A 102,331-nucleotide genomic window follows, 5' to 3' on the forward strand; every position below is an offset into this window, starting at 1 on the left:
AGTGGAGAATGAGAGAACAATGACAACTGAATGGCAGACAGACTGAAGCCATTTAATGGCATCTTTCATGCTTTTCTTGCAGAATGTAAAGGCGAGTGAAAGCTGTTAGCTCAGAGATTTGCAGTGTATTTAAAAACAAACTATCCCTTAAACAAAGCAAAAATTACTTTCTGATATAAAAGTGCTTTATCCTATTATTTGAGAGCGATCCTTTCTGATTTCTCAAAGAAATATTCTTTAAGAGCTTTTCTTCGCCTTTGGAAAACTCTTCTTAAAATGCAACCTCAAATTGTAATCCTTTTACAACTTTCAGGCTTTTTTAAATAATGACTAACTCCTGTAATTTTCTGTAAAGAGTACAATAACTAACATACCCATTTCAAAACATGCTATGAAAGAAAACAGCATAAATCTTAAATTGAAACTTAGGAAGTGGCATCTCAGAAATTATGAAAGTACTTAGTGATAGTGGAACAGAGACAATAGAATGGCTAAAGAGCCATCACTCACCTTAATGGTTCTGATGTGGTCTGCTAACATTAGTTATTTCTGGGAAGTGCATTTAATTAGACATTCCATGAGACATTTCATTTCAAAAAGCTGTAAAGCATGGCATCATGAGCATGTTACAGCATTCTGCAGAGTCTGTAGTGACTTGGGATGAATTCTTTTACTAAGGAGCTCTGTGGCGATCCTGCATTTTATCACCAACAAAAGTGCAGGAACTCTCTAGAGCTAGTGCGATACAAACATGGACCATTTCGGCAGTGCGGCTCTTCCATTAGGTAGTACTGCACTGAACAAAAACGCAGCACGAGGCTCCCCACCAGAGCTGGCCCTCCATGCGTGCCAGCAGTTGGTGCAGCAGAACAGAACTGTTGCAAACTTGGCTATTCATGGGCTGGCACACTGCGACTGCGGCTGCAGGGCACGCTTTTCTCCTCACTACTTGAAAGGAAGGTTGCAGGCCCAGTAGTTAGTTTATGGAGGAAACAAGAGATACTCTGGGAAAACAAGGCATGTGAGTTACTGTCTCTTGGAGAGCTCCTGGAAGTGTCACCCAGCCAAGCGAGGGGCTGGTGGCATGGCAGGGAGGGTGGCAGGGAGCTGCCGTTCCTGGGAGGCAGTGGAGCATCTCGTTTGGGGCCTTCCCTCCTCCTCGCGGTGCCTCTGTGTGAGGCCGCCAGCGCGGCCATTGCTCAGGCCCAACCACCAGCCTGACGCTTGGCTGTCTTCTCTGCCTCGGAACATCCCATGTAACATCCCCTGACACGGTGAATAAGGCTCTCCATGGTGGGGCCGGTTCTGAAACGCTGCGCAATCTCTGTGCAGGAAAAACATTGCCTGCCCAAGCTACCCACCAACTGAAATCAAGTCCTTACTTTGTTACAATAGTTGAATAAAAACCAATGTGGCTGCCTTCACGTTAGCGAGGTTAAGACGCGGCGGCGAGTCCTACTGACTCACACAAGACGAACGATCTGTGCTTTCCCAGTGCCGGTCAGGGCTCGGCCGTAACAGCACCTGAGCGCCTGCCACATCGGCCGCGGCGTTCATTACCAGTTCACTACCAGTTCATGACCAGTTTAAAATCACCGGCGCGTGCGAGATGGCTGCGGCAGCGGGGATGCCCCGGGCGAGCCGGGGCGGCGGGGCGGAGCGGAGCGTCCCCGGGCCGGGCCGGCGGCAGGGACGCGGGCAGCGCGGGCAGCTCGGGCTCGGGGCGGGGCGGGCCGGGGCGGCGCGGCGCGGCGCGGCGCGGCACGGCACGGCACGGCACCGCACGGCGGGGAGCCCCGCGGCGCGGCCCCGCACAGCCCTGTGCACCGGCGGCGGGACAACTCCGTGACCCGCCGGCCAGGCGCCAGGGCGGGCGGGGCCGCGGCGGGAGGGGGCGGGGGTCCCGCGCCCCGGCCCCTCCGCACCTGCGGGCGCCGCTGCCGCCCTCCCGCTGCCACCGGGGGCGCTGCGCTGGGGGCGGCCCGGCCCGCCCCGCCGCCGCTCCCGCTCCCGCCTCCCGGCGCTGCGGCCGCCCGGCTCCCGCTGCTCCGCTCCGCCCGGCCCGGCTCGGCTCGGCCCGGCCCGGCCCGGCCCGGCTCGGCCCCGCCGCGCCGCGCTGTGGCAGCCGCCGCGGGCAGGCGGACGGCAGACGGCGGCGCCGGGCTCTGCCATGCGGGCGGTCGGCGGCGGGGCGCGGGGCGGGTGAGGGCGGCGGCGGCGGCGGCGGCGGCTGGTCCCGCCCGGGGGAGCCGCCGGAGCGGCGGGGAGCGGCGCGCAGGGCATGCCATCCGCCTCGCCCCGATGTTTCACTGGGGCAAGTGGAAGAAGAGGATGGGAGCGAGCGCCTCCTCCTCCAAGAGACCCGTCTTCGACGAGCGGGAGGACGGTGAGTGCGGGCCGGGATACCCTGCCCCGGGGGTGCCCAACCCTGCCCCGGGTGGGCTAGCCCCGGGGGTGCCCAACCCTGCCCCGGGTGGCCCAGCCACGGGGTGCCCATCCTCACATCTGTAGAGCCCCGCTCTGCTCGGTGCAGCGCGTCCCGTGCCGGGGCTGCGCGGTGCGGGCCCGGAGGGTGGGGGGGTGTCGGCCCCCCGCCCCGGGGGCGCGTGTGCCGGTCCGGTGTGGCCTCCCTGCGGGGCGCAGGGTCAGCCCACAGAAACGGGGCGGTGGTTGGTATGGTAACAGATAATTGAGAAGCGGGCAGTGAGGCGCCAGTGTAGCAGTGAAGTTTCAATCTGCAGGGTAATCTCTGGCTTTAACAAACCAAGATCAAGTGCAGCCGTCCATCAAACTTAGCGACTTGTCATTGCGGAAAGGCTGCTTTGGGGTTTGTTTCCCAAAACACAAGTTTGTTGTATAAATGCACCATACATGCATACCACAGATGCATTAGACATCTCGGATGCAGGGCGAAATTTCAGAGGACCAAAGGAAGGAAACTTTGACTGATGGTGGGGGACAACTCTGGAGAGGCGTCAGGCCGGCAGACAGGGTGCTGGGTGGCTGGGAGCAATCCTGACATACAAAACACTGCATTGGCTCTAGGACACCAACCAAGCGCTGGCAAAATTCCCCAGGTGCTTGGGGTGCTGGAATTTTGCACTCGATAAACTTGGAGTTAGATATGTATGTTAATTCGAGTCTTCAGGTTTACGTGCGTGCTGGGTCTGCTGGCATCCCCTCGGTGAGGGTGGTCAGACCCGAGACTGTGCCGCTTCTGACAGCGAAAGGCGTGTTACATCACGTAAACTTTTACAGGAGAAGTAGCTAGTTGATATCACCAAGTGTTATTAGCAATTTGGAGTATAACATTAAATTGTTAACTCTTGCATCTCTTATTACGGAACTGTAGAGAAAACATCTGTTTGAATGCCAGCTCGCTGCCCGAGGCGTGTGCTGTGGTGTGACTGAAATGCACATTGACATTGCTGTTGGAAGGAACTGCAAAACCCATCCAACCCCCGCCCCGGCCCTCCATGCTGACAGTGTGTGTGAGCTGGGGTCGATGTGCCTGCCGGGTGTGTGCAGCTCTGGTGGGATTTACCAGAATTTTGTGCTCAGAGTGGAAAACTCATTTCCTCTTGGATATGTTGGGTCAGCAGGAACAGCTTTGCTACATAATTCAGAAAGCATTTCATTCTGACCTGAGCCTGTATACAGCCAATATAGGGAAACTGAGCTTTGCAGGTGAATGATCATTGCCAAAACCCTGATAACATCTCATATGGTATTTTCAAGCAGCACTTTTGCAATAGTGGAGACTTATTAGGACATTACTTTCTTAATATTGCCTACTTTTTCATCATGGCTTATTAGTGTGTGCTCAGAGCAATTACAATGTTGTTCTGGTGAACTCATATTTACTGGCACGGCATGGTTGCTATGGCGATCTCTTTAAGACATTCCAATAACTTTCTTACATAAAGAAGCCAGTTAATACTTTGGTTTTGTGTGTGACAATGTGGAAGACTTACTAGTGATGACAATTTAAAGTGAAATAAATTTAAAAAGAAAAAAAAAGTGAAAAGATGGGTTAGTATATGAAATTTTAGCCATAGGTCGTTCCCTGTGATGGATATACAAGAATGAGCCTGACTGTCTAAATCCAATGGTTAATCCCTTTTAATTATGACTGAGTGTATGTAAATAGAAGGTTACCATTTATCCTAGTGAGTAGTAACACAAGGCTCAGTATTTACCCTGAGATAAATCAAATTCCAAATGTGTAAATGATTTTTGAGTCAAGAAAACCCTTACAGTCCTCTTGCCAGACTTCATTGGCGCTGGTTTCAAGACTTTACTGAATCACTGCCTCAGGTCAAAGTGGCATGGCAAAGCCAGAGCATGGTGGGTTTCCTAGGGGTGGGCAGTAAATGTCCTTGCTCTTGGTGTAAAACACCCTGCCCTGGAGGATTATCTGCAGTTAACCTCACAGTTAGAAATCGTCTTTTTTCTCCAGTCTGCGTTTGTTGAACCCCAGCATCCTGCTGCTGGATCTCACCTCGATTAACCGGAGGAGTTTCTGTTGCCACACCCCTCTCTCGGCACAGCAGCAGGCTGGGACCACGGCCACCCAGCATCTGTGTCGGTGTGATGTGTGGATTGAGCTCTCTGAGTCCATGACTCTGAGGGTAAACTTCATATTCCTGAGTCTGTCCTGTGGATCTTCTCTCAACCCTCTCTTTCTTTCAGCATCTTTTTTTTGTTAATGCTGGGACTGAACTCATTGCTTCGGCAGGGATGGAGCCCGGAGCGGGTCAGTACTGGTGCAGCCTGTGCGCAGCACTGGCTTGCTGTCCATCCAGGGGCAGGCGGCGTGGAGCTGTGCTTTGGAGAGTCGTGCCTGAGGAACACCTATCCTGCGCCCTCCTTGCTTCCCTTCATGGGGCCTCCATTTTCCCCCTGGTTCAGGTACCTTCTCGAGTGTGAAGCCGGGTGCAGGCCAGTTGTCACTGGTCCTTTGTGTCTGAGCTGCAGTGGGGGGACCTGCCTTCCTCTGACACCCTTTTGGTGCTGTGCTTGGCTGCAGTGTGTGCACCGAGCTGTTTCGTGTTTCCTCATACAACCTTTGAAATATTTCTGATCATTTTGGAGCTGGGATTCAACTAATAGGAAAAGCTGACTCTGAAAGGATAGGGTCTGCGTGTTTTGTGTGTGCTTCCAGACAGCCCTGGTACGTGAGAGAGTGGTTCCCCTTGGCTTGTGAGCATTGGCTCCAGCTGGTTCCGTTTACACAGAAACCTTGGCGTGTTCAGCAGCTGCTGCATAGGCATTGGCTGGGTGTGAACTCGAGGTGATGCCTTTTGGTGAGGTACTTTGTACCCTGTTTCTGAACAGAGAAGGTTAATGAATGGGCGGGAAAGAAAAAAAAAAAAGTAAGGGAAGAAAGATGTAAAAAGGATGGGAAGAAGAAGATAAAGTAATAGAGTAGAAGGGCTTGCAAGGTTGAGCGCTCAGAGTTACAGTGTGCTGGAGTAAGGTGGCCTCAGTAAGCCAAGGTGAATTGTAGTGGTCTTGTAGGTTTAGCATTATCACAGCATGCTGTCTTCCATCAGGAAAAACAGGCCTTTGTCTGTAGGGGCCTTTTAGGGTTTCTTATTTATACCTGTAAGCACCTTTTAAAAGCTTCTTACTTGGTCAGTGAATTTGCCAGCACAGACGAAAGCCCTGTCCGGGTGCCGGCTGCCTGGCTGCCGGTTGTGGACTATCGGCTCTCCGCAGCAGGGCACACAGTGCTGGAAGGTCTCAGCATGGCAGTTGCAGGGTTTGTTTTTCATGTGGGCAGAAAGGTTTTTGTGTTGTTTTTCTAGGAAATGGCCAAACAAGTTTTATTGACACCCCAATCCTTTTTTCTTTTTTGAAATTGATTTTATACTTTTTTTTTAATATACTTTAGTTTTTATACTAAGTGGTGAAAACCTGTCATTATGAAGCCAACAGGAATGTTTCAACCCAAATATTTTAAAAAAACCTTTTAGCAGCATTGCTGGCACTTGGGAAACAAGGCTGAGTAATAGGAAATACAAGGCACGCTTACACTTGGTGCTATTAGTGGTGCCCACAGTTGTGTTATGTGAGAGAGGGGGGAAAACACAGCATGATGCATCTGTATGTGCAGTTATATCTACAGAGGAATTTCAAGAGTGCGTTTTGGTTGTGGCTTCTCCTGAATCGGAGTGGCTTACTAAAAAAGTGTATGTAAATATACATGAGAATATGTAAAGCCATCTGCTGCTTTCTGCTGAGCTGTTCCTTCCTTCGCTTACACCGAGGTGAGTGGTCTGAGGGCTTTCTGCCTGTTTCCTGGCACTGAATTGGATTTCCAGCTGATTTACAAGGTTCTAATGCTGCAGCCCAGTTACTTTCACCGTGATTAGTATTGTCTCTCGATCACTTCTTTACCAGTCCCTTATTTGACTCTCTGCCAGTGTGCAGATGGCTTTTTCTAAGGGGGTCAAGTGCAGGCTGCTGGGTTTATCCTACTTGCATCAAAATCAACTTTTTAAACCAGGTTCCCGGTTTCGCAGCCCAGGGTTTGGCCAGCGAGGCAGCCTGGTGCAGAGGTGTGTGGGGTTGGGGCAGGGGCAGTGCCATGGCTGGGTTGGTTTCCCCTCTCAGGGAATGGTCTCTGAAGTGCTGTGGCGCGGCTGGTGCTGGGAGGAGGCTGGAGTTTGGGAGCAAACGGACCCAGCGGTGAGGGCGGCCGGCCGCGGCCTGGCAGGGTGAGGGGTGCCGGGGAGGAGGGAAGCCCCTCTGGGGGGCTGCGGGGGGGTGCATGCCCCCTCCTCACTGGGGCCAGGCTGCTGCTCCAGGCTGGCCCTGTGACTGTGGGCACCACCCCGTGTGCGGCCCTGCCTGTGGTGGTCGATCTCCCTGTGTTGGCAGATGTGGGTCTAAAACTTAAAAAAGAGCTGCTCTGCAAATGCCCGCTGCAAGTTTCCAGGCTGAGAAATGCTGTTCTGTAAAAATGTGTGTCTGTGGTGAAACAGGAAAACTGTTACACGTCTCGATGCTGCTTTCCTAGCTGTGCAGTTTGCTGAAGAGCTCCAGCTGTAGGGATGTGCTGGGCCCTGGGGGCTCCTGAAGCCCGAATAGCACTGGAGGGACGGTCCCACTCTGCCTCCCCACCAGCCTCATCCTCGCGGGACCACGGGAGGCTGGCGGCCTCGGCAGCTGCGCGGCACAGCGCCCGTCCCCATGGAAACGGGCAAGAAGCTGCAGAACCTGGGGGATCGTGCTTAAAATAACCCCCATTTTAATTTCAAACCATGTGTTGGCAGGCTGTAGGGTTACACACACCAGAGTGTGCATCCCTCCTGCCTCACCCTGCTGATCTGGTGAGCGAAAACTGGAGCACTTCGTCTGCGGAGCTGTTTGATGTACAGAGAATGAGCCCTGTGTGTTGGTGCCAAACCTGCCTCTTGCTCTGACCCATCACCCTGCAGCCACCTCCTGCTGCGCCTGCGCTGGTTGGGTGCTCTGGGTGCTGGGTGCCACCAGCTGCGGCTTCGGGAAGGATGCTCAGACCCATGTGCCATCGTCAGCTTGCATCCCTTTGAAGTCAAGAGTTCAGTTGTCGCAGATTGGCAAGCTGTTTACATTCCTCCTTTTACTTCCTATTTTCCCATCCAATGGGAGTGAGATGTCCAGCATTCCCCACAGTGCCAAGCTTTAATTTTTCCTATCAGGATTCTTCCCTGTAATTGTTTGTTCCAGGGGTCGGGACCTTTGGGGAAACAAGGGCATGCTGCCAGGCTGTTGGAGGTGTTGGAGTGACAGAGATGTGGAGAGGATGGGGAGCAAAGCCTGACCCCATCACGTGTCTCTTATCTCTGCGGCAGCCCAAACGCCTCCTGCCAGGTCTGCCCCAGGTCTGGGGGCATCCCACTGCGCTGCCAGGAAATGGGCCCTGGGAGACAGGACAGTCCCAGCCAGGGACCAGGAAAAGTTTTTCTCCCTCTCCGAAGGTGATGTGTCATAAACCAGGTGCTGCTCTTCTGCGGGGTGGCCAGCGTGGCCCGACTGGGTCCCCTGGTCCCTTGGGGCTGGGGCTGCCCTGCCCAGTAAGCCAGTTACAGGATCCCAAATACTGTTTATTTAGGATCAGATACAGATGTTTTAACCTTCTGTGCTGTGCAAATTACTTTCTGAAGTAATCACTGATCAGATTGCAAGGCAAACTTTTTTCATAGCCTGACTCTTGGGTGGCTGTGGGTTGAGAGCACAGATGCCTTTCCCTGTTATTTAAAAACAAGAGAAAAAAGCCTTTATGTATTATCGAAGTGGTAGCTTAATAAGTTAACGGGGGGAGGAGGGAGTGGGAATTACAAGGAGGTGTCAGAAAAGCTGTGTTTAGTATTGTCAGCGGTGCTTTGTTTTTGCTTTAATTCTTGCTTCCCCCGGATCCGTGGCTTTTTGTGTGCTTTGCCCAGAGACAAGCGCTTGGCACACGCTCGCTGCCCCCCGCCTCCCCAGCACAGCCGATGCTCCTTCTTCAGTCTCAGGATTGAAAACTTCTCCGCACGTGAAGCTTTTCAATGTGGCATGTAATGCAGAAGTAAGGTAAATCCAGAGAACTCAGCAACTGCAAGTCATGAAAGCATATGGTGATATGTGCAACGTTTGGGTTACTGGCTTGCTTTCTCCTTCAGAAATAATTAATAACGTTGCTGTCACTCTCTACACTGAAGGCCGTGGTCTGTTCTCAGTAGCGCTGAAAGAAATCTGAAGAAAAACCGTTCTGGATTCCACTGATGACAAGGGAAAAAATGTCTCCCTTTGAACAGTGAAAGCTGCAGTTATGGAGAACCATTGCTGTTGCTCACCTAAGACCGTGCTTTATCTTTCACTCGCACTGGCTTAAGAACAGGTATTTAAATCTTCTGATTTACAGCTATTTACAAAACTGATCTGCATTTTGTAGAGAGGATGGAGTATGCATGACCACTGGACATTTCATATTCCCAGCATTTTGTTATCTATCTTGTTTTTTCAAATCCTTGCAGTGTTTTCACGTTTCCTTTGCTGTTTCCTATGTTACAGGTTCACGGTTAGCAGGGGTGCAGATGGGGTCCGCGCTGTGCGGGGCTGGGTATGCTCATGCTGCTCTGCCCTCTCCTTGCTTGGCCCCTTCCCACTCATCATCTGTCCTGTAGGTAATGCCCGGCATGCGTGTGGAGGCGATGCCTGCTGCCAGCCCAGCAATAGGGTCTGCGTGGTGCAAGTTTTCCTGCTTTTGCATTTTGTGGAGGTCCAGCACACATAGTAGACCTGGCCAAGTGTCCTGGTTAGACCACGACACTGACAAATGTTGTTTCTCCGAATCTGAGTCCAGCATCCAGGTGGCCATTCCGCTTTGGGGAGTGGGGCTGCAGGGTCCTCTGCAGGGACAGGCTGCGCAGGCACTGGTGATGCCCTCAGGTGGGGGGGTCCCAAGGGGTGGGCGTTTGAGCACCGCTGGGGTCACTGCACCCTTCAGGAGGTCCCTGTGAGGGACTGATCCGTGCTGAGCCTGCCAGGTTTCTGCCAGGTCTCTGCCTGCAGAGGCACCAGCTCCCAGCCGACCCTCCCAGGTCCGGCAGCGTGGGACGGTGCTGCCGTGAGGCAGGAGGGAGGTGAGGGCTGCAGCAGCTCTGCACAGAGCCGGCTCCCTCTGAGCGCTCGTTTGCTCTGGGGAGATGTGGGCTCTCGATGCCAGGTTGGTCAAACCCTCCTCCTCCTCCCCGCTGCTCCCCAGCCCCCGTGCATTTGAGTCTGGCTCATCGGGCACGTAGCCAGAGGGGGATGCTCTGTCCCACAGGACCCACACGCAATGGCCTGCCCCTTGGTGCCGAGCAGCGCTGGATGGGGATTTCACATCCACCCTTCTGTAGGAATAGCCCAAACACCTTCTGGAGGTGAGGGAGGAAAGGTCCTGCAAGGCCTTGGGGACTCATGTGTCTATGGGAGGTTTAAAGAGAGGAGATGGGGGTGAAACAAACCCTGAGGGTAGCTGAGGCTGTTTGCATGAAGCCAAAGTAAGAAAATATTAAGAAACCCCACAGCAATTCATGGGATGCTTGAGCGATAGGGAGGGAAAAGGGCAATCAAGAACAAAGTTACTGGAAGTACAGTTCAAGTAAAATGTTTGACCAAATTAATACTTGGTCTGTTCTGTAAAGGCTACAGTCTTCACAATCGACTTGAAATGGGCTTTCTGTGAATTCAGAAAAGCACGCAGGAGCACGCTGCTAGGGGTCTAAACACCTCACTGACCACGTTCCTGGTGCTGGCGTGGTGACCTTCCCAGCTCTGCTGGCATTCCCAGTGATGCCTGCAGCTGTGCTTTCCAAGGGTACAGGTCCAAGGAAATGGAGCTGATGGTGCCAGCTCGCTTGTAGACGCCAGCGCCAGCAGCTGCCGGCCAGGAGAGCTTGCACCGTCAGTGCCTGGCTGTGAAGGCACTCACAAGGCCATCTCGTGCTGTGGCTGGCAACATGTCAGCGTGTGTCACTTGACAAGTTAAACCTCCCCAGAAATGAAAACAGTTTATCTTTTTGCAGTTTGGTACTTCTATTATGTGGAACTTGGGTTCTGAAGTGGTAAGCTGGTTGAAGTGCCGACAGCTGGTTGGGCTGGGGGGGTCACCGTGCAGCGCATCGGCCAGAGGAGGCATGTGTGGTGTGGTGTGTGCTCACCAGTTCACACAGCTTGGGCGATAACGTGGGTTTCCTTTTAAATATCAGTTTATTTTGTGTGGGAATGCCTGAAATTGAGTGATGCTCGCTTTCTCCCCAGTCAGGACGGGCTTTCTGCTCACTGTGGCCACGACCAAGTCCCCGTGAGTGTGGCCCATCTGGGCGTGCTCTGGCAGGGGACATCACTGAGCCTCTTGTTCGCAGTCAGCCTGAGAAATGCAGAAGCAGGTATGACTTTTCCTGTTCTTTTCCATGGACCTGCTCTCCAGCCACAGCTTCAAACACGGTGTCATTCAATGGTCTGTGAAGTGTTTCACAGCTGTGGGTTTTGTTAATGTGTGGTTTCTACCACCTTGTCCTCAGATCCCGTAATGAGGCACCTACATCAGTCATGGATAATAACTTCCTGTTGTGTGACGTTGCAGAGAAGTAACGTGGAGTGTGGTGGCAGTGACAGAGGGATGCCGGAGGGTGTGTAAATCCAAGATGCTGAGTGTGCTCGTGTGTAGATAGGTGTGCACTGGGGAGAGCGACCATGGCTGGTTTGGCATTTCTTCCCTGAAGTAAAGAGAGCTGCGATAGCTCATGAGTGGCTTAGCTTCTCCTAACAGTAAAAGATAAATGTCGGTGTCCTCTTTCCCTCTCTTGCTTTTCTTTAGGAATTAAATTACTTCAGGTGACAGTTATGGAACATTAAAAGCATTTAGGTGTGTGTGAACAGACGGCTCTGAATACTGCTAAGCAATGACGACAGTGTGTGAATGTTGATGTGCTAATTTACATCTAGTCTGTTGTTCAGGGTCTTTTCCAGTGCTGGGACTAGCAAAGGAGTGCAGGTGCTGAATGGTGTTCTGAATTTGGCGGCTTGGTGGTTTGACTGCGCACCAAACCCCAATGGTGGTTAGCCGTGCTGTGTAATTAAATTACACAGCAATGTAATGTATTTACAGCTCAGCTGACTGTTCTGAAAGCTGATAATTTTCATTTATTATTCCAAAAAATACACTTACTTGGTTCAGTGGCACCAGCAGAGAGCTGGTGGGCTTCTGTGGTGGATGGTGCTCAGAGCAGCTTTTGGGTTAACCTGCAAAAGGCTTTTCCAACACAGAAAGTCACCTTATTGTCCAAGGCTTTTGTATTACAGCCTAACTGTCTAAAGGTATAAGTGATCTTTTATATTTATATGGGTAATATGCTGGTTGCAGCAGGTTGGAGCACTGGAGAAAGTGGATGGAGTAGCTCTGAAGCAGAGTGGTGTGGGTGAGAGCGCAACTGTGACAGCGTGGCACTGTAGGTACAGGTGCATTGCTCTGGGACTCCCATCTCTGTGCCGTCTGTACCAGGGAAAACACAGCTGCCTTTGCTCAGAAAAAAATATTTCCTTCTTTCTTTATTCCTTTCAGGTTAACTCCCCGACCAAAAAAATGCTCCCCACCCTCCAACAACCAACCAAAGAAAGAACCCAAACAAAAAGTTGACATCACTGCTTAAAACACTGGTGTATGATTTACATCCTGTGCGTTTAGAGGGGTTATACCTGGTGGGAACAAAAGGCCATCATATATATAATTTCTGATACTGGTGGAGGGAAAAAGGAAGAGAACAGGGAAACTCAGTGGTAACTGGGAAGAAACTTACATTGGAAAGGAACTATTGCAGTATTTAGGAACTTAGCAGCCAAGACTTGCTGCTTTATTATTAAATGCCTAGCATTGGCATTTAATGTTATTGGTGTATAGGCAGGATATTCAGTATAAGGGCATGTGGATAAGTACTTACTTATGCCCCCTTTTATGGTCACTTGAAGAATTTCTGTGTGTGTTTTTAATTCTAGTGCCTGAGTATACTGACAAAGGTCAGAAAGAAGGGGCTTGGAAGGGCTGGGGCTGAAGCTCAGGTTCCTCCTCTGAGCAAGCAGTTCTCCGCGAGGATTAGGTGAAACACATGTGGAGGTGCGGGCTGCAATGAATGCTAATTACAATTATTAAAAAAATGGAATCAATTATACAGTTGGAAAGTCCCCTGCATTAAGTGTCAGTTAATCATGCAAGACCATCAGGGGCAGTCAAAATCCTTCCAAATCTGTTTTCCACGGACCGCATGAGTAGCAGCACAGTACGTGTACACAGCTCAGGAGTTGTGATGTTGTGTGAAACACGTTTTCTTTATCTCACAAATAGCTTTTTATTGCTACTACTATTTCTGTGCTATTTCAGATCTAGAAAAAACACTTCTAAAGCACTGGATGGCAAGTGTGCTGCCAAGGTGTGACGTTCCCTATCAGTGCACGCTGCAGACACCCACAGGCCACTGCTGTGAGAAACAAAACCTGCCTGAGCGCACTCAGGTCTGTGTGTCCTGTGGTGCGGCTGTGCGTCCATGGTGGTGCGGCTGGGCTGTGCCGGCTGTGGTACGGCTGTGCGTCTACAGTGGTATGGCTGGGCTGTGCCAGCTGTGGTGCAGCTGTGCATCCATGGTGGTACGGCTGGGCTGTGCCAACTGCGTCTTTGCTGTCAGAAGGATATTACATCTCTTGCAAATTTTAAACTGTGGTATGTAGCATGCTAAACTACCTTGTAAAACAAATGTCATATAATCCACTGGAAAGCCATACACTGCACATTCACTTGATATTTTACTGGTTCCCCAGTCTTAATGGAAACGGGCAGGCAAGACCAGAAAGTAGGAAACACAGGAAACGGTAGACATTAGATGGGTTGTTTGCACTGTTGGAAAATGTGCTTTATGCTTCACAGAAAATAAGGCTAAAGCTTGGTCGCAAATGATTTGCACTTTAAAGGCTCCGTGCCACATGTGGTAATCAGATGAATAATTCATACACATTCAAGTAGTCCCAATAATTTCATATTCAAGCCTGATTCTAGATTTGCTCAAAACTGAACTGCCATCGATTCCTCCAGCACAGAAAGCAGCTTGGCAGGACCTTCAGGGATGAGATGGTAACCTCACCAGCTAGTGCTGGTCCTGTGCCTCCATAAGGGCTGGAGCTTCGCCATCATCCCTGTGTGGGCAGACTGGCCAGTCATTCTGATGGTGTCCAGAGCTCAGTGACTCTAGCACCTCCTGGGTCTGACCTTGACATGTTTTCATTTACTTTCATACATCGTTGCACCTTTAACCAGTAATAAACACTACCAGGAAAGTCAGCGTGGGTTTGAGCTGTTGCTATGAGCTCAGCACAATGCTTTGAGTTCCCCAAATGGCAAATGATGCCTGTTCAAGAAATGAACCCATGTTGTGGGAAGAGATGCAGATAAAGCAGCATGTGGTGGGAACAACAGGGAGCTGGTGAGCAGGCAGCAACTTGGGCTTTCTCTCCCCGGTATGTGAGTTGCTTGGCTTACCCCTCCCAACACAGGTGCTGCCTGTCAGCTTCGTACTGGGATTTTTGGAGTAGCTCAGGAGTCCCCGAGGTTTAGGCTTAGCTGCACAGAAGATACAGGCAGGTGTCTGGGCAGAGCTGATGGGCAAAGAGATGCTCATGTTGGGGTGCTGATGGTGGTACCATGCTGCTTTGCTCAGACATCCCAGCTGGCCACAGCTCTCCATCTTCCAGCTGCAGCTAACACAGGAGTTAGACCCACTGGCAATCTGGAAGCTGCCTTACGTTGTCAGCTACTGCTAGGACACCAACATGTGGACCTGTTGGAGCGAGCCCAGAGGAGGCCACGAAGATGGTCAGGGGGCTGGAGCCCCTCTGCTATGGCGCTGGGCTGGGAGAGCTGGGGCTGCTCAGCCTGGGGAGGAGAAGGCTCCGGGGAGACCTTAGAGCAGCTCCCAGCACCTACAGGGGCCGGCAAGAAGCTGGAGAGGGGCTTTGTACGTGGGCACGTGGTGACAGGCCAAGGGGGAATGGCCTTAAGCTGGGAGAGGGGAGATGCAGATGAGCTGTGAGGCAGAAATTGTTCCCCGTGAGGGCGGCGAGGCGCTGGCCCAGGCTGCCCAGAGCAGCTGTGGGTGCCCCATCCCTGGCAGTGCTCAAGGCCAGGCTGGATGGGGCTGGGAGCAGCCTGGGCTGGGGGGAGGGGGCCCTGCCCGGGGCACGGGGTGGGACTGGGTGGGCTTCAAGGTCCCTTCCAGTCCATGATTCTGTGTCAGGGTTTTGTGATAGTCCCTTGATAACACCTTAAAACCCAGTGACAGCATAAAAGCTGTGTGGTACAGCACGTGCGGAACAGGGTGCTGGGGGCACTTACAGTCGCTGCTGGTTTTGTTCAGTTGGTTTTTATTGCATGTTAAATGCCACAGCAGGGAAATGGCAAGCAGGCGTCAAAACAAGCACAGCTGCAACGAGGTGAACTTAGGGACTGATTAATGAATATTTTCAGCATGTTGTATATTTTTCTACATGGCTTTCTGATATAAAGATCTATGTATGAAATTATTTAAAAAATAACAGTTTTTTTTAAAACCAGAACAAATGGCTTCAGTTTATCAAAATGTTGAGTAACTTCAATAAACAATTCGCTTGCTGATTGCCCATCAGTACTACTTTGGAAATAATTTTAGGCAGTGTTTCCTCTGGCCTTGGTTTGCATTGTTCCGTGCACTGAGCTTGGCACCTCCGAAGGCACCCCCGCCTCCCCCCCTCTGGGAGGCCTCTGCCCTCCTCCTCCCACCTGCAGCGAATCCGGAATTTTCCATCGCTGGCTCCGCTCTGACTCTCACTGAGGCTGCACGGGGATTTATTCCCGGGGGGGAGCCAGGCAGATGGCAGCCTGGTGCCCGTGGGGGTGGGCGGTGGTGGTGGCGACGCTGTGTGAATGCGGTGCCCTGGGGGTGTGATCGTGCCCCGCGAGCCATCCGTGCTGGGGTGCCAGCGCCTCGAGGTGCCGTGCCTTGCTGTGGCATGCAGGGAGGGGGGCTCTCCCGAGGGTCACCTCTGCTCCCCATGCGTGCACCGGTACTGCAGTTTGTACCGGGGCGAGGGCTGCACCTGCAGTGGTGCCTGTGGCAGCTGGAGGGGAGGGTGATGCCCTTGCTGCGTGCTGCTGCGAGAGGCAAGGCTTCCCTCTTTCTTGTGTTCAAAGTCTTTTAGCAGATTTTTTTTTCCAGAGTGAGTTGGTACATATCCGTGTTCCAGATTTCTTATCACTGACATAGGGTGTCTGCTTTCCTCAGAGAAGTTAAACTTGGAGAATAATTCTGTTTGACATCCCCACGGTGAATTTGGGCCCCCTCTCTTGTTGCGGAGTTGAAATGGATCCTGCGCTGTTATGGTCATCCCGCCTGTCCTCCTGCAGGCACCGGGTGGGCAGGCTCAGTCCCCACAGTGTTCGGCACACTCGGATGCATCAGTGTGGCTCGTCCACTGAGTAAATCTGTTCTGACACCTCCAACATAAAGAACAGATTTGTTGTTGACTTCAGGGAGCACCAAAGGGGATAACTGCTCCTGCTTGGGGTCAAGCCTACCCCAGCAGAAGTATCTTCAAGTATTCATGAATCTCTTGTGGCTCTTCTTTCCCTTTCCAGATTTCTCTACATCACAAGCATGTCTGACTAACAGACGCTCATTTATGTTGTCTTGGTCCTAATTTTTCCTTATTTGCAAAATAGAGCCCCTTCTATCACCAGAGCAGTGTGAAACGCCTTGCCCAGCTGGATGGGTGGCAGAACACAGAACCGCACGTGGGGATGCCGGCAGCTGCAGGGAGGCTGAACCTCCCAGCCTCAGCAGTGCGCTTTGCCCTGCCTCGGTGTTGGGGCTCTCCAGCCTCGGAGCCGATGGCTCCCGGTGCCGCGCGCTGCTGCCCGGTGCGTTGCAGCACTGGTGCGGTAGCTTGCTTGGGGTGGTTTGCTCTCCTTCCAAACCTTGGTGAGCCACTGGTGCTGCTGGCCCTCGGTGCGTATTCCCTCTTCAGCTGTATGTGTCGAGGAAGTGCAGGTCAGTTGAGTTGAGAAGCAGCGTTTCCACAGGCATTAAAACGCTGCAGCAGCTTTTGACGAGCGGCACATCCATTGATCCCAGCGGAAGGTATTTTGGGAGCGTGTTTGCTGCTTACGAGTCTCTGGGACAAAGATAGGACCGTGCGCCTAAAATAGTGCCCTGGAGCCACGCACACGGTGCAAACCCCACCGGTGGCTGCTCTTGGGAAGAAAATCCAGAGTTTGTTTTCAAGTCATCATCACTGTGTTGACAGGGCTGTCGTGGGGAAAGCTATCTCAACTGGGAATGTATAAATTAGCTCCAAGTACGATGTACACACATGCAGATAGCACACACTGCTCACATCGCAATGTAAGTAAATAAAGGACTTGTTAGCTTTTTAAATAGATATATAATTGCCTGCCTGTCGGAGAAGAAAAGGCTTTCTGTTCTTGTAGTTCAGTGCATACTCTCTTTCAAAGCTGCCTGTTGAGGGAGCTCCTTTGGACCCCTGTGCTGTGAGGGCATCGTAGCTGTGTGTGCTCCGAACAGGGCAGACACGCGGGGTGCTGTGCCGAGCTGACCCGTCCTGCGAAGCAGAGCACTGCTGGTCTGCTCCCGAGCCATGGGGGAATTCATGGTTGATGCCAGTGCATTCATTGATATGTGTAAGTTTAAAAAAAAAAAAGCCAACCCCAAACCAGACATCAACTGTATTTCCATGGTGCTAATCTATCCAGCTGGCAAGAGGTGAATGTAGCTGACAACTGCAGCTCTTTTTCATGATTTTTCTCTTTCTTTGCCATTTGGTTTATGGTGCTCAAGTGGAATGAAATGCTGTAGCAGAGACCACCCTTAAATGTTGTAATTGTGATATCTGCAGCGGTACTAGAGTTACAGTATATATGTGTTAAAAAGCAAGAAGCCTCATTTTTAAGTGTATCCCCCATTGCAGCTCTTGCAGTTGAAATGCTTCTTAGGCACCCACAGATGATAAGCAATGATGGAAGTATCTGTTAACTGAGCTGCTGCTGAGGTAGCGTCTGGTTACCTTCATGTAAAAGCCACGTGGTTTGTGCTCTTAACCCTATAGATTCACTACCGTGATAGAAAAGTCGACAGACTGATCTGGCCGGTGCATGAACCAGTTTGTTTGGTTTATTTTCCCAGTGTTCTGATAGTCATTACCAGCCTCGATGAAACAGTAGGGGGAACAAGACTGTCTTTCACGTCCCACAGTGAATTTGCTGGTGTGGCAAGTAGTAAAACCTGTTTTGATTAAAAGCCAGAGGCAGCTGATTGTAGAAAATATTCTTGGAGGCTCATTGTTAGAAAGAGTTCTTGTCTCAGGGCTGTTACACACTGAGTTCACAGGAAACTAACGTTTCTGGATTTATTTGCATAAAAGCAATGATAATCAGGAAAAATAAAATAAATGATAGAATGTATGATATTAAATAAAATAATGAAGGTTGTTCCCAGAAACCCCCTATTTTTTTCAGTGTCACACCTCTTAAAGGCTCTCTTGTAATTTAAAGTAAATGTTAATACTGAATTCTGTCTTGTTCTCAGCTGTTTTTAAGTTCCCACTTGCAACCCGAATGCTCCATGCCCTCATCAGGAGTGTAATAAAGAGTGGGAAAATGGGGGAGTGTTGGACAAAAGACCTGAAGGGTGACTGGAGAGCCACCAATACAGCTTCACCGGTGCAGCTGTGTTATGGTAATGCCATGGAAGGCTACAATGAAATTGGAGAGCATTCACAGAATCACAGAATGGTTTGGGTTGGAGGGGACCTTAGAGACCACCCAGTCCCACGCCCTGCCGTGTGCAGGGCCCCCTCCCCCCAGCCCAGGCTGCTCCCAGCCCCATCCAGCCTGGCCTTGAGCACTGCCAGGGATGGGGCACCCACAGCTGCTCTGGGCAGCCTGGGCCAGCGCCTCGCCGCCCTCACGGGGAACAATTTCTGCCTCACAGCTCATCTTGTGCAAAGACAGAGAGTTCCTGTAGGGAAGTAGTTATGGTTAAATAGATGTGAGGAAGTAGAAGTCGTAGATGCTGTTTTGGTGAAATTGGTGGAAAGCAAGCATATCAACAAAGGAGTGGAGAGAGCACCCTTGGGCTCGTGGGCTGCAGTCCTCCGGGGGAGGCTCTGCAGGCACCAGCTGGCAGTGCGGGTGGGCGAGAGAGCAGAGACCTGCCCCTGGCTGGTGGCTGGGGAGCGGGGGAGCAGGGGGTGCTCCACATGGAGCAGGATGCTCGCCTGCCTCCAAGAGCTGTGCTCCAGCTGTGAGGCTGGGGTGCAGACCCATGTGCCCGCGCACGGGGCTGGGGGCTCTGCCAGTGCTGAGTGGGAGTGGGATGCCCTGGAATGCTCTGCGGGGAGCCAGGGATTTTTTTGCTCTTTGCCTGCTCTTGTGTGCACATAGCTCAGGACTTCCAGGGACAGTTCAACTGCCACCATACAAAGGGCTGTAGGGGCTGTTTACCCTAAAATACGGGTGAGTTTTCCTGCCTGCATGTGATCAATCACATACTACTTGCTGCTGTGAACCTAATAATTTTTTCACAATACCTCAGTGTGTGTTTCTGCATAAAACATGAAGTTAAACAAGAAGCAGGTAGCTCCTTTTCTTTTCTGCTTTGAGCAGCTTTTTTTGCTTTCTTTAGGTACACTGGAAAAACATGCCAAGTCTGAGGACTTCAGTTACCTGCTGTTTACTGGATTTAATGTGGCTCACTCTTTCTTGGAAAAGCATTGTTAATTATTAATATTGCTAATTTTCCTATTAATTAATGTTTAAAATCTTCTAAATACAGTGTCAGGGCCTTTCAAAGTGATATGGTACTAAGATTAGTGATGGTCTGTCTAATTTGAGTATTCTTGTAAGCCATTTCCCCGATCTTTTCGTACAAAGCATCGGGGGTTTTTTCCTTCTCCAAAATGGCTCTGTCTCTAAGATGCATTTGTGTGATTGCACGTCGGGAGTTGGGATATTGTTACAGCATGATAAAGTGCATTGGATGTTGCGTTAGCAACTGGTGCATCTCTACGATTACTCTTGCTGCTCATTATTATCTGTATTTCCATAGCAACTGGAAGGTCTGGTCATGGACCCACCGCGGCAGTGCCTGGTGCTGGGGAAGTGCCGGGCTTGAAGGCAGCACCCCCTGTGCCATCTCTGCCCATGCTCCTCGCTGCTCGGCTACTGGTGCCGCTCAGCACTGTTAGCGGGGCTTTGTCTCTCCATTTAGCAGAGCTCCATCAGAACTCGTCTCGTAAAAAGCTACTGAAACGTTTTTTTCTCATTTTTCTTAACCAGATAGCATCACTTCTTAACTTTTTGTATGGTGCCTGCTTGGAATTAGACATCCGAACCATCCAAACACCCCGTCTCCGTATGTGGTCGTACTGGCAGCTATCGAGGGGAGCCAGGCAGCTGGGTGCAGCCGGGCAGGAGTATCTCCTGCCCTTCAGTGTATGTCTTGACAAAGAAGTGTGAGCGTCCCTATTGCTCTCTTAGCTTGTCAGCCTGTTCGTGGTAATACGACCTGACAACCCTTAAAAAAAAAAAGACTGGAGAATCTGTTCTGCAGTCTCAGGGCACTGCTTTCCACAGGTTGACTGTTGCTATATAAAGAAATAGTCTGTTGTTTCTAAATTTACTCTGTTAATGTCACAGAGCATAAAGAAAAATAGCAAGAATAAATTGACATTTGCAGCAGGGAGTGATGCAGTGAGCGGGCTACTTGTGGCCGTACCCGTCTGGCTGGGTGCTCCTTGAATGTTTGCTTCTCCTTCTGTTTAATTACTCAAGCCTGAAAAGTCATCTGCGTACATGGCTCTTTCCACTGCAGACATTACTCCTCGGCGTGCTGTGCAATTAACTCTTGATTTTAAGTGACATCCAGACATTGTCAATTTTTTTTAAAGAAACCAAAAGGGGAATGAAGGGGCACACGGAGTCTGCAGCTGGTTGGTGGGGCTGTTGCCTTTCCACAGCAGAAGGCAGTGATGCCCTGCACCCACGTGCTGAGGGGAGGGTGCACCGGGAGTGGGAGCAGGGTGGGAGCTGAAAGCATCTTCTAGGCTTTGGGGAGCCACTCTGGGGGTTTCAGTAGCGTCCGGGCCATTGTCGATCTCATGTAAGCGATTTGCAAGCACTGGCAAAATGTGGATACAGGCATTGTACTGCCCAGAGTCATGACCAGCACTGTCAGAGTGATCTTGCCTCTTTTCAGCCGCCAGCAAAAACCTCACTGGACAGGGAAAAGGTCAGATATGTAACTGCAGTCAAAAATAATCATTAAATGTAAGAAATTACTTAATGTTGCCATAAATGTTGGCACATTAGTAAAAAAAAGTAATTCTCACTAGGCTATGGGTGTATCCTATCTGGACAACATCTCCTGTGGCCCTCAGATGTCCCTTGACTTGTCTTACTTTGGTGTTCCTCATACGGACCTCCTGTCAGGACTGCAACTGGGGCTCTTCTGATAGATCCAAGTTCAGATTTCCCTTGTCTGACAAAAGTGGCAGCTGCATTCCCCAAGTTTATTTTTTAAGCCTTTTTGGGAAGTGCTCGCCAGTTCGTTGTGTGCTAACATGTTGCAAATTTTGCATAAGTTTTACTGCAAAAGTAGGTCTTGATACAGCAGCGTTCGGTAGGCTTTGAGCTCAAGTACAGCCTTTACACTATTGGCAAATACGTCCCACATACGTACATTCTGTCCTGCAGGTGCTTCAGAGCATGATGTTTGATACATCAGGATATGGGGACACACCTACCTGCTAGATGAGCTCTTAATTACTGTGTTGGCTCTGACCGCACAGAAATGTTTGCCTGGGTGGTACCAGCTCTGTCCTGAGGCGATGCTCTGCAGGAGGAGCCCCTTGTGTAGGCTGTGTCGGTTTGTCCTTGGTCGCAGGTGCCGCTTTGGGTCACAAAGTTTCCCTCCCTGTAGGTGTGCGACTGCCTGGCTGTTGCAGATGACCAGTTTGACTGATGAGCTGGGGTCCAGGAAGAAGTGACCCATTAGACTGCACAGAAGGCACCTGCTGAATTGGGCTCGGACCTCCCAGGCTGGGCTTTGCCCCTGTGTAAGACATGTGCTCCCCGTACTCGGCACTGGGAGCATGAAGGGGCACTGTCATGGGCATACAGACAGTGTACTGGGAAATAAACGGGGGGAAGAAGTAGATGGAGTGGGAAAAAAGGTACCTAGTTCTTCTGCTATCTGGAGCTTCTGTTTCTTTTAGACTTATCACTTAATGTTTTTTAAACTCATCGCTCTCTGTTAGTCCCTCTGACACCGAGGCTCTTTCCCCAGTGCAGTGTGGCGGCTGTCCACCAGACATAGACTCATAGAATCATTGATGTTGGAAAAGACCTTTGAGATCATCAGGTCCAACCATTAACCCAGGACAGCCAAGTCCACCACTAACCCATGTCCCTAAGCGCCACATTAAATACCCCCAGGGATGATTTCACCGCTTCCCAGGGCAGCCTGTTCCAATGCCTGACCACCCTGTCAGTGAAGACATTTTTCCTCATATCCAACCTGTTTGTGTCCAGCCTTTGTGGCTCGCCTTGCGTTAGGTGGTGTTACGGGGAGCAGGGTGCCCTGAGCAGGGTGACATGCACAAACACTCCTTTTCCTTTGTGGTGCGTGCAGTGGCTGCAGGGATGCAAAGGACGCGGTGTCTTGCTGTGGAGGTGGCCCTGTTCCCTGGGATGCACAGACCTGCTGGCTTGGCCAGGATCAGCCTGTAATTAAAACACCCTGCATTTGGAGGGCAGCGAGAAACCATTAAGAGGCACTCTGCTGAGGCTGCTTGGGTGAGGCTCATTACTGGCAGTTAATTAAAAAGCAAGTAAGAGGAAAGCTCTTTCAGGGACTCGAGCGAGGGTGTGGGGTGGCGTGCTCTGTTGTTCTCCCCACATTTTCTGGTTTTAACCACGTGCAGCTCCATGCTGGGGCTCTTCCACCTCAGATGTAACTTGTGCCTTGCACGAGCTGCAGTGGCAGCCAGTTCCCCTGCCCCTGCTGCCACCCTGTGTCCTGGCGTCAGGCCGCTGCTCATCGCCCAGCCTCGCTGCCCTCCGCTGCCATTCGTCCATCCACCACCCAGCACATTCAGTTTTGTGTTTCCACTGTGAATCTATATCAGCAAATGAGCAAAATAAATGTGGCTTGTTTGTTTTGACAATTACAGTACATATTTAATTATGATCCTTCTTCCTTGTATACTGCTGAATGTTATGTGGTATGTTTGGCATAAACAAAGATGTTCTGCTAATGTGAGATATGGTTATTAAAGCTACACTGTCATGCTGAAGCCTAGTCACTGAAACCGAAGTCGGCTGGAGCTGAACTTCCAGTGTGTGTATTTTCCTGTTCATTTTTTGCAGCCTGCGTGCAGGGAAGAAGCAGATGCTGTGCAGAGACGTCACTGAGAGTGACTGGGTGAACCTTTGGGAAGTGAGCTAAGGAAACTGAAAAATAAGAAAGAGAGAAAATCACTTCTGTCTTTTCATTTATTTTGAGTTAGCAGCTTCAGATATTATAACAGGAATACAATATTTAAGTCTCGGAGTGAGTTCCCTGTTCAAAACAGTGGGTATCTTCAATTGTCACTTCCCATGAAAAGGATCTGATTTTCCTGCTAATCACTTATTGCCTTTGAAGGATCTGTTTTAAAGTCTGAGCCTATTGTGTCAATGTGAAAGCAGCTGTAACATTGTCTTGCGATGGTAAATTGGCAATGACTTTGCATTTCATAATTAGTTAACAAGGAATCGCTTATAATGTGCACGTCTTTCAAAGTATCATTGAGATGTGCAGCACACGTTTAACACAGTGTTCATTAAGAACAGGATTTTCAAAGCTCTCGGGCAACACTTTTCCTTTCCTCTCACTCGGTCGGGCTGTGGACAGAGATGAGGATTAATTAAGCCAAGGTAAATTTCCTTCTGAAAAACACTTTGGGACTCCGAGGTGATTAAGAAGGGCTTAATAGCCCACTGACCACATTTCAAATACCCCCGGGGGCAGCGAGGTGAGCAGCCCTTGTCCCCTGGGGCTCTTGGCCAGGGCGCTCTGGACTCCCGCGCTCCTGGGGAAGGTCGCCTCAATTACAGCTTCTCAGAAAATCTCTCACAGAGGTGGTTCAAGGGAGAAATTCTTTCTAGAGATTCTTGTCAAATTAGAGAGAGCCTTAAATTGAATGAGTGTCCATTACTTAATGGCAATTATGGAGAGAAAATCCGTATTTCTGAAAGAGGCAAATCTCCAGTTTCCTAACAAAAATTTTCCTTTTGAAATAGTAAGATAAAAATAGCTTATTCTGCTCCAGAACTGAAGCCTAAAAGAAATTAATGTCTATCCTTGGAGGGATTTAACTTGGAAAGTGAAAAGCATTGGTGTTAGCTTTCTGCACGCGTTTGCTTTGGCAGAAGTCTGAGCGGCAGAGCAAGCTGCCGTGGCTTCTCCCCCGCCTGGTACGAAGCTGATGAATCAGCCGGTGCTTTCGGGGGGCCCGGTGCAGCGGAGCTTTTGGTGGGTTCACTGTTCTTCCCCTACCACGCAGAAAATTGCCCGACATTTTCCAGCCAGCCTTGAAAAAAGCTGCGTCACTGGAGGGGTGAGGTGAGGGCAATGTGGGGGATGCAGAACCGAGGGAGGGGGCACAGCCATGGTGCTGGCTCTGCCCCTCAGCGGTGGGGGGCTGGCATGAAGAGCCCCCCGAGCGGGTTCGAGTCCCTGCCAGCTGCTGCATGGCTCGTCCCTGTCTGTCTCACATGGCCCTGCGCAGTCTGGGTAGGCAACAAGTGAGAAGGAACGGCCCAGCCTCGCTGGTTTAGAACCAAAAGAGTGTTTTTAGGATTTGCCTTACGTCTTTTGGGTATTTTTATAGTCTGCCTCATTCTAACGGTCTCGTCTGAGTCATCTCATCCCTCGTTTAGATTTATACTCCTTTCTACGCCTACTCCCAACAGGACCTGAATCCACCAAGTACAGCCTGCTGCTGGCCTCGCTGAAGTCATGCAAGCTTGTTATTATTAAATTACGTGGGCATTGGATCGGGGAGTGATGAATATTGATATATTTTATTTAGCAGCCATCTGAATTTAATGAGTGTCCATAATACAGTAATTCATAATTTATCATACATAAAGGCAACAGATTAGGTTGCAATTTAATTATTGCTTATTTTTGTAGCTGTTGTGGGGTTTGCGTAGCAAAATGCATACAGGAAGAGCAGCCTTCCCGACCTTGCGGCTCTTTCTTTGAGCAGTGGCTTAGGTGAGCAGTCGTACTCCTTCCAGTGGCACTGCTCACAGGAGAAGATGCCTTTGCTCCAGGAGGGCTTGCAGGACCACGTTTTGATTTCCGTGAGCATGACTGGTGTGGGGCCCTTGCAGAGCTGTTACCAGAGTCACCCCACGGCTGTTGAAGGTGCTGTCATCTGCTGCTTTTCCACAGCCACTTACTTTCTGCTTACTGAATGAGCAACCCCCCGCTTCGAGTGGGGACAACGGGCAGCCACACTGCTCGTGTTATTCCAAATGGTGATGGAGAGATCCAGACGTGGCCCATCTGTTATGTGTTATTAAGCTGTTCACTTCACAGAGGAGAGAATGTTTCCGTGTCTCTCCTGTGATGTTCACATGAAGAGCTGAGTTTTTTAAAGCTGTTCAATGTTTTCCTTTACGGAGTGGACGCTAACAATTGAGAAATCCCACGAAGTCATGCACTTTGTGTTCCCAAAACAGCGGGGCTGCCAGCGTGTGTCGGTGTGATGAGGGCTGGCCTGGGCTCACGTGTAGCTGCACGTGCCGCCCGCTCCGCATGCCGTCGTGGCTCATGGTGGCCCTGCCACCTGCTTGCACATCAGCCCTGCTCCGGTGAGGCACCACCCCAGCACCTCCCTCCTCCCCGTACCTGCGGTGCATCGAATGGGGCAGAACGGGGCAGGATGGGTAGAGCCACCCTGCTGTCAGTGTGGCTGGGCTGCGGGCGGGCAGGCTTGTGTGTGCGGCTCTGCTCGCCTGGGAAGGCGATGGCTGATCCCAGCGGGGGTCGGGCTCGTTCCCCACGGTGTCCCCTCAGCTGACCGTGCCTCACGTTGAACCACCTTGCAGCGGCAGTCAGCTGGGCTGAGGTTCGGGTGCTGAACAGGGGTCTCTGCCTCATGGCGTGGTTAGAGATGGGTGGTACAGAAAGTTTTGAGAAGCGAAGGAGGAGTTTGTAGCCAGAGGACTTTAATTTTGCATTGAGTATAAGGAGAGCACAATCAGATGTAATCAAGAGAGGGCTAGAAGTTGTTTGGAGATAACGTCCCGTCTTTCCCTCTGGAAGTATTAAGAGTTTTATGATTGATTTCAGGGGAAGCAGCACTGGAGGCTAAAATGAAAGTAAGTTGTGGAAGATGCAGTAGGTCAAAGATGAGATGATTTAAAGGATCAGTGAACGGAGAGTTGCTAAGAATAGAGCATGCCAGAGATGGAGTGAAGTGTCAGGTAGTCTGATGGGATGCTCATGCAGATGCCGTGTCTCCGTTGATGACAGCAGTGGCAGGGTGATGAGTGATTTGGCAGAAACTGGTTGGAGAGCAGCTCTGCAGGAAAAGAACTTGTGCCTGGAACTGGTGGAGGCTTGAGTGACAGTGAAGCCTTGACACTGCGGCTGCTTGGGGAGCGGCTGGAGGCACACCATGCCAGTCTGGGTGAGGGTCTTAGCCTTGGTGTGGGGCAGGAGGACGTTGCCAGAGGGAGGAAGGGGATGCCTTTTTCTCCATCTCCATTGGGAGCAGAATGAGCAATAGCTGATTTAATAAACAGAAGGGAAATAGTGGTTGAACGTTGTAGGAGACTTCCCAGTGGCATGGACAGCTGGCTCCATGGGACAAGCTTCCCAGGATGCTGTGCAGGGAGCAGTGCTGCTGAGGGTGCTTTGTCCACAGCCGGCACAGTCGCTGGCTTCTGGACGATGTTCTGTTGTCCTGGGAAATCACCTCTGTGGAAGACTCATCTGTCGAGCTGGAAGCCTGCTTAAAGCCTGGCTTCTCCTTCTGTAGAGCTTGCCAGGATCACCAGCTGAGAAAGTGCATTTCTTGGTAACATTAATTAATTTCACAGCATGCCAATAAAGTTTCATTTTTTATCTGGGGGACTAGAGCGATCTCTCCAGGAGTGCCGTGCCGGCGTGGCGCTGTGCCAGGCCTGTCAGCCGAGGAAGACGCGGCGTAACAGCCGCTCCCGCGTTGGGTCTGGGCTGGCTCATAGCCTTGGCCCCTTTCCTCTTATTTTGCTTCATCTTGACTTGGGAGGGTTTTCTACCCTGCTTAACCAGAAACCCAGCTGTTTCGGTGCAAAACTAAATCCCTTACTGTGTTTGCAGAACTCTTAGCTTAGTAGAAACCTTGCCTGGTTTTGAAACCCCAATAATCATATTCCGATAGCCCAGTAGTAGAGAGCGTAATTCACTGACGCAGATTTATGGCATTTTTTTGTGCTTGCATTGACTGGTAATCTGTTAAATTTTTTTTCAGTTATTTAGTATTTATTACATACCACATTCTTTCTATACAACCTTTTTTTTACTGTTTTTGAGGGGATGCTGACAAAGCTGTTGGATTAAGTTGATTATGAGATGTATGTTGCTTCACCTCTTCAAGTCTTCTGTAGTGTTGGGTCAGTCTCACCATGTCAGCATGTTTCCCTTCAGAGTTGGGAGGCCACGTAACCAGCAGTCCCTAATGACTCCTGATTTGCAATTAATAGTGTTGCTGGACATGGTCACCCCACCTAGAAAGACAAACCACTCTAGAAGTATATCTACCACCTTAATGCTTTTCCCTAAAATGATTATTATTGCGTTCATAGAAACTGATTTGCACTGAAAATTGTTTCTTAAGAATTCTCGATCACCTCAGTTAAAAAAAAGAGGAGTAATTTCCGCACCCTTCAGAAATGCATTGGCACAAATATCAGTGTAGCAAAGCCTTTGGTTTCCTCCACGCGTGATGCAGGCTGCCTGGCAGTCAGGCTGTTCTGTGAACAAATTCTGCAATTTCCCCTTTCACAACACACACATTACGTTAAATTTTGATTCACATCTCTGACATCTAGAAAATTGCCCCTTAACAAAAGGAGCGTAATAGTCGTGCTATGAAATACAGGCATGGTCTGGCCACATTTTGGATAACTCTACCCTATTCTTTAGAAAATTGGTTTTATTACTGGTAATTGGGCTAAAAGGAAGACTATTTAATCCTGGCCAGCCAACTTTCTGGGACATCAAGTTCTAATAGGCAGATACAAACTGGTCTTAATAGATGAGTCTGACATCATCTGGCTGCTTATTAACTATTAAACCTTGTTTCAGTAATTCTCTTGGCAACTGTGTGTGTGTTGCCATAGTTTCTTTGTTAACAGAGCAAGACATTAATGCATTTTGAGTACTTCTTGCCCAAAGGACATGAAAAAAACCACCTTATGTTTAAAGATACAGACTCAAACCTGTTGGAAGAAGTAGGCAGAGCTACCTTGCCACCTGAGGACAACATCACTTCCCCATGGCTCTGCATTTGTTGGCATGCAGGACATAGGTCTGCACAGCTGTGAAAAGGCTGAAAATCCCCCTGAGGTGGGCTGCGCTTTGCAAACCTTGTTGGACAGAAATCTTGAAAAATGCATATTGCATATTTAGGCAAACATTGACTAGACCACCACAGCAGAGGTTTGTTCCCCAACACCGTCAGGCATGTTTGGCTGTGGACACTTGGGGACACTCGAGAACAGGCTCCTCGGGGGCTGGGCAGGGCAGGGTGCTGCGGGCATCCCAGGGGGCTCAGGCAGGAGGGGGGCTGGGGAGCACTGGGGGGGGCTCTGTGCCTGGCTCAGGGACCATTCCCCATTTTTCGCTTGTGCTGCCCTGGAGGGAGAAGAACCCAAATTAGCCGTACCCTTTTCACCCCCTCCTCCTTTGTTGCCCTCCGGCATCTCCTCCAGAGTGCCTCGCTGGAGGGGACTGTGCGTGTCGGTGAGTGGCGTGGAGCCAAGACCTGCGCCGCCGCACAGAGCTTTTTGAGGACTTTCAATAAGCAGAAGTAGCGTATGTGTCTTGTCTTATCCGCTTCCTTGGGACAGATCAAACTGGAAGGATGAATAGGCTGGAATAAATTCACATCTTCTCAGATGACAGTCTTCAGATTCAGCCTGAGCTCACTTAGGGAAAAATCTGTGGGAGAGCTGTACAGTAGTAAAAGGCTTTTGTAAGTAATTACAGGCTTAAGGGAAGTTGTAGCATTGGATAGTGACAAGTGGTATTTATTCCATATTTTGTTCAATATTGTAAATTACATACTTATTAAAAAAAAGAGAATGGGCAGATACAGAGCTGCACAAAGCTTCTGAACCTGAGTCCCCAGGAACTCAGAGAGCACTTGGGTCTTTGGATGCACGCGTGAGTGCAGAGTCTGCTTACAGCCCTTCTCCAAGAGAAAGGTCAAAGTGAGCAGGTCTGCGTGGAATCTGCGGCGGGGTCACGACAAGGAGGGCCAGCTGGTGGGTGTTAGGTGAGTGCTGTCCCCCCCGACACCGGCTGGACCAGCACCTCATCCTGCACCGGGGATATGCCATCCCCAGCATTGCTGCTCCCCCACTCTTACAGGTGAAATCAGCCAGCAATTAACATGGCAGTTTTAAAAAGGGAAAAAAACCCCAACCCCTACGTATATGCAAAGTTAGCCTTTGTTTACTTGAAGTGGATGGGAACTGCCTTTTGGGAAGAGTTTCCTGTTTGGAGATGATTCAGTCAGCATTTAGTTCTGTTACCCTTAGAGATGCTTTATAGAATTTCCAAGCAGGTAGCTAAGACATCTGTATTGTTTAGAAAAAGAAAAAAAAAAAAGGCTGAAATGTTGCTTTGCTGGGATGCTGTATGATATTTATAGAGGAGACAGGCTCATTTGCTGGGCAGATGTGCATGCAAGAGCAAAAGTGTGCAATTTCAGCGTCAGCAAACAGGCTGCATGCTTATGTGCAGTGTTTTGTCTTACTGTAGAAGGGGAGAAAACACGGCAGTAACATTCTCTGGTGTTCAGAGGAATGCTGGTTTAATACCAACATCTGGTTTAATATGTTTCTGTTTCTTTTAGAATTCCTTCTCACACTTTTAAAATATTTAATTATGCAGATGGATCGTGAATGATAAAGCCTAGTGAGTGATGAAGAGAAGGGGAAAAGCACGATTCATTCAGACTTTTGTGGTTTGTTGTGATTACCAGTGCAAGTCGCATGACAGGTTTCGTTCTGTGCTTGGATAAGTGCAGTACTAGCTCAAGAGCTCATGTCTTAAAATACCTCATGGAAGGGCAGCACTCTTAAGAGGAGGTAGAAGGCAAGAAAAAATCTGGAATTTTTGGAAATGCAGAACTCCTTTTTTTCAGTATTCTTTTTCTCCGTGGCCCCATAAGTATCTTTTGTGCTGAAATGAGGCTGTGGTGAGACAATGATTTTAAAGCTGAAAGGGACAAACTAGGCTGTGTTCTTGCAGCTTTTCCAGTAAGGTTATACATCCGTGGGCTGTCAGACAGTGGCACTCCATTCATACCACGTGCAGGAGAGTTGGCCCCTCCTTTGGCAATGAATTCTTTCCTCCCAGTGATCAATGATGGTGTAGATACATATATTCTCCATTATATGGAGATATATATATCCATTATAATACCTTTTGTAATGTGTCTGGATATTACTAAGCTAATTTGGGAAACATTTAGTCTTTCTCTCTCTATTTCTTCATCAAAAGGAAAGAGATTTTGAGATCTTTTTCCCCAGGAGACAGGAAAGTAGTATTTGCCTTTTGGGAATAAGGAGAGAACACTTTCTGTTCATTAAATCTAACTGGAAAGTGCTCAAGATGTCAGGTATGAAAACGGAGGCTGAGAGAAGGGAAAGGTTTTGATTTTATTCAATTGACTGCATCATCTTTCAGATTTTTTTTTCGATTTGATAATTAAGGGACTATCTAAATAACCTATTCTCAGTGCTGTGCAATAGTACAGTGCTTGCATGGTATGCACAGCAGAAGATGTGGTGCAGCCTTAGGGAATGGGACAACGTACAAGGAGATGCAGGAGGGATTTGTGGCAGTGTTACAAGCAGGTGAGAGGACTAGAAAGTGTGTCACCTTCCCTCAGTGGAGAAGATTTTAGTGGCAGAAATAGCCCAGAAATAGTTCAGATTGTCTTTTTTAGGGATGAAACCCACCCTCTTTTTCTTGGGGGGAATTTACACTAGTTTGAGTGAAGGCAGGACTTCATGGGCACTTTGACTGTCTATTATGACACTTCATAGGAGATTATTCCTTCATATATTTATTTGACTGCTTTTGGCATCAGTTACATGCTGGGTTTGTTTTTTTCATATTGTTGGGTGTGAGTCTCGGCTGCGTCATGTGCTCTTCTGGCAGGCAAAGACTTTGAAGAGTCTTTCTGGTGTTCTCCAAAGTATTAAGGGATCATATGAAATGTATGAGTGAGGTGACCTCTCCTGAAAGCTTGCGGTCATAAATCTTGTAGATGCCATCTGAATGAAGTGTGTTGCAGGGTGTGATCTGTGTCGGCACTGTCCTTGCTGCATCCCCACAGACCAGTGTGAGGTGGTCTGCTCTCTGGACCCCTCTGCAGTTCGTGATCTCTCGTGTGTAAGGCCATTGCTAGACACGAGCAACAAAGCTGTTGCCTTTCAGCACATACACAAAGCTGCAGTATATATACCTTGTGTTCTTTATTAAAAGGTCACTTTGTTCTCCAGTAGAAGTAGTTCCTTCCCTTCCCACCCACCCCCTACCCCCTGGAAAAAAAATGGAAAAACTATTTACTAAGATTCGTTGGATCAATTTTGATCAAGAATATACAGCTGTCCACTGGTGGACAGGTACATTTCCTTAGATCTCAGAAATGGTCCAGCACCATTGGACCAGTATTTATTTGGCTGAAAAGCTGTATTGAATACTGGGGTTTTTTGTTCTACTATGTGAGGTATAAGTCAGATGTAGAATCTGTAGAATACAGCAGATACCTTTGTGTTTACTGGAGTCACAGTTTCAGAATAGGCAATGATACCTTAATGTTAATATTCATATCTATATTAACTAATACTATATATTCACATATACATTCTGAGCATTAAGAGCATCATTATTTCCCAGTTGATTGGTATTCATAGGACATTTCTTTATACCAGACTTGTTCTGAGATGCTCGAATACCCTCCACTTGATTCTGCCTGTTACAAATAGTGGTGACGGGCCTCCACTGCACGAGGGAGCAGAGATGCCATGGCCTTTGTGTCTGCCTGAGCCTGGTCCCGAAGGCGACTCGAGGCTGGCCAGCACTGCTGTAGCTCTGCATTGCTCTGGTAGCTCTGAAAACGTGTGGGGCGGCTCGTGGGTCAGTGTGCTGTAATGAGATGGAGTAGTAGTACCTGCCACGTGGTCTCCGTCATGAAGTACCCACATGGAGACTGTTCTGCAGGAGGAAGAGAGCCTTCCACTGTCTGAGGTCTGCTTTTGTCTCCTGTGAGTCACCGAGCTTTGCACGTGGCAGTGCTGGGCATGTTTGGTACCAGACCAACTGTGGCTAGCAGGGCAAATACCTTTATGGTAAGCAGGAGTGAGTCTTAAATAATTATTAGACAAGAAAGGGGCTAATTTGATAATGACTAGTTTGACTAGCTCTCTTTGCAGTAAGGTTGGAAATAAGTGTCACCTGCTGTGATGGAGAGCCGTTTCTATAAGAACACCATAGTTACTTATCTCAGACTGCACAATGATCTTTTCCAACTTTCTCTTGCTGGTGTAGAAAAGTGGAAGGGATTTTACATGAATTAATACATCTTCATCAGTGTGTTTCCAGCAGCAGCTGAGTTACCAGTTTATACAAGATTTGAGTGGAAGGAAAGAAATGTGAATGTGTAAGTGAAATAAAACAGTAGAAGGGGAATAACATATAGGTAGGGGAATGGGGCAGACGAGAGAGGACAGTGTAAGGTCAGGATCTGGCTAAACCTATGTTTTCCTTTTGTGTGTGATTATATGATCATGTCATCTGATGATTTCCATGATGTGAGTTCTCTGCTTTGAGAAATGACAGAAATACAGTTTTTATGTTTTCCAGAAAGAAAAGGCTGGTGTCTTCTTAACAGGCATGAATTTTTGCAGTCAACTGAAGTCGTGTTCTGGGCAGTACATAATGAGACTGACCTGGAGGATTTGCACTCAGTCCTTTATCAACAATGTAGAAATAATTGCAAATGAGTTGCTTCTTAAAAGGATTTGGTTTTGAAGCTCTTTTTGTGCCTGTGTGGGAGACGATGGAAATGCCAGTCTCTCTACTGGCAGGAGGCGCTATCTTTTGGGCAACCTGATTCATGTTTGCCACTCGGTTTGAGGCATGTCGTTGTCCAGGCAGTGGGGTCTTTAGCTGGAGCAGAAGGCAGCCGGGAAACCTGGGGCTGGTGGTGGGGCAGAAGAAGGTCTGTGGTAACTGATGTCTGGGGAGATGCCGGCTCTCCCCGGCATTCACCCCAGGCGCTGGGGCTCGTGGAGCCTCTGTGCAAGTTCAAACCATGCCATTAGCAGTCTGCTAGCTGAGTGCTGCAGTGAGTAAGCACAATTTCCTTCCCAGCTGCCCAGAACACTTGATGCGTGCAAAGGAAAGAGTGGATGTATTTTTGAGATGTAGATTTGCTGACATGTGAAGTGGGAGTCTGGAGATCCAAAAATAGCGGCTATGTTTTCTGAACGGAGAGGAACCTCCATGGGATGTGAGCGGGGGTAATGCTGTCATCCCTCCTGGGGTTCCCAGCCCTGCAGGTCCCCATCTTTTGTGCAGCGTTGGGCTGGTGGGGATGCTCGTGCCCCGCCATGGAGAGGGGGAGGCATGTGAAGGGAGGGAGGTGGCCAGGCTGGTGGGCAGCGCCATGCTTTCTGCTGGGGAGAGTTTTCTGTCATTCCTATCTGCCTGCTCTTTCAGAAATAGCTCTGTGGTGGGGAGGAGCAGAAGGGAACCTGGCAGACTGATTCAGAACGGACCGGACCTCTCAGAGAGGGTTTCTCTGTGCTGGGCAGAGCTGCCAGCTGGAGCTGTTCTGTTCTGTTTCCAAAATGATACCCATCCACAAGTTCTGAACCTTTGCTGAAGAAAAGACCAGCCAAGATATGAAAAGTATTGGAATTCTAGTAACGAAATGTTTCCTCACTGACCTCAAGAGAAAGCTGCCACCCCACTCGATGAGGACGTGCATGCACACATCCACACACATGGTGGGCACTCGGTGGGGTAGGCTCTATGGGGCAGCCCAGCAACAAACAGGCCTGGGTGTCCCAAAGGATGGCACTGTTGAGATGTACAGATCAGCTGTTAGGAGGGATGCTGGGATCTATACTTGAAAATAAGAGGCCATGTTACTAGGACATTTTTTTTCTTTCTTTTAAGCGCTATTGAAAGAGATTTTTTTTGTAGGCAATATAATCTTGGGGGAAAAAGTAAAATCCTGGTGGCACAAGTGCTAGAAAGCAGGTCAGCTGCGAGCAGGAGAAGCAGGCATGGCAGGCTGAAGCACAGCACAGAAGTCTGCTGCTGCTCTCCTCATTCCCTGCACAGAGCGGGGAGCTGAGCCGTGGCCAGGATCCAGGTGTCTGTAGGGCTGCTTCAGCGGTCCCCGTGCCTTCGGCTGCCTGTGCCAGAGCTCCCACCACCTTCAGCAGGAGCGGGGCAGGAGAGCGGTGCCTGCTCTGCTCCTCCTGCACGTCTGTCTTGTCTGGGCCACGTAGGAGCCGTTTGCCTGCGATTCCTCACTGGGCTTTGTCCTGGTGTGGGTCAGTCCGTGCCCATCCAGCTGCTCGGCGTGCAGCAAGGCTAGGTAGAGACAGAGCTGTGGGTTTCCTGCTGGAAAATACATTTCTGGTTGTGCCCCCGTCCCTGCGGTTGTGATGGGCCTGGAGCACAACCCTGCTCACCCTGTGCGTGCGGCGGGTCGCGGGGGGGGGGGGGGGGGGGGGGGGGGGGGGGAGGGCCTCCCCTCCCCCCAGAGCTTCCCAGGTGCCGGCTTTCATCAGCCTTGCAGTTGTTTATAAAAGCTTGGGAGATGGCACACTAACACAGGGCTAGGTGGCTGGGTCTTGCTTGGCTCTTACCACACTTCCCTGAGTGGGTGATGGTAGTTAAAACTGTTACTCTATTCAAAGAAAAATACTCGGAAAATTGGGCTTTTCTGATCCTAGCAGTTCTCTTCCAGTTTCTTTTTTTTGCTCTGACGAGTCAGGTAGTACTGAAATACCAGTAATGAGCAGACTGAACAAAGATGTTAATAAAGAAGTTGATGTCATTAAAAAAAAAGTTATAGAAACCCATTTGTAATGTATTGCAAAATATTGTCATTCTTTTTGGAAGTGACAGAAGGAAACCCAGAGTTTGGCTTCATACCTTTAATCAGTGATATCTTGATAGAAATTTAGTGAAGTATTTCTTTTTGCAGGCTCTTAAAACGGGTCAGCAGTTTCTCAGAAAGCAGGATTTCCTAACACCGTTCCCAAATGTGCGTTTTTAGTACCATAATCATACAGCCTGATGTTGTAACAAATACATTCATCAGCTCTTGAGAATATGCAAATTTCGCCTTGCTTTTCTTAGTGGCTTCAGTCTTGCAGATGTTTGTTCACAGGAGCTGTAGTTCCTGGGTCAGGAGGCTCCTCAGCTTCTGCAGAAGTGTCTGGTGAGCTTTCAGGAGTAAAGTCATAGAATCACAGAACGGTTTGGGTTGGAAGGTCCCATTAGAGACCACCCAGTCCCACCCCGTGCCCTGGGCAGGGCCCCCTCCCCCCAGCCCAGGCTGCTCCCAGCCCCATCCAGCCTGGCCTTGAGCACTGCCAGGGATGGGGCACCCACAGCTGCTCTGGGCAGCCTGGGCCAGCGCCTCGCCGCCCTCACGGGGAACAATTTCTGCCTCACAGCTCATCTGCATCTCCCCTCTCTCAGTTTAAAACAACAACAACAAAAGTAGCCTCTGCAGGCTCTGCAGCTCCAGCCCCCGGGCAGCACGGCCACATGCATGCTGCTTGCTGTCCCTTGCCTGCTGGCACCACGCCGCCGTCAGTGCCTCAGTGCGTGTGGGTGCAGAGCTGCGCAGGGTGCTCAGTGCCATCCCAGCCCTGCCCGCTCCTGAGGGCAGCTGCTGGCAGTACTGCTGTGTCCGCTGGGTGGGCAGAAGAGCCAGCATAAGGTCTAGGAGTGCCCACAGAAACACTGTGTGGAGAGTGACATCAGTACAAAGATAAGCAGCACTTTTCTGGACTGAAGTCTTAAGCAGTTGGTACAGAAGTGTGCTGGGACACTGGAGTGTAGGGATGTGGTGGAAGCAGGAGCTGGTCAGTCATTTCACCCTCTCTTTCCGTAAACCCAGAGGCCACAGCCAATGACTTCGTCTGTGTGGTGAGTCCTGTGCTGTTTTCCTATTAGCTTTCTCTGTTAGTGACCACAGAATCACAGACTTGTTGAGGTGGGACCTACAGAGATCGTCTGGTCCAAGCCCCTGCTCAGGCAAGGGTTGCCTGGAGCCAGTTGCCCAGGACATGGCCAGATAGCTTTTGAATATCCCCAAGGATGGAGAGTCCACCTCCCTGGGTGACATGTGTTGTCTCTGGGAAAGCTGTCTGAACTGGTTCAGGGACCTGATCTGGGGTAAGAATACTTGCCTGCAAAGGAGTGGAGGGAAACAAGTGGATAGCAACTTGACATCCATGGTGCCACTGAGAAAAGGGTACGTAGGACCGCAGCCTCCAGAGTCAGACATGATCCAACCTTTCCCCTGTGTCCCCCCTCCCACCTCGAGGGCACAGACAGACGTGAGGCAGTAGTTTCATCCCTGTAATCCCAGCTCTGTGCCAGGAAAGGCATGAACTGAAGTTTTCCCTTCCACGTGTCAATGCATGAACCAGCATCATGGAGCTTGCTGTGGGTCAGCAGCCCGACAGCGCCGTCTGGGAGAGGACGACTAGATCCTCCTGCCCTCCTGACAGGCAGTTCCCCGGCTGCAGCCAGGAGCCAGCGTGGCTGCCACGGGTGGCTGCTGTAGATGCCATGGCTGGGTGGCTCTGGGGAGATCACAGACAGTTGGCGGAGATGCCCAGACATGCCTCGGCAAGCTCCTTAGGCGCTGGCCTGACGTTCTTCCTTGTCTGAGTTCTGTTCCTTTCGCTTACACTATAGCACAGCCAGTAACATGCACCAAAACTTACCATCTTGGGTTCAAACAGCATGATAAGTTACAGTGCAATGTGCTTAATGACAGATCAGCTAATGTCTAACCTGATTGAGTGCTGTGCCCTTTTTGCATTCAATACCAAGTCACAGATGGAGGAATTTATTTTCTTTATTGCTTGTAGTTTTAAATGAAGCTTTTGTTTTGTCTATCCTTTAGCATAATCCATTTCGAAGGATATAAGCTATATTTCAGTTTGGTTCCCGGTTTGATCTTCTTGAAACTGGGGTCAATGGTGAAACGCTTTGAAAGCCCAGGAAATGGAGCGTTCAGTATTTATCTTTTGAGGTATTCTCATTTTACCCAGCAAACATTATTGGCTTGTTGTAAATTCACAGGAGCAAGTTGTCTGCACAGAGTCAGTGCTGCGCAGTATGGCTTCTAGAACATTTTGTTTTCATTTTAGACAACACTGAAAAAGTTGAGCTCAGCCCTACAGGAGTCCTAATTAGCTCCCTCAGCGTATGTGCACCAAAATCATTAAACGTGTGCTGTTGGGTTTAGCTAAGGAAGAAGGAATATCAAGTGCCACCTGATTGCACGTAATTAAGTTTAAAACATGAAGAGTTAATCCTGCTGTGTATTAGAATTTGTGCTATTTCAGTGTGAACTTTATATTTCTCAATCTAAAAGTACTAAGTAAAGTTAGTATGAATTAGTGTAAGCTGTTTGCTATTGAGCTGAACAATTGGTTTGAATTGAATACTGGAGTAAGATTGTGAGCAGTACTATTATTAGCAGCCATTTTCCTGAGTTGGTAATGATCGCTTCGACCCACTACAGGAATAAATGATGCAGTAATTAATCCACTGCATATGGCAGGGCAGGTTTTATTCCATGATCAGCATCTCTCTTACTTGGTGTAAATCATAAACAAATAGGTTCCCATTGCGAAATGTTACGCTCAAAGGACCTGGTTGTGCTGTGGATTCTCTGCCAGGCTTGCGCCTGTGGACCCTGCTGAAAGCAGCCAACATTAAGTTGTGTGAGTCTCACCTAAGGCAGATCCCCGGTGCTTAACAAAACTGAACGCACAGCTTGTGCTTTTAGATGCAGTGAGATGGGCACTGTCCAGAGCTTTACCAGGAAAATCATTGTCTCATTGAAGTCAGGCAGAAAGACTCCTGTTGGTTCTGCTGTGCCAAAACATCCCCAAGCTCTGCCATTGCCATGGTGAACAGAGTTGAATTTGGACCTTCGAATACGCAAACAACGGTTCATGGGCCTCTTCTCGTTATTTCTGCTCTTTATCCATCTGGGAGCTGCAGGCACCGACCTGCAAGCAGCAAGCTGTCCAGTCCGCGTACAATTACGCTCTGACATCTTTGCACAATTTCTGTTGAGAATAAGACCCCTCTGTGCTCGCTCCTGTCTCTGTGACACACAGTGCAAGGCATGAATAGGCTTTTCAACAAGCAACACAAAGAGAGAGTCAGTTCAATTCACTTTGTATCAGAGATGGAGCCAGGAATAGAGCACAGGGCTGGTGGCTGTCTGTGTCCTCAGTAACATCTGCATGGTGCTGTGGTCCCCTCCATCCCTCTTTCCTTTACACAGGTTTCCTTTACTCCCTTCACTGCATGCTGGGCTTAGATCTTGATTTTGCTCTTTATCATCAATCCCAGTGATGGTATGTTAAAGATTTCTTGCTTTGTTCTTGGTTCCGTGTGCCGTTTATTTCCTCGTAGTTGAATCCTGTTTCCTGGAGGCTGGAGATACCAGTGTGATTTCCATGGAATCAAATGCTGGCAAGTGCCACCTCCGCCTGTGCAAAGCGTAGCAGGAACAGAAGGCATGAACAGGGCCCTTGTTCTGTGGTTCCCAGCAAGGAAAAATTGATGTGGACCCAATAGACAGCATCCTGGGCATATTATGGCTAACAGCTTGCTGGGAACAGTCCTTAGCAAATAGCATTTAATTTGGAAGTGTGTAAAAACAGAAAATTAAATGTGCCAGGAAAAAAAAATATTAAAAAGTCATGTTACAATCTGTTTATTTTGGGGGCATGTAGGTAAAGAAAAAGAAAGAAGACCACAACCTGCTCCCCCCTCCAAGGCAGATGAAAAACCTTGTGGACAAGGGTGGTGATGGTTAGGCTCCAGATGGGAGGGAGTTTTCTGAAGCTGAGGTAGTAACGTTGGAAAACTTGGGTCATATCCTTTGCAGTTATTGTTACAGCTTTGCTCATGGTTTGTGGGCATACCAGGCAAAAGTACGTCTATTAATTTTGTTGCTGGGTACGGTTTCTTAAAAATGTAAAGCCAGGGCACATTGTGAAGACCGTAGGTTTAGCATGATGGAGCAGCATGAAAAATGCAGATGGTTTAAATTTGGCCCATCCTCATGTGGAGCAGAGCTCAAAAATGGAAACGGGGGGGGGGGGGGGGGGGGGGGGGGGGGGGGGGCGGCACATGAAGTATATGTTAATTCTTCTATGGGATGAGTATGACCTATTTCTGTAAGTCATTCTCGATTGCCAACTCGAGGCAATGAAAATGTATTTTCTGAACGGTGAATAATTTAGCAACTTTAAAGTGATTAACATAGAGAAGAAGATATAACAGTAAAGGTAATGTGCTTTTGGAGCAAAATATCTTCCTGTGCAGGAGGGCAGCATGAATCCTTTGCATCCTTTACATTCTCTGATTTCTCTCAAAGCAGGTTCCTACTGGAAGAAGACAGGAGGTTTAGGCTTGTGCTCATCCTCAGGACAAAGGTGGATTAAAGACCTGAGGCTTTGAAGCAGTTTGTGGTGCCAGACACTGAAAGGTGGCTTTGTCGCTGTTCAACTTTTGTTTAAATTGTGGATTAAAATGATTTAAAGAATTAACTTTCACTGTTTCCCTTGTACAGTCAAAACCACACGGTGAGCTAAGTTTATGAAAATAAGCAGACTTTATTTCTGACATAAAACATTTATTTCTTACACTGCAAGTTTGGGACACTAGGTGAAACTATTACTGTGGCTTAAATGTGAAAAAAAAAAAAAGCTATCCTTCTTATATTAGACAGGACTTTAAAATGGTTAATGCTTTAAAACTGTGCCAGAAAGCCACAGCTCATCCTGCTGTTAATGCATTTAATGTATGTTTTATTGGCATATACAGTGCAAAGCCTTACCGGCCCGCATGCAACACTGAGTCTAACAGTTCAGTACAGACTAAGGGGCCTGCACCACTGTCTTTGATTGCCATGCTTTATAGTAATTTCTAATAAGGTAATTAAGTTTGGTTGACAGGTTTGCCTCCCCACAGAGCAATAAAAACTGGCATTAATTATTTTCCTAGTCATCTTTATAAGAGAACCCCAGAAAAAAATTGCTCCTATATATACCCAGGAGTAAGGTAAAAGGCAGTGGCTTGCAGGTCCCTGTGATATTTAATTTTGCCCAGGCACCCTGGGCTGCATGATGCTGATCTTTCCCCTTTTTTCTCGGAGCCTTATCCATCCTAGGCCATGCTGGAGTGGATGCCAGGAAAAAAAAATCCAGTAAAATTGCTGTTGAAGAGGTTGCCTTAAGAACAACTGATTCTGGTCCTCCTGGTTGGTAGGACCTCTCTTGCATGTCAGCAGGAAAAGGCGTTGGTGGTGTCCTCAAGACAGAAATCGAAGAAATGCCAGTTTTCTGGCAGGTCTTAAGACACATCCTCCTTCCACTTAAATACTGTTTTGCATAAGCTTAGCTGCAAACCCTACTGGCATGCCCATGTTTTCAGAATTCATCAAGCCTTGTGGGACGGGCTTAAATATTTTACCGTTCAGATACAGCTCAAGGGTGCAGTGCAAGTTTTCTTCACAAGTGTGGAGGCTGAGGAATGCTGCAATATCCATTTTTTATGAGGTGGCAGATCTGATGAGGAAGGTTGCAATGAAGTGGCAAGCCACCATGCCATTTCAGCATCTGCAGTGGCTGACAGGTTCTGCACCGCTGTGGCTCCCACGGTGAGCCAGCCCTTCTCTGCCTAGCTCAGCACCCCAGCTCTTCCAGGGACGCAAAGAGCCAAGGACTTGGGCATTTTTCATTTCCACTTGTTACGTGTTCCTGGTGTTACGGCTGATTTTAAAATACAAAGATGTCCTTGCATAAAAAACCCCTTGGATTAGTGTACTTTTAATTCTTAGTTTTCATTCTTCAGTAATCGTAATGAGGGCACTGTACCCGAGAGATGTTCTGCTGAACTGCTGTGTGTGCGCTGCTTTGTAGGGAGCTGGGGGGCTGCCCTCGCCTGGCGTGCATTGCAGCCAGCAGCGCTCGGGGAGCAGGGAGCCCCACAGTGCAGCCCCTGGGGGTTTAGTTTGCTGGTGGTGGTGGCCAGTCTGAGAGCAGAGAGGTGGTATCCTGGGCAGCAGTGTCCTCACGTGCCAGTATAAAATTTAAGATGGTGTGGCTGCTGGACTAAGGTGACTTTTAGCAGACAGTAGTTCAGGGAGGGTTTCTCTGAGTGGACTGTGGTAGCATAAAGACTGTCTTGCTGGCTGCGTACAAAGCATTTATCTGGAGTTATGTTTAAGGACATGAAATGATTAATTGAGGTCCCATGAGGTTAGGCACACAACCCCATAAAGGGGAAAAAAATGCTGCATCAAAGGAATTCCTAATTAAATTTCTTTCTTAGACTTTTAAAAGATCCATCTCTTTCATATATATTTTAATTTAATTTTGGAGACGGTTATTGAACTTCTATGTCCCCAGTTTTATTGCAGATTTTAAAAATGTTTCCTCCTTTTCTTCTTCCTTGTAAGAGTCCCCTGGGGACTTTGGTTCAGCTAAAGTTAGTAGCTGCCTTCTCATAAAACTTGGAGGACTGGAGCTGGCTTACTATAGTAGTAGTAAGTTTCTTCCAGCAAACAGTGAATTTCTCTACTGGCTGACGTTTTATTTCTGATTACTAAAGGTTTCTGCATCCTCCTATGAGAATTCCTTAATCTTATTTGAACTGGCATTGCTCAGCAGACGTTACCACTGCAGAGCCAAAACATGTGGTACGTACATAAAAGATCAACATTTTTCCCATGGATGGAAGTGAACTGAGGCTGACAAAACCCAAACATTTCTGTGCTGAGCAAAATAGATTGTCAGCCTTCAGTTTGAATGGCAAAGATGCCCCAAACTTTGTTTTCAGCCTAGTTTTCAAGAAAACTTGGAACATTTCTTAGTGTTAATATTATTATTTTTTTAATTAGAGTGTTTTATATCAAAACCAGTTTGGATAGAAAGCTGTCTTTGAGCTGCAGTGAAAAGCAAAGCATCACATCTGCAGCACTGTGAGGGCTCTGGCACAGCTCGCTTTGCTGATAACTCAGTAACATCAAATAAGCATCAAATAAGCTGCCTTTGTAAGCAGGGCTGGAGAAGTGCTGAGGGGTCTGAAGTACTGGAGGAAAACTCGTCAGGCAGCATGGCAGGGGTGGCAGTGGTTTGGGATGGGTTGTGTTCCTGACAGTCACGGCAAATCTGCTTTTGCAAGCGTGGTGGCCAAAGCAGCTCTGGCACTTGGAGGGGTTGCAGCCTGGCACGCTGGGGGGCACTGCTCAGGGCTGGGGGGTTCACCTCCTGCGTGGTGGGGACACAGAGCTGTGCGAAGTGTGGAGAAGATGGGGCTGGAGCTTCAGCAGCATTTTAGAGAAGCTGTGACAAATACTCAGTTTGGATATTTTACCTGAAATTCAGATTTTTTCAGAGGAGAAATGAAAACTTCATTTTGGGTCAAACATTTAATTTTGTGTAACTGTTTATTAAAATTAAAATGCAGAGGAGGTCTTATTGTGCAGAAAAGTACTGTCAAGGTCAGTTTTGAAAACATTCCAGAAGAGACACTTTCCCACCTCTCTATGCGCTGTAAAAAATTAAATTAAATGGGAGAAGGTAGCTCAATGTTTTGGTACAGCCAGCTTTACAATTTTTGTTGGAATAAATTTGTCTAAAACTGTTCAGCTTTGCTAAGGTTCTTTCTGTTCACCTTATGGTGTTTAGCAGTCACAGCCTAGCCCTGAACACAATACAATCTAAATATTGTATATGGCACCTAAAGTCATCCATTTATCATTTATAACATATGTTGCAAAAACATTAAGTAACATTTAGCAGATGTTTATTGCTAATGTTATGCTACTATAAACATGTGCTATAAAGATTTATTTTTTTTTTTTGGTAAATCAATTTTAGTGACTTGAAATAAAATTTTCTAAGCTGTAGAACTGGGGAAAAACAAGCAACAAAACAAATAAAGGCTAGAGTACACATCCAATCTGTCAGCTTGATAAAAGATGGAAGCCAAATTTGGTGTTTAGTGAGATTGATTTTCTAATGCAAAATGCCATGCCTTCAAGGAAGGAATGCTGTAGTACATTTTAGTGGTAATTTTTGCCATCTGCTTGGCCCATTAGAAACTCTTTATCTGGCTTTAGATTCCTACAGAAGAGGATGGACACTGAAAGGTAGGATGCCTTGCCTGAGCTTTCCCTCTGTGCCGCTGGCACCTTGGCTGTCCCTGGGGCCACACACACCTCTCCCATGCTTGCTGGCCTGCCCCACACTCCCCAACATTACTATTGGTGGCTTTAACGTGGGCTCTGCCATCTCCTCCTCTCTGCAGTGCAGTGCGTGTGGAGACCCATAGCCCAGCGCTGGGAAGGACAGCATGGTCCATGGGCATTCCTCAGGGATGAAGCCTGGGGCTACCTGTGACACTGTCTCCTCTTCCAGCATCGGCGTATTTTGCAGGTCACTTGTGCCCCTAGACATGGTCCTACCTGTGTTGAGTGGCAAGATCACACTCTACTCTCAGTTAAACAGAAGAAAGAGGAAAGAGGAACAGTGAGGGGACTTTCTGTGTTCTGCCTGATCAGTCCTTTCATGTGCACAAATGCATATGTGGGGAGGGGGGTGTTTATATGTACATACACACTTCTGTGGAAGCCTTTTCTGCAAGCACATTACCTGGAAAACACAAAGCCCTTCAGTTAATGTGAGCACACACGGCCGTGGCTGCACTGCTCTCAAGGCATGACCCTGCTGTGATCTGAACTACAGCCGAAAAGCACTGTCCTTTATTTCTGCCAGCTGAGTGAATATCCTGAGCTCCTGGTGTGTGAACGCTTACTGGGTAAGCCCAGCTTGGCCGCTAGCCTGAGCTCAGGAGGAAGGCTGGTGGCAGGCAGTCCGGAGGGGAGCTGGTCTTGAGAAGTGAGGAGGTGATGGTGGGGAAATTTGGTTCGCTCTTTTTTTCCCCCATGCTACTGGAAACATCAAACTTTGTAATTATAATGGAGCTGTCCAAGAATTAAATGGCTCAACTGACCTTCCTGATCCTCTTGTTCTATTCTGGAATAAAGAGCAGGGAGAGATGCAGAAAAATAATTACTAGTGCTGCGATGGAAGAAGTGGTGATTATCCTTAGAGCCATCCAGGCAGCCGCACGCCTGAGCTGGCAGAGGTGGTGAGGGAAGAAGTCCCACAGAGCTGCAGCTCAGCCTGGTTTGGTCCAGTCCTCCTCCCAGTCTTCCTTTTTCACCACCAGCATGACTTCAGTTTATTTCCATGGTGCACAGCAGTGCTGTTGGGAGGCCCCAGTGGGTCCTGTCCCTGCAAGTCCTGTTTGCTCCATGTCGCGTACCCCCAGAGACCAGGCAAGCCGGGGAGATGTCACAGATGAGCTTACCTTTGTGTAGCACTGGCACGCGTGATCACAGGCACTTTAGGCTAAGCTTAAATCATGTGGCACAGAAAATTATGTGCCCACAAAGGCTTCTCCACTGGTCCCTGGAGAGGTGGAACTGGGGTCAGGCTAGCCCAGGAGGCTGGGCTGGTGTGAGATGGGGAGTGCTGGGGGGTGGCTGAGGACACCCTGCTGCTCGTGTCTGGAAGGGCAGTGCTGGGATCATGAGGGCTTCATGGTTTTCATGTTGTATTTAGCACTCAATTTATATGCCGTTCCTGAAGAGTTTGTGTGTCAGCTAATTATTTTTTTTTCTATCTATAGTTGAAAATACTAATTTGAAGATTTGAAAATGGGGAAAATCTTGGCTCGCCTTCACTATATAATCAGCAAAGCTAATCTAGACTATCAGTAATGCTCAAATACCTACCCGAGCTGTCAGCTTTTTGCTTTTAGGACCTTGGTCCGAGGCTGGCTGTGAGGGGTGCCTCAGTGAGCATGGGTTCTTCCTCACTCTTCCTCCCAGGAGGAATTTTTCACTTGGCCGGCAGGAGAGGCACCAGGATTGCTGTGAGTCAGAGACTAACTTTCTCTGCCACATCAGCCTTTTCTTGCAGGGTCCTCCTGCATCAAAACCAGCACCTCGGCTGTTTTTGAAATGTGCATCTGGCCCAGGAGACAGGCCTTGGGTTTGTAACAACGAGACATCCAAAGAACAGGGATAAAAAAGGTGTGTTCCTGTCATTCCTGGTAGGGCTCTAATTAGCAGTCATTTCAGCCCAGATAAGATGATACTGTGATCAAACGGCTTCAGCTCTGCTCTACTTTAGACTTGGTGCATTGGAAGAGTTTGATTGTTTGCCAGGGAGATTTTATTCCAGCTGCTTATAAAGTTCTTCGTTTCTTAACATGATGGTTCTGCCCCAGAAAGCCTGCATTCGCTGTTCGTGGGAGCAGATAAATTTTGTGTCTGCAGTGGAGCATGGCTGCTTGAATTCCAGGCTGTGGCTCCTCAAGCTTTTCTGCAGGCAGAGCCTCCCAGGGTGGGAAGGTTCACTTTCAGTGGGCGTCTCTGCCACCGGCCAGCATGGCACCTGCCTCCTCCACTCACCCAAGTGGCTGTGGGAGTGGGACTCGGTGGACCCTGAGCTTCGGTCTCAGCAGAGCCGCACGGCCACTTTCTGCAGAGCCCTCCGTGTGGGCTGTCGGTGCCCACCCCAGCTGTGCTGGTGTTGGCTGGCCGAGGTTCCCAGCCCGGGGAGCCATGAGGCTGTGCGGCTGCCACCGGCTGATGAACGATGCACCTTGGCTTTGCTGCCAGGTCAGGAAACCTTTCCCTCAGCGGGCAGCCTGCCTGTACTGCGGTGGGGAAGGCTTCAGGGACTGAGGAGCAGTGATCCCTCTGGGGGCCAGCAGACCCCTGGGGACGAGGGAGCAAGGCACCACAGGCCCGGAGACCCCACTCCCACACTACCCCGTCCGGGGACGGCTCCAAGGCTGGCCGAGCCCTGATGCTCTGCCTGAAGCATTTACATGGGAGGTGGGTTGAATCCCTACCTAACATTTGCAATACCACCACTCTGTAATTTGCTTAGAAGCTGTTTAACAAGCGATACAACCATAAAGTGGGTCATTTACCAGGGAGTTTTGCAGAGAGGCAGTACCCTTCTAGAAGGACTAGCCGGACATGTAGGAACACGGAGAAACAAAACCATCTTCAGTATTGGCCTCAGGGCATCAGTTACCCATTTTGGGTGCTCTGGAGGGGTCTCTGGTGAGCATTACATGCAGGATGCCCTCCTGCAGCCAGCCTGCAAAAACACGTGTCACCCTGGAGCTAAGGAAAGCTAATTGCTGTGAAAGCTGTGCAGCATATGTAACAGCCTTATTTGCCCATCAGCCTGCGTATGTGAAGCACATGCTTGTCTCCTGTGCTTTTGGCCAAGACCACTGTGAACTCATTTAGTGCTCGCTAACCTGCAGCAACGGAGAGCTCAGCCGGGTGCTTAATAAATAACCTGTTTGCCTGCCTGTGTTGTTATTGCAAGGTAACGTACTTTTCTCTAACAAAAATAGCATTTGTAAAAGCATACAGAGCAGAAGGTGCTGTGTTTTCCCCCGTGATCTCTAGTGCCTCCTGAGCTTGTTGATGGAGAAGCAGATGAATGTGATACGCTTGCACTCATTTGGCAGGGTTCCTGGCCAATGCAAGCAGTATTTTTGCACTAATTAGAAATGGTTTCTGGCCAATGCAAACATTTTTGTACCCAGTATCAATAACCCAGTCTTCCTAAAAAGACTTTGCAGTGGCTTTGCATGGTATATTTGATTCCTTATGGAGTTGCAGAGATTCACTATTAATCATACAATAACTCGCTGTTTTTACAAGACTTCAGAGTTGCTTCCTAATAGTATGTTTGAATCCTTAGTTTCTAAAGGGGTTCATTTATAGCACTGAGCTTGCATTGTACCTTTAATTTCTTTCATTATGTACCAGTATTACCTGAATTCCTGGGTGGTTAATGCTCACTTGAGTTTCCTGGCAGTCATATTATACTGTATTTCCATTCTGTTCACCCATGTAATCTTCTCTGTGGATGTGAGTAGGCAAAAACAGATCAGGCCGAGATGTTGGAGACTGAACATACTGTGTGTGCTTTTTCCAGTGATAGAAAGGAAAGCAGCGGTTTCTTGCGCTGCATGGAGCCTTCCAGATAGAGAGAAATGGATGCCTTGCATTCAAAGGTTTCAGGCTTGGGGAGGACTGCTGATGTCGTTCCCCATTGCCCTTTGTTCCCTGTCACTGTCAAATACCTCTGCATTTCCCCCAGAGTTGCTTTACCTCAGGTCTTTAACCTCCCCAATCTTCCTGATCTTCCCAATTTACTCAGGTTCATCCTCCAGTTTGAAAGCTTTTCATATTGAGTCATACAATAGTTTGGACTGGAAGGGACCTCGAGACCACCCAGTCCCACCCCCCTGCCCTGGGCAGGGCCCCCTCCCCCCAGCCCAGGCTGCTCCCAGCCCCATCCAGCCTGGCCTTGAGCACTGCCAGGGATGGGGCACCCACAGCTGCTCTGGGCAGCCTGGGCCAGCGCCTCGCCGCCCTCACAGAGTGCTCCCTGTCCCTCCTGTTGTCTTGCCTCTTTCTCTCCCCTGCTGTTTCTGTCAGGCTTGCCACTTTGGAATTTTCTGAGGTTTCTGTTTGGAATGATGCTTACCCTTGACAGGCTCTCTGCAGTACTTCCCTGGTCTGCCTGATCCCCTTGCTTAGGCCCTCCCTGTCGCTCTAAACACTGCTCCTAATCCCAACATCTGTTAATTCTGCCATGGTTCCTTTTCAGCATCTCCTGACTTCCCCAACCGCTCTCCCCTGTTGCAGGCCCCCAGCACCCCATGTTCCTGCAGGCTGCCTGGCACCCCGCACAGCCTGGCTGGCTGCCCTCTGTCCGTCCGCTGCCCTGTGGTTTGCAGAAGTGGCCTTTCCTTTCTGGCTGGAATCGATGTGTGTGATGACTTTTAAGTCTAAGCTGTAACTCTTCCTTGTGAGCTGAAGCTCTTGGCATTTTGTGGCAGCAAACTTGTGGTTACTGCGGCCACATATTAATGTTTCTACATCAATTAACGTGGTACTTTCTTCCAAAGGTAGATTGCAGTAATATAATAGGTAGAGAAATGCTATTAATTATGCCAACATATAGAAATACATTGATAAAAAGTTGTACTAGCCCTACAAATTTGCTGTTACAAGACTCAAGAGAAGAATTTCATAGGTGTTTAGCTTTGTAGAGAGTCATTCTTGAAGTTAAAACTTCCCTTGTTTTATTGATGAAGCTGGAAAGCATGCAGATAGATAGTGAAAGGTTAACTCAGTCCTTAAAACATTAATTTTCTGTTTTCACCAGATTTGAGGATATGGATACCAGGTTTACTAACTGTGTCCATTTTTTCCTACTATTTGTCATTAATACCAGGTCCTGATGTTGAACCCTCACTGGGTGTCCACTGGGTGTCTAAAGTTTTATGGTAGTTTTATCTTGCCATACTTTTAGATCCCTTGTAAACAAATGCGGAATAAACAGCAAAAATAACCAAAACTTTCATAGTTTTAAGATAGCAAAGACAAAACCGTCATTTTTTTGCATCTTGCATTGAGGCATACTCATCCTTCTCTATAAAGAGCTTTTGCAGAGAAACATATTCTTCATTCTCTGTATTTCACTGGAAAATGGAAGCTGTGCATCCAGTCTGCTTTATCACACAGTACATTTTGTGACTACAATGAAATCTTAATTATAGAGATGTCAGTGCAGCACCTGGCACTCTCTTGTGAAGTGGGCTGGACTGGGCTGCATGAGGTTTGGTGAGGTCCAAGAGGCACGTGAAAGCCTGCCATCCTGCTTTTCATGTGTTACTGGAAATAGAGAACAAAAACACGCCGAACGAAGCAAATCCAGGTCACGATATTTTTTATGATTGTTTGCGATTCATGGTTTGTCACTTGGTGCCAGAGAGAGTAAGGAAGAGGCAGTTCTCTCTTGTGGCAAAGAGCAACATCTTATGTCCAGCAGTTCCACCTATGTGTGAAGGTGCTGTATTGATAATGAGCTGTTAGAGGAGTCAATAGGAGTAATTAGTGTTGTTTTTTCATGAGGAGCTAATGAAATACCCATTGAGGCATTTCAGCACAACAGATGGCATTGGATTGGGGTGTGACCAACATGTCAGTGTCCTTGTGTCACAATGCCATGCTCCCTTGTGTTTGTACATGGCAGGTGGGAAGAGGATAGGATGGAATGGAAGAGAATAGAATAGAACAGAACAGAACAGAATAGAACAGAATAGAACAGAATATTTCAGTTGGAAGGGACCTACAGTGATCATCTAGGCCAACTGCTTGACCAATTCAGGGCTGACCAAGTTAAAGCATGTTATTAAAGGCATTGTCCAAATGTCTTTCAAACCCTTACAGGCTTGGAGCATCAACCACCTCTCCAGGAACCTGTTCCAGTGTTTGAACACACTCCCAGTAAAGAAATGCTTCCTTAAAGCATTCCAGGTTTTCAGGTCCCTCTGCCCCTCCCACGGGTTCCTCCAGCTCAACCTCAAGCCAAAACCATTTCTGTGCTTGCAGACTGTGACTGTCAAAACTGTGCCATGCTGAAGTCACAGTGGTGGGTGACTATGGTCCTGTGAATAGGCAACAGCTGTCATCTCCCCTCGCTGGGAGTGTGTGTCATGAAATCCTTCACTGATGTCTATGACTCAGGCTTATACCAGTCACCTCCAAATAATCAGCTCTTCTAGTTGCGGGTGAAAGACAGCTTTCTCTTGTCAGCTCACAGAAAGTGGAATCTCTGGAGCATACGTAATTGTTCCAGGCAGGTTCAGGATTTCTATTTTAGGGATAATCACATATTCTGTAGTGATATGTTGTCATTTTTAGAAATCCAGTGTGTTATGCACAAAAAGCAACATGCTGCTACTATGATTTTCTTCCTCAAATGTTGGAATTTGCTTTTTCTTTTAACTGGATTGCTTACTAATTCCTGAAGAAAATAATGAAACTGAAAAAAATCAGTCAGTGTTTGTCTAACACGATCTGAACTACACATCAGCAGAGCTCTGTATTTAATGTATTAAAACTGACATCTTTGCTGATCAGTTCAAGGGCCTGGTGAATATTCATATCTAGATTTGTTTCCTGACTGCTGACTAGAGCATGCTTTCTGGATCAGTTGTAGTCATGGATACATGGAAGTGACACTTTTGGGTTTGTTTTCTCAGCAGCAATGCTTTTTTATACAATATTCCAAACACTACAATAAAGATTTGTCAAAAATGGTCCTCCTGGAGTGATCACAGATCATGAGAACATGCACATGGTTTAATTGCCAATAAAATGCTGTCCTTTAAAGGTGCTCACTATAGCTGTGTTTCCTCTTTGAGTATTTCTTAGTGATGGAAGTTCAGTTAATGGATTTGCTTGCATGTGAAAAAAATTGGATCCGTTGTTCCAAATGCTTCAGCATTGTGTGTGCTAATATTTTGATTTCAGGAAGAATATTTATGAACAAGATGTAGCCACAGTTCTGCATTGTTCACTGTAGTCTCTCTAATAGGGGCGGTAGGAAAAAATGGCTTTAGATGGTCCTTCTGGGGGTGGGTTTGTCAGACAGGAGGGAGCAGGTGACCACTTTGCAACTCCTGCAGCATCTCAGATGAGCTGGACACTGGCCCCGGGCATTCCCTGTGTCCTTGCCAATATCTCGTGGCTTCTCAATCCAAGATCTGTCAAGTCCTGCTAAAAGAAAGCTGTTTGCCCGTGGAGAAGGGGAGTGATATGGAAATGACACACCACCAGTGTAGCTGAGTCTTTCCTCTGGAAGCATGGGAGGCCATCAGAAGAATGGGGTGGTACAGATTTTCCCATGTGGTCTTTCCTGGAGTCTCCTGGAGCATCCTGGGGAGGAGATGGTGCATCTGCCCTCCAGCATTGCTTGTGGAGTGAACTCGGAGTGTAGGTAGATACGTGGTAGGAACTGGCCCAGACTGTTTTCAGTTTCGTTTGGCAAAGTTTTCTAAGTTCTCCTGCAGAAAATGTCCCACAAAAGTGACAACAACAATATTTTGGATACAAGCCTAGCACAAAAGGGTAATAGGAACTCCATGGACATGTGTGGGCTTTTGATTCATCCTCAGAGATGACAGATGTGCATTTATTTAAGATCTGGGAGTGGGACTCGGAATATTTATAGTGAATTCTTTGCTCCCACTCTTCCTGTGTGATTCTGGTCTCCACTGTCAGTCAAACACAGGTCCAGTGCTCTCTGTTGACCATTACATGCATCATTCACCCTGCAAATCCCCAAACCCATGCCAAGCATTTCTTTCCATCCAGACTTCTGGGGAGCAGGTGCTGAGGGTCTCCGTGCAAGGTCAGGGTCTCATGGTAGAAATGTCAAGGGCTGACAGATGCAGGTGAGCAGGGTGCAGCTCAGTTCACCAGCCAGCTCCTACTAAATGTCTGGCCACTTTGAGAGCATGCTGGGCATGGGCAGCCGTCAGCACTGATGTGCAGCGTGCGTGCACACCATGGGCTTCATTTGCAGCTGTGCAGCTTACTGAGCTGTGAGGACATTAAGGAACTGAAGTATAAAGAGGCAGTTTGTAAAATGAGAGTAATACTGTGTGCTTTACATTGGTTTTTGTGACAGTATTTGTTTGTCGATAAGGCCCTCCAACTATATGGTAAAGGGGATTATCTCATTATTGGTATAAATAGACCTACTTTTTTATTTATTTAAGACTTACATTAGACTACATCACAGCAATAGTTTAGTAAAAATAATTTTGTTTGCAGTAGCTGCTGATCAAGGCAGTATCTGAAGTGTTACAACTGTACTGTCCTTTCTTGTCATTACTGTGGCTCTGGAAGAAAGATCTGGTACAGATTAGTTTGCACGTGAAGGAGTGGAAGTCAGTCCCCGTCTTCTAAATGTTGTCCTTTGCAAAGCACCGATACCAGGCCACGTGGCTGCTGAATGTGCACAAGCAGTGCGGGGCCAGGCACGTGTTGAGCAGTGGCTGCCCGCGGCGTGGGGTGCACTACTTGCTGGTGTTCTCCACTCTGCCTGTGCTCAGAGTTTGCTCTTGCGCTTGTGGTGTCTGTGAGTCTGTGAGACTCGTCCTGTATTGACACAGGTCAAAGCTGTATTTTAACTTGTGCTACGCCACTTGTTTAGTAACCTAATTCAAGCTGTTGCTAGCTACTTCCAGCAGGTAAAAAGAGACGTGGAAGGAAAACCTGCTATCCTGCATCTTCCCTGGGAGATGATGACTTTAATAAAAACATGATCAATGCGCTTTAGTTGTCTCCTTGTCTTCTTTTTAAGTGTAAGATCTTTGCAGTAAAGCATTTACAAATTTAAATTCTTTTTTCTTTTCCTTGTAGTGAACTTTGACCACTTCCAGATTCTGCGGGCGATTGGAAAGGGAAGCTTTGGCAAGGTAGGCTTGTTTTCTTGTGTGTCTTATGCGGTGCCTGCTGTTACATACTTGTGGTTTATTGAAACGGTAATGGTACTGAAATAGGCTATTTTTATTGTGGATGGTGGCAGCTAAGTAAACACAGGAAAAATGTCTTCAGAAAAATACATTGTTGCCATTTGGCATTGTTTTAATTCTTGGTGTCTTGGTGAAACAGGTGTATTTTAAACTACTAGCACAATTGTGGCTGTTTCATGGCAAATATTCATTAAGTTTTCTGCTTCCTGAGAGGCTTTATAGGTTGCGAGAGGGGGACAGTAAGTCAGGAGGGTGTTGGAAGTTGTGCTTATTGGTTGAGTGAGCTGGCACAATGTGGTCAAGAGGGTTCTCTGAAGCCCTGGGCTGTTTTCCCACTCAGAAATGAGTTATGCTAAAGGAGTTTTATTTATTTTTAACAAGGTTTTTTTTTGCCAAGCGTGTGGGAGAAGGTGGGAGGTGATGATCAAAAAGCTGGATAGCTCTGGAAATCAGTTACTGATTGATTTCCTAGTTTTATTCCTTTTTCATTGCCTTTTCCACCGACTCTCACTTGGTCCCTGTGTAGATGACTGTTTGCTGCTTCTGTCATGGCATTTTATACCATTTGTTTGCAGCGCAAGCCTGAGGTTCGGTGCATATATGTGCATGCATGTGTGTATGTCCTTGCGTGCACGTGAGACTTCATTGGTTCGGTATTGTTCTGCGGTCATTTTGTCACCAGCATTTTACTGTGCCCCAACAGTAGTTGTGTCCCTCTGTTTAGCTGAGAGGTCTGCACCCAACAGACCTCTCAGGGCAGGGAAATGGCCTTTGAAATTCTGCAAAAGGTGCGATATCAAGTTTCTGAAATAGCGTAACAAGTTCAGAGGATGGTGCAAGCGCTTCTGTGTTTCCACATGCTGCTAAAATAAACTGAAGATAAGCTGAGCAATCAGAGGAAAGCTGTACCCTCTCTCATTTCATTCTGTCTGGTCATCTTGGGCAGTCTCTCCCATCTTACTTTGATCAAAAGTTCATACTATGAAGGTAAGAAAATCTGAATCTGGCCCAGGAGATGAACTGTACTTTTTCGCACTGCCCATTTAAGCCCTAACAAGGCAGTGTCACACTGGGTGATGGCCACATGAGCATCTGGCCTGCTGCACTCAATGCTTGGAAACTTTGTTCAGGTGGTTGGAAACTTCGAAAAAGCGTATATTTCTCAGGCGGTCTGTAACTCATTGGGCCAGAAGACCCCAAATATTTTACCAGTTACTGAAAATGTCTTTTAAAACACTTAAAATGTATTAAGTAGTGCCAGTCTTGAGAAACAGTAGCAGTACAAAATCCAACCGTGGTCTTGATGAGGTAGATTCCAGCTTTTAGAGTCAAGGGAGTGGACAAGATTAGTCATAGTGCTGTCATTAGCACTGCTTGCTAATGAAGACATTTTGTCACAGCCACAGCATCAGTTAACTGACAAACACCATTACACGATTCTGGTGTGCTTGGGGCACAATCTACCCATACGAATTCCCATCCAGCTTTGTTGTAAGCCGGCATGGGACTTCCATGGTTAATGAAAATGTAATGTTGAGTAGTGTGCTAGTCACAGAGAGGGTGGTTTTAAATAGTCACCCATATTTGCAGCCATGTCTCTAGAGCAAGAAGAGGCAGAATCTGGCAGCAGAGCTATATTAGATGGTGGCGAATGGTTAAATATAAGATCAGGTCTTTCCTTAGGGTAGCACTGTAAAGATAAGGCAAACAGCAGAGGAAAGTCTGCCCAGATGCTCTTGGCGAGAACGAGAACTCTCAGGGTCTTGTGACCTCTGCTCTTCATCAAAGGCCAAAACCTAACTCAAAATCTTACAAAAAAATAGCAGCTAACATTTTTTTTAAGCCCATATGAGAAGACTCATACTTCCAAATGTAAACTTTACAGAGAAAAGAGGTTGTACTCTGTTAAGCACCAACACCTGATGATGGAAAATTAATTCTGTTCAGACCATGAAAAGGAGAAAAAAATATTCGTCCCAGGGTAGGACCTTTTTGGCTTTGAAGAGAGCTGCTCCTCACGGCTGATTCCTTCTCTGTTTATGTTAAAGAAAGGTTAAGTCTAGCATGTAGCAGTCTATCAGGCATCAGAATTGTATATACACTTTCAACAAAATGCTGAAATGATTAATCTGTCATCTTTCTGGATAATTATGTCAATATGCCAAATTTCCTTTGATACTGAGAAAAGCTTTTTACATTTATGAAGTAATTTACAACTCTCATTTAATTACAGAAAATGGAGAACTACCTACCCGAAAACTATTATTTGAAATTTATGAGTAATTTAGTTGCTTTGGTTGATTTAAGCACTTCTGCCCACATTCAGGAAGGCATTTAGGAAGCAGCGTCCTGTCCATCTCAAAGTGGGGGTTTAGACTCTCAGTGTGCAATGAGTGACCTGTGAAATCTGTGATGCCGTGTGATCTTGTAGTGAGGGATCTAGGAGGCAGCCACTTGCTGGGTAGCTTCAGGCAAGGCATTTGCTTTCCACTGTTATTTTGTGCACCTCTCAGGACAGACTGGCCCTTGGTACAGAAACCTTACCAAATGAAGGAGAAATGAACTCAGCAATTGCTTTTGATTTTGAAGAAACTGGAGAGCCCCTGAGCTGTGGCTCTGGTGTATCTGTAAAAACCAGCCAATTTCTGTTTCCTAGAGATGGGTTTAATCATCTTTAATATACTGTTAATAAAGGAAGGTCATGCTCAATTCCATGTTTACTCAAATTAGCAAATGTGTAATATTTTCCATATATATTAGAGGTAATATTATTTGATTTTCAGTATTTTAATAGGAGCATTGCGTTTCTGCTGTAGCACAGACTCCTTTCTCAAGCAGTGGCAGTTGCTCAGGTTTTAGCTGCTCGATTGCCGTTACCCAAGGAGCAGTAGCCAGGAGAGGGTTTCCAGAATGTGAGGCAGTTTGTGACCCCCAGTTTTAATGGGGGACATGCTCTGAGTTTCATTATGCTTCACAAGAGACATGACGAGACCTGGAAATCTCAGAAGGCATTGGTTGCATTGCAGGTATCCTGACATCTCCCTTTGTAAAAATTGACATCTCCTGGCTTAAGTCTTCTTAAATCCATTTGAACTGGGAGGCATTTGAGAGTGTCCGCTCTTGTATTCCTCCTCCCGCTGGGCTTCCCTCCCCGTTCTCCTTCGAATCAGTCGCCACAACCTTTTCCAAGGGATACAGAACTGGATAGGGTTATGGGAATTCATTATTTCCACTTTACTGCTGTGAAGAAATAAAAACATGGATTCAGCATGGATTTCTGTCCTTGTCTGCTGTTAGAAATAGGGGGTTAAGTGAGAGGATGGGGGCTGGAATGAGCAGTGGCATGAAAATAGGGTTTGCCAGAGTGAACAAATACGTCGTGGGGTGGGTGGGCCAGTGCGGGCAGTCTGCAGGGCTCTGCCGGGCGCCGCTTTCATGTTTCTTCTTTTTCTTTTTTTTTTGAGTAATTGGTGAAGTAATTGGTGAAGTTCCCATTAAAATTAATTTGTGAAGTCCCATTAAAATAGACCCTGTGAATGCTGAGGAGAACCTGCCTGGTAGTAAAGAGGTGTTTACAGCTGTTAGGCTGCACAGGGAGGCCTGGAGGACAGGGTCCCCAGGCAACCCCCACGGCCTGCTGGTGTGGGTGGGAGCCATGGCGGGAGCCGCCGTGGGGGATGGGGTGAGAGGCCGCCATGGGGGATGGGGTGAGAGGCTGCGGTGAGGGACAAGGGGAGAGGCTGCGGTGACGGACAGGGTGAGAGGCTGCCATGACGGACGGGGTGAAGTGGTGAGGGGCGGCTGTCCCAGCATGGCAGCTGCAGACAGAGCGTCCCCCCTCCCTCAGACCTGCTAGGGGGTTGCCCGGGAGGGCTGGCTCCCTGAGGGTGCCCCTGGCTGACCCTCCCAAAGAAAGCTTGCTTGTAATGTGCTTTGCCTGGCAAAAATACTTCAACTTAATGATTTTGTCGCTTTAATAATTCACACAGCCTGAAGCTGGGTATCGAAAAGCTTTAATCTGTTTTCTAAAGGTCATAAACGCACACCCACTAGACATACTGTAAATAAAATTCCCTTAAAGTCTATTCTCAACTGAATCCTTCTTTGATGCCAACACAAGCTTGATCCTTTGTCTTTTATTTCCAGCTTCATAAATGTTGGGGCTTTGCCCCAGAAGAAAGGCTAGGAGTGTAATCCTTTGGCATTAAAATGCCACAGGTATTTTTTGCCCTTGCTTGTTCCTTTGCCAAGGGTTTGCCCCCGTTGGACATTGGCCCTGTCCCTCCTCCGCACACTGCTGGCGGCCCTGGCCCAGGGCCTGCCGTGGTGCCAGGAGGCTCCGGAGGTGGAAATGTGCTTGTCAAAAGGTTGGTGGGGTTAGCTGAGCAGGCCAGCCAGGTGGGGGATACCTGTGAGTCCCAGGACACCAAAGAGCCCCGGTGTTGGACCACCCGGCCCTGCCTGGGTGAGTTTTCACTGGGCACGGTTCCCTTTGAGGAGAGAAAGCCTTCGTGGCTGCACCAGCACTGGTCAGGCACTGTCCTCTTTGGTCCCCAAAGCTACACAGGGTGTCGTGTAGGATGCTGTGGGTCCTCCAGGCAGGAGATACGCAATTACAGGAATAGTGGTGTGAAGAACATGCTTCACTGTAGCGTGCAGCACAGGAACAGCTCCCTGCACAAGCCCCTCATCTGCCAGTGACCAGGAGGGGGTGCCTGAGAAAGCATGGAGCACATGGAGCAGGATTCTCCCTCTGATGCAACCTCCTAGGTAGTATTTAGTGATTATTTTTTTTTTCTTTCTTGGATGTTGCTAAGCTCCAAGTGTGTCATCGGTAAAGCCACAGGAGAGAGGACGGCAAAGAATGAAAAGCCGAAGTGATGATGTGGTCCATCACTACATTACTGTCCAGATCTCGGGTTGTGGGGCAGCAGCAGTAAAATTACAGAGCAGAAAATGCTGCGCAATGATCTCAAGTGACGGAGTGAGCAGTGACAAGTGATGGAGTGAGCAATGACTTCAGCTGGAAGGAGGCCTGGGAGATGACACTGTGTGCTCCTGCCAGGGACCTGTTTTGGGGGCTTCTGAAGGATCAGACTTCATAAGACAGTGATTTATAGTAAAAGCTGCCCACTTTTGTTATTATTATATACCCAGTGCCTTATTAACATTTGCATTCAAAACTGCCTGGGGTTTATTTCAGCCCCCCGTCATTCCCTGTGGATGAGTCATGCCAGCGTGGGATGGGAGGTGGAACCAATGCTCACGCCAGCAGCCAGGAGGCTGTGGACAGGAAAGCGGTGTAAGAGAGCGGAGGGTGGAAGCACCCTCCTCCACCTAAAAATCCACTGATGGCCCCTGGGCCACCCCCGCAGGTTGGTGGGGACTTGCCCCAGAGCAGAGTGCAGTGGAGGGATGGCATTGCCTGCCTGGGGCTGCGCAGCTGCTGCATCCCCCTGCTTGGGCAGTCCCTGTGTGTGTGTGGGGGTACAGGCTGCTGCAGAGGGGCATGCATGAGCAACAGCTCCTGGGAGCTGGCTGTTGAGTGCAATGGCTTCGCTTTGTGTGCCAGGCTTGCCACTCACTCCCACGGTTTCTCATTGTACAGCTCAGACAGCCTCTGTCCCTCCCGAGTCCTGAAACCTGCTGGTTCCTAGTCATCAGGAGTCTTGGAGGAAATCTGGATGCTGGCTGCAAATTGTGGCATTTGAATGTAACGCTTATTCTCAAACAGGCACTAACCCTGAGCTCGCTGTACTCTGTCCACTGATTCATTGCATCTTGTGTCAGGGGAGGCCTCCTGTGTATTTTGCTGAAGCCTCTTTATGGGGTAAGGATGGCTTTTCTGTGCAGTATGTGACACCCTCTCTTGAGTCACCAACAGATGTCCCTGCTCATACAGTTTCTCCTGAGCCATGGGGGACAGACAGAGTGTGCTGGTTGTGCTAGCTGCGCGCTGGGAGTTGAGAAATGCACTGCAGGTCTTAGGCACAACCAAGGATAAAATTTGTGCATGAGCCAATCTCTCTCCTTATCCACTACAAAACAACCCAGAAGATGTTTTCATTTGGTTTGCTCCCACACACTTTGTAGACATGCTCCACCTCGTGCTTGCAGAGCTGTTGGGAAAATTGGCTCTTTACTCCTTGCCTGAAGTTCTGTCATTTTCTCTTGTCAATTCATCTTTTGCTATCAAAGTGCACCAGTACCCAGAGGACCTAGTGTCTTGTTGCCAGAACAAAGCTTGTCTCTACTAACTCATGCGTAGCAGCGAAGTCTGATTTGGTGTGATGAATTCATGAGGATTCCCTGGCATCTAATAATGTGGTTGAATTAGTGATGGAACCTTTCCCTCCTTCTGGATCTCTGTCTTTTGTGTTGTTTGATTGTTTTCACAAAGCTGAGAGGAACTTTTATGTCTTTGAGATGTCCATCCATCTGTAAAATCTGCCTGAAACTGGCCAACAGTTCTAGAAGTTGGTAGGCATGGGTGTGAAAGAAAAAAATCCCTTAATGTCATTTTCTTAGGAAAGCAAGCACGTATGTTTAATTCATGAAGCCGTAGGTAAGCAAGTCCAGCAGACTGGATCCCTTATGATGTGAGCCTGTGTTATAATGCAGTGGAGCTCCTCTTAGAGAAAACAGGAGAAGTGGGTCTGGGTGCGACACAGTGCCATCGTCCTCCTTTTGTCCCCACTGGGGCTGGCACTGCTGGCAGCGGGGCAGGCAGTACACAGACGTGGCGCTCAGGGCAGGCTGCCACTGTGGGTAGCAGCGGTCCCGACTTTCCCACAGGATGCACTGATTCAAAATGTCACAGCATGAGTGGTGATGCCTCAGGATGTGCCAGCGCTGTTTGTTGTATGTTGGCAGTGTGATAAACTGTCACTAGCAATTGTAACAGTGGTAAGTGATGGAAAAGAGAAGAGCAAAGGTGCTGAATGGTCCTGTCCCTCATTTCCTCACTCTTGCATCACTCTCATTCTTTAATTTTGGTGGCCCCAGGGATGTCACTAGTACCTGCCTCTGGTATCCACCTCAAACAAGCTGTTTGTTTGGGTTTTTTTCCTGTTTTTTTCCTCCTCCTGTTGCTTCTGAACTTTACCAAATAAAGAAAAAAGGAAACATGAAATATAAATTTTTATATATATAAATATATAAAAATATATAAAGTTTTTATAATTTTATATAAATATTTTGGTTTATTAAAAAGTTAGCATGAAATGAAAAGGAAAAAGTATGTCTGTGTTTGTAATTGCAATGAAACCCAACATCTGTAAGCTGAAAGTTGGCAGCCAGGCGATCCCGGTGAGGTGCGGTGCGATGATGACCAGCTGGATTTCATGGGCCCGGTGGATGTGGCCCTGCACTGCTGGCCAGGTGCACCCCTCTGCCCATCCATGCCTGCTCCAAGCCAGTGTTATCCCTCTCCAAAAAAATGTGTAGCCCAGAGTGACTCATCCGTGTGGTGAGAGCCTCCTTGCAGCAACAAATGCTGTTCCCTGGCACAAACCAGCCTGTTTAATTGGGATGTCATTAATTGAGTCTGTAAGGTACAGCGGGGTGGGAAGGTAGCACCACTGTGTCCAGGGCAGCCCTGCGATGTGGCAGGGCAGATGTACGCGCTTGCAGCATGCATGCCGTGCCTGTGGGCAGCAAGATGAAACACCCTCATTTCCATGGCAGTGGGGTTGTACAATCACAGAGTGGTTTGGGTTGGAAGGGGCCTTAAAGACCATCTTGTCCACCCTGTTGCCCTGGGCCCCCTCCCCCCAGCCCAGGCTGCTCCCAGCCCCATCCAGCCTGGCCTTGAGCACTGCCAGGGATGGGGCACCCACAGCTGCTCTGGGCAGCCTGGGCCAGTGCCTGGCCGCCCTCACAGGGAACAATTTCTTCCTTATATCTAATCTGCATCTCCCCACTTTCATCTTAAAACCATTCCCCCTTGTCCTATCACATGCCCTTGTAAAAATGCCTCTCTCGCTTTCTCCGACAGCAGATCTGGCTGGAGGGCCCAGTGGTGACATCCCAGCTCCGCACGCTGTTCTGGCTGGGGCAGCAGAGGTGCAACCAGGCAGAGCTAGTGAGGGGAGGCTGCTGCTGCCACAGGCTCTGCCAGCTGCTTGGCTGTGCTGCTGCACGCGGGGGATGTGCCTGCTGGCCGCCATGACCGGTGCCTTTGTAGGCTTCAAGTTGCCTTGTTGCACTTGTCATCGCGTTGCCACTTGAAGAATCTGCTTTTCACTTGCTCTGCTCTGCAAAACAGGGATCTGTGGATCAGGTAATCCCTGAAAATGGTAAAGGAGATGAAGATGCTGCTGTTTCTGGGGCAGCCCAGCCTTGTTCAGTCCCTGTACCCTGTCTCAGGGCTGTCTCAGCCCTGAAGTCACTTAGTGATAGGCACATATACGGCTTTCCTACTGCAGTTTGCAAAAAGGTTGTTAGTGGGAGGAAACCTAGACAGCAAATCCATAATACATCTTCCACATGACATGTTTGTGTAAAGACTATGAAGTACTTGTTTGCTATAAAGAGTAAAATGATGCAGTCCTGTTATGGTGTAGGCAAAAGAAACAACTCCCAAGAGGGTACAGCTCAGTCCTGTAAGCTGGAGGCAGAAGCCAAGCTTTCTTATGGGCATTTTCTCTTTCCTCCACAAAATCCCCTATCAGAGTCCCACAGTTGTCTCCAGCTGCCCAAAAGGAGGATGGCAGTGAAGTCCCTATGGGTGGGAATGTCCAGCACATTCTCATGTGTCCTTTTACAAACAAGGTGTATTTCCAATTACTTGTGACTATTGCAAATGTACGTTCAGTTATTGTTGTTACTAACCCAAGCTAGCTCTCTGTCCAGTTAGGACTGCAGGCTGGACCCTCTTGGACATCTCTCTGCCATATTCTTGGCCTGATTTTCCTTTATTGCATTATCTGTGCCTGGACTTGGCTGGACCTTCAGATCTCCTTTTGCCAGACAAAACCTGTGCTGGGTGTCCTGCATGTGAAGGTAGTGCTGCTTTTGTTTTGCATTCGCTGCTATCACTGCTGTCTCACACTCGTAAGTACCAGAAGAGGCATTGCGAGGGGTGCTGCATGGGAAGCCTCAGAGGCTGACAGAGCTCTGTGCTCGGAGCACTGGCACGGAGAAGCAGGTGGTGCCTGTGGCAGATGTAATCGATAGACAAACAGTGACTGTCTTTGTGGGGTGTGCGTTCTTGGCATCACTGCAGGGGCTCCTCTTAGTCTGGAAGCAGAAGCAACATCCTGAGGTGAACCACAAAATTGCTTCTGCCCGTCAATGCAATGAAAGCTTGCTGTGGCTTTGTGTCAGCAGAAATTTTTTCTCACATATATTACCATGTATGCGCCAAGGCTAAATAGCTGTTCCCTGCTCTAATTCTTGTTAGCTCTTGCATGTGAATTTTTTTTATATTAATATTTTTCAATACTTTTCAATATTAAATTCTAACTACAAAATGCACACATACCACCACCACCACCCTGTGCCTAAGCCACAAATGCAATCTCGTTTCTAGGTCTCTGATTAAGGAGACCTTTATATGGCTTAACATGTGCTGTCCATTAAGTGGCAGGTGTCTGAATCATTGACACTTGTGTTCAGAAGGGCCAACCTAATTATGGGGTAAAGAGACAGAGATCTGAAGGCCTTTGAGGGGAGTATGAGATGCTGAGCATGGGAGATCTCCAGATTCTGCAGGAGTCTCATGGACTCTCACAAGAATAGCAGTGGGAGCAGGAGAGGGCAGAGCTGGGTTACATGGTGTGGCTACCGAGAAACCCAACCTAAATGTGTTACTGAATTTCAGTAAACTATCATCCATCTGTGAGGACAGAAAGCAGAATAATTTGGCACCTAATTGGATTAATAATTGAAAATCTGATTATTGTATAGCACGACCCATAAGAAAATCTCTGGTTCAGCTGTGTTTAGCCATAAGCCATAAAACCCAAGAGTCTGTGCCCGGTCTTCAAGCCATGCAGCCAACACCAGACTGCTGGTCAAACATGGCTGGCATAAAAAAGACTTATTTTTAAAGTAAAAAAAAAAAAAAAAAAAGTGTCCTGCTTTGGTAATGTTAATTATAAATTTCTCAGTGGCTTAAATATGACCAGCGTTAGGATCTTAATTTTTTTTTGTTCTGACAAGCCATGATACCACACACCTCCACAAGCCAGTTAATTGAACTAACAGCATGGGATGGTTCAGCATCAGATGCAGGATTTAGCAAGAATAAAATTGAAGCTCCATTGTACATGAAAGTCATCTGCAGGTCCTTAGAAGCTGCAGCTCTTGAGTTTCACATGTTCTGTTATGCTCGTGGTCCAATTCAAACTGCTTAATGTCATAAATGATAAGGAACAGTGTCCTCTGTTGTTATGAAATTATGAATATATCAGCATAATACAGCAAATACTCTCTAAGCACTTTTATAATAGTTTATTAAAGTAAATATTGTCTGGGTTTACCCAGACCATTGTAGGATGTACCCATTTTGGTACCCTAGGCAGCACCATAATTCAGTAATGCCTCTTCAGAAGGAGACTTTCTCCTTTTCTTCACATGATGTATTTCTTCTTGTGGGTTCGATCAGTATTCAAAGAAGTCTGAAGTTCATGACTTCCTATTGAAGTATCTATGTACTGCTTAAAAACTGAAACTGAATATTATGGTAATAGTACAGACCCAAATCCATAATGCTGTACTGGTACAGTTCTGTTGTGGTTTTTCTGTGGCGAATGCAGGAGCTTCCCACAAGCCAGTAAAAGGCAATTAGGATTTTCTGTGTCTCAGCAATGAAGAAAAAATGGAACTTGAGAAATAGAAAGTGGTGCAACTGGTATACAATTAACAATAGAAAGGATTGTTGTAATGATAGACTGGACACAGAGAGACTTGGTGCCTGTGTTGTGCACCAGAAGTCAGCGGCAGCACCTAGGCTGGAGCTGCCACGGGGCAGAAGCTTCCCATGAGCCAGACTTTCTAGGAAGTGTCTTTCCTATTGACGAGCATATGATGTGCTGTTATTCCTTCCAATTTTCCTGCCTGCCTTTCTCCTTTGAAATTGCCTCTTTTCCAGTCTTCTAAGAATTAGGTAGTGGTTTGCCCTGTTTTCCTGATGAACTATGTTGATGGATTCTGGAGACAGGCAAAAAGAGGATGTGGAAAAAGTTGTTGTTGTGGAATAGACCTTTAGAGGTGGATCAGAAGGGTTGTGTGGAGGATTGGGTGTTTCATGTGATAAGGTCGGGAAGACCACGAGAGTGCATTTCTTGTTACTTCTGCTTGGGATGGAGTCTCTTCCTCCCGTGACTGTCATATTGCCCAGCGTCTGCTTGCCCCAAGCTGCACACCAACCAGTTGTGTCAGAGACCTCTGTGTCGGTATTGTGTACCATTTCTATTTAATTTCTACTTGAATACCATTTGTATTTTGTATGGCTTCAGAATTTGGTGACCTTCTGCATTGGCCTCTGGGTGCCTTTTCCTGTGTTCCTCTGCACCTTAGCCTTTGGTCCCTGTCCCCATGCTGGCAAGTGTGTCCCAAGTGGTAACTTGGTAGCCAGGCAGCCAAGAGAAGCAGCTTTACTGTTGTGGAACTGCATCTGAAAAGTAGAACAGGATTTTTATTTGTGTTACCCTGTAACCTGTGGAACTGGCTCCTACTAGGAGAGCTATGTATATATATACATACCTACACAAACACACAGAGCTTAATGTTTATTAGGTGCTGCCTTCCTTTTGTGGATCATTGGCCCCACAGGGAGGAAGGACCAACATTATGGGTGTGAACTATGTATTATTTTTTAAACTGTGTAATGAGCTGGGTGCCCCTGTACGGGTATCTTCCCTTCAAAAGTGGCAGGACATGTTGCTGACATAAGATGTCCTTTTGCAAAAGCGCTCTGGTTTTCCAGGCAGTCTTTCTTTAGAACTTTTATTTCCTGGGAAGCAAATGAGCCTTACAGTCTGTCTACCTAATTGCATTGTAAAAGCTACACAATTTGTTGTATGAATCTGTCCAGGTTAGCTTCAGTCCTGGTTATTTATGGTGTTGCTTAAAATCATTGTGTCTGACCACATTCCTTACAAAATCTGGGGATCCTGGAGTCATTTGCTGTAAATACAGGTAAGTGTTTCAGATAGACCTTTCTTTTTTATGCAGTGGTTCAGCTTAAGTGAACCCCTCAGGTCCAGGCATGCTACCGAGTCCTTTAGTTGGCATGGTCCTGCTTTTTGTTTAGCTGGACGGTGCGTGAACACCGTGACATCTGAGGCCTATGTGCTATGGTCAGAAAATAGCTGGAATTACCAAAGTGCAACATACTGGATGTTTTCACGAGTATTTTCATTCTCTGATGGCTGGAAAAAGCTTCCTGAAAAACTGACCTGCATTTATATAGAGTACTTACTTCATTAGGAAACATTTAAGGAAACCAGGAATGTATATTGGTTTCACAGTGTGCCATTTTGCCAATAACAAGTGGCAAAGAGCTGCTTCTCTCTCCAGTTTCCCCGAAGCTTGATATTTGTCTAGCTGCTCTCTGACAATTAATTGATTCAGCCAAGTGCGGTACAAATGTTTGTACAGACACAGAAAACCTCGCTGCGTTGCAGCAGATGAGCTGGCTGAGTCCCTTGCACAGAGCACCCCATGCGCAGCAGTGCAGGGCTTGGCCGCGTGTGAGAACGTGCCTTGTTTTGGACGGTGCAGGGCACGTGCTGCCTCAGTGCCCCTGAGACCCTACTGCTCTTCAGAAACCACCTTCTGACAGTGTCCAAGCATGCTATTGGCAGTTACGCACTGGGACTTCTGTGCTTCTCATTTCATTCTCTGCCCAGATTTGATGGGTTTATCACGCAATGGATTGGGTTGGAAGGGACCTTAAAGATCACCTAGTTCCACCCTCCTGCCACGGGCAGAGACACCTTCCACCAGCCCAGGCTGCTCCCAGCCCCGTCCAGCCTGGCCTTGGGTTTGGTAGGGAAGAAACAGAAAATACTATTTCTCGTGCCTCGTCTGTATTCTGTTCTGTCATTTAGGTCCCTGGTCTTTTTTTGTCTCTATTGCTCTATCTTTCTGCTAAATTCTACCTTTGGCCTTGGGGAAACAGGGAATCAAAGAACAGGCAGAGGGAAAGGTCAAGCTGCTCAGCCTGTCATGAGCGAAGAACTTCGGAGAACACAGCCATGAAAGAAAGAACACTTTTTGTGAGCAGCATAAGTAATAGGATGTGATTTTCAGTGGATTTGAGTCCTAGAATGATGCTTTCCTCCGCCAGTCTTCCTTTCTCCAGGGTGCAATGCGACCACTCTGCGGCAGTGTGGGTGCTGGCAGGGCAGTGGAGGGGCTGTCAGATACAACCCAGCAAGGGTCACCTGCTGGATAGTTCTAGGCATGTTCATTTATAGAATATGGATAGCAAAAATACTAGCTGTTTCAATAATCTGATAAAATTAAAAGATTAGGAATGAAAACATTGATGAATTCTAAATTTAGTGCTTTCCATTTTCATACAAACTGGAGGTTGTGTTCTCTGAAATAAGACCTTAACTATAGTATTGCTTTAACAATTGTAAATATGCTTTTCTAATGTTTTATGCTTTTTTTAATCCTATTGACCCATCACAGTTGCAATAAACTGTGTTTTTTCTGTAGGATCAGGAGTTCTACCTCCCTCAGGAAAACAGTGTGGACTGTAAATATGTGAGAATTTTTTTAAAGAAAGAAAAGAAAGGAAAGTAACAGTATTTATTAAACAGAAGTCTTTTGTGTCTCTGCTTTTCATTCTCGCCTCCCGTTTAGTTACTATTTATGTACAAAATCTACCAAGAATCCTTCTGTTAGTGTTGTTCACTCACAGAGTTGCAGTAAGATTGTTGTGCTATATTACTTTTGATCTAAGAATTCTTTGTAAAAGTAAGTGCTAAAAATGCCTCTAAATAAAGGGCAATGAGGTATAAAATATGTATCTGTTCATATTCAGCAAATGGTGCGGTTAAACCAAACCATACAGATGATTAAATAACAACCAACCCATTGTTTGCAGCTGCCATTTTGATAAGTGCCATTGTTTGGCCGCCACTCATCTGTTACGGAATGGTGCCCTATGTGTGTGTTATTGCAGAGGTCCACGTGTCGTGCTGCATGCCGCGGCTCTCAGCTCTGCTCTGCTGTACCTTATTTCCTCAGTAGGGAAATACATTCAAATGCGAACGTTATGGAGAGCACTTGCATAAGATGAGAAAAATAGATGTTAGCCCCCTGCTGTTATCTTTTGGCTTATCAGAGAGGATAAGACCGGGAAAGTATCTTATGTTCCTGGGCAGAGTACTCCAACTGGAGACCTTTCTTGGCAGCAGGTCCTCTTCTGGGCAGTGCCTCCATGATGGAGGTGGAATTTAAGCTGTGCTCAAGCACTGCTGCTCAGTGGCAGTGATGAGCTTAGGTATTGATCTACCCCTTCCCAATGCCCTGTGCCACTAATCCAGTGAGCACAGTTTGCTCTGAAATCGATGAGCTTGCCATTGGTCATGCAGGGCTGGGTCGGGTAGCTGCTGGCTCCTCTGGGCAGCCAGGCTGAAGTCACAGCGATGACTCAGCTCTGTGAGTGCTGTCTGATGTTCATAGAGACATGCACGATGATGGGCCGCTTGAGGGATGGTGAATAACTCAGCAGCATTAATAAGTGGAAATGTAAAAGCTCCACAGATGCCTGATAGGAGAGCCACAGCAGGAAGATCCTCTTTGCTGCCCTTGAATATTTGAAGCATATTTCTTCATTTTGGTAATACGATATAATTAAGTACTGTTTGGTAGGTCTGACCTGTGAAGCAATGCTGTTGGCTCCTTGACAACAGGGTGGAGGCAGCCCCTTGTCTGCTGGTGATTCATCTGCTTGGGCTCAACCGGTGGGGTGGCTGCAGTGATGGAGGAATGAGACCAGCCAGGAGGAGCAGGGGAGTTTTTGTGTGTCCAGGCTTGTGCACAGCCCCTGTGCCCTCCATCTGGAAGGGACCTCCATCTCCCCAGCCTCTACAGCTTTTTTGTCACAGCCAACAATGACAGAAATCAATCGTTAGAAGAATTGCAAGAGATTCCTTATGGATAAGGGACTCGGTATATTTTGTATATTGAGTTTCTGCATGTGTGGAGGTCGATGGTGGAGTTGGAGGAGACATCTCCTTGAAGAGCTGCCGTAACATTCACTTTCTTGCTTTTTCTAAAGGAAGGGTCAACAATGGTGGTAATGAAATTCATCAGTAGTTAGTAGAGTTGTGCTAGGCGTGCCAAGTTGGTATTAACTGCAAATTATCATTAATCCTCTCCCTTCCAAGATGGTATTTTCTCACTGACACTTTTGCCATTTGTATACTGTGATAGTTCCTTAGTATGGTCTCTGTTGGTGGCCCTCCAAAAGCTTTGTGTTCAGTGTTGGGTGTGTAGGAAAAAGGGAAAATAAAGCTGTGTTCGGTCAGGTCCTACAAGGTCTAGGTTTGAACTGTCCTTTTTCCTGCAGGAAACATACTAGGGATTTTATTGCAATATTGAAAAGCAAATGTGAACAGATGGGACTATAACCTGGTCAGACTTCCATCCAGCAAAGTTACTGACTTTAAACCTGGAGAGTGGTGCTGTGGTCAATGGAGAAATTAATGCTGTGTGCAACATGTGTTGTATGTGCACAGAGGTATTTGCTGTCAAGTAACAATTATTTATAGTTATTCTGATTTCTGACTGCCAGCTGGCAGACCCAACGGCTGATATAAAGATTTGGGAGGGTTTTGTAGCTCTGGCATATTAGCTGTTTTTAATGAAGTGGGCTTTGCTTATCTTTATGATGGGAGGCACAGGTGTCTGTGGTGTGATAGCTCTTAGGGTTTCCTTGCAATACCTCGGGCCTGGTACTGAAAAAGGAGGTCTTTCAGTATGGAAGACCTTCACTAGAGGAGATGCTTATCTTGGCAGATCCCTTTGTAGCAATTTGGTGGTAAGCACATCAGCACGATGAAGCAAGTTCCTGCCAATGGAAAAGAAAGCCTTTTGCTTTAGTGGCATTAACCTACCTCTTGAAGGTTTTGCACTGTGAAACATGAGTATCCCCTTCTTTCTTAGTTGAAAAATTATACCTATATTTATTTACTTCAGTGTGGAATGGAAACTTCGGTGCCTGGGAGGCACGTTGTGGCAGCAGCCCAACAAATGAAGAAGTTAGGCCACATTGCTTTCAGTGCCATTGCCCAGCAGCGCTGTTTCAAGATGAGTGATGAGGTTTTTCAAAATAGCACAGTGAGTGTTCTTGCCTTGGGATCAGGAAAAGCTTCAACATTAATTTACGTTCAGAGATTAAATAAAGCCCTCCATTCTTCATTGGAAATAATTAGATTTCTCTCTGTTCCCAAGTTTTATCAAATATGTAACTAAAAAAAATCATTTTGTCTGTCTCTTTGTCCAGCATATAAAACATCACAGAATGTAATCATGGCCATAATGAAAGATGAGTCCAAATACAAGACTTAACTCAAAACGTATGTCAGCCATAGGAAGACGTACTTTCCACATTTTATTCAGAAAGGATTTGTTGTCTGTAGTTGTATACAGTGGTCCAGATCCTCATGTAAATCCATGGAGTGCTGCTCAGCTGGAGTGAATGGTGGATCCAGGTTTGGATCCATCCAAAAGGCAGAAAGAAGGTGGGTCATGGTGTCTTCATGGATTTCTGAAGGTTGGTCTGATTTTTCATCATTCTTCTTTAAATTATATTAAAGCCAGAAAAAAACAGAAGAGATGTGAGTGCGTGATCAAAGCTACACAGAAATTTAGATGCCTAACAGCCTTTCCGTAGGAAGCGTGACAGCTCCAGAACACATCTCCCTGTTTGTCCTCCTCCCCGCTCTCGGCGGAGCCATCCGTGCAGTGGGAAACATGGTTCCTGTCCACTTTGAAACCTCCCCAGTGAGGGTCTGCAGCTCTGTGTCCTCAAGGTCAGCAAAGCCAGGCCATGCACCGGTGAAGACGCGTGCTCAAGACTGGGATCAAAGGGTGATCCAAAGTGCCCACATTTTTTGTTTTCGAATTTAGTAAAGACATCAGATTTTGAGATATCTGACTAACTATAATTTCTATCAAATTAATAATAGCTAGTGTGGAAGAGGAGAGAGGGTGGAGAATGAGGACAAACAAAAGTAAAGGAAAATGCTCCTTTTTCTTTTTTTTTCTGAGATTTATGTTGCTGTCACTTTAGTTTTTCCTTGTTTGTTTGCATTAATGTCTCTCATGAGGTAAAGAAGTCTACACTTTTTTGGAACTGCAAGTCAAATAATCAACCATATCCAAAACTCAATTATAAAAACATCTGCTTAATGTCTGACAAGACATCATTTTTCTTAGTGTGACATTAAAAGGAAGTGCTTCATTTGAACCACTTAAAATTGCTTTAAATCATAGGATTTAGAGCATGTAGACAACATTCTGCATCCCCCTCTCGTGAATACTTGCAGGAGAACTGGGAAATTATTCCATGGTAGACAACAGCTAGAGCTTGGCTCCCCACTTGCTCTGTGCAGGAAAGCTTTTCCCGACATAGTTTCATGTGCTGGTTGTGTGCCGTTTATGTCAACACCAAGACAGAAATACGGTTCATTCTGGAAAAGAAAAAAAAAAATAATATGGGCAAGCCTAGTTTTTTATGTATTTTGAGCACGCTCCCAGCTATACCTATGAGGTCTGTTTTACTTTATCAGTACGCAGGGGGCTGGCCCTGTTCGCAGATGATAGAATTCTGTATGGGTCTGTTGAGCTTTTCGGAGGTCTGCGGATTTGCATGAGAGGAGAACATGAACACGTTCTTAGGACTGCAGAGTTAAGTGTATTGATGTATGGCACGCTGAAGTGCGATCTTGAACAGCAGGTTTTATTTTGGGTCAGAAGAGGGTTTTGGCTCTAGCATAAGCAACTGAGAAAGGGATTTTTAATGGAGGTGTTGACATGACCTGAAAACAACAGGCTTGCTATGAATAAAAGTTTTATCAGCTACTGTTACAACTCGGCTGCAGCTAACAGCAGTACCAAGTTAAAGGGATTGTAATGATTTATGGTGTTCTGACAAACCAGTCCTTCATCAATCTTGTGATAAAGCACAACTTTTCAGCAGGGAAAAAGTAAAAGTTGTAAGACTCCATGACAGATATCTTAATGTGAAATGTGGTGAGGTGTTTGGAGTAGAAAACAAAATCAGCTCTTGAAGATGTGAAGGCAGAGCTGGCAACCTTGTGCTTAGAGCATGGCTCCTGGGAATCACAGTAATTTTCCATTCATGGCAACTTTACACCTTTGAATTTGTTTTATACCTGAGTAGGTAGGTTCTGGTTTTGACCTTTGCATATGAAGGGGAGACTGTATTTTTAAAATTCTTGTTGTTATTCTTAGAGATGTAGCTATAAAGTGGTCCCGGCTGGCTGAAACCATTAATTGCAGAAAAGCTGCGACAGTACAGGGTGCCTGTGGAGGGCGGGTGCCCGTGCCTGGGCGCAGCCCTGCGGTGTGCGCAGCACGGAGCCGTCCATGAAGGCTGGAGATTGGCCATACGGAATTGCTGCTGTGCCCGTCAGGAGCCTGGTGATGTGGAGGTATTTGCAGAGAACAGCCCAATAGCAGCAGTAGGTACCTGTTGGTGCCATGTGCTCCCAATCTGTAAGCCGGGCAGGTTGTGGAAGCAGACAGGAGCAGTGATCTGAGCATTATAACTGGAAGTGTTACATTGTTTTGAGGATCACAACCGCATGGGTGACCATCCAAATGCAGGGAGGGTCTGCCGTGTAGGCCTGGCCCCGAGCAGTGCCTTCCCAGTCCAGAGGCACAGCCAAAAGCTGGAGAGACGTGGAAAGGCAGAGGAGCTCTGTCATCATGGCCAGCAGCCACCCGCGTGTTTGTGTCACCAAGCCTGGTTCGTCAACATGGCATAATACAGAAGATTGCTGTGCAGAATGGCGCTGGGACCAGAGCTGCAGATGTCCCATTCTTTTAAATGGGTCTTTGTGTGCTGCAGATAATAGTTGGGAAAAACACTGCCAGAGACACTGCTGTCAAAACTGTTCCCAGAACAAAGTTCTGGTTAAATAAGCTGCTCAATCAAGCAATGAAGGTTTTTGATTGTTTCAAAGTATGTTTTTATTCAGGATCAGACAGTATTATAGTAACATGTCCCTGCTGAGTGTGGGGTAAGCGTCACGGAGAAGTTGTGTGCAGCTGCAGCCTGCTCCTAGGACTTTGCCTTCGGCTGTGGTGGCTCAGCCCCCCCCGCCCCCTTCCCCCCCGGGGTGTCTGGGGTGCTGGGGCTGTGGGGCTCTCATTGCAGCTGGGGGCTCACGCCAGGGTGCCATGAGGTCCCTGTGAATTGCACCAGACCAATTGCCCGCTGGGCCAATGACATCATCAGAGAAGCTCTTCTAGGGACAAGTCTGAACTTTTCCAGCTTGCCCCGAATGCCCTCCACCAGGACCAGCCCTGAGGGGACGGTGAGGAGCTGCACAGGCTCCTACGGTGCCAGCTGCCTTTAGTGTTTCCAACCTCTTGCACTCATTGAGCCAAGCTCTGGGTCAGCAACCGCAGAGGGGGAACACCTTCAAGGGACCAGTGTCCTTGAGATGTTGGGTGCCTCTTCTGGGCCTGTTCTTGTAGGGAGCTGCCTCTGGGGGCCGGGGTGGGTGGGTGGGGGGCAAATGCTCTTCAGCCCCAGCCCTTTCCCCTTAGATCAGCTGATTTTACTGTATTGTGTATCAGGTAATTATCAATTTACTTTTTGTCTATGATTCATCCTGCCAAAGGTGCATAGCTTCGTGCTGCTCATAGCTGCACTTCCAGCTGTGCTCAAGAGAGCACATCTGTCTGTCTGTCTGTCTGTCCTTCCTTGTTTGCTCATTGTTGGTGTTGGGAGAGGAGGACATCCGCAGAGCTGGGCAGTGTTGTCAGATGCCCAGGACCCAGCTGCCAGGTCATTGCTTTTGTCAGGGTCAACACGACTGTTGCCTTTTTGAGAACGCTTTTGGTTAGATAAATCTGATTTGATAAATTTGAGGTGATTTTCAGTGGGGGTTGTCAGCAGTTCACACCTGATACTACCTGTAACTCACATGCTTTTGTGGCTTTGCAGGCTGTGCTGTTTTCCGTGGGTTGTCACACAGCAGTAGCTGGGAACCAGCATGGTAATTACAGGGATCAAGGGAGGTTTTGACCAAGGGCGTGTCCCCAAGGGAAGGCAGTGGTACAGGCCACTTCCAGTCACTGGTGGCCCTGAGGGGACCATGCCCCTGGCCAGACAGGGAGGACTTGGGAATGAACACTTCCTGGTTCCAGGTGGAGCCCATCGTTTGCAGACTGAGCCTGGCCCCTTCCCTGCGGTGGCAGCCGGTACCGGCAGCAGTGACAAGCAGCTGGGGCAGCTGGAGCCAGGGAGCGTGGGGCCATGCTGGTGGGTCAAGGCCATGGCCCATGCCACCTGGGCTTGTGTGGAGTGCCACAGGGGATGACCTTAGTCCTGGGGTCCTTCCTGGTTGGACACAAAAGTTATGGACAGACCCATGGAAAGCAGGTAAATGGTTCCCATAGAGCTTCATCCAGCTGCTCACCATGGTTCATGTGCTTAACGAATCGCTGATACTTTAATTATATCACTGCAGATAAACCTAGGAGGCAGCTTTAAGCTTTGCTATCTTGGCTATGCCTAAAAAAAAACCAAACAAAAAGTGATTAGCTGGCTTTATCCTTAATGTTTATGAGAACTGTAGAACAAGTTAATGTTATCTTTTTAATTACAAGTGTTACACAGATGTTAATTACTAGGCAGAGATTATATTTCAGTTACCATCAGTGCCATCATAATACAAAATGGATATGAAGATTACTGTTAAATGACAGTAACTGATACTGTGTCCAGTGATACTGCGGCTGTGTCAGATGCCTTCTGTTTCTCTTCAGAATAGCATGATCCCTGTTTGTTGCTTTCCTGATAGCAGCTTTGAATTTATTTCAGGGTTTTTTATGTAATTGGTAAGATTCTGTCTGTGGCTCTTGGTACAGAACCGCACTCAGACGGCGAAGCAGAGAGGGTCCTGGAGGCGCTGGTCCCTGCAAGCCCAGGGCAGCACCAGGGGGCTGGGGGGTGCAGCCTGCGGTGCGAGCCAGACCCATCCTGCCCGCTGCCGGCACCGCAGCTGTCCCGCTCACCTCCCACATGGGCATTGCTCTGGTTAATTACCAAATAAAGTCCCCTCTGACTATGCTTTAAAGACAGTGTGACAGCAATTTCCCTCCAGCTGATCAGACATAACTGCTTTCTTAAGAATGAAGTGAACAGGTTATTGTCTTGGTTTAACAGGTGAGCCACTAGAGGAAAGCTTGTCTAAAGGAGATGAACTTGTTAAAAATCAATATTGGACATTATTCTTTCAGCAACAGAGCAACACATAGTTTGCAGTAGACCCTTTCTTACCTGCTTTACTGTTTCTGTTTGCTCAACAAACTCACTCCGCTTTGCAAGGAACCAGTAATCACAATTTTCTCGCTCTTCTCGGCGAGGAAGAGCTGGCTATCCCTGGTTTTGCAGTCTGTATTCAAAGTCTCAAACCCTCACTGAGCACCTGTGGGTGGTTTCCAGCTGTACTAGAGTGACTGGTATTTAACCCAGATGCTCCCTGTGAGCCCAGCGGTTGGGGTGGTCTTAGTGGAGGTGCAACAAACACGTGCTTATGTGGCCCTATCACAAAATACCGGTTCTTTTTTTTCTCCCCATTTCTGTAACATTTAGTTTTCAAAACTGAACTCAGTTCTCCAAAAATGCTTGAGCTGTTTATACATCATCATAAGTGCCTCCTTACTGTTTCTGGCCCTTCTGAATAAATAACTTGTTTTTTCCTGCTCCAGAGGCTGCAGATCTCCCATTTCCTCAACATCCTTCCTGAGGCTACTGCTGTGCTGTGCCCTGGAGCGAAGACTTTTCCCCAGGCAGTCCCAGAGCCTCCTGATGCTTTTGGGTGCCACGGGCAATTTTATGTTTATGCTTCATGTTTCAAGTTTGCAAGTAAAATGGTAGCTATATAGCTACTGGGGAAAATGGAGAGGAATTTGGCTCCAGCAGCCCAAGAACAGAGAATGAGCTCTGCTGGTAGTCCAGCCAGCATCCTGCCCTGCTCCAGCCTGCACCTCAGTGGGACCCAGCTGTGGGACACCGTGCTGGTGGCCCTGGCAGGCCTGGTGACTGCTAGGTCTCGCTGAGCTTGCACAGCAGAAGCGCTGCAGGCTGGACTGGGTTCTTGCCCAATACTTCATGTCTTCTGGGCTCTGGTTCTAGGCCACCAGCGCAGGAGGTGGTTGGTGTGGGGGTGACTGATAGTTCCTTTGCTGGGTAAAAGCTTAAGGCCAGATTTGGGTTGTGCTTTTGCTTATGGTAATTCCTCATGACTTCATCAGGCTTGGCTTATTTTTGAGAGCTGAAAACCACTGCTGCAGGTGCTGCTGGTTACAAGTTGTGTTCCCCAGGGCTCAATATGGGGACCAGTTCTGTTTAATGTCTTCATTAATGATTTGGACAAGGGGATCAAGTGCACACTCAGCCAGTTTGCAGGTAACACCAGGTTGGGTGGGAGTGTTGATCTCCTTGAGGGTAGGAGGGCTCTGCAGAGGGATCTGGACAGTTTGGACCGATGGGCTGAGGCCAGTTATATGAGGCTCAACATGTGGAAGTGCTGGGTCCTGCCCATGGGTCACACCAGTCCCAGCAGCACTGTGGGCTTGGGGCAGAGCGGCTGAGAAGCTGCCTGGTGGGAAAGGTCCTGGGGGGGCTGGTTGACAGCTGGCTGGGCATGAGCCAGTGTGGATAACTGGCTAGCTGAAAAAGTTCACATAGACATAGTCCAGCTGGCTGGACAAAAATGCACATCGCTCTCAGCTTATCTGAAGTAAAGCAAAAATACACTATCCCTGGCTGTTCTTGTTACACAGTAACAGGAAGATTGCGGTGGGAAAAGAATGTTGCAGGTGGGAACAGATAACTACAGAAGAGAAACTAGGGGCGGGCTTGGTATTTAGGCAACTAACCAATAATGAGCTTAACTTTTGTAATATGTATGAGCTAATTATAACAAGGCATAAAAGGTGACTGTAAGGTACAATAAACGAAGTCTGCTGATCACTCATGTTGAGCGACTGTGTCTTCCCTCCGTCGCGACAAATGGCGCCCGAACAGGGACCCTAGAGAGGGCTGAACCTGCGAGCCACGGTTCGACGGAGATTCGGGTACTGGTCCTGAAAGCAGCGCAGGAGGCGGAAGGGCACAGTCCCCGCGCCCGGGAGCACCTACAGAGGGTCCCGCCGGCCACGCGTCGCCGAAGTCTCGCAAAGGCTGCAACAGCGCTGACGAAGGTATGGAGAGACAAGCGACGTACGATTCGCTCATATGCTTTTTAGAAAAGCGGAGCGTTCGGGACATAGATTGTAAAAAGGCATTACCCGGGTTATTAGCGTATGGGATAGCATCTGGGACCCCCGCGGCAGCGGCGAGCGGCGGCGTGCGGCCCAGCAGGCCCCTTCCCGGCCGCGGTTTCTCTCCAAGGCGGCACCATCCCCCCCCCCCCCTCCGATCGGCGCCATGGCGATGCAAGCGGCCAAGCGAGCTAACATCCGGCTGTCCCAAGGGATCAATCGGACCCTTTATATTCGGAACCTGCCGTATAAAATCACAGCGGAGGAAATGTATGATATTTTTGGGAAATACGGACCTATTCGACAAATCAGAGTTGGAGACACTCCTGAAACAAGAGGAACAGCTTAAGCTTCTCAAGGAAAAATACGGAATTGATTACAACCCCACCAAAAAAAGTGCTTCAGATGTCCCCTACAAGAAATGGGTTTCTGCCTTGACCTAGCAAACATCTCTGTGCTTAAAGAGAAGCCTTTTTGCCTTGATGGAGATAATTTATTCTGTATTCTGTATTTATGCTGTATTCTGAATGTGGAAATTCGTTGGGACTAGGAGGCTGGCTTAAAGGCATTTTGCAAACGGGATTATTATTTTTGATCATTATTGTAATAATAGTTTTTTGATCAAAACCAGCCAAAATTATTTGTAAGCATTAGGCATATCTGAAGAGAATGCCTTTATTTGAATCAGCAGTTAAGGTGTAGTTTAGTCTGAGGCTGTGGTTTTATCTGCTTCTGGTGAATTTTTGAAGTGATGAAATCAGAGATACAAGGTATACTAAGAGTTATGAGGTAATAAGATAATCTAAGTAAGGGTGCTGTCTTTTATATCTACAAGTGCAATATGCTTTTATGTAGCAGAGAGAAACTTTAACAATAATGTTGCTTGAGCGAGATGTGCATGTGACAACTTGGGAAAAGGGATATCACAACTGGAGTGCAACAGTGTTTCTACGTCTGGCAGAGTGAAATCTTTCAAGACCTGAGTTTAGACAGTCTATAATAAATTGTTAGTATTCAGAAAGCCCATCTTAAGCCTCTTTTGCTTACACAGTGTTATGGAAGTCAACTGCTATTGTAGAGAATTAATGATTTTTTAATACATATTAACAAATACTACTATTTTAACTTGAGGCAGTTGAGTGAGAAATACTCACGTGTAGCATTTGAGGGAATGTCAGCATAAATCGCACTTACAGTAAGACTGCATTTTTAATTACCGTACTCGTTAAGATTCGATGATGCCATAAGGCTAAGGCCTTTTATCACAGATTGGTTCTGAACTAAAAGGTGTGTGCACATGTAGATATGCACATTTGTGTTATTTTCCTTAATTGGCTACAAAATAATATAATTAGGTTGGGGAGACTAGATCTTGGGAATTTGTCTATTATACTTCTGTTTGTTAAGGAACGTGCATAACACACAGCACCCATGTAGGCTTGGCTTGTGGCATAGTTGTCAAATTTAGCATAGACATTCAGACAGATAAGCAACGTACTCTTCTTGTGTGTATCACCTACAAGCCATTATGGCTTAGTGTGTAAATCCACTTATGAATGTATATAGCTTAGAACTAATTTTTTCCCTTTGTTAATTCTTTGATATCAATGAGGTATTCTTCAGAAAATGTATGGACTGGTTGGTTGCATAAGGGCAGTTGTTATTTGGACAGAAAATTGTTAATGGTCAGGGATTTTCCACTAAAATATTTGCAAATATTCCTAGTCAAACATCAGTTTGGTTTCTTTTTGGGTTTTGAGCTTGCATTAGTCCATGTTCAGAACTTTAAAATTACCTTTGAATTTTTTAAACTTTTTATATCACTGGAACAGAAAGAGCATCTAAATTAAAGCTTCAAGCTAACTTTATTTTTCAAGTATTTCAGGAATTATACTTCTGAACTGAGATTTTATAAGTTGGCTGTGTATTTTCCTGTGTTAAAACGCTGTTATTGAAAATGGTCAACCAAGCCTATGTCGCCCAAAATAAAAACGGGGGAATTGTGGATAACTGGCTAGCTGAAAAAGTTCACATAGACATAGTCCAGCTGGCTGGACAAAAATGCACATCGCTCTCAGCTTATCTGAAGTAAAGCAAAAATACACTATCCCTGGCTGTTCTTGTTACACAGTAACAGGAAGATTGCGGTGGGAAAAGAATGTTGCAGGTGGGAACAGATAACTACAGAAGAGAAACAAGGGGCGGGCTTGGTATCTAGGCAACTAACCAATAATGAGCTTAACTTTTGTAATATGTATGAGCTAATTATAACAAGGCATAAAAGGTGACTGTAAGAGACAATAAACGAAGTCTGCTGATCACTCATATTGAGCGACTGTGTCTTCCCTCCGTCGCGACAAGCCAGAAGTGTTCCCAGGTGGCCAAGAGGGCCAGGAGCATCCTGGCTTCTACCAGACATAGTGTGGCCAGCAGGTATTTAAATGGTATTACACCTGGACATATTTAAAAGACGTGTATATGTGGCACCTGAGGACTTGGGTTAGTAGTGGACTTGTCAGTGCTGGGTTAACAGTTGGACTTGATGATCTTAAAGGTCTTTTCCAACCTAAATGGTTCTATGAATCTATGATCCTGTGATTCTATGATTAATGGTTGGAGAGGGCTGCTGGGATCAAATAATCTCTGCCAGAGGTATCAATGCATCATCGCAGGGTCACAGCTGTTTCCAGAATGACCACTTACAACTGCAGTGCTTTTCATCTCTGGAGAAAAGGAAATACAGAGAGGTTTTTTTAACCATTTCATTGTCTAACTGGAGTTTTGTAGGTTTTCTGTATTGGGAATCCAGACATTAATACCCAAGGGAGGTCAGCAGAAGTTGGAGCAGAAATCGGTATATGTGGGCAGGGTGCAACCACTCCACATAAGCATTTTTATAAGCTAGAGCAGTGTTCGGCTGTTTTTCACCACTGTGTAGGATTAAGGTGTTCGATGTTGGTGCATAGTGCTTGCTGATGCTGAGCCTTGACTCTACTCTAAACCCAAAATAAGCAAAATCCAGCTTTGTACGCTGAAACTTCCTGATGGCTCTCAGCCGAAGTCAATGAAGTGTCTGTGTACGTAAGGATTATGGCGCATTTGTCTTGTCTTTCAAAGGCAGAAGCCACTGAGAGATTCAAGGAGAAAACCTGCTTCTCACTGTTCAGAAGCAAAAGGAAGGTCTCTTGAACCCAGCTGTGGGTATTTGCATCAGATGTGATGGTAATGTCCTGCAGAGGAGAGGGTCACGGGTGCCTTAATTTGACATCTGCCTTTGCAGAAGAAAAAAATAATCTTTGTGCAGCTGAGATCAAGCAATCTCAAGTATTATCAGCTCTGCAGATCCTGCCCAGAATGCAAACTACTTGCTTTTGTTTGAGCTCAGACAAATTGTGCTGTCCCTTTATAATTAGTTTGAGGTAAGTCAAGACATGCTATTAAATGATTAGATGACCTTTCATCTGAGTGGGAATTTCAGCCCACTGGATTCCTTCAGAATCAGCAGGAAAAAAGTTATTTGATTTCTAAAGGAGAAAAGGCAAAGCCTGCCTAAGAAAGAGCAAGTTGGGCTGAAAAATATACAGAGCAGCAAAAATGTAGGCCACTGGGGAAAGTATCCTAAAGGAACAAGAGCAAAAAACCCCACCTTCTGAAAAGGACATAATGTCTGAGGCCCCTGGACACCAGAAAACACCCAAACCCCAACTCCCTATTTCCATGCCAACTTACACCATGGTTAGGCGGAAAATAGAAATAGCTCTTGTAAGCAACAGCTCCATAAGTGTGATGCAGGGGAATAAGAAGCCAAATAATTCCTGGCAGGTTGTGGACTTTGTTTCTGCTTTTGGTGCTTAGTACATGGTGTGATGGAGAGTGCTTTGATCCTAAAGAGTAAAGTTTATCCTGAGGCTTTATCCTAAAGTCAGGTTTGTGTAAGAGTATAAATGGTGTGTATGCTTCCTACAGAAAGAGCAAGGTTCATCCCTGCAAATTACAGTTGTGGTGTGGGTGGTAGTAGAAGGTGAACTGGTCAAAAGTGTAAGTCCCTCAGCATGTTATACTTATTTAGTCCCAGTATTCATTTTTGTTTGTTTGGTTTTGTTTCTAAACCTTAAATTATGGTCTGCTATTTGAAATTCTTAGTGTTTTCCCTGGACCAGTTGGAAGCTGGTGAAAACAGACACCACCAAGCTGACTCCAGGACAGCGGTTCAGAGCCATGCTCGCTGCTCCCGCTCCAGAGGCTGCTGTTCATTTGTTCTTCTCAAATTAAAGCTGGTCTCTTTGTCCCCCTCCTTGATTTTCAGATGCTACAGGAAAATCAGGTGAGCTTTGGGTGCTGCGCCATGTTTCCATGTGGTGTCTGTTTGCCCCATGGGAGCACTGCCAGAGCTTGGCATGGCACGCATGGCACAGAGGGGTCCTCCAGGTGCCTGGTGCTGCCACACCAGAGGGACGCCCTGCTGGGATGCCCACTTCTGCCACAGAGGTTCCTCTTGGCTTCCCATCCTTGGGCTTTTTGGCCATTCTCACACCTCTCTCTCACCGATTATTGGAACACTTTAAATGGATGGATTTGCTGTCAGCTCAACAGAGGGTGAAATGTTTTGGCAATGGGAAGCCGCAGGGACAGCTTTGCAACAAAAGAGGTTGAGGATGTTCTCTAGGCGGTGCCGTGTGACAGCAAGGATGGCAGGGAGCAGCGCTGCGCGTCTGCCCTTGGGAGAGGTGGTGACAAAAATCTCCTGGGTGCTCATGAGAGTTGAACAAAGTCAGGCTAACTCCTTAACCACTTTTGCTGACAAAAACAAACGTTGTGCACAAAGTGGAGAGGCATCTCTGAGCACTTCTGTTCATGTATTGCATTTTTTAATGATAACTCTTACCTCCGAGAAAGGTATTTCAAAACTGAGAGTAGGTTTGCCCAACCTGTTACTTAACATCACCTAGGTCAATGGTCCTTGTTAGTCTCCTCTAAATTACTGAGATAGCTGGAGCTGTTGAGTGAAGACCCAAGATTGTCCTGGATTCAGGTGAAGAAGCTGCCAGCTACGGTGACAATACAAGCATTGTCATTGTCTGGGGCCCCATAAAATGAGATTGAACTGGGAGATGTTAAATGCACATCTCATGTCCTGAATCACAAATGCAAGCTCCAAACCCTTTATGCCTTTAATGCAATAAAAGCAAAGGCAGCTGTATACAAACCATTTGGCAGCAGCTGAATGTTCAGGGTATCTGGGACTCTATTAAATCTTTTATGTGCCATGTCTTGAGCAATATACTACCAGCTGATGCCTGCCTTCTGCTTCACAAATCTGGCAGCGTTACATGCAATTTTTTCTAATGGCTGTATTTAACCACTGAAAATTTCCTTTGTGCGGTGAGGGACCGCATTGTGCAGAATGAGGACAAAGTAGTCTCTCTTTCTGCTTTCTTGCCTTGCTTCGCATTGTAGATCTGCTTGAAAATGGATTGAGATTAATTTAAAAAAACACCCTGACTTGTTACCAAGTAGATGTTTATTCCTTCCCCAGGAACAGATGCACGAAGGGAGAAGCACAAAAAAGAAAAGATACGTGTTGGGGCACTGACGTCTCAGGGGGATGGACGAACGCATTTCTGTAACCGGGGCATTTTATGAAGGGTGCCTGGCTGTGGCAGAGGGCCTAAGTGGCCAAGCCTGGCCGGGCCCCCACTGACACCGGTCCTGATGTTGGTTTGACTTGCACTGGGTCCCTGCCAAGAGTTGCATCAATATGACCATTAACTATTAATGTCTGTGGTAACTATAGCGGTACAAACAGAGCATAGCGAGGGCACTGGAGATGTGCCCTCTCGCCCCAGCCACCCACCAGCCGCGGGCATGTGCCCCCACGTCGCCCAGCACAGGTCAGCCCCCGTGCACCCGTCCTCATGGCTGCCCCTGCCACCCTGGCGAGTTGGGAGGCTTGGCTGAAAGAAGGACATCTCCATCGACATCCACATGGCCATTCTTTTCCAGAGTGCCAGAAGCTGGTGTTGCTTTGTACGTAGGTGATGCTGTTCCATTTCAGAAAACTATTATGATTACAGAGTACAAGAAGTTTTCATCATTTTCTCATTTATTATACTAGGTTTCCATTTTCCCTGCAGAGAAACAAGAAGCAAACGACATAAATATAGAATGCAATACCTATTAAGATACTGCAATTCACAACCCCCCCCCAAAAAAAAAAAATTTAGAAATTAATGAGCTTCTGTAATGTGAGATAAACTGGCAACAGGAAAGAATGTCGTTTGGTGCCTGGGTGGCTGTTATTCAAAGGTTTGTTTTTAGAGAAGTTATGTAGCAATGGTGATGTTTTAAAGGGATATTGTTAGGTCTTTTCTGCTTGAAGAATTTATAAAGTATAAAATTACTTTGCCTGGTTTATTAAATGTACAACCAGTTTAGTCTGTGGTTAGGCAGGGGTTGGATCCTGCTGGTGCTTTGCATCACAGTAGGTACTTCGTTGTTATTAAGTTTGCACGAAGCAAGGGTTCCACCTTGTGCGTGTGTGTCCTGAGCAGTGCCTGCAGCTGTACTGAGCTGTACCACAGGCACAGAGGGGACTGTGCCAGCTGGCCGGAGCTGGGGATGCCCCTTCCTGCGCGGGGGCTCAGCGGCGCGGGGGCACAGCTGCCCTGTCTCAGCACAGCTGCCCGCAGCGCACGCGGCTCTCGGCCACACGCACCATTTGTGGGCATCGGGCTTGCTGGTGCCACCGCAGCGACAGGCAGCTGGCAGCGGCGGTTTGGTCAGGGGCTGAGCCGGGGTCTAACACCCCAGTGGCTTGAGAGGCAGCTTGCCATGGCCACAGGGCCGGGCTATCCACCCGCCGGGCTGGCCAAGCCCGCTCCCGCACCGAGCTGCAGCCGGGCTTTGCCGGCGGTGCCAGCCTCTGGGCAAAGCTGGGGGTCGACCCCGAGAAAAATGCTCAGGTCAAGCTTCCCGAGAAGTGAGCCTGTAATGTGAGGTCTGAGGTGTGCTTAGAGTTATTTCAGTGCGTAATTTTCTGTTCTTACTGTAATTGTAACGACGACTGCAAAATAATCCCCATAATTTCTGTGTGCTTCGCTAATTGGGATGTTTTTATCAGGCTAATGATAACCACCTATTATTTTGTCACCTTCTTGCTGCAGTGTGTCCTTGATGATATTATATTGTGCACCATTAGCACTTGCAAATGGTTATTAATGGCAGTATTTTAGAGGTGCGGAAGAGTTCGGCTGCTCCCATCTGCCTGCGATGCTTTCTGCTGTCCGTGGAAACTCCCGTTACTTGCTCCCGTGCTGTGTAAATGTGACCTGCTCTCTGATGAGCTGCCTGAAGCCACCCCAGGTCAGCGTCCCTGCGCCGCTCCAGGTGAAGGCTGTATGACCGAAAGGCCAAGTCATGTCTTTTTCAAAGGAGATACACCCAATGCATTGTAACCATGAGCGTGTCTGATAATTAAAAGAGGACAGATGTAATTATACCAAATGTAGACATTTCATTAGTTCATTTAAAAAATAGTTACCTTGATAACTAATTAGCTCTTTTAAAAATAGTTACCTTGGTAATAAAGGTGTCATTAGCACCAGAAGACCGAGGGAAGCACACTGAAGGCAGTGCTGGCTGGGAAGCCTGTGCCAGCCCGGCATCCCTGTGCCACCAGCAGAGCGGGGTGCCAGGGCCAGGTGCTGCGTTATCCCCTGGGCCCGGGACCGGTGGCTGCCGGGCAGCCTGGCGCTGCGTGCCGGGAAGGGGTGGCTGCCCACAGCCGCAGGGAAGGTGACGTTTCCTGGGGGAAACCGCGGTGGCACCCTGCTTGCCCGGCCGTGAGAACAGGCTGGCTGAGCCCATGCAGCAGGCGCACACCGGGCAGGGCTGGCAGGCAGGGGGTCCCAGCCACCCCAGGCAGCTTGGTCAGCAGCGTGGCCCGTGCCCAGGGAAGGACATGTCCCCGTTCACAATGGCTTGCTGCTCCTGGAGGCTGGGAGCCTGGGCCGGGCATGCAGAAAGGGCTATGGGATTACAAACCCCGTGCAGGGAGGGTCTGTGTCTTGCAAGGATGGAGCACCGCTGCGTTTTGAGGGGCACAGTGTTCGTCGTTGTTGCTGTCAACAAATTTACATTTTAATCGCCTTCTGCTAAAACAAACAGGATTATTTTGACCTTTCAGAGCGCAGCTATGTACGCAATAGATTAAAACCAACCTGCTGGAGGCTGGCAGCCAGCGGATGTGAGCAGAATGGAGTCAAGGCTGGGAGAGGAGCCCTCCGATCGCCTGAAGCTGGTCTCCATTCCGAGGCAGAGAGCACAAAGCTCTCTCCCACAGCTCCCAGACACCACTCCCTGCTGGAAAGCTGTCCCCAGGGCCAGCCGTCGCTTCCTGGAGGAAGCTCTTGCATGGCCATGCAGTTAAAGACAGCTGGGGTGGGACGGTGCAGTGCCTAGAACAGGAGCACATGGGCACTGCACTTGGAGCAGGGATGCTTATGTCTGTAGGTCCCAAGTCACAGCCCAGGGATCAGGAATATTTGGTAGTGGGGTAGAACTACTGAGCGGCTTGGGTCTCAGTCTGGTAAAAGCAGCACGTGAGGATATGGAACAATTTACTAAATCTCTTTTTTCCTTCCCCTTCTGTGGTACTTCAGGTGTGTATTGTGCAGAAGAGAGACACTGAGAAGATGTATGCCATGAAGTACATGAACAAACAGCAGTGCATCGAAAGAGATGAGGTTCGCAATGTGTTCAGAGAGCTGGAGATCCTGCAGGAGATCGAGCACGTGTTCCTGGTGAATCTCTGGTGAGCAGCTCCTTTCCCTCTGCCTTCTGGGGCCGCCTGCCTTCAGGTACTCACAGAGCCACATTCTCCCCATCCTCCTGGAGTCATGGGTGTCCATGGGAATACCATACAATCAAAGTCCATGATAACGTGAAATCCAGTCAGGAAACATAGCACAGAAGATATCCAAATGTTATGGCATCAAACGTTTTAAAACAGCTTAGTATCCGTTTTTCCACTAAAAACTTTTGTGTCTTTGTTAGGTGTTTTTCACAGCCTTCTTGCAAATACCACTATCAGGTCCCCCCTAAGGGACTCCCTACCCATTTAACCATCAAATATTTTTTTACCATGGTGTGTCGGTGTGCAGCCTGACTAAGGTGTCTTGGGGCACTGTGATGCTTTTGCTGACTGCTGTTAAAGAAATAATCCATCTCATGTGTGTGGAGATACTGAGAATGGTGACAGCCTGTGGTGAATCAGATACTGCGTGGGGCCATTTTTTGTAGCAAGCAACAGCTTGAAAAGTCAAAGAAACTGGCATGTTTAGAGATGATGATTTATAACTTTTATTAATACAAAAAATATACAAAATATGTAATGTTTTACAGAGTAAGCATCTGGTCTCTTTCTAAAAGGACTCAAATCTTGCAGAGACTGGCTAACAGTTTAAATAAACAGAACTGCCCTTAGCTGTAGCCAGTGTGTTCAGTAAAGTGTTTCTGAGAGAGGTCCCACCTCAAAAGGTTGTGGTGGGTGGTTTCAAGCTGTCCTGAGTGTGTCTGGGTCTGTGCAGGCACTGCAAAGGCGGCTCCACAGATGTCCACTGAGGGATGCTGCTGGGGTGTGGGGGTTAATATGGTTGTAGGGAAGCCAAGGAGATACATTGCATGTCATTTTTTACTGTGACTGTTTAGACAGGATTTATTTCAAAAGCATTACCAACTAAAGCTATTTGTTAGATTTCAGCCTGATTTGAGGACTTCTTTTGAAACTGGACTCTAAAACATTACACAGTAATGAGGATAGTTTTTACCAGTGCACACAGTCAAATTAGTATTGAGCAATTTGAAATGTAACTTTTTAATGATCTGTTGCTGAAAAAAAGTTATGAGATCTCTTTAAATTATCAGGTGCAGGGCCTTTTGCTGGAGGACAACTAAGGGCAAAAAGTGCTTTGCAACACATTCACTAGTCAAATAAAATATATTCCTTTAGAGCTCAGATGTATCATTATCAAATTTTGCACATGCTGTCGTTTAACCCCGGCTGGCAACTGAGCCCCACGCAGCCACTCGCTCACTGCCCCTCACCCAGAGGGATGGGGAGGAGGATCTGAAAGGGATGTGAAACTCAAGGGTTGAGATAAGAACCATTTAACAGGTAAAGCAAAAACCCCACACACAAAGCAAAGCAAACCCAGGAATTCATCCCCCACTGCCCACGGGCAGGCGGGGGTTCGTCCATCCCCAGGGCAGCCGGGCTCCGTCACACGTAACGGCTACTCGGGAAGACAAACGCCACAATGCCAAATGTCCCCCCTTCCTTCTTCTTGCCCCAGTTTATATACTCAGCATGATGCCATATGGTATGGAATGTCCCTTTGGCCAGTTCGGGTCACCTGTCCCGGCTGTGTCCCCTCCCAGCTTCCCGTGCCCCTCCAGCCCTCCTGCTGGCAGGGCCCAGGAAACCGAAAAGTCCTTGATTTAGTATAAACATCACCCAGCAACAACTAACATCAGTGTGCTATCAATGTTGTTCTCACATCAGAGCCAAAACACAGCCCTGCACCAGCTACTAAGAAGGAAACTCTATCCCAGCTGAAACCAGAATAGCACAAAAACCTAATTGACACATTTTAGATAATAGTGCATTATATCCTATGATCTTTGGTTAGTTTGGGATGAGTCCCTAGCAGTCAGCCTCGTGACACTCTCCTGGATTCTGCTGCAGGGTGCTCCAGGTGGTTGGTCCTCTCTCTTCCCTCCCTGCCCTGTGAAGGAGCCCCTGATGTGAGGCAGGGATCAGAAAATCCATCCATCATCTGTGCAGGGTTATAGAAATAAGGAGTTCATGGCTTACATTCCCAGAGCGAAGAAGAGGGATTTTTATGAGAAGTGATGGAAAATCTTTCATATCCCATTGAGTGGAGGATGACAGACTGTGCAGGGAAGAGTGGTTCCTTCTCTTACTGTGTATATGACCTGGATTGCTCAAAATTTTGTCTAGGATTTATTCCCCAAGTGTTTTGCACACCCTTGGCGTGGTTTGAAATGCTTTCTTTCCAACGACAGCGTGGCTTTTGGTAAAGGTCTGCAGCTGTGGCTTAGAGAGTATCATCAGGTCAGGTAGGCACTATTTCCAACCCAGTGGTTTTGAGATTGCCTCAAAATTTGTGCAGCCACAACCACAAGGAGAAAATAGTAAATGTAAAATAAAGGCTGTGCTTACTTGGAAAATAATGGGTAAAGAAAAATGTTATATTATGTAAAAAATGCAAGGAAGTGCATCTGCAAGGTGTGGTGCACGGTAATCTCCTTCAGCCACTGCAAGGCTCTGTTACCTCTGGGATGTGTTTTTAAGGCTGGAATCAGTGCCTCATGAGCGGCTCCCTGATTTCATGGGGACATAAGAGGGGCAGAAGCCGCAGTTTTTCGTGGGGAGGCAGCACACCTTGGGGGGCCAGGCAGGCTGAGCCTCGGGCCGCCCATGGCGATGTGGGGTGCGTGGCAGGCTGGTGGGTGGAAAGCCTTTCAAAAAAACAGAAAGTGTTATACTCAAAGTGCTGGAAGTTGGTAGTACTTTACATTCTTTTTGTTGAGCCTTTACTCCAGGGTAGCCAAATAGTATTTATTTATTTAGTGTTTTAACAATTGCAAATATTTTTTTCCAATGAGTAATGGGATTCTTGGGAAAACTTGCTCTCTTAGCAAATTTCTCCGTTTCATCTTGTACTTTTAGAATAAACCTACATTTAAGATGAGAACATAATTGTGTGATTCATAAGTATTATACAATCCCACATACTCTTTCCTTAGAAATACTGTCACCAAATATAACAATTGAATGTTGTTTTGTAGTGAATCCTCACTGCTGTCAGTCTCCTGTTGGTTCCACTGCAGATTTAGAGAGGCGTTTTACTCTACAGTAAATATAAATCTCTTTTTCTGGTTTTTATGGTTAAATTAGCAGTTGTGTTTTCCAATTCATTTTCAGGATAAGCAGAGATATTTTAAGTAGGTTTATCAGATTGTTTGCAATTGAAAATGCAAAGTTGCTCTTAAGTGGCTGGCTGGCAAACCCCGCGCGCTGCCCGCAGCCCTGCCTGCTGGGGGTTACATGGTGGCGCTTGGCAGCTTGCTTGTCCGGTGCAAATTGGCTAGCTCCTCAGTGTTCCACGAAATAGATACCTTCGCTGCTTAAAGACAAAACTCATCTCTGAGCAGTTGCTCTGTGCTGTTTTGGCATCAATTTGGCGAGCCAGGCAGGAGAACCCTCCGCCGGTGCTGGAATCCAGGGGCCTGAGGACCCTCGGGGCTCTCGACTGGATCTTCTGTCAGCGAGACTCCCCTGCCCCTTGGCTTCTCACACAGGTGGACCAGGACTTCTGCACAACATAAAAGGTATTTATATTTATTCCTTGGTTTGTATTTGTTGAATTTACCCCATAAGACGAAAGATGACGGTGGCTGGGTGAGAGGGGGGAACTGGACTGGGATACTTACCTCATCACCTTATTAATACTATTACACCTTAGTGTAGCAGTAGGTTCAAAAATGAGACATCACCTCGAGTTGCACCTGCTTCATGGGGAAGGCGCAATGACCTAGGCTGGCGTACACTGGCAGTGGCACTGCCCACAGCTTTCACAGGAGCCGCATCGTTAGGAGAGGGGGAAGCCTGGCTTGGTTTTGTGGCTGCTGTGAGGCTCAGCCTGCTTGCTCACATGCCGCTGGTCCCGCAGGTACTCCTTCCAGGATGAGGAGGACATGTTCATGGTGGTGGATCTGCTTCTTGGTGGTGACCTGCGCTATCACCTGCAGCAAAACGTTCAGTTTACGGAAGAAACAGTCAAACTCTACATCTGTGAGATGGCACTGGCTCTCGACTACCTACGAAGTCAGCACATTATCCACAGGTAACCACGCAGCCTGCTACTCGCAGTGGGTGCTGCCCCTGGCGGGTTTGGGGTAGGCGATGCTCTCTTTGCTTAGTGCCACCAGTGCCCCCGGGTCAGAGCTATCAGCCTGCACTGGACGGCACTGGCAATGCTGGTGGGCATGCTTCGGCGGTGGCCTGGCTGCCCTGTCCCTTGGAGGAAGCCCGACACTTCGCTGGGCACTGAAGGCACCTTGCAGGGTGGGTTTCAAAGGAGTCAAGGGTTTCACAGAAGTAGGCCTGGTGTCGTTACTGGTTTTCTTTGGATTGTTATTAGTTTTCCTTGGAAGTGATGCCTGATCAAGTCCAGTTCTCCCACTTTTTTGCCCAGTTGCCCAGGAAGAACATATTTCTAGTCCATCATAAAGGGACTTGTCTCATGTTAGGATATTTTTGGTTTATTTGTTCCTAATTTTTGATAGGTAAAAAAGTTAAGGGTTTTTTTTGTTGTTGAGTTGCATCCTTGATCTGACTGAGATTTCATCTTGCTGTAACCTTGCTTCTTTTCCCAGAGACGTAAAACCAGACAACATCCTCCTCGATGAGCAAGGTAGGATCTCTGTGCCTTGCTTTGTCTGCCCCCTTCATTCAAGGGACAGAGTCTTTACAGACTGTGCATCTTTTTATCTTGGAAAAGAGCAGAAAAAGCATCATGCTTAACTGCTCAGTGTTTGGCTGAATGTACCTGTGCGTTGTAATGCCAGGACGGGCGCACCAAGGGCAGCCCTTCTCTCGTTACCCCCCCCTCGCTGCACCCACACCACCTCCTTTCTCGCTAGTGCCCCCATGCACAGGTCCCCCATGCCAGAACTGCGGTACCAGGCATCGTGGGAGGGCACAAAGCAGGAGAAGTGACTTGGTTGAGTTTTGAAGTCGGTGATCTGCACGTATGCTTTTAGGATAGTTTTGATGTCTTTCTGGGGGGATGACCTGGGCTGAGCCAGGGAGAGTGACTTCAGGGACCTTTGTGAGAGCATCTATCAGTAATATTGTCTCAGCGGCCTCCACAGGAGAAGTGCCATAGGAGAGCCTGTAGTGTCTTCTGTTCCAGTAGTAGATCTTATAAACTGAAGATGCAATCTCTCAGGACAGCAGGCTCAAACCATCTGAGTTTTACCATAAAGCCTCATCAAAACCAAAGCTTGCACTTGCATGGGAGTTAACTAGAAAGCAGTGCAGTGTATAAAGCCCAAACGTAAATGGGAAAAAGGAGATGTCAGGGAAGACTTCACAGGGCTTTAGTCTGTGATTTACACACCACTGTCATAACTGCCTTGTAGCTAGAGAGCAGAAAGCAGCCTCCAGAAGGGCGAGTGGGTGGGTTCTCTGTATCACAGGCTGGCTTGAAAATAATGACATGTTCTGAATTTTAAATTTCAGTCCTGATGACAGGGAAAGTAGAAACAGAGAGAAGGTGTTCCAGCACTTTTTGAAACATCTTAATGATGTCTTCATACAGCCTTAGGGTTTGGGAAGTATTGTTATGATTTCATTCAGCTGGCACATCGAAGTTTGCTGTGGTCTGTACGGAGTGGCAGCACTGCTTCAGCTCTGGGACTTTGCGGTAGTTGTGGCTCAGTGGCTTTCATCGAAAACAGTTCTAGGTTTTTAATCAATGCGACCAAGGCAATATCTTAGTATAGTGTTTCTCTGTTGCCTTCTTTGCTGACTGTTTGTTCTGGCGAGAGCCATTTGACCTAGTGCTGGACTTGCTGTACGTTACTAGTTTGCTCCAAGTGTGATTTAAAATCAAGATCCTAAGCTAGCTACCTTTTAATCACCCAGCCAGCCTGAGCTGCTGGGAAAGCTTCAGAATCCGTTACGGCCATTTGGTGGGGTCGGGCCCTGACCTGCCTGCCCCCATGTTACACTGTCCAAGGGCAGAAGCTTATGAAACAAATGTATTCTGACTGTACATTGCCACTGTTCTTGTGATTAATTCCTTCTTAAAATGTGTCTTTGTTTAAGGTCATGCACATTTAACAGATTTTAATATTGCAACAATAATTAGGGATGGTGAAAGAGCAACTGCATTAGCTGGAACAAAGCCATACATGGGTAAGAAATAATAGCTGTTCCTTACATCTGTCTTTTACATTTCAAGAGTACTCACCGCATGCTGCCTGACAGTCCCTGTCTATGACAAAGGCACTGAATTAATTTGGCAGGTTAATGCATGCACCCAAGTCATTCAGTGGAGCCTGATGGTTTGAAAAGTGAAACTTCCAGAGTGAATGAATCGCTGTCAGCGTACCCTCCCCATCCCACCCTGCCCTCCCCGCTGGCCCTGGGCTGGGGCTTGGTGCGTTCCAGCAGGCAGTGGGTTTGTGCCATCCCTTGCTTGCTCGGTGGGGAGGGTTCTCTTCATGTGAGCCCGGTAACCCAGCTGCCCAGCTAGGGCAGGCATGCTGCTGCTGCTGCTGCTGCTGCTGCTGCTGCTGCTACTCACCCTGGCTTGCACAGCCTCCCCTTGGGCAGTAGTGCATAAAAATAACCATAAGGTCTTGTGTACTGACTTACGTGAAATACTGAAATAGAAACAAAATGAAGTCAATGAATAACCTGTTGAATTTTGCCATTTCTGTTCAGCTCCGGAGATCTTCCATTCCTTCCTCAATGGCGGGACAGGCTACTCCTTCGAGGTGGATTGGTGGTCGCTGGGAATCATGGCTTACGAACTGCTGCGGGGCTGGGTAGGGCTCCCAGGCGCTCCGAGGCATAAGAACACGTTTTCTGATTGACTGCAGAGAGGAGAGGGAATTTCTTCTCATCTTTCTGCTTTTTTCCCCCAGAGACCATATGACATCCACTCGAACAACCCTGTGGAGTCTTTAATTCAGCTGTTCAGTACTGTGAGCGTTCAGTATTCGTCTGCATGGTCAAAAGAAATGATTGCTCTATTGAGAAAGGTAAATGAGTCCTACTGACGTGGTTTAAGTTGTATATTAGCCACAGTGCATGCAGGACTAGCTGGAAAATCTTCAGCCTATTAATAAATAATGTAAAATTGAAATGGGACTAATTTTTATGACTTTGTTCAGGCTTAAGAGCAGATTAATCACGTTTTGTTTGTTTATTATACCTGTAATAAGATGCATTATCTTTGATAGCAAGGGCTTGTTTTGGTGTGACAGTCAAATTCCCACCTGAGCTAGAGCTGTGCCCTTCCAGCACCCCCTCTGTGATCACTGTAACCTAAAAAGTCAGCAGTTGTGGCCGAGTAAGATGTGTAAGTGTAAGATGGAGGAGTGCATGCTGCCGCTGCTGTATTAGCTGCTCCCTCTCACCAGTTCTGCTGGGCTGAAGGGCCTGACTTGGTGTATTTGGTTGTTAGAACTCTTGTGGGGGGGTCCATATCTATGGGGCAGTCCGCTACTTTCCTCATGCTGCTACACAAGAAAGATGTGGAGGCTGTTTTAGCTTCTGCTTGCTTGAGAACTCAGTAGCTGATGAGTGTGCTATACAGAAGATATACATGGTACTGACAGCAAATAAGTGACTCTAATGTAAGTTAATGTTGGGTGGACAATTTACATAATTAGATTTTGTTTTAATGAATAGCAGCATTGTTAGTTATGGCTGCAGTGGAGTGTTCAGCAGGTTTGCATTGCCATCTGCTGGGCTGCCGGCAGCCGGGCTCCTGGAGACCAGGCAGAAATTAAAACATCTCACCAGGAAAATGCCAGCAGCCGCCTCAGCCTGGAAGGACACCCCATGTCATATAATCATAGAAGCAGATTTGTAGAATTGTTTGCGTTGGCAGGGACCTTAAAGATCATCTAGTTCAACCCCCTGCCATGGGCAGGGACGCTTTCCACCAGACCAGGTTGCTCCAAGCCCACGTACAAAGCCCCTCTCCAGCTTCTTGCCGGCCCCTGTAGGTGCTGGGAGCTGCTCTAAGGTCTCCCCGGAGCCTTCTCCTCCCCAGGCTGAGCAGCCCCAGCTCTCCCAGCCCGGCTCCGTAGCAGAGGGGCTCCAGCCCCCTGACCATCTTCGTGGCTTCCTCTGGGCTCGCTCCAACAGGCCCATGTCCTCCTTATGTTGGGGGCCCCAGAGCTGGACACACGTCCCCCAGAGCACTGGGGTTCCTGTGCTCGGAGTGTCCCAGCCCTGTGCCCTGCCCACTGGAGCAGCCCAGGGGGCTCTGCTGGTGCCCAGGGGTGATGTTGGGTGCTGCATTGCCCACCTGCCTGTAGAGCCAGCTCCTGCTCCCTGCTCCTCACTCCGGCACTGGCACTGTGCTGGCATCGATGCCCCTTGTCTCCTTCCCACGTGGCCTTACTTGGGAATTGGGGTTTCCTCCCTTTTTGTTTTAAAGATGAAGATAATTTTATGCTGTGAAAAAGTGCCTGAGAAGTTCCCCAGGTGGCAGTTGCTGGTCGAGGCGGTCTTTTACCCTGTGCCCTTCACAAGCATCCCTGTGCCTGCACATTTGGTGGGCTGTACGTACAGTCACCATTACCTGCTTCTTGCATACCTTGGGCACTGGAAAAATACTTAGTGCTGACATTTTCTGCAAAAAGGCTGTAACCTCCTAAAATTAGTCTGTCTAGAATTACGCCACAGTTTTTAAAAGGAAACAGTGCTAGACAGGCATTTTTTAGAGGTCTTGCCATAGGTGTCCAGTTTGTGGAGACCATATACACTCAGTTTGCAGATGCCCAGAACTGAGCTGGGGCAGCCAGAGGTCAGGACTCAAGTTCTAGGTGCTCTGGAAAAAAGGCAAGAAATGGTCCAGAGGTGGGGTGCGGCTCTGGTGCTGGTGGCAGTGGCACAGGCAGGCAGGGGAGCTGGCATCTGGAGAGGGGCGAGGGTGGGTGCATCTTGCCTGCCACGAGCATCCCGTATTTGAGAGAGGAGGGACGCACACAGGGCTCTGAGGATGTACTGTAAAGGTGGCATCAATGCTTTGGTGAAGATTTTCACAGGGGGAGACCAGGCACAGAATTTTACTCAGACCCTGTGTTAGGTGTGCCTCCCTGTTAGATGTAGCTCCACAGGAGGCATACCTCCAGCAGTCTGGGAAGCTGTAGCTCATCAGCTGAGCATACAGCATAGTACACAGTGCTGAATTCTTTGAAAAATCTGTCCTCAGACTGGTCTCTCAGCAGGGCAAGCAAGCATTTTGATTTTTTTTCTCTGTGCTTCATTAGCCGTGTGTGTGATAAATGGAGCAGTATCCCCTGGTGTCACAGAAGTGGTGTGAAAACAGGACATGTGGAGGCTGAAACCCAATGGTGACCCTCAGGGGGAATCAACGTCTTTATGAGGGAGCAAGGTCTGTCCCTGGCACGAGAAGGAGCTTGCCAGGGCAGCAGCACCCAGGTGCAGCGGTGAGGGGTCGTGCAGCGTAGGCAGGCATGGGAGGAACAAGCCTGTGTTGGTCCAAGAGCTCACGGTACCAGATTTTTGGCTGTCTGATTTCACAGCCTCCAGAAAGTTTTTCTAGTATTTTTTTCCCTATAGTAGTTACGTATTTCCCGTGGCAGAAAGCTTGCTGCATGGCTGAAACATCTGAGTCGTCTTAACGACAGGGTGCCACAGGGCTCCTTTTCTTTCCCCTCTGACAGGAGTGCCTTTCTCTCCCCAGCTGCTGACGGTGAATCCCGAGCATCGCTTTTCCTGCCTGGCTGATGTTCAGGCCTCGGCGTACTTGTCCGGTGTGGTCTGGAGCGACGTCTGTGAGAAGCGGGTGGAGCCGGGCTTCGTCCCCAATGTGAGTAGGAGCGATCTGTGTCCCGGTCCCAAGCAGGGACGGCTTCTTGTCATGAGAGGAACTGCTGCGTTCAGCAGAGCTTTCTGATGGAAGCAGTTCCTGAGTCTGTCTGCTGCGAGAGCCTGTGCTGTGCCTAACGCGCGCGGTGCCGCGCTGTGTGTCCTGGCAGAAGGGCCGCCTGCACTGTGACCCCACCTTCGAGCTGGAGGAGATGATTCTGGAGTCGAGGCCCCTGCACAAGAAGAAGAAGAGGCTTGCGAAGAACAAGTCGAGGGATAACAGCAAGGACAGCTCACAGTCTGTAAGTGCTTTCTGGGGTAACGGCCAGCCGGGAAAAAAGGCTGAGCTGCTGAATGTGGGGTGTAGAGCAGTCGTAACTGCAACGGTGCTGCAGTAACCGCAGATTTGTTTTGATAAAAACATTTGCCCGATGCAGTCTTCTTGACAAGCAAATGTTCCTCTTACCTCAGTTTCTTAAAACTCTTTCACAGTAACCTGTCATTTGGAAAATGAAATGAGAAACAGAGGTCTGGGCACACCTGTCAGAAGAAAAACCGGAAAAACACCAAACCACATCCATATGGTCTTCACCATTCTGAGAGGTGCTGCCTGGTGTCCGTGGCAGCTGTCAGTGGGGTTATGGGGGAGCGGTTCCTCCAATCTGGGGTGATGGCCATGCAGAAACACCCCACCAGTCAGTCCCAGGTGTGGGTACCAGTCCTGTGCTTTCTGTTGCTGCGTGAGCGTGCGGCTGGGTGAGCCCTGCAGCCCTGCTCTGCCCCCACGCCGGGGCGAGCTCTGGCTGGGCTGGCTGCCATCAGCACATGAGCCTGGGAGAGGGGCACCAGCTTTCTGCAGAGAGGTATCCATTAGCCAGGAAATTAGGCCAGAGATGAGATGCATTTGTTTCTTCTTTTCACTGTGGTGGTCATGGTGCTTTTATATCACTGGGGAGGTAAATACAAGAATCCGATTTTTACAGAGCGGACACATCCCAGGAGTAAAACCATCTTACACAGCAGAGCAGGTACATGGTCCCGCAGAGAACAGGCGTTTGTAGGGGTGTTTGCAGGTAGGCTGCTGTGCTGGGGAGGTCTGTGAGAGCAAATGTGCATTACCCACCCCCTGCCTCCCCTGCGCAGTGCCTCTGAGCTGTGCAAATCCCAGGCTAAGGGAACAAACATCTGTTCTGCCCCAGCGAGGTCAGGGGGAGCATCCCCTGTCTTGAGAGCGACAGGGAACACCAGGCAGGATTTTGCCTGTCTTGTTGTCTGCACTAATTAACTGCAATGGATCCCTTCCCTCTTCAGCGGGAGTTAATGCTGCGATCAATGAGACTTACTGAAAAAGGATGAAGGATAAATCAGGAGGAAAAAACCAAGAATAAGCAAATTTGCAAATGCCTCTCTGAGGTTTTGCTGCCGGGAACATTAAGGGCACTTTGCCTGCCGGGACCCACACCGATTGCCAGTGCCCACGCAGGTGCCAGGCAGGAGCCTGTCCCTCGCCGTGGCCATCAACCCGTGGCTGGGGGTGCGGGGGTGGGTGAGGCTCCGCGGTGGGCGTCCCTGCTTTGGTTGGAGGCGGTGTGCTGCAGCAGTGTCTGGCTTCAGAGAGGTCTCTGCACCCAGGCAGAGGTGATGCAGGAGGTAAAATAAAGGCAGAAGTCAGGAGGCAAGGGCTGCCCACACACCTGCATGCCGGCTTTGTGCTGGTCTCTTCCCCGTGCTGACTTTCATTCCTGTGGGCAGGTAACACTTCCAAAAGCAGAATACACAGATACATCTGGAAAGCTGTGCACTATCTATGTTTTATGGAAAACTGTGCTTGTCACAGATGAAACAAGCCCCTGGTGAAAGCCATGAAGGCTAGCAGCTGTGCTGTTTCCATCCTCTGTTTCAGCTGAAGTCTCTGGTGGCTGGGAGGCTCCGTGCACAGCGCTGGAAGTGCTGCGATGCTGCAGGCAGCAGTGAGATGCAAATGGCACTGCTTATGCTTGTATTGTTTTTCTTCAACAGGAAAATGACTATCTCCAAGAATGCCTTGAAGCTATCCAGCAAGACTTTGTCATCTTTAACAGAGAGAAGTGAGTGTGTGGGTTTGTTGGGTTTTTTTTAGGAAAAAATACTCTTTTTTTCCACTGACTTCCCTTAGGAATCAGAGTGTCAGTGCCTGATGGCTGGGAGCATCTTGCTGCCAGCGGCTTAGCCCTGGGTGACTAACATCAGCCAAGGAGCTCAGGTGCTGCCTCTGTATGAAAGTAGTTCTGACCCAAAAGGGAGACAAGATGAGGGATTATTAATCACTTTAATAAATTAAATACAATATGCTGCAGAGAGATTTCTGGGATTTAACATACATATGCGACACTTCTTCAGTTCCCCCACTGCATCATCTCACCTATCCTGCTTTTAGAGGATGATGTTTTGGAAAATGAAGGCAAGGAACATGCTAAAATCTCTGCAGGGGATGAGCAGGCAGTGAAAGCGCTGGAGTTAAAGCAGTTGCTTTCCCCCGTGTTTAGGCACACTGCCATGGGAATGTTCAGTTCGTAAGTAAAGCAAGAGACAGCCTCCACGGAGGAGGTGCGCGGCTGGGAGCCTGCTGCCCTGGCCATGGCACAGGGCACTCGTGGCCAAGGTCTGGGTGGGCAGCGCTCCTGAAAGCTGAAGCCTTGCAAGTCATTGTGGAGTATTTCAGAGTGTTTCAGCATGTTTTGCTGATGTGTTGGTCCCTGTCATGGCCTTTTTATGTGCTCTGTGTGTGCGTTGGAAAGGCTCCTCTTGTTCACCACGGGTCTGCTGTAGGCATCTCTTGAGGAGTGGTGTGGGCAGCACGGGGCAGGCTTGCTGCAGACCACCTTTGGGGGTGCCATCTGGGGCTGACTGTGTAACACGTGGATCCTCTGCTCCACACAGGCTAAAGAAGAGCCAAGAGCAGATGAGCGAGTCTGTGTCCCCCCCTGAGACCACCGATGAAGCCGAGACGGAGGCTGAGTCTGAGACCTCCAACTTGAACATGTGCAGCTCCGTCTGCTCCTCCACGGGCAGCAGCTAGGCTGCAGCTGCCGGGCGAGGGTGGCCAGCCCGCGCCGTGCCAATAACCCGTTCTCAGGTTGCACTGAGCACCACAGGCTGTCCTCCGATACCACCGGAGAGCACCGACAACTCGTCTTGCAAAGCTGTAGCAAAAGAGAGAGTTCTTACGGAACTGCATTCCTGGATTTAACGGATCGCCAGTTTGGCACACTGGTTGCCTGTTGTGGGTAAAGATACTTGCTATGCAACTTGTCGGAGAAGGTAGATCAACTTCTTTTGCTTGTTCTTTTTTGATGTCAGATTGCTGATCTGCACATGGTTTTAAAACAGTAAAGTGACAAAAAAAGAACTTACGTCCTTGGGTACTACAAGGGGCGACGCCAGGTGGGTGTGGCGAGGGAGGAAGGCTGAATGGGTGGCTTGAATTTTACTTTGGCGTTCCTTGTTCATAAAGGCTGCCATAGGGACAAGCAATTCCCAGTGTAAATCAGGGCAGCTCCAGGGCCTCTGCGGGCTGTGGTGGGTGGCACCAGCCTCCTGGGGGCCTCGAGCTGCTTGAGTCCTGCTGCAGAAGGACATCCCAGGCACGTCCTTGTCCTCTCATCACCTGTCAGAGTTTCTTTCCCAACTCGGGGCAAATAAATATTTTATCGTACACTCCATGAATTCTTCAGGGGCTGGGTAATAATTAAACATGTAATTGAGCTGCAGAATGTATTTAAAATACTTGCTTTCTTCACATAACTGCAGTGAGTGGCGAGGAGCTGTGCGAGCTGACCAGAGCGTTTGGTTCTGGTTGTCCGGGCTTGGAGGACACTGTTTGTCACAGGTTCAGATTTTATTGGAGGTGAAGTGGGTGCCTTGCATTGCCGCTTGGTTACAAAAGATGGGAATATCTTATTTTACCCTTCAATTTCCTTTATTTTCAGTGCAAAGTAAAAGTACTGTATATAATTTACTGATACCTGTTTTAACTTCTTAATAAGATGGGAGATCTCCTAAACTTGTTCCAGCTGTGGATGTTGCCTTTCTTGTTCCAGAAGCTTTCACTATATTAGTTGCCTAATCTGCTGTATGTAGAGTGGCTTTTGGTTTCTATTGCTAAAAATGAGCCATGGGTTCTGCTGCAGCGTACGGCTACTGTGATAAACAGGGGCTTCGTCAGGACTGCATTCACCTTTGAACTATCAACATCTGTTTGCTGCCAGACATTAGGAGGTTGCAGTGTTTGCATCCTTACTGTACATTTGTAACATAAAAATGGGTAGAAAATGTTTTTAACAGATGCAGACTCTTTCAGGACATGTTTTGTTGCGTTTTTCTTTTCCACAAATAAAATAGAAAAGCGTAACTGGTATGAAACAATTTTATATGAAAAATGACACGACGCATTTGTTTTCCACAGTTTTATGTGGAAACTAGTATGTGGCTAAAATTGTGCAGAACCAAATTTTCACAGACGTCTTTAAAAGAAGCATTCAGGTGTGCAGGCACAACTCGCACAGGGGAGGGGGGCGAAAGCTCTGATGCCAGTTGCACAGTTATTGTCGGCACGGAGCCAGGTAATGGTGAGCATCCAGCCCTGGGCCGTGCCCGGCGAGGGACCGGGGTCGCACCGCGGGGCCCTGGGGTTGGCCGCAGGTCCTTGCACAGGCATGCCCCACACCTCATTAGAAGCTGCGTTAATGAGGGGCTGGAGGGGAGCTGCAGCCGTTCCATGAGCGAGGTCTGAAATAAATGCTTTCCCCAGCTACAGGAGGGCACCTACCCCCAGCTCTGGCCCTGGGCTGTGCTGGCGGGGGGACCTGCCCTCTCTGCCTCTAGTGACATCCAGTCTGATTACTGGGTACCAGGGTAGACTAATTACCCTAATCACTTTCTCCCACATATCAGAGCACACCTGTGTGTGCGTGGATGGGCCACACACTCTGGCCCCGTTTGCTGCTGGTGAGCAGCCCTTGCTCCCTGCGTGGGCAGCCTGGTCCTCACCCCCGTTTCTCTCTGCGTCTTGTGTCCCCTGTGCCCCCGGCCTGAGCACCCGGCTCTGTCCCAGCACAGTGTGCTGCGCTTTGGCTGCCGGCTGTGCCGCTGGCTGTGTGCCTTGGTGGGCTCAGCTCCCACAGTGCGGGAATGGTGCCTGTTGGCAATGGCCACCAGTGATGGCCAGGGTGCCTTGCAACGTAGTAGTCACACCTTAATCTCAAGTCACAAGACCAGATCAGGACCGGCTCTAATTTGCTTCTGGTCAGAGCAGTGTGATAATTCTGCTGCTGTGAGGGCCACCGCTTGGCCTGCCAGGACTCAGGTGGGGCAAGAGAAGCAGACTGAGGGTCAAAACCATGTATTTATTCAGGAATTAGAAATTACAGATGATTTACTCCACCGGTATGGACAGTTTTTTCCAGTAGACACCATTGCACTATCATCTTTCTGTAAATAATTACAAAAGTTCAGACTATCAGAATGACAAGGAACATACTTATTTTTTGACCAAACTGTTCTGTATATGAGATGCAGATAGATCCTATTCAAGCAGAAGCTCTCAGGCCAGGAGGGATGTCAGCAGTTTGGCAGGACATGTCTAACAGCCATTTTCATTGCTTTCTGTAGGACAAGTGACAAATGGCCTGTGAGGCCAAGGTTGGCGCATGTAGGGAGGAGCTGGCTCACTTCTGAAATGGATGTTTCTTACCCTAAACTCTCTCCGTGTGGGTCATTTATGTTCCCTTTTCAGCACTGCTCTTCCTGGGTAAATTGTGCAAAATGTCCTCAGCAACGCTCAGCAGAAACTGGGAAGGCTTCTGGGGAGCCGCCAGGTAGTTTGTCCTTCCCAGCTGAGGAAATGTGGGGCAGGTTCTGGCTGCCCGGGAAGCACCGCTGAAACCCAGCAATGCATCTCCCAGGGATGTGCCGGGGAAAACTCTTCTTTCTGCCTCAGTCTGTTTCTAAACCTTAAATCACTGAGAGAAGTGACAGGACACAGACCTCTCGGACCATTGCGCTGAGCAGCAGGACACCGTGAGTGTAATACAACTGAAGTGCTCATTTTTCATCTTCAATAATGCATGGGCCTAACTTCATCAGTGCCCATTGGGGACCAGGTTTTATTGATGCTATTTATGCCTAGTCCCTGGAGAAGAAATTACAAGAAAAGAGTAACTGGAAAATGGAAAAATGATAGGAAACAGGTACATGTATGCTTCATTGTCAAAATCTCCACAATGGGTTTCAATGCACAGGGCCCTTCCACTCTTGCTGTGCTGCTGTTCTCTGGGGCCCTTTTGTGCCATGTCCCCATCGCTGTGTCCCCATAACGAGCCTGTGCTGACTGGGCTGGCTGAGCTCCTTCCCAGGGGTGCCCGGCTGTAAAGCTAACCCCCTCCGTGGGCTCCTGCAGGGGATGGGCGCCCCTTTGCTCCCTGTCCCGCTGCGTTGGGGGGCTGCCGGCACAGACCGGGCTGGGGTGGGGAGCTGTGCCTGGGGGTGCGGTGGGGTTGCCCACCAACGCCGCCCTCCAGTGCCGCTGTCCCTGTGACCGTCAGTGTTGAACCAGTCCGGTGCCGGTGCCGGCCAGCGGCCGTGTGCGGAGGGCTGTGGCCTGTCGGTGGTGGGGCGGCTCATGCGGCATGGGGGCAGCTGGCCAGGGCCAGCGGATCGACTGGCAGCTGCCAGCCCTCCTGGCTCCTGCAGCGCGGGCAATGCACGGCACGAGGCATGCGCTGGCGCAGGGGGTGTTCGCTGCAGAAGGACTGGTGCCAGTGAAAAACGCGTGGCTTTGAAAGCCCCCAGACCGCCCCTCTCCTGCTACGCTCTCCGCTGCATTAGAGCCTGAGGCAGCCCTAGATGTGAGCAAAACTCACAGTGAAGTCGTGAAATACTCCTGGTACCAAACCCCATCACGCAGAGCTTGAAGTAAGTCAGTCGCAGCTCTGGTTTACATCTCCACTACAACCAGAATACAATAATTTTCTGTGTATAAATATTTAAATACATGTATTTTTTTGTATAACAGGGTGTATATACAGGGTGTGCCATTGTTCGCTCTGAAAAGTCTACATCACCTATAAATTATTCCCCTTAAATTCCTTGCCATAAGATTGTTTTCTTATCTCTGTTGTATTACAAAGTTTTGTAAAGTTGCATATTTTTAAGTGTTTCCATTGAATTCCACAGACTTCACTGGGAATTTTGCATAGAAAACAAATGCCAGATTGGGTCCCGGTTTTTCTTCTGCTGCCAATTCTTTATTACTCCCTACCTTGCCAAAAAGAGAATAGGAGTAATAAAATAATAGCAAAGAGGCCAATATAGCAACTTAACATTTGACAGTGCTGAAATCCTGATGCCTTGGTAGGGTATTTTTTAAAAATTATTTCAGTGGAAATATATGTAAAGTATATCTTTGTATTTTATGTTAATACATTTCTGTAATTTTATTGCATGAAAATTTTACCATGTCACAGAATATTTAAGTTACGACAAGTTTGTGGTTTTGTAGATACTGCGAGAAGCCATT

General features: G+C 47.9%; 1 protein-coding gene and 1 long non-coding RNA gene across 3 annotated transcripts; one reads left to right on the plus strand and one right to left on the minus strand.

Annotated features, from left to right (window-relative positions):
- The first annotated feature begins 2,013 nt into the window (after positions 1–2,013).
- STK32C (serine/threonine kinase 32C) lies at positions 2,014–101,912 on the plus strand. 2 transcript variants are annotated; one of them, XM_055790472.1, is made up of 12 exons: positions 2,014–2,386; positions 52,507–52,562; positions 84,773–84,924; positions 88,868–89,041; positions 89,574–89,611; positions 91,030–91,119; positions 91,651–91,754; positions 91,854–91,970; positions 94,652–94,777; positions 94,947–95,078; positions 96,796–96,863; positions 97,696–101,912. In XM_055790472.1, the coding sequence occupies exons 1-12, from the start codon at positions 2,302–2,304 to the stop codon at positions 97,832–97,834; spliced, it is 1,281 nt and encodes a 426-aa protein (XP_055646447.1). In that variant the 5' UTR covers positions 2,014–2,301; the 3' UTR covers positions 97,835–101,912. The 2 variants fall into 2 exon arrangements, with proteins under 2 accessions (XP_055646447.1, XP_027640491.1); XM_027784690.2 differs by lacking the exons at positions 2,014–2,386; positions 52,507–52,562 and adding an exon at positions 83,306–83,474.
- Positions 86,369–91,713, minus strand: LOC129782706 (uncharacterized). Its single transcript, XR_008744733.1, has 3 exons — positions 91,624–91,713; positions 88,637–88,940; positions 86,369–88,510 (listed from the first exon to the last, which is right to left on the minus strand). It is a non-coding gene; the product is annotated as an uncharacterized LOC129782706 (long non-coding RNA).
- Positions 101,913–102,331: the final 419 nt, after the last annotated feature.

The sequence above is a fragment of the Falco peregrinus genome, chromosome 1, assembly GCF_023634155.1.
Source record: "Falco peregrinus isolate bFalPer1 chromosome 1, bFalPer1.pri, whole genome shotgun sequence".
Taxonomy (NCBI): Eukaryota; Metazoa; Chordata; class Aves; order Falconiformes; family Falconidae; genus Falco; species Falco peregrinus.

What these genes read in the sequence shown, in the direction of transcription:
- STK32C (XM_055790472.1), top strand. Translation starts at nt 2,302, where the DNA reads ATGTTTCACTGGGGCAAGTGGAAGAAGAGGATGGGAGCGAGCGCCTCC. An exon ending in CATCCTCCTCGATGAGCAAG is followed by an intron (nt 89,612 to 91,029) that starts GTAGGATCTCTG and finishes TCTTTGTTTAAG; the next exon opens with GTCATGCACATTTAACAGAT. An exon ending in GTCATCTTTAACAGAGAGAA is followed by an intron (nt 96,864 to 97,695) that starts GTGAGTGTGTGG and finishes TGCTCCACACAG; the next exon opens with GCTAAAGAAGAGCCAAGAGC.